The sequence below is a fragment of the Callithrix jacchus genome, chromosome 3, assembly GCF_049354715.1.
Source record: "Callithrix jacchus isolate 240 chromosome 3, calJac240_pri, whole genome shotgun sequence".
Taxonomy (NCBI): Eukaryota; Metazoa; Chordata; class Mammalia; order Primates; family Cebidae; genus Callithrix; species Callithrix jacchus.
In genome coordinates, this window is record NC_133504.1 from 110,061,593 (window position 1) to 110,194,085 (window position 132,493).

The following is a 132,493-nucleotide window of genomic DNA, read 5'->3' on the forward strand; positions in this document are numbered from 1 at the left end:
CACCTGTAAAGATAAGCTATCGATTTGCATTGCCATGATAAAGTTCTAACAGCTCACTAGGAATTTCCTTGTGGGCAAAATATGGGAGAGGCATGTAGCTTTTCATCTTGTAGCCATCTTATTTAGGAACCAAAACAGGGAGGCAGGTTTGTGTGACCCAGTTCCCAGCTTGACTTTTCCCTCTAGCTAAATGAGTTTGGGGGTCTCAAAATTTAATTTCCTTTTACACATGAACAAATGACTCCTGTCACAGGCTGAATTGTGTCTCCTCAAAATTCATTTGTATTTAATTTTGTTAAATATATAATGCAAAACATAATTTTGTGAAATATAATGTTTAATGTGTAATGTATAATGGCCACATTATATTTAACAAAATATTGTGCACATTTTGCTACTGTCTTACTTGTCAATTGCACTCTTTGTATCAAGCCTCTGCCTAAGAATAAATAGAGGGTATGACTAAACCCATAGATGGGCTGGCCTGGGAGAGAATGGCTAGAATAAACTCCTGCAAGAGCCCATAGTCAGAAAATGACCCAGTGGGTCAGAGCTGAAAGATGTGAAATGGTTCAGTGCCAAGATATGATGGTAGTGTGGGGATGAGGAAATTCCACAAGCAGAGATCATAAACTCAGCTGGAATTGAGAACTGAAAATGGGTCCCAGAAGCAAGACCCACAGAGAACTAAATATCAAGGTCTTAAAAACATAATGGGGAAGATATTTTAAATGTAATGTGGTTTTATGGGCTAAACTATTTCCCCAAAAATTCATAAATTGAAGCTGTAACCCCCAATGTCACTATAGACAGAGATAGAGCCTTTAAAGAGGTAAATTAAGGTTAAACGAGGACATAAAAGTGAGGCTCTAATCCAACACCACTGGAATCCTTATAAAAAGTGGCAGACACCAGAAGCATACATGCCGAGGGGAAGGACCGTGTGAGGACACACCAAGAAAAGTGACCATCCACAAGCCAAGGAGAGAGGCCACAGAGAAACCAACCCTGCTGGCACCTTGATCTTGGACTTCCAGCCTCCAGAACTGTGAGAAAATTAATTTCTGTTGTTTAAGCCACCCAGTCTGTGGTATTTTGTTCTGCCAGCCCTAGCAAACTAATACACTGAGTAAGCAAGGAAGAGGGTCCTACAGGCCAGGTCCCAGCCAAAACCAGTACAGACACTCTGTTTTCACTGCAGCTTTCACTCACCCATACTTGCCTCCTTCCTGGGGATCTCCACTATTCCAAGGGAATCATGTGACTTTCTGACAGTGACTGTACGTCTTGGCTCTTGGACTCCTAATAGGCAGGACCTACATTTCTTTCATATCACCCAGAGGCTTCTGCTATATGTAACAAAGAGGTTCGGTATATGCTTGAGAATTGATTAACGTGTTCTGTGCTCCTTCTCCTGAATTAGGGGTTCTTGACTTCATAGAACCCCTGAGAGGATATTGGGGAGGAGTTTCATAGATGGGTTAAATTTCGGAGCTTGCCCACCACTTTCATCAGATTCTCAAAGGGAATCCTAACACTAAAATGTTTTAAAAAAAAAAAATCCAACTTAGATATTGACATCTGTCACATCCTCTGACCAACACTGATGTTACATCACTTCATGTACAGTAACATAATGAGCTCTTTGTCAAAGTTTTCCCAACCCATTTGTACATCACATATGTTTTCTAAATCTGATATACAGGTCTATCTGCTAGGTGAGTATTACTGTGGGTTTATTGTCCTCAGCTTTCTGAACTGTTAACTATTTTAGAAGAGACAGCTTCAAAAACAATAAGAACTTGAATATCTGCCAACAAACATTTCCAAATAAAGCTATACTCGAAAGACACTGTGAATTCAAATGTCTTTTTATATTGTTTTTCTCTCTTGTCTTGTTATAATAAATACACTGTCTTTTTAATCATGTTATAAATTAATAAGACTTACTATAAAACTGAGAGTCAAAATTCTCAAGCTTTGTCACCTATAAATGAACTCTCTAGATACATATTTACATTTAAGAAATGAATCCAGTTTGGAATTTTAAGTAATTATTTTTTAGGTTAACACAGAGTGTATAAGAAAATTTATTTTGATCATTTCACAGAAGCCTAAAATACCAATTTTAGTAGAAAAAAATTTTAGTAGGTAAATCTTTTTTTTCCAGAGCCCTCTAACTGAATCTCTTTTTTACATTCTAATTAAATTGATGTAATCACCTGAAATCAATTTTACAAACCCATCTAAAATAAATAGGGAATGCTAGTTAGAATAAGAAGTTAATATTTTGGGTCCCCAGGAAAATTTTCCTAAGCCAACTAGGGACAAATTTTCAGAAATGCTTTTCTTACACACTCTGCAATAGTCCCACTGCTCCTGCACCCCTCGGGAGACTTGGAGAAATGGTCTGTGTCTTCCTTCCACACTTCTCAAAGCAGATGTGCACAGATGCAGGGGAGCAGCATGGCCAAACACTGCCCACCACTTTATCCTTCCTCCGAGGAGACTGCTCAGCCCATAGAACTTGGCTAAGGAAAAACATCCCATTGTCTGAGGCAAAAGGACGTCAAGTCCTTTCATCCTGTCCTGGGAATGGCAGCTTGGAACAAATTATCCTGATTCTAAAGATGTGAGATTGTTCCCAGCTGCACCATGACTTGTTTTTGGCTTCTAGGCAAAGTGCCCAGTAACCTCTGCTCCCAAATTTCCCCAAATGCAAAATAGAGATAATTCTTGTCACCTTTTTCTTGCAGTATTCTGAAAATAAGTAGGGCAAATAATTCTAAAGTGTTTTAAGAGATTTGGGAGAGGACATATTTGTCTAGCACGGTAGGTGGGGTTTTCTGTTTATTTTGTTTTTATTTTGTTTTTATTAGTGTTATTGCTTTTGGCCAGACTTTGGCAGGCATTTAGAAAATCTAAATTAAATTATAATTAGTCATCTGATGTTAATGAAACATTTACAGTATACAAAGCACTGTGCTAGGCACCTAAAGAATGCAAAAAGGGCACATCCCCTTCCTTCAAGGAGCTTACAGCTTGCTCAGAAGTAGGTATGATAAATATATGTCTATATCATATAATTGAGGTATTATAGACAAGTTACGTAAGTGTGGCCATGGCAGCTGATTTGGAATCCCACCCTATAAGTTATAGCTGGAGACCCTAGAGAAACCACTCGGTCTTACTAAGCTTTACTTTCCTCTTATGTAAATTATAATAGCTAACATTTATTGAGTGCCTACTATATGGCAGGGTGTTCTACACAGTTTATCTGTATTCACTAATATACTGAGATAGATATTATCATCATTTCCATATGTGTATCCCTATCTTATAAATAAAAACACTGATGCTTTAGAGAGGTTGTATAACTTGTCCCGGGTCGTAGTTAGAAAGTGGTGAAGATAGGGTGCAAATCCAAGCTGGCTGGCTTCAAATCCTGCTGATTCAACTGCTGTAAGATACTACCCCTCAAAAGGGAACACAGTAAAACCTACCATGGATAGTGAAGATCAACCGATAATAATGCATAAAAAGCTGTTAGCACAGTGTGTGACACATAATAGATGTGTGACAAGTGTAGAAGTAGCAGAAGAGATTGGACACATATACAAATAACTAGAATGCCAGGCCAAAAATAAGTGCACACCTCCATTCTTTTTCATGGGAACCCTCCTTCTTAGAGACCAACTATTTTAACCATGAAGTTACAGTGAGGAGTTGAGGGGAGAATTGCAACATTTCTGAATCAGCATACAAGCAATCTATAATATAAAGAGCAATCATTTTTATATATGTACATTTCCAAAGCCCATTCATAGAAGGTTAAGGTATCTAAAGTACCTTCCTATTAAAATTCAGACTGTATTTGTTAGAACAATTTACGACTGAGCAATGCAAAAATGCATCTGCTGCAATTTCTTTTCTCCCCTCCTTCAATCCCTACTCCCTAATTTCCTTTAGGAAAAAACAACAGCATGGAGTTTCTTTTCAAGGTCTTAAAAAAAAAAATCCCAAAAAAGGGATGTTGCTTATAAAACCTTTCAGAGTTGTTTGAAAAAGAAAAAAAAAATGCATAAAGAGCCAAGTGCTTATATTCTGGCCAAGTTATGAGGCTCTGAGAACAAGAGCTTGAGGGGAAGACTGTTAACCCCATCCACGCCTCCAGAATTAGCTCTTTCCTTTTTGGTTTGCATGCACTGCCTGTAAAGCCCTCGCAGTGAGAGGCCAGCCTGCTAGGGGAATCCAGGAATCTGCAACAAAAATGATGACAGTCTGAAATACTCTCTGGTGCCAACCTCCAAATTCTCGTCTGTCACTTCAGACCCCTACTAGTTGACAGAGCAGCAGAATTTCAACTCCAGTAGACTTGAATGTGCCTCTGGGCAAAGAAGCAGAGCTAATGAGGAAAGGGATTTAAAGAGTTTTTCTTGGGTATTTGTCAAACTTTTATTCCCTGTCTGTGTGCAGAGGGGATTCAACTTCAATTTTCTGCAGCGACTCTGGGTCCAGCCCCTTACTTAAAGGTAAGTTTTAATAAATTTACTGCATTATCTAATAGCATTTGTTAAGCTGATTTGCGTGATCTGATAAAGCAGTCAAATATTTTTGCCTAAATAATATAAAGCCATTTATTTACAAAAAAAATTTTGTGTGATTTACAGAAAAGATACTTAATAGAGAACTTCAGCATTTGTATTCATGTTTTCATGTTTCCTGCAAAATTAAACAGCAAGTATTAATAAATGATGGTGATTTTAGTGAAGACCAAAAATAGAAATGTAGAGCTGTGGAAGGCCTCAGTAGCATTCTGATCTTAGCGAAGCCTGAATCCTGAAATGTGTTTTGTAGAAGTACTTTATTACATATATGAAATAAACTCTAAAGAAGGTAGTTTAAAAAAAACTTTCAAATGAAATAATTTGCATGTTTTCCATATTTAAATTATCTAAAGTTATTCAGTCTCCCATACTCAACAGCAATGCAGAAACAGAACTTTTTGCTTTTCCAAAAGGTAGGAAAATTCCTCTTATTATACTATATTCTTGTTTGATAATTTTTAAGTTATTGTGATAATTTTCCCTTTCTTGATTCCCTTTTACAGCTTTATATAACTAATTGTTTTTTGCCTCCTACTATCATTTGTTAAAATGCTCACACATAGACATAATATTTCCCTAATTCTTGTTGATGTCTTATTTACAAAAGCAAAAAAGGGAGCGGAGAATTAAAGAACTAAAGAGATTATGATAACTCATATTATAAGGTACTATCATTTCTGGCTCTCTTTTCTAAAATAAAACAATAATACCTTCCCAGGTATTAAAGGTCACTCTGCAGGAAAAAAAAAAAAAAACTTGCTTTCAACTGCAGATCAATACTGTTGAAACAGTAGACCAAGAGGTACTGCAGGAAAAGTATCTTTTGCACTGCCTTCAATCTGCAAAGAGGTTAACTATGTCACCTTGGCATTGTGTCTGAGCTCTCCTCTGGCCCAGGGCCTAAGCACATTGAATAGAAATGTTCACTCAGTACAAGTCAACAGAAATCTTTTTTTAAATTCTCCCTTCCTCACAGATACCAGCTTTTTTCAGTTCACAGCTTATTCAGTTAAACCTAATGGTTAATTATTATTTTTTTCTTAAAAACACCCTCTTTGGAAAGATTGAAGTTCATATTTCTGTTCATTTAATAAGATCTAGCAAAGCAGAACAGTTTACTTCATCTGCTTATCATCAAATCAACTAGTTCCACTTTCCACATTTTGGAGAAGAATATGTACATGTTATTTATGAACCTTTTCTTTTTCTTTTAGAAAATTTTCACACAGCCATTGAGCAATTAGAGTAACAGCATTTCCTTCCCAGGTCTTTTGGGATTTAATCCCCAACAGCTTCTCATGGCACAGATTCACATATCAACTAAGTAAAAATAATACTGATGACAGAAGTGAAATGAGTACTGATGTATCTGGACAACTTCAAAACATTATTTATTTCATTTCCTCTTGACAGTTATTTTTACTCAGTTGACTTAAAGATTGCATTTTACATAAGTTTAGCACCATGCCCAGAACACGCTGGGAACATTTTTCCACCAAGGAGAACATAAATAACTTGTTAGAAGACTTGAAGTACACGTAGCCCTCACTTATCCCTCTAGAATGATCTGGAGAAGGAGATCCCCATAATTCCAGGAACATTTCCCAGTAGGCCTGGCTTCCTAAGAGATGCTTAACCAAGGCGGGGTCTGTCTCTCACAGGGCCCACAGGTCATCTTCTGCCAAAGGCTGAGTTAGCGGTGGTAGCACTACCGAGGGCTAGCCTGGCTATGTCTTAGTCATCAAAAGATGGATAGAACTTTGAAAAACAGAGTACACGGTCTTGACTGATTGTTCCAAAGGTGGGGAGGCAATATAATAAAGTGAATAAAACCATAAGCTGTAGTTTATATCTGACCATATGGACCTGGTTTATATAAGAAGCATTTTTTATATCCAAGCTTTGGCACTAAATAGCTTTATGACTTTAGGCAAACAACTTAATCTCTTTGTGCCTCAGTCTCTCCATTAATGGAAATGGGATTATAAAGTTAGTAGCTACCTCAGAGATTTGTTTTGAGAATTAAGTGAAGAAAAGACCCATGTCTGGTACATTAAAGCAATCAATCACCTGTAGCCAATATGAAAGTACTGGACTAACTATACGTCCCTATTGAAACTCCATAGAAAGGGAACTGACTCTAGATCTTTGCTCAGGGTTTCTTCCTTGTACTTATACATTTTGCTCTATACTCAAACATCAATACCAGGTCTATGTCTTTGAGTCAGCACAGCAGAGTGGGCAGATCATGGGCTCCAGAGTCTAATGCATCTGGGCTAGAATCCTGCTTCTGCCTCTTAGAAGCAGTGCAAGCTTTGGCAGTTACTTCACATCTCCAGCACTCAGTTTACCCATCTATTTAGCAAAATGGTGATAATAATACACACAAATAAGGTTGGTGTAGGAATCAAATGTGATGTTTATCATATGCCAAGTATAGCACTTGGCAGAGTACTAAATGCACAGGAAAGTTGACTGGTTGCTTATAAGGAATCTCATACATCAGTGATGCATCTGTTACATACTTGCAATGATTTCTCTGGAAGTAACAATGGAGATCAGAGAAGGAAATATCCATGAATTGCCTTTTTTATCCAAAGAAATGTAAAAGTAAATCTGACACTGCTTTTTTCCCCTGATAGAGGGGCCTCAACATGAGGTAGTTATTACAGTAAGTCTTCACTGCTGCATCAGTGAGTAGCTTCTGAATGGCCAAGTCAAAGAAACCAAAGAAAGTGTTCTGAGTCAGTTTGCCATTACACAGAGTGAGAAGAAATGCTGCTTTACGGTCAATTCTGTTTTATTGGCCTACTTGGACAAGAGAGAAGGCCCCCAACATTTTTTCTTTCTTATCTCTTCTAAAGGCAAGAATAGGGCTTTTGACTTGCTCCAGGAGATATTTTTTCCTCTCTAACTGAAATTCAAACAAAACAGTCTTTTTTTTTTTGTCTTTGTTTTGCGTTTTTGTAAACCTCTCCCCTATGTTCCTAGCATTGAAATGTCAGCTGCTTTTTCTGGCTGCCTGTAGCGAGAGCAAGCTGTCGTCATAGCAATGAAAGGGTGTAGAGAGACTCCTGCTTCATGACCCGCTCTGAGAAATAACTCTTAGTCTGCTTTAAAATCCTTCTTTAGAAATGAAGTCTTTAGTCCTGGCTTGTTTCCTTCCTATTACACAACCAACTTACGTACACCCATTGCAGTAACTAAACGTTTCCTTTAAAGGTTTAGTGAATAGGTATTTTTTAAATGAACAAGAAGGTGCCTAGTTTCCTGTGGCATACAGGGGAAAAACAACTGGGAAGGCAAAGGAAGAGAAATAAAAATGGCCTCACTTGGGACACATACTGCAGCACACCCTGCAATAAATCCATTTTTCAAGTTCCCACTGCTTCCTCCCATATTCACAATGTACTATAGTGTAGTAGTTATGGAGCGGAATTCTGGGGCAGGCTGCCTGGACTTGAATCCTGGCACTCATACTTTCTAGTTGTTTTAATCTAATCCATTCTGTGCCTCTGTCTTCTCATCTGTGAAATAGATATAATAACAGTCATAAATCGTCATGGGAATTGAATGCGATTGAGCATGTAAGGCATTTATTACAGTATCTAACCCATGGTAAAGGTTGGCTGCTAAGCTCAGGAACCTCAGTTTCCCCCACTTTTGAAATGTGGATAACAGCTAATTCATAAGACCATTGTATGATTTTTTTTTGAGACAGTCTTGCTCTGTTGCCCAGGCTGGAGTGCAGTAACATGATCTCAGCTCACTGCAACCTTCACCTCCCAGCTTCAAGTGATTCTTGTGCCTCAGCCTTCTCAGTAGCTGGGACTACAGGCATGTGCTACCATGGCAGGCTGATTTTTGTAATTTTAATAGAGATGGGGTTTTGTCATGTTGGCCAGGCTGGTCTCACACTCTGGGCCTCAAATGATCTGCCTGTCTCAGCCTCCCAAAGTGCTGGGATTACAGGTGTGAGCTCCCACACCCAGACAGTCATTATATGATTAACTAAAATAATAAATGTACATACTCAATAAGTAGTAGTTATTACCATTCTTTTCATGGTTTTGTTACTGAAACACCAAGGTTCCAGTCTATATCCTGCTGTTCATTTCACAGAAAGCCAATCACTGAGACAAGTATTGCCAATGAAGAAGTCTTTAATCAGGTGCTGCAGCTGAAGAGATAGGAGCACAGTCTCAATCCATCTCCCTGACTGACTAAAACTAGGGGTTTATATGGCAGGGAAGAAATGTAACAATGTGTAAGGAAACAAGAGCTAGGGAGGGGTAAGGAATCAGTCATGGTGAGAAAGGGGTCAGGTACCTGCTACAGTGATCTGGTGAGTTTCAGTTCTTTGATACTTTTTTAGAAGCCTGAAGGTCCTGTCCTGAGGAAGGAACTCAAATAAAACAAATCTAAATTTCATGCTTTAAGACCAGAAGGGTCAATTTTTATGTTTTTCAAAAAGATCAGTCTGTGGGACTATCAGGTCAATTTCAGTTTGATCTAACTCTGATAGGAATGGCCTTTTTGAACTTGGAATCTCCCGATGAGTTAAATATAATAAATAGAGGCCTCAGAATTACCATTGCATAAATATGAACCATTTGATTTCTAAAGGGGGAAAAAATTGTGACTTTTTATATTTTTAAAGACACCTTGATTAACATTAGGGTATAAAGTATTAAAATGTCTTATCTTTCATTAACTTTTTATTAAAGTTTCTATTTCAGTTCCTCCAGTATTTTCTAGGTCATGCAATTATGAAAATAAGTCAACATTTTTATCTTACATCTCAAACAACTAATGTATTCAGTGTTCTATCCCCATGCAAAACGCCAGAGATGCAGCAGGGAGCAAAACCAGAGAGGGGCTGAACTCTCGTGGGGCTTACCATGGAGTTTGGGAAATGGTAATTAATGAAACAATCACATTAATAAAAGCTGCATAGGCCAAAACATAAAGTGCCCCCCCAATACAACACCATCTTCATCTTTCTAGTTAGAAGATCCTCAACCAAAGTGGCCAAACAGAATGTACAAATGGGTAATATATTGTAATGTACACTTGGGATATTTAATCTATTGTTCACATACATATTTAAAATGTTATTTTAATTTAATTATTTTATACTGATTAACATGACTTTTTCTTTTCTCACATTTCATGAAACAATTTTATTGAAACTCTTCATATGCATCTTTAACACCAGTGTGTGTGTGTTCACTGGACCCACTCTGTAATTATCTAATACAGAGCACATCATCAATTCTTCTGCAAGTTGCTAAACCTCTGCTGACGCTGCAAATTTAATTCCCAGGCATAAGTCCTCATTCGTGATCATGTTCTCCACACTTTCATTACTTACTAGATTGATTTTTCCAGTGCTCTTTAAAGGGCTTATTTAAAACCACTTGAAACTGTAAGTGTGGCTTTCTAAAATTGTGTGACTCCAACACTTGCAATAATGAAGTCATACCTCAGAAATAATGACTAAACCCACTTTAAATATCTTTATCTATTTTTTCATCCATTTTGTCAATGTGACCTTCCTAAGAACAAAAATAAGCATCTCTTGAGATCATTTCTAATTGTTTTCTTGAATAGTACTTTGCTGCTCAAAATGAAGAAACTGAGACAGTGGCCGTTAATGTGAGAGACTTTGGAAGCACTTGAATATAAGGCAAATCCCTCTTTTTTACAGCAGGACTTGTGGGAGTGAAAAAAACACATTTGATTGGAACCCATACCATATATAATGATATGCTGAAATAAGTGTTATAAGGGCAAAGCACCTTTGTTCTAAGAGAGTACATAAGGATCCTGACCTCCACTCAAGGTCAATAATGGCTTTCCCCAATCTGAAATCTGAATAGATATTAACTCTGTGTATGTGGGGGGGGGGTGATGGTGGCTGGGAGGAGTGGGTCCTGGCAAGAGAATTCTGACAGTGTGAACAACTTGTGCAAAGACCCTGGAACAAGAGGGATCACGGCCTATTTGAGGAACTGAGAGGCAGCCAGCTCCCGAGAGCAAGGGCAGAGCAGTGAGAGATATAAATGTCCATAATACTCCCTTCCCTGAGCACTAAATCTATGTGCCCTCTGCTTGATTCAGGTTTAATGTATATCTTTAACATCTCGATGGAATTCTGGTGAGTCTCAAAGCCCCAACAGGCATAACCATTTCTATTCGTAGCTCAGACCCATATGGTGGTAGATTCAATTAGGAAGGATGATGGGCAGTTGAAGGTCAGAGGCTCGGAAAAGTCTGTATCATTGAGTTTGACTATATCATATACACTCAAGGGGCTGGGACACCTTGATGTCAGAGGGTGACTCAGCAGAGAACTCAAAATAGAAGAACGTCTTTTTCATCCTTCAGATGACTTTAAGGCCAAACCATAGAGCTCTCCCCAGAGACTCATGAATACTTTAAAAGCCCTATAAGTGTTAATAATGTTGAATCAGGTAACAGCACATATATGTTAGCCAAAATATGACTAAGAGATTTGCTCTCTGATTACAAAGCCTTTGACTGTCATGTAAAAACAAGGTGAACAAGACTGTTCTGAGTCTGATTACAAAGTACCTATAATAATTGTTTTGTTTACTACATTTCCCAGAAAGGAAAATTTTCCATAGTTGCAATAGTTACTAAAAATAGGAGCCTACAGGCTTCCTGTGATATAAACAAATTCAATAGAAGATACCTGGCCTCGTTTGGATTCATGGATTACATACTCCAGGAAATGATAGGCCAAGAGTAATAAGAAAAAGAAAGTAACCAGCAAACCTCTCCTTTTCCTAGTACACATGGTGTCTTAGTTCATTAAACTTTAGATGAAGAGATAAACAGATCAAGTTGTCATCATCTGGGAGGGTTGAGAAACTGGGGAAACTCTAGGCAACCCAAGGAAAATTCTATTAGACTTGAAGCAATAACAACCAACACTAAAATTTTCAAAAGTCACTGATGTGGCCAATATAAAGAGGAATCCTGTTTCTCCTTTCAGAGGCACAGATGGCTGCGTTTACAGTCTGCCTCAGTGTTCAGGGAGCTTATTAATTTTTAAGAGAAAAGGAAAGAGAAGGAAGATAGAAAGCATGGCAAGGCGAGAAGTGCCCAAGGGAGAAAGGTATGCTAAGTTGATTTGAGTAGCATGGTAATATACAGAACTTCAAAAATAAAATTTATCTTTTAAATTTTAACTGTAAATTAATGTTTTAAAAAACTATAGAAACTGAAAATAAATCAAATACAAATATCTACTTCAACCTAATCTTACTGCAGTTTAAGTTTCTAGGAAATACCATAGAAACTGAAGTGTGCCCAATTACAAAAAAGAATGCAAAATAAACTGTAGTACTCAAAATAAAAACATATTCTGGTTATCTGTGTAAGTTAGCTACAAAATGTAGATGGAGAATGATGTTTTTGTGTTTTAGATTATGCCAAACTTTAGACACCCTCCTCTTCCCTAAGAGACACAAATTTCACGACAAAGCGACAGAGATGATTCAGAAGTTTTCATTCAGAGGAATGTCCTGTGTTTCCTACCAAATGCAATGCCCAAGTGATATTTAGCTATTACACACATGGCCTTTCATCAGAGAGGGTGGTAGCTGACACATGCATGGCCCATTCTGCCCACTCCTTTCAGGTCAGTCTTTGAGGGCTTGGCTGTGCTATGTTTCCAGCTAGCAGAAAGGATATTTAGGCCCCTTTCCTTGCTTTTCCAGGGACAGAGCTTGTAGAGTGCTGAGAAATCCAATTACAACTTCCTTTCATGGTGAAATCCAATTACAACCTCTCCCATGGTGAAAGCCAATCTTTTTGATACAAAAGGAAACTAAAGGGCTTCAAGCAGGGTATCTGCTTGTGTTCTGCTTTCTCACTTAGGCAGTTATGCAGAAAGGTTGCAATGACCTTGGCTTGCCTTGCTTAGGAACAAAAGTCATATTCTACTACCTCCTACTCCCACAAAAAGGAAAAACATTTTCATATCTGATTCCGGGAGTTTTCTCAAGGATCCATTAGTTAGACAAAGCAACTTTTGAGCCAGCACTTGCTCCCTCCACACACACTTTTTTTTGGACTTTTCTTACTGAACTTGGAATGCCACATTAAACAATTTAAAAAAATTAGTGAGTTATTTAGGTCAATATCCTCCCATAATCTGTTTCCAACATCTTTTTTCTTTCTTTCTTTCTTTTTTTTTTTTGGAGACAGAGTCTGGCTCTGTTGCCCAGGCTAGAGTGCAGTGGTGCAATCTCAGCTCACTGTAACCTCCACCTCCCCAGCTCAAGCGATTCTCCTGCCTCAGCCTCTCGAGTAGCTGGGAGACTACAGGTGCCCTTCACCACACCTGGCTAGTTTTTGTATTTTTAGTAGAGATGGGGTTTCACCATGTTGGCCAGGCTGGTCTTGAACTTCTAGCCTCAAGTGATCCACCTAACTCAGCCTCCCAAAGTGCTGGAATTACAGGTGTGAGCCACCGTGCCTGGCCTGTTTCTTAGACCTCCGTGGTATGCAATGCTATGTGTCATCCTTTCAGCCAACCTGTTTGCTTCAGGTTAGTAAGAAACTGCAGTACTGCTTGGAGAGGGGTCACTCTAAATTCCTAAAACCCAGCTGAGATAAATAGAAACAGTTCTCAAAACAGTAATTTATGAAAATACATATTTTCTAAGTACTTGGCACAAGTCTATAATTGCTGAGATATTTAATAATAAAATCACTAACCACATTCTATTCAAATCTCTGTCACTTCTGTATAATCACTGTACTCCACTTAATGCATATAAAATACAAATTTGCAGCTTACAGAGAAAAAATTAGCAAACTTTCAGAATAATCATGCAATCAACTAATAGGTTTTTAATTGAAGATGAGTGGAGTGGGGAGTGGCAAATGGTTATCTTTTTCAAAAATTAGGATAAACTTTACCTTAGGTTCAAATAAAAGTGCTATGCCTACAGAGTTAATGAACCCACCATTCAAAGTGGCCCTAAGTAGCTCTAAAAGCAAAGCATTTTTACATTATTTGATTCAACTTGAGTTATTGAATTGCCTATATAATATTATAGGGACCAGGCCGGACATGGTAGCTCATGCCTATAATACCTGCACTTTGGGAGGCTGAGTCGGGTGGATCACTTGAGGTCAGGAGTTCGAGACCAACTTGACCAACATGTTGAAAACCCTTCTCTACTAAAAAATATAAAAACTAGCTGGGCATACTGGCATATGCCTACAGTGCCAGTCACTTAGGAAGCTGAGGCAGGAGAATCGCTTGAACCCAGGAGGCAGATGTTGCAGTGAGTGGAGATCGGCCACTGCCCTCCAGCCTGGGTGACAGAGTGAGATTCCATCTCAAAAAAAATCAAGACAGAGACCCAGCAGGAAAATAGCCTGAGATGTACAAAAATCAGAAGATTTCAACTTAATGATGAGTCAATAAAACACGTGAATGGTTTCATGATGGGTTTCGGCAGATGCTCACTGGAATCATTTTTAACTCTCAAGCCATTAGTTCAGTGGATTCTCCCAACCTTTTACTGGAGACCAAACAACTTTGAGCTGATTCTCTCTAAATCAGAGCAGTATTCTGTTAGAGTTCATAAGAAACAGAATACAAATGCTGAAACCTAAGTGTCTTCTCTTTCTCTATTTCTCTCTCCTGATGCAAACTCCACCTAATGGGTTTTGAGGCCTTGATAATGGGATGCAGGTTAATAATGGAAGACCTTTTCAATAATTTCCTAAAGTATGGGGAGAATAAAATACTGAAAGATGTTATAAAACAGAAAATGCTTGGTTTAAACCTAGGTACTCATGGTGATCTTGTTTTCATTCGTTTTTTGGATAGCCATCAGAGGGGAAGAGAAGTATCAGCTTCATCTCACCAATAAAAACTGCTGATGTTTTCTTGCAATCTGAAAATGCATTGATTTCAAAAGCAAATGTTTGGTTATACTTTGAAAAACACTCTGGATTGGATCGTTCAAGGTTACTATAGCCTGAGATAACTGCAGCCTCAAACACCTGGGCTCAAGCAATCCTCCTGCCTTAGCCTCCTCAGTAGCTGGGACTACAGGCATGAGCCGTTAAGCCCGGTTTGAGGAGAATAATAGAATAATCTTTTCCCACAGTGGAAGCAGAAGAATTAACAGCTGTGGACCAGCTGTGGCCAAGCTGTGTCTTTTCCTCACTTGAAGGCTTCTTCTTAGTGTTTTCTCTCTGAAGGGGTAAATAAGCTTCCAGGTTTTCACCCTATTTTATAAGAACTCCTCAAACTCTAGTCATAAAATCCATTAGGGTTTATTATATCTGCTTCTTTCAGAAAACGCAGATAAGTAACTTTGCACCACTGAAGTAAGCAAGCAATTGTTTCCCCTATTAAATGTGTTGGCCCTCACCAAGGTACATGAGAAGCTTGGACCATGACCTGAATCCTGAAGGGGCTTCTGCTGGGACTGAATGCTTGCATCAGTGGTTCACACCAGAACTAAATACTCATCAAAGTACATCATTATTCCCCAAAAGATCCCAACACCATGAGAATGAGGCTACTTGGAACTGTTCTTTGGTATTATCTGTTGTTTTTCTTAGTCCTGGAAGAGAACTACCCCCAATGAATAATTCTTGGTCGATTCACAGAGCTGAAAGCACTTGAAATTCCTCTCCCAACTAGCAGAATTTAACAACTGACTTACTCTGTTAGCAAAAGAGGGACAATTTCCACTGAATCCAAAGGTGCTTTATATTATACTGGTAGAGTTTAACTAATAAGGAAAATTCAAATAAGAGCAGTCAGAGGAGAAAGCCAAGAACCAGGCATTCAGGGGAAAGAAATTACAGGATAGTAAATAAACAAATAAATTAAGGGGTAGGGAGAAGAGCTAAAGGCAGAAAAGGAAGAGGATTAATCTATCTGATCATTTCAGGGGCCAGGCTTTAAGAGGTATACTGGCATACTGCTAACAACATGCAGCCAACCCTTCAGATATTATTAAGTTACTGCACCACCACACACGCCAGGACTCTGGGTGAGCCATCCTATTCCAGATTCAGGGTTTGTGAAGCCAGGAGTCTATACGTATGTTTCAGACCTTCTTTTTTTTAAAAAATAGAAGAGTCAAAATCAAGTTTAGAACTTTGTATGGAGCCTGCACAAGTAAGGGACCCTGAAACTCAAGCTTCCTAGTTTTGTGGCACATCTATCCTGGCCCTATTCAAATGTCTACACCCCAAATACAACAAAAGGTGGAGGGAAATAAATAAATGTAAATATGAGAAAATCCCGCATTCCTTTCCTCTGACAAAGAGAAAATAGTAGCATAGATATCACAGCAGGACTTGAGCAAAGAAAAATAAATATGGCCAAAATAATTCCTCCCACGATAACATAGGGCTGGGAGTGGTGGACCCTCTCTGAAGGACTGGCAAATGTCTGAGACAAAGAACAGGGAACTGTCTCCCTGGATGGATCCATCCCATCTAGAGCTCTGGAATGAGACACAGTGAGATTAGTGAGTGGTACGATAAGATGAGATACGATGAGAAACTCTGAAAGGCATAATTAAGAGGTGCTGAAAGGTGGCTATTTCACAAGCTTGGGTAAGATAAGCCTGGGAGATCCTCTAAATATAATTAAAGTAATCCCTCAATTACACATTATAGAAAAGGAGGAATAGACTAGTTTCTCCTGAGCAAGACAGAAACAGACCTTTAAGAATGTCCCTGAAAAGCCCTCCCTCTGGGTGTCCTTTGGCTTCCGTGCTCCTTACTACTGACTGGGCACAATGGTAAAGAGGGAAGCGCTCACTGGATGGTAGTTCTGTGAAATGGAGGTGAGGGTGACAGATGGGAGTACATGGGTGGTACACAGATAAAGTGCTTAGCATAGAACCTGGCATATAGTAAAATCTCAGAAAATGTGCATGCCATTGTATGAGCTACTATTAAATTGTCTAAGATAAAAATGTACTTTTTCAATAAAATAATACTTTGATAACCATAAGCGATTCTACTACTAATGAGTATACTTGAGTGCTATTCCGCACAAAAACATTGAATGTTTGTAGCCATTTACATATTGCTACTTACAAACTTAGTGACCAAAACAACTGTTTCATAATGCCTCGAGATCCAGTGGGTCAGATATTTGGGTGGGCCTCTCAGAGGTACTCAGCTAGGAGATAAGCTGATCCAGAGTGGCCCAAGATCTCTCCACTCACATGGCCTGCACATTTGCAAGGACAGATACAAAGCTGGGATGGGTAGAACTGTTGAAGTGTCCTCTGTGACATGACAGTCTCTTAGAACGTAGCTTAAGGCTCCCAAAATGAGTTTTGCAAGAGATCCAGGTAAAAGTTTCAGGGTTGCTTATGACCCAGCTTCAGAAGTCCCAGAACATCATTTCCATCTCAATTGATTGGCCAAGTAAGTCACTAAACCCAGTCTAAAGTCAAGGGAAGGAGAATTAGATTCCACTTCTCAATGGGAGAAATAGCAAAGAAGTTACAGCAATATCTACCACAATATTTATATATATTAAAGAAATGTAAGAAATTGTCTCAAGACAGCTACTGATGCGAATTAGCATAGAGTTGATACGTGTGGGTGTTTGGCTCTTAATGGGAGATATATTTCTGCCATGACAAATGATTCATCTGGAGATATATTTTAATGGTACATAGGTCAGCCAATAGAAAAACTCTAGGCATTTGGAGTTCAAATGCTGGATGTTCCCAGAAAGTCCACACCTATAAAATGCTGTCTGCCATCTTTTAAAACTCCAGTTGATGTTCTCCTAAAAGTTTGGTAATGAGACACCCTGTTCCTAACAGAAGGAAATGGCTCTTCTTCCAGTTCCCCATCATCCCTCACTTTTAACCTATCTAAATCCACAAAAAGAAACAGTAAGATGAAGGAAAGAAAGAAAGAACTTAAGGACTCTAGTAAAAGGATGAATTAAAGTGTCTGAATTATTAGTTATTGGGGTTACTAAGCCATTTTCTGCCTTATGAGTGTTTCAAAGAAATGATAACATCTTTTTCATTTTTACAGTTGATGAAATTACCAGATAACTATAGGATCACATCTGAATCTCAAAAAACTCCAGATGATAGATAAGAAAAGGTATTATTGTTTTTTCTGTTTTGCAGATGAAGAAACCAGTGGCTTGACCAAAGTCTCTTAGCTGGTAAAAGGCAGTTCACGCCTGGAACTTAGATCTTCCGGTTTGAGAACTGTCCTTTAAACTATGCAGCTGCCTTTGAATAAGCTCATGCATTTGAGCGATATAATATTTTTTAGTTTTACATCAATGCTGCATATTTAAGTCTTTGAGAATAATAACCCTGTGTATTCCAAAATTTGTCTCATTTTTGCATTTTTCATCGAGTTTTTCTATTTCTGCAAAAATAATCTGTATTTTGTAATCAGTGCACACCAAACTCAAATGTCTTAAAATAAATGACTTTTTACTCATCCAAGAATAAATGGTATTCATCATACTTAGCAAGGACATCATGGTTTTGCAGGCATCAGCTAATTAAGCCTCCCTGAGTCTTCAGTATGACAGTTGTTTTTAAAATATCTCTCATTTCCCAGGAAAGTTCTCCATTCTGTCTTATTTATACAAATCAGCACATTTGCTCAGTTCTCAAAATAAGAAGATAAAGGCCATGAAATAATCTTTGATCAATATGTGGCAAATACAGTTAGCTCAGTGGGACAAATATGTGCAGTGACTAGTCTGAAGGACAATGTGGAACACGGCAGAAGAACACAAGGCGTTTTAAAGTCTAGATACTGGATTGTCCCACAAGGTCCTTCAAAAATAAAACACAGGCATCTTCTTTATAATTGAAACTTGAAGGGTTTTCCTGCTTGGATCATTCTAAATAACATGACCATACTCTGCATTTAAATTTTGTTTCCAATTTCAGGATGGAAATAAACTCTTAAAAATAGTTCCATCTTTGGACTCAGTAATAATCAGGGACCATGCAGTAAATGTTAGCTCTCAAAAAGCCTGCACAAGTGGCCTTCTGAGGTTATATGACAATCCCTACACTTGTTCTATGCCTTAAAATGTCTTTCACACAGCTACACCAGAATTCTCAGCATTCCAATAGTTCCTTTGGGTTAAGAATAATGTGAACATACCTCTTACCTGAGAATAGAAAGACATTAATTCAGGAATAATCTTTTTTTTTTTTTTTTTTTTGAGATGGAGTCTCAGTCTGTTGCCCAAGCTGGAGTACAGTGGCACAATCTTGGCTCACTGCAACCTCCACCTCTTGGGTTCAAGCAATTCTCTTGCCTCAGCCTCTCAAGTAGCTGGGATTACAGGTTCCAACCACTACATCTGGCTAATTTTTGTGTTTTTAGTAGAGACGGTGTTTTACCATGTTGGCCAGGCTGGTCTCGAACTTCTGACCTCAAGTGATCTGCCTGCCTTGGCCTCCCAATGTGGGATTACAGGCATGAGCCACTGTGCCCAGCCCTAATTCAGTAATGTTCTTATTTCCTTGTTATGATTTTGATGCATGCAAAAAATCTAAGATTTAAATGTATAAAATATAGGACAGGTGAGTTTGTGTTTAATGAGTGAACTAAAAGTAAATATGTTGTGGAACTAGCTCCTGGGAAGATTGAAATCACGTAGGGGAGGAAGATATCGAAAAGGGGAGGAGAAACACTAAGGTTCTTTTCTCTTATATCACACTTAATATAAGACATATGTAGTCCAATGACTCTAACGATATTACTGATGAGAGGCAGTGGGCACAATAATGAAAATGATAAATATTTGTACGGGTAGGGCACTTCTGAGTTTGCAAAGGGCTTCCTCACTTCAGTGGCTACCTTTGACATTGGAAGGAATGTTATTCCCAGCCTATAGATGACATTTGGAGAAAGAAAGTAAATTGTTCAAGGTAGTATGTTGCACTTGGCAAAGCCAGGGCCCAAAGCCAGAACTTCTGGCTTCTAGTCTGTAGCCTGTTCACTAGTCTGTTTGGGGAGAATATTGAATACAGAGTCCAAAGCTCAGCATTTCTAATTCTTGCTCACCTCTTAAGCCTTATACATTCATTCGGCCGAACAATTTAGATTCTTGTTTTTTTATTGTACTTTGGGCTCTGGGGTATATGTGCACATCCTGCATCCTGCAAGATTGTTGCATAGGTACACACGTGCCATGGTGGTTTGCTGTCTCCATCCCCACCCCTGCCCCATAGCCTATGTCAGGCATTTCTCCTGGTATTATCCCTTCCCATCCTCCCTGCCCTGTGCTGTCCCTCCCTTCCCTTCCCCTCCACTCCCCACCTAGCCCAGTGAGTGTTGTTCTCTCCCCTGTGCCTAAGTGTTCTCATTGTTCATCACCTGCATATGAGTGAAAGCATGTGGTGTTTTGTTTTCTGTTCTGTGTCAGCTTACTGAGAATGATGGTTTCCAGATTTATCCATGTCTCTACAAAGGACACAAACGTTGTTTTTTACGACTGCATAGTATTCCATGGTGTATATGTGCCACATTTTCTTTGTCCAGTCTATTATTGATGGGTATTTGGGTTGGTTCCAGGTCTTTGCTATTGTAAACAGCACCACAGCGAACATGTGTGCATGTGTCTTTATAATAGAATGGTTTATAGTCCTCTGGATATATATCCAGTAATGGGATTGCTGGGTCAAATGGAATTTCTATTTCTAGATCCTTGAGGAATCACCACACTGTCTTCCGTAATGGTTGAACTAATTTACACTCCCACCAATAGTGTAAAAATGTTCCTATTTCTCCACATCCTCTCCAGCTTCTGTTGTCTCCAGATTTTTTAATGATCACCATTCTAACTGGTATTAGATGGTATCTCAATGTGATTTTGATTTGCATTTCTCTAATGACCAGTGATGATGAACATTTTTTCATATGTTTGTTGGCCACATATTCTTCTTTTGAAAAGTGTCTGTTCATATCCTTTACCCACTCTTGAATATGTTTGTTTGTTTGTTTGTTTTCTTGTAAATCTGCTTTAGTTCTTTGTAGATTGTGGATATCAGCCCTTTGCCAGATGGGTAGATTGCAAAAATTTTTTCCCAATCTGTTAGTTGCCAGTTCACTCTAATGATTGTTTCTTTTGCTGTGCAGAGGCTCTTAAGTTTAATTAGATGCCATTTGTCAACTTTTGTTGCCATTGTTTTTGGTGTTTTAGTCATGAAGTTCATGCCTATGCCTATGTCCTGAATGGCGCTGCCTAGGCTTCCTTCTAGGGTTTTTATGGTGTTAGTTCTTGTGTTTAAATCTTTAATCCATTAGGAGTTAGCTTTGTATAAGATATAAGGAAGGGGTCTAGTTTCAGCTTTCTCTATATGACTAGCCAGTTTTCCCAACACCATTTATTAAACAGAGAATCCTTTCCCCATTGATTGCTTTTGTCTGGTTTGTCAAAGATCACATGGTTGTAGATGTGTGGTGTTGCTTCTGAGGCCTCTGTTCTGTTCCATTGGTCTATATCTCTGTTTTGGTACCAGTAACATGTTGTTTTGATTACTGTAACCTTGTAGTATAGTTTGAATTTAGCTTCTGTTTCTTTACATTTAAAAGTTATCTCCCTCCTTTCTCCATTGAGTCAAATGAGAGAGTATATAGGAAAACACTTTATAATCTGTGAAATGCTAAAAAAATATAAGGAAGGTATAACTAAATCCATCTTAATAAGTTATTATTCCTTGGAACCCTGCCTCAAGACATCCTTACAGTTAAACTTTCCTCCCTTTTGTGTTAAAGAATAACGAGTCTCTCCTCTTTGGAGTTAAACCTTTTGCATGTGCTTTAATAGTAGACCAGTAAATATGTATCCAGAGCTTACTAAGATGGTATCATCTCAGTTAATCTTCATACCATTTTACAGACAATGAACTGAAGTCCCCAAAGGCTACATAATTTTCTCAATTATGCAATTAAGTATTAAAGCCAATGACGTGCTGCTTCAGAACCTATGCCTTTAATTTTTATGAAATGTTGTCTTGCTAATAGATTTGGCAACTGGTCTGTTTTCCCTGTTTTGGTTATCAGTTGCTGTAAAACAGTATGCCCTCACATTAAATGGCTTAAAATCACATCTCTTTATTTGCTCATAATTCTGCTATCTGGATTGGGCTCGACTGTGTGATTCTTCTGCTGATTCTATCGAAATTATTCATTTGGCTTCAGTGAGTTAGGAGCACATCTGGGGCTGAATCACCCAGGAGGGTCTGTTATCCTGCAAGGTTCTGTCCACACAGTCCCTCATTATTCAGTAGTCTGGTTCAAGCTTTTGTACAGTGCAGCTGATAGCTTCCACCGAGAGGACAAACTGCAATGTGCAAAAACGCTTACCAAGTTTCTGCTGGCACATGCTTGCTAATTTCACATTGGTCAAAGCAAATCACAAGATTAAGGCCCACGTCACATGAAAATGAAGCCCAGAGGTTGTGGTTTACTGGGGGTCATCAATACTTGCCATATTTCTTCTCTTTCCCTTTATCCTCAATTTTTCCTTATTTACTTGTCTTTTCCCTTCAACATAGAAGGGAAATCTGGTGCTGGGCATGGTGGCTCATGCCTGTAATCTCAGTACTTTTGGGAGGCTGAAGCAGGTGGATCACTTGAGGTCAGGGGTTTGAGACCAGCCTGGCCAACATGATGAAACCCCATCTCTACAAAAATACAAAAAATACTGGGTGTGTTGGTGAATGCCTATAATCCCAGCTACTCAGGAGGCTGAGATAGGAGAATCGCTTGAACTCAGAAGGCGGAGGTTGCAGTGAGCTAAGATCACACCAATGCTCTCCAGCCTGGACAACAGAGTGAGACTCTGTTTTAAAAAAAAAAAAAAGGTGGGGGGTGGTAGAGAAAAGAAAGAAAAGAAATCTGAATGATCACATCCAAAATACAAATAAAAATTTCCTGTGACTGCACATTCCCTTTAAGCCACCACCTTACTCTCCTCCTTTGCACAGCCAATCATTTTTAAAATGATTTTAGAGTGGTCTGCACTCACTGTCTTCGCTTCATCACTGCTTGTTCACTCTCCAATCACTACAGGCTGGCATCCACCGACACCACTGCAACAAAACTGCTCTCTCTGAGCTCTCCAACAACCACCGCACTTCCAGAGGCGATGGATAATTTCCTGACCTTGTTTGCTTTGAACTCTCTGTGATACTGAACACTTCCTTTTTCTCATGTGACTCTTCTTTCTCTCATTGTTTGTGTCTTTAACTCTTCCCATCTTCTGATGGTGCCTAATGATCTTCACTCCCCAGGGTTCTGGCTCCAGCTCTCTGCTCAGCTGGTTGAATAACTGCTTGTGCTACAGCATCCAAACTACATCTTTAACCCCAAACTCCATGCTCTTACCTCTTGACCTATTCACCCAAGTATCCACAGAGTATCTCTACTCAAATTCAACAAGCTCAAAACTAATTCATTATTTTTCTTCTAAAACCAAACTTTCCTCCTATAATCCTTCACCTTGGTAATTAATATCACCATTTACTCAGTTGTTCAAATTAAAAATATGATAACTCAAGACTTTTCCTCATATTCCTATAATATCTAATTTGCCATTAGCTTTTATCTATTTTTTCTTTTAAATTATTTCTTAGAACTATCCAGTCATGTTCTGGTAAATGAATAAGCCGTTCTCTGAAAAAGGGAAAGGTGGGTGACACTTGATGATTTTCATGGTGTGATTGTTCCTCCCACCACAGCTGATTTTGATGCAGGATATTTTCTTGACCCCTTCATGGAACTCAAGACAGGGGTGCCATGTTTACTCAGCTGCCCTGCTCAACCCCTCACAGGAGGGAGCATGCAAGCGAATGAGTGCAGGAACTGGAGCAAGTGAGTGTAGGAACTGGCTACTTTGGCACCAGCAGGAACAAACTCCATGTGGGCCCCAGGGCAATGTCCAGATGTGGGTGCCTGCCATCCCAGGGTCACAGAGAGCATGTTACCATACTCTCTTAGCTCCACGGTCCACAGACAGCAGTGTGTTATCAGCTCAGTGAGCCCTTTGCCTCATCACATGGGGCAGCTGCCTTCTTCCAGCAAGGGCAATAGCCTTTTTGGGTACCTGCAGTAGTGTGTCCCTAGTTCTTGTCCAGTGCCCAAGAGGAATGAGTGCCCAGATGAATTGATAGTAAATGTGGAGAATCTTTTTTTTCGGAGATGGAGTCCCACTCTGTCACCCAGGCTGGAGTGCAATGGTATGATCTCGGCTCACTGCAACCTCCACCTCCCGGGTTCAAGCAATTCTTCTGTCTCAGCCTCCTGAGTAGCTGGGATTACAGGCACACGCCACCACATCTGACTAAATTTTTGTATTTTTAGTAGAGATGGGGTTTCACCATTTTGTGCAGGCTGGTCTCAAACTCCTGAGCTCAGGCAATCCACCCTCCTCAGCCTCCCAAAGTGCTAGGATTACAGGCGTGAGCCACCATGCCCAGCCAAGAATATTTTATTGAATCTTAGGACATAGTAAAGTTAGCTATTATTAACTACCTAATTTTAAGACAATCTCATTACCACAAAGAGGAGAGCAGGAGGAATAATCCTCATAGGTTCTCATTGGAGAGGGGAGCTGGAAAGGGGACAAAAATGGAAAATCACTCTCACCTGAAGTCAAACCACCTCTCTTCTATGTCCAGGCACTTCTTCCCGACATCCAACTGCTTCTTCCCTCTGCTAGCTGAATCTGGGATCTTTCTGGGCACAGAATGGGGATGGGACAGGCTGTAGGTAGTTTTGGAAAAGGCAACATCCAATTGGTAAAAAGATATTATTCAGAAAGATCTAATCGGGAGAGAGTGGGCACACAGGAATGGAAGTTCTCACTTTGGGCTGTGGGTTTCAGGCTTTCAGCTTAAAGGTGGGATTTTTGCCAGGGACCCACCCCATCTACCTAGAGTTTCTCTGCCTCCTTTTGCTATCAGTTTTAAGCTACCAACATGACACCACTAACAGAATTGGGAAGAGACGTGCAGAACACATATTATATGGTATTTCCACCTACAGATAAAATAGGTGTAAATAACCTCAAAAGAGTAGATAATAAAAAAATAATTATGAAATGATGAGTTTTGACTATTCCTTTGTTTTTAATATAATTAATTTAATTATACATGTATGTAATTTAATTAATCATTGATGACTTTAACAACCAACTCAAAAAATCCTTGAAATGTAACAATCGGCTCTCACAAGCCAATACAGGCTGGATCTATACTTCTTTTCTCCACTTCTGAGACCACAGCCAAAACGTAAGGCTCTAACCACCTCACCTCAATGTTACAATTGTCTCTCACAGGTCATGCTACTGGTCTGTCCTCCACACAGCTGTCCCACATGCATATCTGGTTATATCATCACCCCTGTCCACAACATGTGCATACACAGACACACACACACACACACACACACACACACACACACAGAGTAATTATTTGGGTCCCTATAGCTTTATGGCTGGAATTTTCAATTCCTTATTTAATGCATGATGACTTTTGCAATATGGCTATCTGCCTTGCTTTTGAGCCTTATCTACCCCTGCTCACTTCCCCCACTGACAGCCTAGAGACCCAAATATTAACTTCCTAGAGACTCAACGCTTCTGGAACTTCCCCCATGCTGCCTGCCACCCTCTAGAGTACATGTCTCATCCCTCATATGGCTAACTACTGTTTATTAGTTTTCAAATCTCAGATCAAGAATTTTACCTTCTCTGGAGGTCATCTCTATACAAGGACAGCATAAGAACACAGACCTGAAATCAAACAGAAGTGTTAAATATCTCCTCTGCCACTTCTTAGCTGTGTATCCTTGAACAAGTTACTTAATCTTTCTGCCTGAGTTTCCTTACTAATGAAATAATTACAATAATTTGCTTAACTGATAGAATTGTTCAGAAGATTTAAAGAATATGTATGTGCAAAGCCCTTAGCATAATGCCTAGAACTTAAGTAGTTAGGACACAGTAAAGTTAGCTATTATTAACTACCTAATTTTAAAATGCTTCCTAACTCTCTTTCCATTGCATTATACACATAATCGTCACATTACACTACATGATTTTATATAAATGTATTATGTATTTGTAGATACATTATATATATATTAGTCAATGGTGCCCATCCTTTTATGAAGTCTCCATAAAAGTCCCAAGGGGACAGGGTTGAAGAAATTCCAAGATAACTGAACCTGTGGAGGTTTCTAGAGGGTGTTGTGCTAGGGAAGGCTTGGAAGCTCTGTGCCCCTTCCCCCATACCTCTCCCTTTGCAGCTCTTCATTTGTATACATATAATATATAGATACATATATACCTATATAGTATATATACACTATATACTTATATACATGTATCTATTTATGTATATATGTATCTATAAGTATATAGACACAACTATATACTTGGTACACTTTAGGCCTCATAAGCAGACCTCAGAATAACAGAATCTCTCTCTATAATCTTGTTTTTTCACCTGCTCCTTTTTCTCCTCAAGGTAGGACTCTAATCTTCCCCTGCTTTTACTTAACTTCTGAAACCCCATTTCAGAAGAGGTTCTCCCCCATATTTTGGAGGAAGGAATGTTGCACAGAGAGGCCAAGAGGAGGCCCAGTGCAGTGACTCATGCCTGTAATCTTAGCACTTAGGGAGGCCAAGGTGGGAGAATTGTTTGAGCCCAGGAGTTCAAGAACAGCAACATAGGAAGATCCTGTCTCTACAAAAAAAAAAAAAAAAAAAAAAAAATTAACCAAGTGTGGTGGCACATACCTGTAGTCCCAACTACTTGGGAGGCTGAGGTGGGAGTACGCTTGGCCCCAGGAGATTGAAATCATACCACTGCACTCCAGCCTCACAGTCAGAGTGAGATCCTGTCTCAAAGAAAAAAAGAAAAGAAAAGACGCCAAAAAGAATCTGAACAGATAGACCTTGCTGGGTTTCCCCACTCAGCCTTTGAGTAACTAAAGCATGCCCTTTTTGTCTAAACCTATTTCTATGTGCTTGTCAACAGTGGCTATCCTTTTAGGAAGTCTCCATAAAAGGCCTGAGGAAACAGGGTTTCAAGAAATTCCAAGATAACTGAACTCGTGAAGGTTCCTAAAGGTGGTATGCTGGGAAGGGCTTGGAAGCTCTGTGCTCCTTCCCCCATACCTTGCCCTTTGCATCTCTTCATTTATATCTTTTGTAATATCCTTTGTTATAAACCAGTAAACATAAGTAAGTGTTTCCCTGAGTTCTGTGATCCACTCTAGCAAATAAATTGAACCCAAAGAGGGAGTCATGGAACGTCAACTTGAAACCAGTAAGAAGTTCTTAGGCCTGGTCTTGTGACTGGCATCTGGGAAAGGGAATATGTCTTGTGAGGCTGAGCCCTCAACCTGTAGGATCTGACACTATCTCCAGGTACACAGTGTCAGAATTAATTTGGAGGACACTCAGCTGGTGCCTGCTGCAGAATTGATTGCTTGCATGTTGATGAGGAAAAATCCCCCACATTTGGTCACAGAAGTGTTCTGTGTTGACTGCAGTGTGGTGTGAGAGCAGAGGAAAAGCAGTTTGAGTTTTTTCCACACTCAGAAACTCTTAAGACAGAAACTATGTGTCCCTATGCTTAGGCAGAGTCTAGTAAGCACACAATGAATGAATTTAATGAATGAATGATGCAAGCTCTGGACAACTGGACACACTTTCCTTTTGATTCATTCAGCTACATTTAGATTTAGGGACATGAAGGGAACTTGTGAGATCCTGCAGGCAGATTAAAAGGGAAATATGTTCTCAAATTTAATTAGCTATGCATATTGCTACAACAAACAAAGCCAAAAAGAAATGAGCCCTATGAGGTACAATGCTTTTGATGATTCTTGCTTCCCCTTTAAGTTGTACCATTTGTAAGAAAATAGGGTAGCAGTCCATGAGCCTAAATCCACTGCTACGTGTGATGAATGTTGGAAAGACTCTTGGGGTTAAAAGGACCCTAAATGCATGGCCAGGACTTTAATGTTCCCCTGGACAATTTTTCTGAATCTAAACTGCTTATTCAAGAATCACAACTTATCTGGAAGATGAGAGAAGAAAGAATTAAAATTCTAGAATCTCCTAGTTATCAGGCATTTTCACAAACACCATTTCTTTTAACTCTCACAAAACTGAATTAGATGTTGTATTAGTCAAGGTTCTCCAGAGAAACAGAACCAATAGGAGATAGGTAGGTAGAGACAGACAGACAGACAGACAGACAGACAGACAGACACAGATAATAGGTGATAGATGATAGATAGAAGATGATAGATAGATAGATAGATAGATAGATAGATAGATAGATAGATAGATAGATAAATGAGGACTTAGCTCACATTAATGGAGCCAGTCCCAAGATCTTCAATCAGCAAATTGGAAAGCCAGGAGAGCCAATTATATAGCTCCTATTCGAGTTGGAAGACCTAAGAACCAATGATGTGAGTTCTAGTCCAAGTCTGAAGGCCTAAGAACTGGAGAACTGGTGGTTTTAAGTCCCTATCCAACAGCAGAATACCAGTGTCCCAACTCAAACAGATAGGCAGAGAGAGAGAGAGAGGAAATTCTTCCTTCCCCTGCCTTTTTGTTCTATTCAGGTCCCCAGTTGAATGAATTACGCCCGCTCACATTGGGTAGGGCAATCTGCTTTATTCTGTCTACCAACGCAAATGCTAATTTCTTCAGAACACACCTTCAGAAACACACACAAGAATAATATCTAAGTAGATATCTGGGCATCCCATGGTCTAGTCAAGTTGACATATGAAATTAACCGTCATAGACGTTATCCCCATTTTTAGATGGGGAATCTGAGGCTTGAAGGGCTAAGTAACTTGCCAAAGATCACACAGATGGCAAATGTTGCTCCAGAGTTCCAATGCATGTCTCTCTAATCTGAAAGCACCATTCTGCTTCCACTAAACTAATGGCTCTTAATCAGGGCGATCCCCACCTGCCCCATGGAACATTTGGCAATGCTGGAAACATTTTTGGTTGTCCCTAGCTGGTAGGGAATGGGGGCTCTCTACTGGCAACTAATGGACAGAGACCAAGAATGCTGCTGAACATCCTACAATGCACGGGACAGCTCCCCGCACAACAAAGAATCATCAAGACAAAATGTTAATAGTGCCAAGACAAAGTCATACTATTTTGTATTTCTATAGTTTTCAAAACCAGTAGAATAGTAATAACATACTAATCTAAAATATAAGGCTGAGCACAGTGGCTCATTCCTGTCATCCCAGCACTTTGGGAGGCTGAGGTAGGAGGAATACTTGAGGCCAGAAATTTGAGACCAGCCTGGGCAACATGGCAAGACCCCACCTCTACGAAAAAATACAAATAATTAGCTGGACATAGTAGTGTGTTCCTATATCCCCAGCTACTTGAGAGTCTGCGGCAGGAGGATCACTTGAGCCCAGGTGTTGGAGGCTGCAGAGAGCTATGACTGCAATTACACTCCAGTCTGAGCAACCAAGCAAGACTATGTCTCAAAAATAATAAATAAATAAATAAAATATAAGTGACTATAGGTTCATAAATCTAATAAATACTCATGGAATAGGCCAGGCGCAGTGGCTCAAGCCTATAATCCCAGCACTTTGGGAGGCAAAGGCAGGTGGATCACGAGGTCAAGAGATTGAGACCATCCTGGTCAACATGGTGAAACCCCGTCTCTACTAAAAATACAAAAATTAGCTGGGCATGGTGGCGCGTGCCTGTAGTCCCAGCTACTCGGGAGGCTGAGGCAGGAGAATTGCTTGAACCCAGGAGGCGGAGGTTGCAGTGAGCCGAGATCACGCCATTGCACTCCAGCCTGGGTAACAAGAGCGAAACTCCATCTCAAAAAAAAAAAAAAACCTCATGGAATAAATGAATAAATAAGTAAACATTGAATTTAAAATGTAGAGGAAAGAAATGCATTTTTCTTTTTCGTTTTTTAAAGACTGGGTTTCACCATATTGGTCAGGCTGGTCTCGAACTCCTGACCTCAGGTGATCCACCCGCTTCAGCCTCCGAAAGTGCTGGGATTACAGGCATGAGCACCGACCCAGCTAGAAATGCATTTTTCACTGATTCTTTACAATTAGCATTCACTAAGCGGATAGAATGTTTTCAATTATCATTAGTAATAGAGTCTACATATTTACTTTAAGTATGAATTACTATATATAAAATATTTTATTGTGATACAATAAAATTACAGAATGTATTGTAGTGGGTTTAGTAGTCTAAGGGGAAAAGATAGCAATTTCAGGTTTATAAAATTAATGGAATTATTTTCAATTTTAGAATCCTAAAATATTAGGGCTAGAGGATCATCTAGGTCACACCCTTCATTGCTCATAACTTGAGAAAACTGTATCTTAAAAAGGACAAGTGACTTTCCCAAGGTTTCCTGGCAGTTAGGGTCACTGCTAGAGCCAGAATCCAGCTCCCCGACAGTTTAATGCTTTTCTCATTGTAAGGTGTTTTTCAATGTATCAGAGTTTTGGGGCAGCAGGGGGAGGATGCTCCACGTTTTTACTTAAATACATTTTTATTTCACGGAAAACTGAATTCCTATGCTTTTTGCTTTGTTTAGACCACAAGATGTTTTATTGAAAGAAATTTGATATTAAGTAATCCAACCAACCTTCTAAGATAAGCTTTTTTCCTTCAACACAAGGAAGTGCATTTTACCTAACCACCTTACACCTTAAAATGTTTGGAATTTTTTGTTTAAAAACTCGAACTCAAAGTGAAATCTCAATTTGTCCCAATGGTGGTTTTTTGGTTTGTCTGGGGATTTTTTGGTGTTTGCTCCCTTCCTTGCAGCTTTGTGTAAGAGGTAAAATGCAGAACTTTTATTTGCAAAACAGCTAGAAAAAAGCTGGAGTAGGAGCCAGGAAATCTGGCTTCAAGCCCAGCTCCCCTTCTGCATAGATCGGTGATCCCCAGCATGTCACAGTGTAGGCTTACTAGGCCTGTTCTTCATCTGCCACATCATGGGGTTGTTGTAAAGATCAGATAAGGTAATATCCCATTTGTAAATTTATTTGGTAAACCCAAAGCACTATGACAATAGAAACTTCAAGTATATTTTCTATGCCACTGCCAGTACTAAATAAAGTAAACACGCATTCCATTGCTAATATTCTAAATTTCTACTTGTGATATATAGTCATTTTCAGAGGGATCACTTAGAGGAATTACACTTGAGTCTCCAAGTACATGTCATTTTCATTAAAACTCAGAATTGATTAGTCCAGACTAGTTTATTTAAGGTTATAAATGATTTGACTTTCTCCCCACACCCCTGATTCAACCCTCCCATCTGCCCCTACACACACACACACACACACACACGCACACAATCCCAAATCACTTTCTATGTACAGCTTCACTATCCATTCTTCCAACTCACTGTTCCCTGGTCCAGGTGGCCCACCCTGGATAGTAATATAGGTAAAAATGTGTTCACGGCCCTAACATGATGAGGAAGCCTGTGCTATAGCCCTGTTTTCTTCAATAAAAACTTCATTTCCTGCTACTTTGGGAGGCCAAGGCAGGTGGATCACTTGAGGCCAGGAATTCGGGACCAGCCTGGTCAAGATGGCAAAACTCCCATCTCTACCAAAAATACAAAAATTAGCTAGGCATGGTGGCACATGCCTGTAATCTCAGCTACTTGGGAGGCTGAGGCATGAGAATCACTTGAACCTGGAAAGTGGAGGTCACAGTAAGCCAAGATTGTGCCACTGCACTCCAGCCTGGGCAACAGAGTGAGACTCTTTCTCAAAAAAAGAAAAAAAAACTTCATTTGCTGAGTTAGAACCAAAGACTCACAGGCATTCCTATTTGTCACACTAAAAATAATGATGACAGTGACAGAAGAAAATAAGCAGAATATAATGCAAACATGAAATGGAAGTCATCTGTTGTTAAATGGAGATGAAGCATATACATCTGTTGCCACTCCCTGCTAAAATTCCATAATAATTATAGGAAAAGAATAGTAATAATATAGACTCACAGTGACTAAGATGAAAGAGGAGAAGACAAAGAAGACAAAAAATGTTAACACATCTTTAGAAAATGGAAGACTGACTTAGAACAGGAAGCCCTTAGAGTCTGCAGAGAAGGATGCCCTAGACAAAGAAGGAAGCCATTCACACTGAAGAACCCATGAGAGTTTCCAGAATTGGAGGCACCAGGTAATTTGGAAGGCAAGGTGAAGACAGAGGCTGAAATCAGAGTATTGGTTGAAAGCCTATCAGATTAACTCAGATTCAAGATCCTTCCTCCTGCCTGCACAGCCAGGGGACTTCCATGTTTCAACACAAACAGGAAAAAGCTTATCCCCTGGCTCTGTACTCAGGGTAAGCACAGTGTCAGGTGGGAGGTGGAGCCATACAGAAACAGGGACTAAGTGAAAAATCAGTCCATGCACTGAGACATCTCCAGTCTCTTCACTCACCCCACAGAATGCTAGCAACTAGGTTTATACCTGCTTCCCAAGGTAAGAGGTGTGAACTTCTCCTCTAGAGAAAAGAAAACCTCCCTAAAATATCTGAGGGTGACATTTGGGGTGCCCCATCAAGACTGTCAGGTTGCTGCTCCATGGAAGCCCTCCATTGTTCTATGGAACTGTTCTCTGGAAGCCCTCCAAGCCTGTCCATAAAGGTCTTGGCTTTCTAGTGACTCGCTGCTAAGTATTAATGCACAGCCACAGACATTAGATATTAGAGAAAAACTTTCAACATGAAAAACAAAGATCAAAACTAACTGGGGAAAAAAAAGAACAAGAAGGAAACAAAATGCAGGATGCAGAGGAAAATTTCAAAATATTTGATTAACATCCTCAAGGAGATAAGAATATATGTCATACTAATAAAGAACAGGATAATATTAAAAAGAGAAACCATCAGGAAATAAAAAATTAACAGTATATAAGCATATACTCACTCATGTGAAAGAGAAAAAAGTTAATCTCATAGAAGTAAGAAGTAGAACAGAGGATACTAGAGGCTGAGAAGGGTGAGGGGAAGGAAGGAATAGGGAAATATCGTTCAAGGACATAAACTATAGCTTGCAGGAGGAATTAGTGCTCTATACCATTGTAGGATATTATATATTTCAAATAGCTAGAAAGAGGACACTGTTCCCAATACAAAGAAATAATAAATGTTTGAGATGATGGATATGCTAATTATCCTTATCTGATCACTATACATTATATGTAGTGAAATATCACTATGTACTCCATAAATATGTATATTATGATTTGTCAATTAAATAAGAAAATAAAGTATATAATTTTTTAAAAAATCAGTAAGAGAGGCCAGGCACAATGGCTCATGCCTGTAATCCTAGCACTTTGGGAAACTGAGGCAGGCTCACTTTGAGCTCAGAAGTCTGAGACCAGCCTGGGCAGCATAGTGAAATCCCATCTCTAGAAAACAAACAAACAAAAAATCAATAGGAAAGACAGACGGTAAAATTGAGAAAGTTTCCCAGAATAATAAAAACATTATTGAAGAGAAGAGCAAAACTGATAAGCAAATCAGAGAATCACCCCCAGAATTCTGATATTTAACTAATATAAATTCCAGAAAGAAAAGACAAAAAATAGAAGGGCAAAAATCATTAAAGAACTAACACGTAAAATGCTCCCCAAAACTGAAATATATAAATTTCCAAATTCAAGCGGCCTAATTAGTTCCTAAAGTAAATGTAAAAGGATCCCAACTAAGGCAGAGATTGTAATATTTCAGAAGACTAGGGCCAAATGTAAAAACTTAAAAGCATCCATAAAGAAAGAAAAAAATACTGTGTTCATAAAAACATTGGGGAAAAACTCACATCAGAGTTCTTACTAGCAACACTGAAAATTATAAGAAAATGGACCAATGCTTTAAAGTTCTGAGAAAAAAAATTCCAATCTCTAATTCTACATCTAGTCAAACTATGTATCAAGATTTTTCTAATATGCAATGACTTAAAAATTATGTCTCCTGTGTATGATTTCTCAAGAAACTTATGGAGTATGTGCTTCATCAAAATGAGGGAGAAAACGAAGAAAGAAAAGCATATGAGACCTAAGAAGCAAGAAATCAAACACAAGAAAAAGACAAAGGGAATTACCAGGGGGTGTGAATATGGACCCCAGGAGAAAAGCCACACTGCAGCCTGGGATACATCAGTCCAAAGGAAGCAAGAAAGCCGAGGCTCTGGGAGCGCCGTTTCCAAGGGGGGAAATGGACACGAGGGATTTCCTTAGGAGGTTGTTGATGTTGCTGCGTTGTTACCATATTAAGAGGAATTTTAAATTTTGTTGGCGAATATAGGAAGAATAAGTGATGGGTGTGTGAAAAAGTACGTAAAACGCTTTACAAGGAAGGCAACTTCTAAATCAAAACAAAAACAAAATACTGTTCAAGAAAAGAAATGTTAGTGTGGTTCAACACGTGAAATCACTACTTGGTCCAGCTGTGAAGAATATCTACATTGTCATAAATGTTAATTCAAAATTTAAAAGAGAATTGTGATAAAATTATTTTAGGAAGAGAAAGGAGGGAGAGAAGTGTATGTATGCACAAGTGTGTAAGTATGTGTGTATGCACATGTGTGTGTGAAGTGACAGTTGTTGCAATATTAGATCCCTAGAGTAATATTTAATATATTTTAAAATATCCATTTAAGCACATTATTTAGAAATATTGGGATAAGTAGCAGAAGAAACTGCTCAGTTTCTTTATAAACTTCAGATTCTTATTTAAAGCTCTTTGTGAATGTGTTTATGATTGCAAAAACTAATTTAAAGGAGTCATCTAGTATTTCTGGGAGATCCATAAATCCTCTATTAAATAACCAAAAACTGTATCCCTAATCCTAGTTAGAGGTCAGACTACCAGACTTAGGGATACCCTGCAAAAAAATGTAGGTTACCCACTGCTTTCAAGAACCACAATAACATAATTGGTGTGTGGGAAAAGCCTTAGACCTCGAGTTCATCTGGAGACAACTTACTTAATCTCTCTGAGCTTTTACTTGTCTCATTTCTAATCTTAAGGAGTTCACTTGGAACTAACTAAACTCAAATGAAAGGCAAATAACAAAAGTGAGACAGACCAAGCACAAACGCCAACATCCCTTACAGAGGACAGTCTCAACTCAGATGCAGCCAACTGTTGTCATGAAGGCCTGTTTTGCTAAGGGGTCAGATGGTTAAAGAGAAACTGGAAATTTCAATTTTGACATGAAACTTCAGCATTTTTAAATACTGGTTTACTTTTTTTTTTTCTGAGATGGAGTTTCAGTCTTATTGCCCAGGCTGGAGTGCCATGGCGCGATCTCGGCTCACTGCAACCTCCGCCTTCTGGGTTCAACTGATTCTCCTGCCTCAGCCTCCCAAGTAGTTGGGATTACAGGCACCTGCCACCATGCCCAGCTAATTTTTTGTGTTTTTAGTAGAGATGGAGTTTCATCACATTGGCCAGGCTGGTCTCGAACTCCTGACTTCAGGTGATCTGCCCACCTTGGCCTCCCAAAGTGCTGGGATTACAGGTGTGAGCCACTGCACCCAGCTAAAATACTGTTTTAAAATGCACAGTGCCTACCAAATCAAACCTATCTGCAGGCCACCTCCAATTCACAGATTGCCAGTAAAGACCTCTAAATTAGATGAACATGAATGCCTGTAGATCTATGACTCCGTGGCAGTGCAATGTTGTATGACTAAAAATCTTCACTGAATGAATGTTTCTTTACCACTAAACAGGCAGCGTGTTTTTACTCAAACTTGACATACCACATTACTTCATTTTGTAACTTTTTTTTCATTATGAATACTCACAAATCTTAAAACCCAAGATTGGCACAGAGTCTTTACTCGAAGAAGTACAGTCATAAACAGAGATAGCTTCCGCCCAACACAACTGGGCAAAAAAAACAGGGAGTAATTTTCACAGGTACACAATTGAGTAAGAACTGTCATCAATCTGTCTTTTCAGACATAATTAATCCACCACAAAGATAGAAATCAATTTTAAATGAAAAGGACAATATCAATCTCAGTATTTGCTAAGATTATCTTTCAATTTTCCATGAGGAAACATTTCCCTATCACTGATAATTATCTGCTTGGTTCACAGATCTGGAAAGCATGAAGACTGGGCTTTTTTTCCTATGTATCTTGGGAACTGCAGCTGCAATCCCGGTAAATTTCCTTTCTTCTGTTATTGCATCTCTTTCTCCTGACATTTAGTTCAGAAGTCCTCCATTTAAAAGAACATGTTCTTATATAATGGCTTGAAATTCTGTTTTTTATTTCAATTATATTCTTTGTTGCTCAAGTAATAAATAAATAACTGGAAAACTCAAGATAAGATATTTAAAAAATTTTTTTAGAACTATCTGGCTCTACAAGACACAATAAATATGCAGCAGAAAGTTTGGGCTATCAGTTTCTTAGCCATAGAATATGCCCAAATACTCAAGGGACAGGAAGAAACAAATTCTCCCAGGTAAGCTCATCACATTGGTATTATAAACCTAAGACTTTAGGTCGGGAGCGGTGGCTCATGCCTGTAATACCAGCACTTTGGGAGGCCGAGGCAGGTGGATCACCTGATGTTAGAAGTTCAAGACCAGCCTGGCCAACATGGCAAAACCCTGTCTCTATTAAAAACTACAAAAATTAGCTGGGGGTGGTGGCGGGCACCTATAATCCCAGCTACCCAGGAGGCTGAGGCAAGGAAAATCACTTAACCCATGAGGTAGAGGTTGCAGTAAGCCAAGATCACGCCACTGCACTACAGCCTGGGCGACAGAGAGACTTCGTCTCAAAAAAAAAAAAAAAAAAAAAAAAAAAAGGCTGTGCATATCCACAGGCTCCAGCAGCATTTTTTTCAAGATAAATAGATGCTGGCTGAGAAATTTTGAGAGTCTATAATGAAATCAGGAACCAATGGGTTAGGCAGGAAGCAATACGGTAATCATAAATCAGTTCCTAAATCATCCTTGGGAGGCTGTCCAAGCAAGTAAGCTGAAAGTAGGCAGGACTAGAATACTCTCTTCTTCATGTTCAGATATACTGGTCCCATTTGCACAGCGATAAAGCAGCTGTACACAAATCAGATCATTTGAAACCACGTCAGCAACCTCAAATCAAACTGAAAGATTAAAAAAAAAATGACACCATGGCATGGATGACCACTTGGGATGTTCGACAAATGATCCATGTAATCCTTAATTAAACCAAAGGATTCGTGCCATTTTTTTTTTCACCAAATGGAGGAATCAGCCTCCTTTAAATAGACAAAACAATTTCTTAATTTTCCCTTTCCTCTGTCCCTCTCTAGGTCTAAAATTCTGTCCTTGCTTTTTGGATAAGTTGTTGGCTAGCTACTGGTTGACAAATGTGTCAGCAAAAGCACACTCCGTGGCACCCAGAGAAAGCTGTTCTTGGAAAACAGAGTTTATGACCACTATAGGGATCACACTTTAGTGTGGAGCTACTCCAGCTTAAATTATACATTGCACCCCAAAATTACAAAAGTGGGACAAATCAATGTTCAACACCGAAAGGAGTTCCCATGCAACCATTATTTTCTCCTGAAAATGTGCTTTGTCCTTGCAGCAGTTGCTGTTAAGTAAATAAACACCAAAAAGTATCTTCGGGTCAGGCACAGTGGCTCCTGCCTATAATCCCAGTACTTTGGGAGGCCAAGGCTAGAGAATCACTTGAGCCCCATAGTTCAAGACCAGCCTGGGTAACATAGTGAGACCTTGTGTCTATAAAAAATGAACAAAAAATTAGCCAGGTGCCATGGCATGTGCCTGTAGTCCCAGCTACTTGGGAGGAAAAGAAGGGAGGATCCCTTGAGCCATGGGGGTCGAGGCTGCTGTGAGCCAAGATTGCACCACACCACTCCAGCCTGGGTGACAGAGCAAGACCTTGTCTCAAAAAAAAAAAGTATTTTAACCAAATGTTTGAATTATACACCTGCATTTAGACACATTCCAGATGTTTCCTTTCTGGGATAATTTAATATCAATTAAACCTAGCCAAATGCTAGAAAGTTACATATCTTCTCATAGGACTGACCTATTAAAAAGTTGTATCATTTTCCCTGCCTGCCTGAATTCTCCAGATGTAAATGGATTCTGTGTGGTTGGGAGATTCCAAATAGATTTCCAGGGAGCATGTTAAATAAATAGAAATATGGCCATAATGATAACACATACTTTCAATTTCAGAATATTTCTGAAAGTAAAATATCTGCCACTTTTTTTTGTGCATTTCTTCCTGCTTAGGCGGTAGGGAGATGGAAGGGGAGAGAGAGTGACCAGTTCTCCACTAATAAGCCTAAAATCTCCCCCATCCATTGTCTTGTATGCTGGCCCTGCTGGCAGCTCACCAAAGTGGCCATCATTCTTTCTCCTTTTTACCCTTCTTTAAGGCTTCTTTATAAACTTTTTCAAATTCATTACTCATTTTAGTTGAAAAGGAGATAAGAAGCAGGCCGGGCACGGTGGCTCAAGCCTGTAATCCCAGCACTTTGGGAGGCCGAGGCGGGTGAATCACGAGGTCAAGAGATCGAGACCATCCTGGTCAACATGGTGAAACCCCGTCTCTCCTAAATAATATAAAAAATTAGCTGGGCATGGTGGCGCATGCCTGTGATCCCAGCTGCTCAGGAGGCTGAGGCAGGAGAATTGCCTGAAGCCAGGAGGCGGAGGTTGAGGTGAGCCGAGATCGCGCCATTGCACTCCAGCCTGGGTTACAAGAGCGAAACTCCGTCTCAAAAAAAAAAAAAAAAAAAGAAAGGAGCTAAGAAGCAAAAGAGCAAACCAAACCTAATATAAATCTTGTGGTTTCGTCAGGAGCTGTGGCTCACATCTGTAATACCAGCACTTTGGGAGGCCAAGATGGGGAAATCACTTGAGGCCAGGAGTTCAAGACCAGCCTGGCCAACATGGCGAAACCTTATCTCTACCAAAAAAAACAAATAAACACAAAAATTAGCGTAGCATGATGGCCCTGTAATCCCAGCTACCAAGGAGGCTGAGGTATGAGATTTACTTGAACCCAGCAGGTAGAGGTTACAGTGAGCTGAGATCCCACCACTGTACTCCACCTTGGGCAACAGAGCAAGACTTTTCCTCAAAAAAAAAAAAAAAAAAAATTAAAATTAAAAAATAAATCCAGGCTGGGCATGGTGGTTCACACCTGTAATACTAACACTTTGGGAGATCAAGGTGGGCAGAACACCTGAGGTCAGGGGTTCAAGACCAGCCTGAACAACATGAAGAAACCCCATCTCTATTAAAAATACAAAATTAGCTCGGTGTGGTGGCACATGCCTATAATCCCAGCTACTCAGGAAACAGAGGCAGGAGAATCACTGGAACCTGGGAGGCAGAGCTTATAGTAAGCTGAGATCACGCCACTGCTCTCCAGCCTGGGCAACAACAATTTTTTTCTCAAAAAAATTAATAATTAATTAATTAATCCTGTACTCCATGGCTTGCTTTATGTTACACAGTCAGCACTATAGAACCTGCTAATGGAATAAAAGTAAGCTAATCCAAATAGAATCCAAGTTTCCTACTTATACCTGTATATGCCACATGAGTGTCCAGAGCTTCTCTCTAATAAAGATTCATGGTGAATACCTGCCTCAGATATTGGGCAGTTTATATCATTACCACGGTGTGACATTAGTACTAGCAATAGTAATTTTCAGTTGGGTGAATCCTTAAAATTCATAAAATATTTGTTATATATAAACTTATTTTGATATCTCTGCTCACTTGATATTTCTTGCCACCTTGAGAGGCAGCAGAGTAGAAATTAATGACCTTGGCTGGGCGTGGTGGCTCACAGCTATAATCCCAGCATTTTGGAAGGCCAAGACAGAAAGATCGCTTGAGCTCAGGAGTTCAAAGCCAGCCTGGGCAACATAGTGAAACCCCATCTCTACAAAAAATACAAAAATTAGCCAGGCATAGTGGTGCCTGTAGTCCCAGATACTCGGGAGGCTTAAGTGGGAGGGTGGCTTGAGCTTGGAAGGCACAGGTTGCAGTGAGCCAAGATTACACTACTGCACTGCAGCCTGGGCAACAGACTGGAGTTAATTAATTAAGTTTAAATAATTAATTACTTTTATTAATATTTTTAAATTAATAAAAAAATATTAACAACCTGTCAAACCACAGATAGAAAGTGTGTAGCAGAGGCAAGACTTGAATGGAGGCCTCTTCCCTTTAAGTTCAGTTGTTCTATTTCCCCATCAAGCATCACTGACCAGCTCTTCATCCAAATCTCCAATATTGCTAGAAATAGGGCCAACTCCTACTAGAAATTAATACTCCAGATTTTTCCTTTTCTGTTAGGCTTAGTACCCTGTCTCACACAGTCTTTGAATTAAGTCCAATTTGTTTGTTTGTTTGTTTGTTTGTTTTTTGAGACAGAATTTCACTCTTGTTACCCAGGCTGGGTGCAATGGCACATTCTTGGCTCACTGTAACCTCTGCCTCCAGGTTCAAGCAATTCTCCTGCCTCAGCCTCCGAGTAGCTGGGATAACAGGTGCCCACCATCACGCCCAGCAAATTTTTTGTATTTTTAGTAGAGACGAGGTTTCACCATGTTGGCCAGACTGGTCTTGAACTCCTGCCCTCCTCTGCCTCCCAAAGTGCTTAGATTACAGGAGTGAGCCACCACCCCCAGCCTCTAAATTGATTTTTATTAAAATTTCCTGATCAATGTTAAATCAAATAAATATTGATAAAAAGTTTACAACTTTTTCTGCTAATTATCAGTGAGTACTTAAAGTAGGAAAATGTACAATACTATACCTTATGGTTAATTTTTTTGAATTCAACTTTCTGCTAAACAACACTTTCCAAAATTGTAAAGTACAAATGCTTTGCAAAAGTTTGAAAAACACAAAGTAATTTCAAAACTCAAAAGTTACTGTTATTCAAATGCTTTTTGCTCTATTTTCATCCAGTCTCTGCATAAATAACTTTTTCTTAAACACAATTGAGATTCTGCTTCCAGTTAACATTCTGTTCTAGGCATTTGCTTATATCCTCAAAAACTCTAGAGAATATTTTTTAATTGTTGTTATGAATGAAGTATATTGCTACTAATAATGATGACAAGAGTAGCAAATTTTTAATTAGCATCCAGACATAAATAACAAAAACCAGTTTTTAATTTTTTCAGACAAATGCAAGATTATTATCTGATCATTCCAAACCAACTGCTGAAACGGTAGCACCCGTCAACATTGCAATCCCCAGTTTAAGGGCTGAAGATGCAGAAAATGGAAAAGAAACTGCAGTCTCCACAGAAGACCATCGCCACCATAAGGTAAAAGTAACATTATTTATATTAATATAATTTTTTAATTCTCCAAAGATCTTAGTTTCAAAGCATGGTCAAAGAGATTATGTCATTTATGTCTCAGTTTAATATTTTAACATGATGATCATCTCAACTGCCTTCAATCACTACACCAGAAGAATCATGAAGATCAATGAATTTCATTATTTGGGCTGAGCTGCTGCATACTTGTTTCATTTTATAAGATCCAAATTCAGTTTAAACCTGTGGCTACAGGTGTAAAGGATATTATAAACATGTTTATGTGATAATGTGTGAGGAAAAAGAATAATGAAATTAAATGTTACCTTAGGCATAAATATAGTTACATTATCATTTGTTTGAAGAATGAACTTTTTTTTCTTTTAAGGTTGAAAAATCTTCAGTACTAGAATCAAAAGAGGAAGGCCATGAGCAGTCAGAAGAACAGGGCAAGGGTTCTAGCCAAGAGCTGGGATTGAAGGACAGCAATGGTGACTTAAGTGTGGATTTGGAGTATGCAACAACTGAAGGTACCCTGGACATAAAAGAAGATATAAGTGAACCTCAGGAGAAAAAACTCTCAGAGAACATTGATTTTCTGGCTCCTAGTGTCAGTTCCTTCATGGATTCTAACGAACAAGAAAGTATCACAAAGGGAGAGGAAAACCAAGAACAACCTTCAAATGATTCACATCATCAGCTGAACAGGAGCAGTAAACGTAGCCACCTCATGGATCAAGGAAACCAAGAGCAGGATCCAAATATTTCCGATGGAGAAGAGGAAGAAGAAAAAGAGCCAGGTGAAGTTGGTACCCACAATGATGACCAAGAAAGAAAGACAGAATTACCCAAGGAGCATTCTAACAGCAAGCAGGAGGAAGACAATACCCAATATGACGATATTTTGGAAGAGTCTGATCAACCAACTCAAGTAAGCAAGAGGCAGAAGGATGAATTTGAGCAGGATAACCAAGAAGAAGAAGAAGGTAATTTCAATGTAGAAATGGAAGAGGAAAATGCATCAAACGTCGATAAGCACGTTCAAGAGACTGAATGGCAGAGTCAAGAGGGTAACACTGGCACTGAAGCTATCAGCAACCACAAAGAGATAGATGAGGCTCTGCTCCTGGAACCAACTGATGATGGTAACACCATGCTCAGAAATCGTGGAGCTGATGATAATGGGGGTGATGATGGTGATGATGGCCCCAGGCACAGTGCAAGTGATGACTACATCATCCCAAGCCAGGCCTTTCTGGAGGCTGAGAGAGCTCAATCCATTGCCTATCACCTCAAAATTGAGGAGCAGAGACAAAAAGCAGGTGAAAATGAAAATATAGATACCAGTGAGCCTGGAGAATACCAAGAGGTAAGATTATTTTAAATGGTCCCTGTCCAATAAAGTCAGCATTATCAACAGTTATGACCCTTCTCTGTGCTCTCATGGTGTCCCGTGTGTATGTCTACGTGTACATTACTAAAATATATTATAATTATTTATTTTTATGTCCATCTCTATCATTAGGCTGAGAATGCCTGTTTTATTTGGGTTCCCCTAGAAGCAGGTCTTGGATTTGAGTGTTTATTTGAGAAGCACAGGGAACAAAGATTGAGGAGTGGAGATGTGATACAAAAACGAAAGGAAACTAATAAAAAGAACATCATTCAAGCCATGTAAACACACTTTCTCAGAATTATTCCATTTGGGGACTGAAGAAGCTAGGGAACTTATTTTGACTGAGGACTGCTGGAGAGGTATTAATTTCCCAGCATTTCCAGTCTGTCCCTTGAGTGGGCCAGGTCAATTTTCATGATTTTCCAGGGACAGAAATGCAGATATTAGCCATTTAGAGTCCCTGGAACTAGCTGGAATGATAAATTATGACAGATGTGAAGGATGGGAGACATTGACAGCTGCTACTCTAATGTCTTGAAAGCAGATGCCACATTGTATTCAAGTTGAATCACCAGTGTCCAACAAAATGCCTCTGACATAATGAAAGATCCAGTGATGTTTGTTGAATTAGTTATAAAGATTAAGGTCCTACTTTATCAAGCAAACACATACCAAAATAATAGTCTGGAAACTATAGCAGGGTCAGGGCAGGAGGAAGCATATTTGGAGCTTTCATGCAAAATCCTGGCAGCCACCCACCAGGACTTCGCACAGATTTTGGTGCACAAGGTCAGTGGCAAAACCTGTTACCGAGAACTCTGTTGCCACTCTAATGTAGGAGTTTTCTTATACCTTTAAAGCCTGGTGTGAAAGGTTTACCAACAAATTCGGAGAGATTTCCAATGTAACTCTGTCTTAACTGCAAAATCACAAGATAATACTACATTTCTAGTGTTTTCTCAAATGCAAAGTGGAGACTCCAAGTCTTATTGAGTCCCCCTGCAAGACTGCACTAAATCCCGTTGATAAAGATAGAAAAGGGTCCTGTTCTCCAAGTGTTACTGTCTACCTCCACAGTTGTGACTGATTTCCCTTTCCTTTTTTTTTTAAGATGGAGTCTCACTCTATCACCCAGTCTGACATGCAGTGGTGCGATGTCAGCTCACTGCAACCTCCGCCTCCCAGGTTCAAGCAACTCTCCTATCTCAGCCTCCTGAGTAGCTGGGACTCCAGGTGCCTGCCACCACGCCCAGCTAATTTTTGTATTTTTAGTAGAGATGGGATTTCACCTTGCTGGTCAGGCTGGTCTCAAACTCCTGAACTCAGGTGATCCACTTGCCTTGGCCTCCCAAAGTGCTAGGATTATAGACTACCTTTCTTTCTTTCTTTCTTTCTTTCTTTCTTTCTTTCTTTCTTTTCTTTTCTTTTCTTTTCTTTTCTTTTCTTTTCTTTTCTTTTCTTTTCTTTTCTTTTCTTTTCTTTTTGTTTTGTTTTTAGAGATGGGAGTCTTGCCGTGTCTCCCAGGCTGGAGTGCAGTGGTGCAATCACAGCTCACTGCAGCCTCAACCTCCTGGGCTCTAGCAGTCCCCCCACCTTAGCCTCCGGAGTAACTGGGACCATAGACAGGTACCACCATGCCCAGCTGATAGTTTTCCTTTTTTTTTTTTATTTATTTATTTTTATTTTTTGTAGAGATGGAGTTTCCCTGTGTTGCCCAGGCTGGTCTTGAACTCCTGGGCTCAAGTGAATCTCCCATCAAGGCCTCCCAAAGTGCTAGGATTACACTGCACCCAGCCTGGTTTCCCTTTCTGAGATCTGAAATGATTTGAGCATGAAAAACACTCTGTGAAAGTATGCACAGTGGGAACATAAATTAAGTAATGGCTCTCCTCATAGTAGATTTTAACTTTTGCTCTTGTTATTCTGAAGGCCAAGAAAGCAGACAACTCATCAAATGATGATGAGACATCAAGTGAAGGCAATATGAGGGTGCATGGTGTGGGTGAGTATGCAAAAAGCAAACTGTTTGTGACTATATCAAGGAAGAAATGGAATCTGCCATTTTGGGATCAACAGTTATGACCCTTCTCTGTGCTCTCACGGTGTCCTGTGTGTATGTCTACGTGTACATTACTAAAATATATTATAATTATTTATTTTTATGTCCATCTGTTGTGACTACTGCATAGAATTTTTCCTCTCCCCAATCCTCCCCAAGGAAAGGCTACCATAAATTGTTGATATTTTCTTGTGTATATTTGATACACAACTATGGGTAAATTTGTTTACAAACTGGAAGCCCTGTTGAGATATTAGTGAAAAGGCTAGAATTCCTCTTCCTTAAATCCTTTTGCTTCTGAAACTAATTAATTATATCTTATTTATTCTAAAGTCCATAACTTGCTGGTGAATTTATATCCCATTCTTAATAGAGGACCTAATTCCTCCCCCTATGACAAATATTTTAAATTTCAGCCTTATTTTACTTCTGACCAGCCTGCACAACAGTGCACTAAGGACTTCAGACTGTGGCCATCTCAGGCTTAGAAGAGCTGTCTGTTCTTTGCACATTTCCAGTTCAAACTGCTACAAGAGGAAATCTAGATTATCATGTAAAATAGTCTGTAAAATTATCATGTAAAATAGAAGGTTCCATGTGGAAATTAATACATCGATTAAAAAGGATTCTAATGTCTTCCCACTTACAAATTCACAAATTTCAAGGACTTCAAAATTTCCCCTTCATCAGTGAAAAGGAAGCTAGTTGAGTGAATTTGTATTTGCATACTCAATTTAACTCTGTTCGTGTTTCCTGTCCAATCTTTTCTGTTAGATTCTTGCATGAGCTTCCAGTGTAAAAGAGGTCACATCTGTAAGGCAGACCAACAGGGAAAACCTCACTGTGTCTGCCAGGATCCAGTGACTTGTCCTCCAACAAAACTCCTTGACCAAGTAAGTATTCTACAAAATAGTCTTTAAGTGGCTCCAAAGGTTAGTGACTGAAATGGAAATATTTGCAACTGAAATTTTTGCTTAAAAAAGGTAGGTACAGCCAGGCGCAGTGGCTCACACCTGTAATCCCAGCACTTTGGGAGGCCAAGGCAGGCAGATAACGAGGTTAGGAGATCGAGACCATTCTGGCTAACACCATGAAACCCCGCCTCTGCTAAAAATACAAAAAGTTAGCCGGGCATGGTGGCATGTGCCTGTGGTCCTACCTACTCGGGATGCTGAGGTAGGAGAATCGCTTGGACCTGGGAGGCAGAGGTCACGGTGAGCAGAGATTGCGCCACTGCACTCCAGCCTGGGCGACAGAGTGAGACTTCATCTCAGAAAAAAAGGTAGGTACATAGGTTATCATCTAATATTTGAAGAAATATTAAACAGAAATAAATGCCAACAAAATCAAAGAATTTCAATTGTGCCGTAAAAAGATTTGAGCTGTAGAACCCATTTTAAAACTCATGCCAGCTTTGGAACCTCTGCAGTTTTCATTCTACTGAGTTTATCTAGATCTAAGTTGTCATCACTGTTGGTACAATTTAGTTGATTTTTTTTTAAACCAAACAGGACAATGATGATTTTAATAATCTCATCTACCTGACTATATCTTTGGCACAGCACTGTTATCAGAGTATGAGCTTTAAGGAACAGAGTGTCATCCAATGAGCATTTGGCTCTATCAGCTTTTTCTCCTGCTTATCTCTCATAGGTTTGTGGCACTGACAATCAGACCTATGCCAGTTCCTGTCATCTATTTGCTACTAAATGCAGCCTGGAGGGAACCAAAAAGGGGCATCAACTGCAGCTGGATTATTTTGGAGCCTGCAAATGTAAGATTATGTCTTTCCTGTCAACCATCATCTTTGAGAGGGTTTGGGGTGAATCTGGACATGCCTGAATTATCTATACATAAACAGGAAAAAGCTGATGTAGTTCTGAACACACACACACACAGAAGAAATTTAAAAAATAAGAACTCCCAGGCCTTAACTATAGGAGATTCTTATTTAACTGAACAAGGTTGGAACCCTGACATGGATTTTTATTTGTTTTTAAAGTAACCTAGGCAATTCTAATGTTCAGCCAGGGCTCAGAACCACTATGATAAAGTTATCCACTTAATCATAGAGTTGAATTACTGGAATTTTGCTACATTATTTGCCCTCTTCCCAATTTAAGTTAAACCATTGCCAAGAAGTTTTCCAACAACATATTCTTCCAGAAGTTTTTTAAGGCTGTCTTCCTTCCCCAGGATACTCTCAGTTGTGTTTGGCTCCCCTTACTGCTAAGTGATTCTCCACATTAGCAGTGCTCAGTAGTATTTCTGGGTCTCCTCCTCTTCCAGACTCAGGAGAGGATGAAACATGTCAGCCCCCTGGACGTTAGGTATGACCACATATCTTTCTTTGTCCAGTGAAATGAGAACAAAAATCATCTGTGTGAGTTCTGGGCAGAAGCATTGAAGAGCTGGGGTATGGTTCTCCATCCTCTGCTCCTTTGTCACCACAATCTCTCTTTGAGATAGTGGCCTCAAAAAATGGCAATGTCCTTGGTTGCTGGCAAGATGGCCGAATAGGAACAGTTCCAGTCTGCAGTTCCCAGAGAGATCAGTGCAGAAGGCAAGTGATTTCTGCATTTCCAACTGAAGTATCCAGCTCATCTCACTGGAACTAGTTAGACAGTGGGTACAGCCCATGGAGGGTGAGCTGAAGCAGGTGGGGTGTTGCCTTACCTGGGAAGCACAAAGGATCAGGGAACTTCCTCTGCTAACCAAGGGAAGCCTCAAGGGACCATGCCATGAGGGATGGTGTACTCTGGCTCAAATACTATGCTTTTCCCATGGTCTTCACAACCCACAGACCAGGAGATTCCCTCAGGTACCTACAGCACAAAGGTCCTGGGTTTCAAGCACAGAACTAGGTGGCATTTGGGCAGACACCAAGCTTGCTACAGGATTTTTTTTTTCATACCCCAGTGGCACCTGGAATGCCAGCAAGACAGAACCATTCACTTCCCTGAAAAGGGGGTTGAAGCCAGGGAGCCAAGTTTCTAGCTCAGTGTATCCTACCCCCATGAAGCCCAGCAAGCTAAGATCCACGGACTTGAAATTCTCACTGCCAGCACAGCAGTCTGAAGTCATCCGGGACCCTCAAGCTTGGTGGGGGGAGGGGCGTTCACCATTACTAATGCTTGAGTAGGCGATTTTCCCCTCATAATGTAAACAAAGCTGACAGAAAATTCAAACTGGGCAAAGCCCACCACAGTGCCACAAAGCTGCTGTATCCAGATGGCCTCACTAGATTTCTCCTCTCCGGGCAGGGCATCTCTGAAAGAAAGGCAGCAGCCCCTGTCAGGGGCTTATAGATAAAATGCCAATCTCCCTGGGTAGAGAACATTGGGGAAGGGGTGTCTGTGGGCACAGCGTCAGCAGACTTAGACGTTCCTGCCTGCTGGCTCTAAAGAAAGCAGCAGATCTCCCAGCGCAATGCTCAAGCTCTGCTAAGGGTCAGACTCCCTCTTCAAGTGGGCCCTTGACCTCCATGCCTCCTGATTGAGAGACACCTCTCAGCAGGGATTGACAGACATCTCATACAGGAGACTCCAGCTGGCATCTGGTGGGTGCCCCACTTGGACAGAGTTTCCAAAGGAAGGTACAGGCAGCAATCTTTGCTGTTCTAAACCTCCTGCTGGTGATACCCAGGCAAACAGGGTCTGGAGTGGACCTCCAGCAAACTCCAGCAGACCTGCAGCAGATAGATCTGCCTGTTAGAAGGAAAACTAACAAACAGAAAGGCATAGTATCAACAACAACAGAAAGGACAGCCACAGAAAAACCCCATCCAAAGGTCACCAACATCAAAGACCAAAAATAGATAAATCCACAAAGATGAGGAAAAAAAACAGTGCAAAAAGGCTGAAAATTCCAAAAACCAGAATGCCTCTTCTCCTCCAAAGGATCACAACTCCTCGTCAGCAAGGGAACAAAACTGGATGGAGAATGAGTTTGATGAATTAACAGAGTAGGCCTCAGAAGGTGGGTAATAACAAACTCCTCTGAACTAAAGGAGCATGTTCTAATCCAATGCAAGGAAGCTAAGAAGGTCCCAATGCAAGAAACCTTGAAAAAAGGTTAGAGGAATTGCTAACTAGAATAACCAGTTTAGAGAAGAACATAAATGACCTCATAGAGCTGAAAAACACAGCACGAGAACTTCATGAAGCATACACAAGTATTAATAGCTGAATCGATCAAGCAGAAGAAAGGATATCAGAGAAGATCAACTTAATGAAATAAAGCATGAAAATAATTTTAGAGATAAAAGAATAAAAGGGAACAAACAAAGCCTCCAAGAAATACAGGACTATGTACATTTCACTGGTATACCTGAAAGTGATGGGGAGAATGGAACCAAGTTGAAAAACACACTTCAGGATATTATCTAGGAGAACTTCCCCAACCTAACAATATAGGCCAACATTCAAATTCAGGAAATACAGAGTAGACCACAAAGATACTCCTCAAGAAGAGAAACCCCTGGGGGGTGGGGTGGGAGGGGAGGGTGGGGAGGGATAACATGGGGAGAAATGCCAGATATAGTATACACCTAAAGTAAAATAAATAAATTAAATAAAAAAAAGAAGAGCAACCCCAAGACACACAATTGTCAGATTCACCAAGGTTGAAATGAAGAAAAAAATGTTGAGGGCAGCCAGAGAGGTTGGGTTACCCACAAAGGGAAGTCCACCAGACTAACAGCAGAGCTCTCTGCAGAAACCCTACAAACCAGAAGAGAATAGGGGCCAATGTTCAACATTCTTAAAGAAAGGAATTTTCAACTCAGAATTTCATATCCAGCCAAACTAAGCTTCAAAGCAAAAGAGAAATAAAATCCTTTACAGAAAAGAAAATGCTGAGAGATTTTGTCACCACCAGGCCTGACTTACAAGAGCTCCTGAAGGAAGCACTACTAAATATGGAAAGGAAAATCGGTACCAGCCACTGCAAAAACATACTAAATTGTAAAAACCATCAACACTATGAAGAAACTGCATCAACTAACAGGCAAAATAACCAGCTAGCAACATAATGACAGGATCAAATTCACACATAACAGTATTAATCTTAAATATAAATTAGATAAATGCCCTAATTAAAAGAATCAGACTGGCAAATTAGATAAAGAGTCAAGACCCATCTGTGTGCTGTATTCAGGAGACCCATCTCACGTGCAAAGACACACATAGGCTAAAAATAAAATAAACACATGGAGGAATATTTAGCAAGCAAATGGAAAGCAATAAAAAAAAAGCAGGGGTTGCTATCCTAGTCTCTGATAAAACTGACTTTAAATCAACAAAGATAAAAAAAGACAAAGAAGGGCATTACATAATGTCAAAGGGATCGATGCAACAAGAAGAGTTAACTGTCCTAAATATATATGCACCCAATACAGGACCACCTAGATTCATAAAGTAAGTTCTTAGAGATCTACAAGGAGACTTATACTTCCACACAATAACAGGGGGAGACTTTAACACCTCACTGTCAATATTAGACAGATCAATGAGATGGAAAATTAACAAAGATACTCAGGACTTGAACTCAGCTCTGAACCAAGTGGACCTAATAAGATATCTACAGAACTCTCCACCCTAAACCAACTGAATATACATTCCTCTCAGCACCATAATGCACTTATTCTAAAATTAACCACATAATTGAAAGCAAAACACTCCTCAGCAAATACAAAAGAATGAAAATCCTAACAGTCTCTCAGACAAGAGTGCAATCAAATTAGAACTCAGGATTAAGAAACCATACAACTCCATGGAAACTGAACAACCTGCTCCTGAATGACTCTTCAGTAAATAACAAAATTAAGGTAGAAATAAATAAGTTCTTTAAAACCAATGAGAACAAAGATACAACATACCAGAATCTCCAGGACACAGCTAATGTAGTGTTTAGAGGGAAATTTATAGCACTAAATGCCCAAAGGAGAAAGTGGAAAAGATCTAAAATAGATACCCTAACATCCCAATTAAAAGACTTAGGAAGCAAGAGCAAGCAAATTCAAAACTAGCAGAAGAGAAGAAATAACTAAGATGAGAGCAGAACTGAAGGAGACAGAGACGTGAAAAATCCTTCAAAAAATCAGTGAATACAAGAGCTGGGTTTTTTTAAACAAGATTAACAGAATAAATAGATGGTAGCCAGACTAATAAAGGAGAAAAGAGAAGAAAATCAAGTAGACACACTAAAAAATGATAAAGGGGATATTACCACTGATACCATAGAAATACAAACTACCAGCAGAGAATACTATAAACACCTCTATGCAAATAAACTAGACAATCTTGAAGAAATGGATAAATTCCTGGACTTATACACCCTTCTGAAACTAAACCAGGACAAAGTTAAATCCCTGAATAGACTATTAACAAGTTCTGAAATTGAGGCAATAATTAATACCCTACCAACCAAAAAAAGTCCAGGACCAGAAAGATTCACAGCTGAACTCTGCCAGAGGTACAAAGAGGAGCTGGTACCATTCCTTCTGAAACTATTCCAAACAATAGAAAAAGAAGGACTCTTTCCCAACTCAATTTATGAGGTCAGCATCATCCTGATTCCAAAACCTGGCAGAGACACAACAACAACAAAAAGAATATTTCAGGCCAAAATCCCTGATGAACATCAATGCAAAAATCTTCAATAAAATACTGACAAACCAAATCCAGCAGTGCATCAAAAAGCTTACTCGCCATTATCAAGTCAGCTTCATCACTGGAATGCAAGGCTAGTTCAACATATGCAAATCAATAAATGTAATCCATCACATAAACAGAACCAATGACAAAAACCACATGATTATCTCAATAGATGCAGAAAAGGCCTTTAATAAAATTCAACACCCCTTCATGCTAAAAAAGTCTCAATAAACTAGGTGCTGATGAGAATTATCTCAAAATAATAAGAGCTATTTATGACAAACCAACAGCCAATATCATACTGAATGGGCAAAAGCTGGAAGCATTCTGTTTGAAAACCAGCACAAGACAAGGATGCCCTCTCTCACCACTCCTATTCAACAGAGTATTGAAAGTTCTGGCCAGGGCAATCAGGCAAGAGAAATAAATAAAGGGTCCTCAAATAGGAGGAGAGGAAGTCAAATTGTCTCTGTTTGCAGATGACATGATTGCATATTTAGAAAACCCATCATCACAGCCCAAAATCTCCTTAATGTGATAAGCAACTTCAGCAAAGTCTCAGGATACAAAATCAATATGCAAAAATCACAAGCATCCCTATACACCAATAACAGACTAACAAAGAGCCAAATCATGAGTGAACTCCCATTCACAATTGCTAAAAGAGAATAAAATATCTAGGAATACAACTTAAAAGGGATGTGAAGGACCTCTTCAAGGAGAACTACAAACCACTGCTCAAGGAAATAAGAGAGAACACAAACAGATGGAAAAACATTCCACGCTCATAGTTAGGAATAATCAATATCATGAAAATGGTCATACTGTCCAAAGTAATTTATAGATTCAATGCTATCTACCATTGACTTTCTTCACAGAATTAGAAAAAAACTACTTTAAATTTCATATGGAACCAAAAAAGAGCCTGTATAGCCAAGACAATCCTAAGCAAAAAGAAGAACAAAGCTGGAGGCATCACACTACTTGACTTCAAACTATACTACAAGGCTACAGTAACCAAAACAGTATGGTACAGGCACCAAAACAGACACATAGACCAGTGGAACAGAATAGAGGCTTCAGAAATAATGCCACACATCTGTAACCATCTGATCTTTGACAAACCTGACAAAAACAAGAAATGCGGAAAGAATTCCCAGTTTGATAAATGGTATTGGAAAAACTGGCTAGCTATATGCAGAAAACTGAAACTAGACCCCTTCCTTACACCTTATACAAAAATTAACTCAAGATGAATTAAAGACTTAAACATAAGACCTAAAACCATAAAAACCCTAGAAGAAAATTTAGGCAATACCATTCAGGACATAGGCATGGGCAAAGAGTTCATGACTAAAACACCAAAAGCAATGGCAACAAGAGCCAAAATTGACAAATGAAATCTAATTAAACTATAGAGCTTCTGCACAGCAAAAGAAACTATCATCAGAGTGAACAGGCAAACTGAAGAATGGGAGAAAACTGTTGCAATCTATCCATCTGACAAAGGTCTAATATCTAGAATCTACAAGGAACTTAAACAAATTTACAAGAAAAAAACAACTCCATTAAAAAGTGGGTGAAGGATATGAACAGACACTTCTCAAAAGAAGACATTTATGCGGCCAACAAACATATGGAAAAAAAGCTCATCATTACTGATCATTAGAGAAATACAAGTCAAAATAACAATGAGACACCATCTCACGCCAGTTAGAATGGTGATCATTAAAACATTAGGAAACAACAAATGCTGGGAAGGATGTGGAGAAATAGGAACACTTTTACACTGTTGGTGGGAGTGTAAATTAGTTAAACCATTGTGGAAGACAGTGTGGTGATTCCTCAAGGATCTAGAAAGAAATTCCATTTAACCCAGCAATCCCATTACTGGGTATATAACCAAAGGATTATAAATCATTCTACTCTAAAGACACATGCACACGTATGTTCACTGCAGCACTGTTCACAATAGCAAAGACTTGGAACCGACCCAAATGACCGCCAATGATAGACTGGATAAAGAAAATGTGGCACATATACACCATGGAATACTATGCATCCATAAAAAAGGATGAGTTTACGTCCTTTGCAGGGACATGGATGAAGCTGGAAACCATCATTCTCAGCAAATTAACACAGAAACCGAAAATCAAACACCACAATTTCTCACTCATAAGTGGTAGTTGAACAATGAGAACATATGGACACAGGGAGGGGAACATCACACACTGGGGCCTGTCAGTGGCCCCTTTAAGTATATCAGAACTTAAAGTACAATAAAAATTTCCAAAAAAAAAAAAAAAAGAAAAAGAAAAAAAATGGCAACATCATGCTGAGCTCCAGGGAGACTGCAATGAGCAGACCCCTCCTGACACCTTGTATTGGCTTTGTAGCAGAATTGCAAAATTGACTTGTGTTTCTTTAAGCCACTGAGATTTAGCATTATTTCTTCCTGTAGTATGAGCTAATATCTACCTTTTCCTCTATTCAACAGTACTTGCCCCTCCACCTACAAACTTCAACTCTGATTCTACAGCAGTGGTTCTAGGGCCTAGTTGCACATTTGAATTGCTCTCAGAGCTTTAAAAACATCCTGATGCCCAGGCTTCACACCAGTACAATCACATCAGAATTTACTTGAATGGAAGCTGGCATTTGGTATGTTTTTTAAAATCCCAGGCAATTCTGTTGTGCCGCCACCAGGGCTAAGGACCACTGTCCTAAAAATGGGGCCCTGAGAAAGCTCCATCAGTCGCCAGAAGTTGTTAAGCTTCCTATTATAAGAACTTGCCATAGGACACGAATAAGCTCAAAGATTACAGTATATTTTCTGCTTGTAATAGCTATTCCTGTTTGTACGGACTTTGAAGTGACTCAGTTTCCTCTAAGGATGAGAGACTGGCTCAAGAATATCCTGATGCAGCTTTATGAAGCCAACTCTGAACATGCTGGATATCTAAATGAGAAGCAGAGAAATAAAGTAAGTTATCCACAGGTTAGCTTCTTCAATGTTTGTCTACAGGGCATGAGGAAGAAAGACATGGTGGGGGGCTACCTACCTCTGCATACTGGCAGAAGCTCACTATGCTTCTCCACACCTGGTTCGTCCATGTGGCTTCACAGAATAGTAGATGTCACCATTCATGCCACAAGGTTTCAGAAACCACCAAACCTCCCCATTCTTCCCAATGGTCGGCCTGAATTAGGGCTCTTCAAATCATACCTAGAGCAAGCTCTGGTTGAGCAAAGTTAATATAAATTCAGCATTGATATAGTCAGGCCAAACATCTTATTTAAATCTAAGCATTTTTTTTGCTCTCATAAGCCAGACATAGATGTATGATACAAAGGAAATCCATTACTCACAATATCAGTAATATATTAAGATTAAAAAGCACAGAACATTGATTCCAGAAGCTTCCAGAGAAAATTCATTCACCAGATAGTTACTGAAAATTGACCTAAATACTGGAGTTACAGCAATGAACCAGACAAAATCTCTACCTTCATGAGTTTACATTCTAGATTAAGAGAAAGATTCTAAACAAATAAGTATATATGTGCGTGTCTAATATATATATTTGTATATATACACATATATGCAAAAATATAGGCATACATGCAATTATATAAATACAGTCAAATGTGCATTTATGCAAATATAATCAAATCAGCAAATATATGTATAAGTATGTCAGTTGGGATGAAACATGCTGTGAAGACAAATAAAACATGAAGGAGGGTGTGCATTAACTGTGTCAAATGTTGTTTATAGGTTGTAAGTTGAGGACTGAGGACTGGCCAGAGATTTAGCATGTCAAGGTCATTCACAGCAGCAAAGACTATTCACATTAGCAAAGTTGACTTTGATAGGAGCTGTTCCTGCAGTGGGAGAATGTCTAGGGAAGGAAGCTTCAGTGGACAGAGTTCAACAGAGAATAGGAGGAAGGATGTGGGTGCCGCAAGTACAGACAATCCTTTTAAGGAGTTTTGCTATAAAGAGATAAAGAGAAATGGGGTGGCAGCTGGAGGGGAAAGTGAGATCAAAAGTCCCACCTAGCAGTGGGAGATGGTAGAGGATGTTTGTGTGCTTCTGGAAATAACCCAGTCAAGAAGGAAAAATTAGTAAGGAGCACAGAATGCACACAACTGCCAGAGGGTGATCTTCAATAGGTGTCCCTGCCAGAGGAGAGGGGTTGGGCTTAGGTTAGGAGCACAGGAAGGTAGCAGGAAGGAAAGCTGTGGTCCTGGGAGCAGGTGGAGGTTCTGCTTGCTTCCAATTACTCAGTGAAATAAGAGGCAACATCACAAGCTGAGAGTTTCACATGCACTGCTCAAGAATAACTTCTAGCCTCCCTCTTGAATACAATGTCACAGAGAACCTTGAGGGTATTAACTATGAAATGGGGAAATTTCAATGGAGCTGGCCAAGCAGTAACACACCAGGGCTAAAGCGAGACTGAGTGGGCACCAGATGGGTGACCTAGAAGACTAAGAATGGACTCTGCCAGTGGAGGAAGGAGCAGCACTTCTCACTAACTAATCAAAAATTTTGCCTAAGTCAATTCAGTCCTTTTCATTAAAACCTCATAGTTAAAAAAAAAATGCAGTGAACATTACTTGGTTAAAAGAAAGAGGCCAAAAATACTCAAAATATTTAAAAGTTTAAAAAAGATTTAAATTTCTTCTGAAAACCAGAGGTTTCTTGCATCAGGTGCTATATCAGGTAGACATGCGAAAGGCCTGTAGCATTGATTGGAAGGCATTTCGTTTGGTTGCACATGATGTCCTGAGCTTGTTTTCCTCTATTGTGTTACTGTCACTCTTCAAGTAACCTTTAGCAAGTGACGAGTCCATTACATTTGTCTGATTCTCTGACAGTCTTCTGCCTTCCTAATCCCAGGTCAAGAAAATTTACCTGGACGAAAAGAGGCTCTTGGCTGGGGACCATCCCATTGACCTTCTCTTAAGGGACTTTAAGAAAAATTACCACATGTATGTGTATCCTGTGCACTGGCAGTTTAGTGAACTTGACCAACACCCTATGGATAGGTAAGAACTCTTTTTACCTTTCCATTTCTAGATTTATCTCTCTGATAAAATGTCTACATATCTCTGCAAAAGGAAATCTAATTTAGGACATTTCCCAGGTCCACTTTAGAATACTGAAATGCCAAACATACTTAGGAGTCTAAGCACAGAGCTGCCGTGATGATAGCAGAATATGGCTACTCCACAGCTCCCAAGTTTACATGTGAAGCTCCAGCTTCCCACAGAGACTCCACCAATTTTCTCATTCTTGATCCTAAATTCCCAAGATATTCTGATTGGCCCAACATGGGTCAAGTGCTTACATCTAAAACAATCAGGTATGGCCAGTGGATGAGAACCAGGTTGTACCAACATGATTGCTGGGTACACCCCTATAGATTTAGGGTAGGGGAAGGACAGTTCCCATGAAGAGAGAAACCTTTTGAATTGACATCCCAAAAGCTGTCAACCTTACCCACAAACAGTTTATTTCATTGGCAGTTTTCATCAGTATTCTATTTATTTTGCATATACAGCAACCTTATGGGAGAAAAATGTCCTTGGTAAGCCTAGGAGTTAAATCATCATACATAAGCTAACTCAATTAATAGGATGCCATGTATTTCATTGCAGAGTCTTGACACATTCTGAACTTGCTCCTCTGCGAGCATCTCTGGTGCCCATGGAACACTGCATAACCCGCTTCTTTGAGGAGTGTGACCCTAACAAGGATAAGCACATCACCCTGAAGGAGTGGGGCCACTGCTTTGGAATTAAAGAAGGTAAATGCATCACTAGCCAAAGAAGAGGGATGTCTTCTTCCCCAGACAAGCCCTAAGCCCTGCATGCTTCCTAGAGAGGTCCCTCCACATGCTCAAATCAAAAGCTTGAAACAAAAAGGTGGCAGCTTGCTAGACAGGACTCACTTGGTGCACATGCTGTCATTGCAAAGTCACTTCTTACTACCAATATGGCACTGTTTCGGAAGGGTAGCAAGGGTAAACACACACTGAGGTCTCGGCAGTTAGCTCAGCCTAAAAGAAACACGTGAATTCAGAGAGTTGGGCAAAATCTCAGCAGGCTTTGGGTCCTTCCTTATTTAATATCCTACCTTAACTTGGACTTTGGGTCAAACTTTTCAAAATCACATGGAAATAATAAAAAAGCAAGCTCGTTTCTGACAATAGGAGATGTCAGAACATCTCAGAATCAATTACCAACACACTAAAGACTGGATCTTAGATCACAAGTAGTGCCAGGATAATCCTTTAACCCAAAACTCACCCATGACTTTATCCTCAATGACTGGGGGCTGTGGGAAGGTAGATCAGAGTATTCTTTCTTTACTCCTGCAGTAGAGAAAATTAAATTTAGACACATGTTTTGCTTGGTTATGTCTTTTTTTTTTTTTGAGATGGAGTTTTGTTCTTGTTACCCAGGCTGGAGTGCAATGGCACGATCTTGGCTGACCGCAACCTCCCCCTCCTGGGTTCAGGCAATTCTCCTGCCTCAGCCTCCTGAGTAGCTGGGATTACAGGCACGCGCCACCATGCCCAGCTAATTTTTTGTATTTTTAGTAGAGACAGGGTTTCACCATGTTGACCAGGATGGTCTCGATCTCTTGACCTTGTGATCCACCCGCCTCGGCCTCCCAAAGTGCTGGGATTACAGGAGCGAGCCACCACGCGATCTGTTTCCCTTTCTTTCCCTAAGTTAGACTTGATTTTTATGATCAGGTAGTTTTTCAATAATTAAGATATGAAAAGCCGAGCACAGTGGCTCATGCCTGTAATCCCAGCACTTTGGGAGGCCGAAGCAGCCTGAACACGTGAGGTCAGAAGTTCAAGACAAGACTGGCCAACATGAGGAAACCCCGTCTCTACCAAAAATACAAAAATTAGCCAGGCTGGGTGGTATGCACCTGTAATCCCAGCTATTCAGGAGGCTGAGGCAGGAGAATTGCTTGAACCTGGGAGGCAGAGGTTGCAGTGAGCCAAGATCACGCCATTGCATTCCAGCCTGGGTGACAGAGTGAGACTCAGTCTCAAAAAAAAAAAAAGATATGAAAGATGTTCAAAAAATGACCATTACAATCTGCTCACAATTCTCACTACACACACAAAAAAATGATAGTATGTGAGGTAATGCATTTGTTAATCAGCTCAATTTAGCCATTCCACAGTGTATACATATTTTAAAAGATTATGTTTTACATGATATATACCATTTTGTCAATTAAAATAAATAAATCAGAAAAATACCACTCACAGAACATAAATTAGCAGTGAACATCAAATCTCTGAAACAGAGATTTCATACATGTTTACAATATACCCTTGGGGTAAACATGCAGCAAAGCAGTAAATGAAAGTCAGTTCATCAAACATTAGAAGTTTCCAAAAAGAAATAACCTGTGCAACCTTCATTTTTAAAATATCCCCCATACATATGTAGAATGCCTTAAAATTAGAGAGGAAGAGGTTAAAGTATGATTTATTTATCAATAAATAGATAAGCAGAGAGGGTCGGTCCTTTTCCTTGCAATATTATTCTGTGAAATAAACGCAACTGTAATGAACAAAGGATGTATATTTTATAAGTACCTAGTTATCTATGGTTCATAGTGAATCACTCCACAACTTAGCAGCTTCAAATCTTTCTCACAGTTTCCAAGGGTCAGGAATCCCACAGTAACTAACCTGGATGGCTCTGGATTAGGATCTCTCATTAGGTTGTGGTCAAGCTTACATGCAGTGCTGCAGTTATCTGACGGCTTGACTGCGGCTGAAGAGTCTATTCCTGAGCTCACTCCCATGGCTGTTTGCGGGAGCCTTCAGTGTCCTATGATGTAGGCCTCTCCTCCACAGGGTTGCTCACAGCAAGGTATCTGGTTTCCTCCAGAGTGAGACACTAGGCAGAGAGAGAGAACACCAAGATTGAGGCCCCAATGTCTTTTATAACCTAACCTCAGAAGTTACATACCATTACTTCTGCCATATTCTATTGGTCACACTGACCAATCCTGCTACAGCAGGAGGAGGAAAAGGAGACCACAGAAGGTTGGGTGTCAATTGTCTTTCTAACATCTATTATACAAGCAGAGTACTTATAAAAATTCAAATATGTCCCTCTGTCCTGCCCTGCCAGTATCTAGAGGGGAAAACTCAGCTGGGATAGGACATATTTATGGATGCCTGTTTATATTTCATGTGATTTTAAAGGACTGATAAAAAGCCAAATTTAAACAGAGGCCATTTACTTAAGAAAACCAGTTGTATCTCCTTCTTCCTTTTGCAGAGCTTCTGGCAGCTCTGCAGTGTGTAAGCTCACCCAGGCTCCACTGGGCGGTTGTCAGGGAGGAGCAGAAAGGACTTAAAGTCCAGTCATTTGCAAAGCTGCTAATGATCTTGTTTGTGCACTGTGGTTTGGCCATCATTACCTTATTTTGAAGAAAGGAAAATATTATCACATAATAAACCAATAAAAAGATATTAAATATTCAATTAGAACATGTAAACAAGTTATTGGTTTGGAATGTAGCTAGAGAAAAAAAACCACAGAAGGAGAATATAAAGTTTAGCCAATGTTTTCCTGAATTTTAACTGCCTGTGATAGATTTGCTCATATATTCCTACTCTGTTATTAACTAGCTATGTGAATTAGGGCCTGCCGCTTATCCTCAGTGAGTCTCATTTTCCTTATCCGTAAAAATGGGGTTGAAGTAACAAGTGGAGGAGTCCTCATTTATTTCGTGGCCATGCATACCATGCACTGACACATATCCATGCTAATCTTCAGAAAACCTTCCACAAGTGAGACTCACAGGGTAAACAAGTCAGATGACACAGGTTCTCCTAAGCCACTTAAAGACATTGTGCTAAGAGTACTGGGGGATCACCAAAGTGTTTCAAACAAGCCAGTGATTTCCCTGAGTTTGTATTTAAGAAGGATTCCCCTGGTTACATTGTGGAGAGGCCAAAGAACTGTTGAGAGAATATTGTGGTAAACCCAGGCAAGAGCTGATGAGAACTTCAACTAGGGGAGTGAGAGAGAAGAAAAAAAGAGAAGTAAACATATTCAAGATATATTTTTAAATGCAAGCATACCCAAATGTATAGCACGTAGAAATAAGACAATATTTGATAGAAAATATGTGGGGGCAGAGAGCAGACAGGTGAGAGATGAAAAAGAGAAGTGCAATGCCGAGGTCCCTGGCTTAGAGCAGGCAGGGCAAATAGAGGTAAGCAGAGGCACCTTCCACTGGGAAAACACAAGAACACAAGTGGATATGGGGTAAACGACAAATTCCATTTGGGATACGTTAAATTGTAAAGTATTAGGTTGTCTCTTAAGTGTTAGGTTCATGCAAAAGTAATTATGGTTTTGCCATTAACTCCACCACTCCACCAAAACTACCATTATTTCTACTGTGCCCACCACTGATGGGCACCTACAATGATTGTATGTCTTTCCTATTGTGAATAGTGCTGCAATGAACATGTGAATGCATGTGTCTTTTTAGTAAAATGATAGTTCTTTGTGAAATCTCCAAACTGCTTTCCACAGTGGCTCAACTAATTTACATTACTGGTGTATAAGCATTCCTTTTTCTCTGCAGCTTCACCAGCATGTTGTTTTTAGACTTTTTAATTATAGCCATTCTGACTGGTGTGAAATGGTATCTCATTGTGAGATGGTTTTGATTTAAATTTTACTGATGATTAGTAATATGGATATATATAGAGACATTCAACATAAACCGTACAACAAACACTGGGGCCTACCAGGAAGTGGAGTGTGGGAGAGGATCAGGAAAAATTACTAATGGATACTAGGCTTAATACCTGACTGACAAAATAATCTGTACAACAAACCCTCATGTCATGGGTTTTCTTATATAACAAACTTGCACATGTACTTCTGAACTTTACATATATATAAATATAAATATATATATGTGTTTATATTTATATATATAAAGTTAAACATATATATATATATATTTGTTGGCTGCTTATATATAAAGACAGGGTTTGGGAACTGAAATGCATATTTGGGGATTATAAGCATACAGATAATAATTGACATGAGGGAAGGGAACTAATTCTCCCATGGAAAACATGTTGAGTTACATAAAAAAGTGTCTAGGATTAAATACCACACTGAGGAACAACATCTAGATGATGGATGGAGGAGGAAGAAAGAATTCAGTAAGGTGAATGAAGTTTCTCCTGAAATGAAGGAAGAAAACCAGGATAGTGCCATGCAAAGGAGGTGTTTCCAAGAGGAGGAAGAGACTGACAGTGCCAAGTGTGACTGAGGTGTCAAAGAAGGTGAAAGAAATAATGACATCCTGGGTGGCCTTGGGGAGAGTAGTTTTGGTGAAATGGTAAAGATGGAAGTCACATTCTATAGGTTGAGAAGAAAAGGGAGATGAGAAAGGGTAAATATTGAACGTTTGAGTGTAGGAAAGACCTAGAAAAGATATAGAGTAAGAGGAGCATTTTCTAGAATAAGAGAGATTTGAGCACTCCATTCATTTATTCATTCATTTGCTCAAGAAATCTTTACGGATGGTTTACTTCAGTGCAGGCACTGTTCTAGAGGCTAAATATACAACATATTTAAATGCTAACAGGAAGGGCCCCCCAATAGAAAAGGAAAGGTAAAGGAAGGGTGTAAGAAAGAAACAGGAAAGTAAAAGGAGAATCTCGTGAAGGTCAGAAGAGGTCTTGCACATAGGTAGAGGAATTAGCCTTAACATCAAGAAAATGGACATCTCTTATCCGAGCAACAGAAAGAGGACAAAGCCTTTGGGTGCAAATATAAGTAAATGTATAAGTAATGAAGTTATTATCTCCAGTTTGCAAATGAAGCCAGTACTCAAAAAATACATATCAAAGTCCACAATCTTTCCAATTCTCTGGGCTAGACAAAGACTGTTAGCAGGAAAATTACCTAGTGCCTAGACAGAGTAGTTCAATACTTTATTATGCTTCAAATTACCTGCTTTAAACATTTAATGGTTAAATTATGACATGGAATCAACCTAAATGCTCATCAATGGTAGACTGGATAAAGAAAATATGGTACATATACACACCATGGAATACTATGCAGCCATAAAGAAGAATAAGATCATGTTCTTTGCAGGAACGTGGATGGAGCTGGAGGCATTATTCTTAGCAAACTAATGCAAGAACAGAAAACCAAATACTGCATGTTCTCACTTACAAGTGGGAGCTAAATGATGATAACACACAGACAGATAGAGGGGAATGGGGAGCAACAGACACTGGGGCCTACCAGAAAGTGGAGGGTGGGAGGAGGGAGAGGATCAGAAAAAATAACTAATGGGTACTAGGCTTAGTACCTTAGTGACAAAATAATCTGTACAACAAACCCCCATGACAAACCTGAACGTGTGCTTCTGAACTTAAAAGGTTTTTTTTTTTTTTTTTTATGAGAAAAAACAGTTTAATGATTATTGAGTTAGGGTGGGCCATACTGGTAAGCAGCGATCTCATATCCACTAGAGGATACTGTCTTCTTCCACAGGTATAGTGACAAGTTCTTTGACAAGCTACTCAATGAAAAACTGGATTTATCTAGCACTACACTTCTATTTATTTCTGTTATAGTTTAGCTCGCCTTCCACTTTAGTCTACTTGGCACTTCTTGGCTGGACCTCCCTTTAATCTGCTCTTCCTCAATCAGTGGTTCTCATCCCTGCAGCAGAATTACCTGCAGTTTTCCAAATGTCTACATGCCATTAGCTCACCCCTAGGCGTTCTGATTCTAGAGGCCAGAGGTGAGGCCTAAAAATATATATTTTTAAAAGTTCATGAGTGACACTGACGCCCTACCAGAGTTGAGGATCACCATTATACTGCCTTATTAGATGATTTCTCTAATCCTTCAAATCTAATATTGTTTGTTCTACTACTCTGGCTACTTTCTAAAAGTGTTTTTTTTGTTTGTTTTTGCTTTTTGTTTTTTATAGAAGACATAGATGAAAATCTCCTCTTTTGAATGAAGATTTTAAAGAACTCAACTTTTCAGCATCCTCCTCTGTTCTAACCACTTCTGCAATGTATGCAGCTGTGATACTTGTAGATTTATATTTAGCAAAATGCTTGCATGTATGACAAGACAATGAGAGTAATTGCTTGATAACAACCTATGCACCAGGTATTTAACATCAACTTTGGAAGCAAAAATATAAAATTAAGTAAAGTCAACATATGCAAAATACTGTACATTGTGAACAGAAGTTTAATTTATAGTAATTTCACTCTCTGCATCAACTTATGAGATAATTAACAATAAAACTATTAACAATGAAAATAATGCATTTGTATTGTTCATAATATCATTTGCACTTCAAAAAAGTGGAATGTTACTCTTTTGTGGTTAATGTCTATTATTTTTAATAACTTAATACCCTAATAAAGAGTCCATAAAAATCCAAATGCTTATTTCCAGTTATTATTTAGACAATCAAATGTGAAAGATCAGCCCAAGACTCACACCTCATATCAAATTATAATTGTGCTTCCTAAACCCTACTACTTTGTGTGTGCATGTGTGTGTATGTGTGTGTTTGAAGAAAAAGTGTGAGACATCTCTTACAGAAAACAAATACTCAGTGGTAAAATAAGAGCTGCTCATTAATGTCCTTCATCATTATGTAAGTTTAAACAGAAAACTAAATTAAATAAATTCAAGTGCCTTTTTACCAAATTTGATTTAAAATGTAGAACAAGCTGGGTGCAGAGGCTCACCCTATAATACAACACTTTGGGAGGCCAAGGCAGGAGGATTCCCTGAGCTCAGGAGTTCAAAACCAGCCCAGGCAACATGGAGAGACCCTGTCTCGAAGAAAACTTAAAAAAACAGCCAGGCATGGTAGCATGGACCTGTGGTCCCAGCTACTTGGTAGAATTGCTCAAGCCTAGCAGGTCAAGGCTGCAATGAGCCAATATCGCACCACTGCACTCCAGCCTGGGTGACAGGGCAAAGCCCTGTCTCAAAAAATAAATAAATAAAAATAAAATGTGGAAGATTATGCGCTGCTTGATCCAACTAATTCTAACTTTTTGTGGAGCTGAGAATGTGTGCTGGGGAAGAGGGCAGCCCTGCAGAAATTTCTACACATTCATTGCCTCAAAATAAGAAAAGTAAGGGTAAAACAGGTAGAGAGCCATAAAGTGTCTTGATGTCCAATGTAGAAAGAGATTAAATATTAATACTGTAAATTGATAGCAAAAAACAATCTGCCATAAGTGAAAATTTGTGTTTTTATTCAGACTCTTCTTTGATAACTATTACAGTAAAAGTTAGGTAACAAAAATATGACATCGTAATATAGTTTTCCAAGTTCTGAAGGCAATAGAAGAACATGTCACTCACTTTGTCTGAAAGAAAATGGTTTTCTACATAGTTTTCTATCTGAAATGAAAGATATTAATACCATTAGCTTTTATTTGTTTCAAATAATCACAAAATTTGTTGTTGTCGTTGTTGTTATAAAACTTATCTGTGATAGTCACTGAGAAAACATGCCCCTAGGAATTTTATCTGAAAGATACTTACAGAATAGTTTATTTTTTACCAGAATTATCTTCTCTGAGAACTTCAAAATTTTATTCATTATCTCTTTTCATAACTCAATACATTTCTTATTCTTAACTAGAACCATATCATACTATGTCCTTTCCAAATAATTAAGTTCAACTTGATTCATCTTTAATAATTAATTAGATAAAATCTAATTAAATATTATTTATAACTTTTTCCAATTACAGAAATAATTTTAGAAAATATTCCAAATTTCAGAACATTTTTATGTGAAGCTGAAAAGGTTTTAGCTAATTACAAACTAGGTTTTTGGGAACAGTGAAATTATATTAAGAGGTATTAATTAGACCTAAATCATCTTTTACCCTCAAGACAGCTTTCAAAAATGTTGTAGAATAGTGAAAAGTGATTTTAATGTCACTATAAGGACACCAGCTCAATATCTACTAAAAATTTTATTTGAAAATAATATTCATTTTGAAATGAAAAATATTTAATAATAGAAAATTTCAACCTTAAATTTCTTTATCATTTGGAGCTCTCACATGTGTAGCTAGATGACCTATTATAGAAGCGCATTAATACTCTTGGTGGTCACAATTTTTAATTGTGGGTTGTTTGTGATAAGGACACTACTCTAATCCCAACCTAAGAGATCAAGTTATTTTCTCAGTAATCAGTCTGTAAGTCTACCGCTGTGTAATTGAGAGACTTTGGAAGTTGGAGCTCCTGGTATGAAAGCAATTATTCATTTTAGCTTTGAATTTTGTGACTCATATTGCCTGTAACCATAAAGGCATTAGTAACATGGCTTAAATACTAGATGGGCATAAAGATTGTAGGTGATCGCACTGCTCCTTGTATCTGTTGCTCCAAGGGCCACTGAAGCAAAGGTAATTGGAGAGATATATAGTATCATTTGGACTGATTCTATTGCACTAGATAAAAGAATGCAACATAGTCTTGTGTTGGGTAATTTAATGATTTCTAATAGGTTCATTTCTAAAAAGAAGAAATAAAATGTTTGAATTCAGAAAGAAGAAAAATAATGAAAAAGGAAAAGAAGGGAACTAAGTTGCCTAAATTGAGGCAAAGTGAAATAGCACTAAGATAAATTAGAGTTGAGTTTTAAATGTATATAATAGCTGAAATGTGATTTATAGATATATATATAACTTGCCTCAAATGCTGGAGACAAGTCTTAATAAGAATACAATAAAGTTGTTTTTCTCTCAAAATCCAACTCCAGAATACAGTTATTTGGTCTGAAACTCACAAGGTAAGTTAATTTGAATTAAATGTGATTTTGTAAATGTAAAAACGTCTCCTTTCAGAACCAGCAGATCAACAAAAGTCCTGTTGATTTGCTTTATTGAATCTGAATTTACTTACACTGTTCTTATTCTCTACCAACCCATTAAGCCTTACAATATTTTGTCCATACAATTTCCTTCCTGAGTACTATAACTGGCAATAACAGCAACCTGACTGTACGAAGACTTGGTAAGTCTCGCAGGGGTACAAGCTTCAGGTGGATTTATTTGTCTTTTACATAAAAACTTTCCTCTCATTTTAGCCAGTAGTGATCAATTCCTAATAGCAAGCACAATGCAACATTGGTGTTTAAAAATCTGTGAGTAGAATTGAGCACAGGGGGTCATACCTGTAATCCCAGCACTTTGGAAGGCTATGGTGGGAAGGTTGCTTGAGGCCAGGAGATCAAGATCAGCTTTGCAACAGGAGGGCAACATAACAAAACTCCATCTCTAAGAAAATTTTTTAAAAATTAGCCAAGTGTGATGGCACACTCCTGTAGTCCTAGCTGCTTGGGAGACTGAGGCAGAAAGATCACTTGAGCCCAGTAGTTTGAGGATGCAGTGGGCTACGATTGTGCCACTGCACTCCAGCCTGGGTGACACAGCAAGGCCCTGTCTCAAAAAAAAAAGATTTGTGTGTAGAGATCACAAACTCAACTTCAGGGACCAAACATGCACAGTATATAGGCTGAGCTGTAACTTTATAAGAAAGTAGAAAGTAACAGGCTATGTCGGGAGCTAAACAGTGCATGTCTTGTCTAAGGAATTCAAAGCTTTTCTTTTTTTTTCTTTGAGACAAGAGTCTCTCTATGTCACCCTGACTGGAGAGCAGTGGCATGATCTCGGCTCACTACAATCTCCACCTCCTGGATTCAAGCAATTCTCCTGCCTCAGCTTCTGAGGGGACTAAAGGCGTGCGTCACCATACCTGGCTAATTTTTGTATTTTGAGTAGAGACGGGGTTTCACCATATTACCCAAGACAGTCTCCTGACCTCATGATCTGCCTGTCTCCATCTCCCAAAGTGCTGGAACTACAGGCATGAGCCACCACGCCTGGTCTCAAAGCTTTTAAATATACTCTTCTAGGCTTACAAAACCTATGTTTGGAGGCAGGATTTAATTTGACCAGTACTTCAACACCTCTAACTAAACTATTTATTTACAATAGGAATAGAACTTACAGAGAAAAAAACTAGTAATGATCTGCCCCTTCAATTCCAGGCTCAACCTTTAGAATGAAAGTTCTCATCCTGGCTGGCCTTTTGAGCACTGCCACTGCTCTGCCCATCCCTGTGAGTACACCCTCCTCAATTGCCGACTCAATTTCAGATTTAGAGATTTCTGGGCTCAAAGCATGTCTAATCTTTTCATTTCACAAAAGAGGAAAGTGTAATCCAGGAAAGTCATGGAACTAGTTCACCACTCTTTGTCAGCCCAAGAGTCTGCCCAGTACAAATTCCAGCTCCATATGCCATGTGCTAGCTGTGTGACTTGAACTAACCCATGGTTTCCTTGTCTATTAAATGAGTTATGAAACACCTCAGAGTTGCAGAGAGATAATTTTTTAAGACATCTAAAGCACAGACTGGTCCTATCTGAAAGACAGGATGCTCTCAATAAACTCAGTTATATAGAACAAATATTCTGCAGTGACCCAATTAAATTAATTAGTTTAAATTAATCAGTTTGAATTGAATTTCATTTTTAATGCTCTTGGCCCAAACCATCTCATGTTTTCTTTTTTTTTTTTTTTTTTTTTTTTTTGAGACAGAATTTCGCTCTTGTTACCCAGGCTGGAGTGCAATGGCGCGATCTCGGCTCACTGCAACCTCCGCCTCCTGGGATCAGGCAATTCTCCTGCCTCCAGGCAATTCTCCTGCCTCAGCCTCCCGAGTAGCTGGGATTACAGGCGTGCGCCACCATGCCCAGCTAATTGTTTGTATTTTGAGTAGAGACAGGGTTTCACCGTTGACCAGGATGGTCTCAATCTCTTGACCTCATGATCCACCCGCCTCGGCCTCCCAAACTGCTGGGATTACAGGCTTGAGCCACCGTGCCCGGCCTCGTGTTTTCTTAACAGGCTGTTACATGGAAATGCTCTGACACCAAGGGAGTATCTACTTCATTGTATATTTGATTTTACAGAAGGAAATATTTAAGATAACGCATATTGATTACTAAATTATGAATGCAAAAATACTTATGCCTGAATTATATTTGAGTGATCATACAGATAATTCCTAAAAGGATTACATACAGATACATCTTTAAAAGTCCAATTTTTGAAAACCAGATTTGGATAAAAAGCTACATTCATCATCTGTAGTGCCCCTGACAACAAACCTAATTTGTTTCTTTAGACCACAATCCCTTTTGCCAAAGCTGACAGGTATTGTGGTCTAAAATTCCAAACAATTTGTATTGCCTGTTTCTGTATGCTGATGGGAATGATGCAGTATACACATTTCATTAATTCTAATATGGACTTTTTGATATTTTAGCATCCCTGAAATTGAGCTGTGTCTTACAAATGTAATGTGATGAAGTGTCATGACAGCTTAACAGCCCTACTTTTCCTTGTTGGTAATTTATGAAATAATGATGCTTTTTACAATGATAGCATCTAAAAATATATGAAATACTGTAATCCCAGAACACCATTAACTTCACCAATATAGACATTTTGTCATCAACTGACTATATACAAATGAGCCACTGAGTCTAACCTGTGTTTACTAGTCTGAATATGAGGGCACCAAGCTGGCAAGAAACTCTCTCCCTTGCACACTTTCTAACACAGGAGCTTTTGAAGAAGTGAGGGAGCTTTCAAAATTTGTGTTTCGGATGCAGAACTTAAATGTACATTTCCACAGTCCCTTCACTTTGAATTTATAACTGCTGAGAACTAAATCAAGAACACTATTCAAAGACTTACAAAAGGAGATTTTTATGTAATATGAAATTAATCTTGGGAAATGTAAATAAAAGCCTTCTTTGAATACAAATTTAAAAGCAATTGGTGTTCCAAATCATTGCACAAAATTAATTCAACTTCTCTCTATTAGATATCCAACTGCTTTTTATTTCAGAAGCAAAGTTACATTACTGATGGGTATAACGCTCCATAGTGGCTTATTACGTATTTCCATTTAGAACAAAACCTCTCTTTAGTGGATAATGTATTGCCATATGCTGCTTTACCTTGTTGCTGTTATTGTTTTGCAAGCTTGAACAATATGGTGGAAGTTCCAGTGAACAGGTAAACTTCTAGTTGTATTTTTAAATAATGCATTCATTATTTTTAAAGTTTGCCATTGTCTGAAATGACTGACATCATGTTTCTTTTTACAGAGATTTATCTTTTTCCCTCAGGTCCAATTTCCCCTACTTCCACAACCAGCCCTGGTAAGTGTGGGTTTGGGGAATATGAAATAGCTAAAAGGTTTTATTAGTTGGACAGTAGTATGAAACTTTCCAAATTTTGATACTGAAATTTGAAGCTTTAAGAAGTCCCCAGGAATCAGCTGTTCAAACTCCTCTCCCATACATTTTGTAGTGGAATGTGACAAGGGGCTAGCAAATGTCCCTCCAAATCTGCAGTGTCCTCTCCCGGTGTTTCTCTGCACTTACCATTAAAAAGGTGTTTGTGCTGAAGTACTGTTATGAGCTTGGTTATTCTTTATGAAGAGAATACTTCTTTCTATAATATCCATTCTTTTGCTTTTTAAATTCACCTTATTGTTTTCTTTCTCTAAAAATATTTTTCTCCCAGTTTTCTATAACATTTTCCCAAGTTCAAGCAAAATAGTTACTTTGTTTTTCTTGTTGGACCCTCTCCAATCTCTCCTAATACCTGGATTCTTGAAACATTTTTTCAATAAAGGCTATAACAATGCTAAAGACACAGTAGAGTTGCCTTTATCCTATATATAACAATTTTGTAAGTAGAACACAGATAGCATTTACTGAGTGTTTACTACATTATAGAGTCAAAGGTGAGCACTTGAGGTTGCAGACAGCATAAGTTCAGATCTGATGAGGAAGAGAGATTCACAAATGGAAACTATAATGTAATTTGATAAGTACTTCTAGACACAAATACAAAGCTATGGATCAAAGACTTCACAGAGAAGACAGTATCTGAACCAGGTCTTGAAGGAAGACAAATGGATAGGGCATTTCAGGCAGAACAGCAGGTGCCTGGGTGCAGACCTGAAAAGGATAAGGCAATTTGGAGGTAGAAAATTATTTCAGTCTAAAATAATGATTCTGCAACACAGATTGGGGCCATGTTAATTTTGGATAAGCAATGATTTTTTTTTCTTTAAAATTTCACACACCCTTTATTTACAGACAAGGACCTCACTATGTTACCCAGGCTGGTCTCAAACTCCTGGGCTCAAGTGATCCTCCCACCTCACACAGGATCCCCAGTAGTGGGATTACAGGTGCACACCACAATGCCCAGCTCACACACATTTTAAAACAGCATCTTGCTTAATATTGTGTCTGATCCCCTAAATATTTTTAAATATACAAACATGATTAAGCATTTTTATATCTACATGTAATAAACACCTTCCCTTTGCTTGCATTTAATTTCAAATTGTGTTTCTTTCAACTTTTAGCAATTTGTCACTAAACTTGGTCCTCAATAAAACATTTCTTCTCCTTTAATGTTTTTACTTGTTCTGATTGAATCCTAGCTGTTAAATTCTAAATATTATACTTGCACTTGTAATTAATTGCTAATTATTTTGGTTCTAATCAGGACTAGGTGCATGTCCCTATTGTTTGCTAAAATTTGTTAAGGTTTTTTGTTTGTTTTGTTTTTGAGACAGAGTAGTGCTCTGCCCAGGCTGGAGTGCAGTGATGTGATCTCGGCTCACTGCAACCTCCACCTCGTAGGTTCAACCGATTCTCCTATCTCAGCCTCCTGTCTTAGCCTGGCTAATTTTTGAGATGAGGTTTCACCATGTTGGTCAGGCCGGGCAAACTCCCTCCTGACCTGAAATGATCCGCCCACCTCGGCCTCCCAAAGTGCTAGGATTACAAGTGTAAGCCACCGCCCCCAGCAAAATTTATTTTAAACTGATGCAAAATCTTGGAGTCTTGGTTTATAATTAGAACTTAGAAATCCCTGTTAACATCTTATATTTAAATGTATTTAAATCGATGTGACAATTAAAAGAATCAGTATTCTGTGAAATAGAAACTCTTCCTACCACCAGATGGCAGAATAGTATCTAAAAAGCAAGCAAAGAAAGTGACCTTACTGTAGGGAAAGTGGTAGATTTGCAAAAACTGTCACCACGTTCGGAAGACAGATTACCGGGCTTTAAGTTAGACAAATAAAGAAAAACAACAATACCTCTTGAAAGAAAAAAATGTATTGAATCCACCAGACTCTAATCTCCACCAAATAGAAGGTGAGCTCTCTAAGAAAATTGTCATTTATTGCTATCCCTAAACTCTAGATACAGAATAACTGCTCAATAAATATTGTAGGGAGGGAGGAAGGGAGGGAGGAAGGGAGGGAGGGAGGGAGGGATGGATGGATGGATGGACGGACGGACGGACGGATGGACGGATGGATGGATAAGCAGGTGTATGAATAAATGATAAAAGCAAGAGAAAGTGTTCGCAATTTACTTTTCTTCTTTTTGTAGATTTTGATTCCTTTTCCTTTTCCTTACAATCCAAATCAGGTAGTTACACTTAAAGCTTCCTTAGGAAATACTTAAACTAATGCGAAACAAAAACTTGAAAATTCTTTAGGTCTAACTGGGGAGAAACTTGATACCCAATAATTGCTGGCTAACATTCTCTTTGGGGGACCATTAGTTATTGATATTTTGTCTGATTTGAGTAATTTAATGTACAAATCTCACATGTCCTTGAAAACTGAACCAACTAAGACCTAAAACTTTCCTTATTTGCGTGGAATAAAACCAGGGACCAACCAGTAGAAAAAGCATTTAATTTGAAGTTAAATGATCTGGAAATGTAAGCTCCATGTCTGCCCTTTAATATTTTGGAATTATCTTTAACTCCTTTGACCTTTAGCCTCTTCTAGAATATAAAATAGTGACAATAGATGATTTACAAAGTCCGTTTCACCCCTAAAATTTTATAAGCATAAAATTTGTAATAAAATTTATAAGCATTTGTCATTAGTGGGGGTAAAATGCATTCTTATTGAAATGTAATCTGTCCTAGAAGCACCTGAACCAGATTTAAGGTTACAGTCATGATACCAAGGAATTGCTTAAATTTTACTTTTGAAAAGATTTTACTAAATTTGTGATAAATACATAAGATGTGGCTGATTCAGTAACATACAAAAAAGTTCTGTATATTACAGCATATTAACTCCAAATAATACTATTCCTATTATGGTTTTTTTGTTGTTGCTGTTTTTTGGGACTGAGTCTCACTCTCACCCAGGCTGGAGTGAACTGGCACAATCATAGCTTACTGCAACCTCTGCCTCCCGAGTAGCTGGGACTACAGGGACACACCACCATGCTGGGCTTTTGTATTTTTTTGTAAAGATGGGGTTTCACCATGTTGCCCAGGCTGGTCTCAAACCCCTGGACTCAAATGATCCGCCTGCTTTGGCCTCCCAAAGTGCTATATTCAGGCGTGAGCCACCATGCCCAGCGCTCTTACAACAATTATAGGAAGAACTTAGTTTTCTTTCAGAAAGAGATGATCACAAAACAAAGTCTTTTTCAAACCCAATAAGCATAGGTTTAATAATCTTTCCAAGAAGTCCCTGTTGTTTGGAGACCACAATAGAAAATATGGACTATATGTTTCCAGAGATAGGTTTGGGTGGGGGTGGGTACTTAATTTTAATTAAGTGAATTTTAATCTTAATAGCTGAACTTTAGAAATGATGAGAATTCTAAAAAGCATGCTCTCATTTACCAAGCTAATATGAAATATATAAGATACAAAAGTAGATGAAATGGTGAATTACAACTCCTTATTTGATTGTTTTCTTTATTCTAGGTCCTCACACCTAACGATCTTATAGCGGTAAGTATATTCTGCCTTGTTATTCTATAAAGTCTATATATTACATTCAACACCTCTCAGTTGTCCTAATTAAGGTAGGGAGCAGGGAAAGGAACTCTAACAGAACAAACGCTACCTGAGATCACTGTTTCTGCCTAAGATCTTTCACAGTCGTGACAGTGTCTAGCTTAAATATTACTGCATACATTCTGAGACAGACAGCTCAATAAGTAAAGAAATTCACCTTTTAGGCAGAGTGGTCAGTTTCTTGAACAAGCTGCCAGGATCTTAAACAGGACCATGTGGATGCTACAAAGCAATTTTCCAGCAAAACTGCTTGTGTAAGCAAGTTCTCAAAGTATTCATAGTTGTCCTAAAATTTTAGTTCAAGTATCATTCACACAGGGACTCTGAATCATTTATGAAAGATAGAACTTGTATGGAAGTGTACACAGAGAGTTTCTTAACCATTCTAATCAATTTTCTAACTTTCAAATATGGTAAACACAATTACAAAGCTGTAGAAAGAAGAAAATATTTCTGCGAATTAAAGGGATTTAAAGGTAGATATTGCATCTTCATTTTAAAAGCTCATATCATTAAATATACTAAGCAATAAAATGGAATTAATTTTTCAATAAAAGAGATTTTCATATACAAAGTATATTGACTTGCATATGTACTAAGTTAAATGCAGGTTTAAAAATAAACCTATTGACAGCACTGATCATCTATTTTTCTTCCTTCAGTTATTCATTGCTATTTTGAACCAATTAGGGGTAAGTCTCTATTTTTATGCTATAATAAACTACACATTTACCTAACAAACTAAAGATAACATCTAACTAATTTTTTTTTTTTTACTTTTAGAACTTTTTGGGGGTAAGATTTCATTTTCTTGACTAAATTGATAAAAGTAAGTTACATTCAATGCCAGGAAAGGTAAGAAAAATTCTTTGTAACTATAAAAATATATGACAGAGCCAACCTCAACTGATATACCAAACTAGAACTCATGAGTTATAAACTCAAGTTTCCTCCAAAATCTTTACATCAAAATTTTTGCAGATCTAAAAAGGTATTTTTTAATAATGTCAATATTTCACAAAATTTAAGTTTACAGGCATATATGTAATATGAAATTTCAAATAGCATTTTTTTTTTTTTGAAGAGGCTCACTCTGTCACCCAGGCTGGAGTGCAGTGGCATGATCTCAGCTCACTGCAATCTTTGCCTCCCGGGTTCAAACGATTCTCCTCCCTCAGCCTTCCTGGTAGCTAGAAAGTATTACAGGTGTGTGCCACCACGTTTGACTAATTTTTGTATTTTTAGTAGAGATGGGGTTTCACATCCAGGCTGGTCTCCAAATCCTGATCTCAAGTGATCCACCTGCCTCAGTCTCCCAAAGTGCTAACATTACAGGTGTGACCCACTGCACACAGCCTTTCAGGGTTATTTTTGTCTTATAGGCAATTCATAGTAAATAATGAGAAAAGCCTACTGTAAAACTGCTAAACCTAGAAACGGGCTGATCTCAGGGCAAGGTAACATACCTTAACAAAAAGCAGTAACTTGTTTGATACAAAGGCTACAAACGTTGACTTCTACTTTGACTTTCATTCAAGTATTATCTAAGGAATCGAATACTTAGATTATCAAATAAACTATCTTTGGGCCAAAATTATGTAAACAACTTCAACAATGCTAGCCAAATCAGGTGTGGCCCTTAAATTTCATCTAAAATACATACCAAAAAAAAAAAAAAGAAAAGAAAAATGTAAAGACCAAAAAGGTATATATTCCTTTTGTTGTTGTTTTGTTTTAGTATTTTTAAGAAACAGGCTCTTGCTGTGTTGTCCTGGCTGAACTGCAGTGGCTACTCACAGGCCCAATCATAGTGTACTGGATTTTCACACAGCAGCTTCTCTCCTAACAAGTTTTACTGCCCTGAAGTGCTGATTTAGTACCTTTTACCATTTCAAATACTTGTATCAGACCATCTAAGGCCAAGTGGGAGAGATTAAGCTCTATGCTGTAAAAAGGATTCAACTTACCAGCATTTAAGTATAATGGTTCCACATTATTTCCCACCTCCAACATACAGGATTATACCATATTAACATATCAGCAATAAAATAACCATAAAATGGGAGGCAGGGGCAAATAAGGAATTGTGGTGAAAATATCTTCATATAATAAATTATAACTATAATCTGTATTATCTATTTTGACAGAAATAATTCTCCCACTGCTATGCCAGATGTTACACATGGTTAGTAAAATCTCCAAATTCCTTCAAGCATTGATATCTTTTAAAATATTTTTATCATTAAAAGTTTAATTGCCTCTGATTCTATCCATAATGGTAAATTAATAATATGATGAAAGTAGGTGTAAACAAGACCAATTAAATGCAATGCTTTCTTCAAAGGATGTATCTTAAAGTCAGTTTATTAGAATTCCAAAAATATTTTAGATAATAACCACCACCAGAAGTCCTAAGCATAAGAAAACATAATCTTAAATAAGAGTAGCCTCTCAAAGTGCTCAGGATTTTCAAGTTCCCTCTTTAGCCACCAAATACTTAGTTTTTTTTTTTTTTTTTTGAGACAGAGTTTTGCTGTTGTTACCCAGGCTGGAGTACAATGGTGCAATCTCGGCTCACCGCAACCTCTGCCTTCTGGGGTCAAGCAATTCTCCTGCCTCAGCCTCCTGAGTAGCTGGGACTATAGGCACGCACCACCATACCCAGCTAATTTTTCAAATACTTAGTTTTTAATGTGGTTAAGATCTTAAGGAAGCTTTGCATATCCTTCTATTTGAGTTTGAAATGCTTTCAAAAGCTCAAGAACACCTGCTGACAAAACAAACACTGACTGTGGCCCTTTATCCTTAGATTATTATCAAACTATCTTTGGCCAAATTATGCAAACAACTTCAACAATGCTAGCCAAATCAGGTGTGGACCTTCAATTTCAAGTCACGAATCATAACTGCAATACTATGAATAACATAGGTACTATTTATGTAACATATACTCTTCCAAGTTGCATACTTAAATAATAAATCATAAAAGACTCTGAACCTTAGTAGGGAATATAATAGACAAAACAGGTTTTCAACCAGTCAGACCGTGATTCAAATCCCAGCTCAACTAACAAATAAAACCTTAGGCAAACTTTCTATCAATGTATTCATTTGTGAAATGGGAATACTACTACCTAATAGGATGTGGTAAGAATTAAGTAATATAATACAGATACTCAGTAAATGACAAGTGTTATTATTTATTTTACTAAATGTCTCTGTAATTTTTAAATCCCTTTTACATAAGACATAAGGAAAATAAATATGAGGGGAATATTACCTAGTGATTTAGCAAATAGATGTTCCTCTAGGAATATCTGAAACTAACATTTTTGTTTTTTCTATTATAGATGATGCTGGATATTTACAGTTATCAGATTATCTACTTCTATCTTATCTATAGTTTGATCATTTTGTATACTGTGTACATGTTCCAGTGAAAACTCCAAAAAAAGTAAAGAATTTATCTAGACCATGTGCTTTAGTCATACTTTAAATAAACCTTTAATATAGCCAAGTATCTTTATTCATGGCAGTTCAAATGTATCAAAACTATTAAATAGGCTGGGCATGGTAGCTCACACTTGTAATCCCAACATTTTGGGAGGCTGAGATGGAAAGATCTCAAGCCCAGGAGTTCAAGACCAGCCTGGGCAACATAGGGAAACCCCCATTTCTACAAAAAAATTTAAAAATTAGCTGGGTGCGGTGGTGCATGCATGTGATCCCAACTAATTGGGAGGCTGAGGTCGGAGGATTGCTTGGGCCCTGGAGGTTGAGGCTGCATTAAGCCATGATAGCACCATTGCACTTCTAATGGTGCTATCATGCGCAACAGAGAGAGACCCTGTTTCAAAATTACCATGAAACACAAGTAAATGCCAAAATTTTAAGAAAAATTGCTCAGACTTTTAAAAGAGTTTTTGTAAGTGGCTTCAATTTTGGAGAACTCTACTCCATGCTAGGAAGAAGCAATTTCTTCCTGCCAAACAGTGAAAGTAGAAGCCGACTCTTCTATGCAGAAAGAAAACCATGTAACCTCTTACTCAATGAGCAGATCCCATCCTCATCAAGTGTTAATCCCTTATTTCTCACTGTAGGGTAGGGACCAGGATTTTATGAATTTTTAGAAGTTAATACTGTACATAAGCCTTATTTATAACCATTCCAGAAGGGTTTGAGGTATCCTGAGATCAAACATTCTAACGTGTTTCAGGAAAACCTGCAGTCATAACCAAGGGGGAAAAAAGCCGCCTATCAGTTCCATTCAGGTTTACCACCAAAAGTTCTGACATCAAATAAAACAAAAAACAGAAAAACACTTTTGTTTTACCTTAACCCTATTTCTGCAGTCTAGCTACAGAGTAAGCCTAATGTTTTTCAAACATCTGAGGGAAGGAAAACGATCATGTCTCTCTCCCCTAAAGCTTTTCTTGAGATGCTCCAGCTGTAACCCAATCCCACTTAGGTTCACATCACAGGGCTTTCCAAAGGAGAGCCTTAGCCAGAATGAGACAAACATGTCCACTAAGACAAGGCAGTACTACTTTTCTTTCCTCTTCCTTGCTTCCAAAAACCCCTAAAGCACCAATCCTCTCCTTTCCTCTGGGATTTATAGCATTAGTCATAGTTTTCTCAAAAACCTATTTTAATCGTTAATATTTCTTTAACAAAAAACACTTCAACTCATAGAGACCTCCACCTCTGTTCCTCATTTTTTTAGAACCAAAAAAATTACTTAATAATTATATATTGATCATATATTAAGATATTTTGGATATAATGTATCCATATATTTGTAATAATAATTACAAACCATTTTACTTGTTTTTTATTATTTTTAATGCAACTACCAAGAAGTTTAAAATTCACATATGGCTAACATTTTCTTTCATGTTTGTTTTATTGTTGTTCTTAGTATAGAAGTACATGTGCAGGTTTGTTACATAGGTAAATGTGTCATGAGGGTTTGCTGCATTAGTTATTTTTCCTGATCCTCTCCCTCCTTCCACCCGCCAGTAGGCCCCAGTGTGTGTTGTTCCACTGTGTCCATGTGTTCTCACTATCTAGCTCCCACTTATAAGAGAACATGCAGTGTCTTGTTTACTGTTCCTGCATTAGTTTGCTAAGGATAATGGCCTCCAGCTTCATCCACGTCTCTTCAGAGGACATGATATCATTCCTTTTTATGGCTACATAGTATTCCAAGGTGTATATGTACCACATTTTCTTTATCCAGTCTATCATTGATGAGCATTTAGGTTGATTTCATGTCTTTGCTACTGTGAATAGTGCGACAATGAACATATGCGTGAATATGTCTTTATAAAAGAACAATTTATATTCCTTTGGATGTATACCCAGTAATGGGATTGCTGGGTCAAATGTCTTGAAGTCTTTGAGGAATCACTACAGTGTCTTCCACGATGGTTGGACCAATTTACACTCCCACTAACAGTTCTTGTTTCTCTACAACTTCACCAGCATCTGTAATTTTTTTCTCCTGTCTGATTTCAATTCTTTTCTGAACATCCATTTTTAACTGGCTTACAACATATAGTAGTTTCACTAGACTGAAATGAACGTATTGACTTAAATTACTGACTTCCTGGATTTTTTTAATTTAGAATTTTTGAAAGTGAGAATATCAGCTCTTGTTCACTGATCTTGATCTCTATTGACTAAAAGTGACAAAAATTTCCTCTTAAAACTGATTCCAAAGTCAAGAAAACAGTTTCCATTTTCAAAATTAGCTTCAACAAGATCATGTGAAGCAAGTAATTTAAAGAAAAATCAGATGAAACATTAAACTATACAGCCAATGGTGGTTCTTCTCCTAAAAGAGCTTGATGTTGCAGGAACACCCTTCAGGCCTTAGAAGATGGGGAGAGCAGGAGGGAAGGCACTGACAAACAAGAACTAGATGGAAAACAGAAGTTATAGCTGATCAAGAATTTATCTTTATTCTGGTTATGATTCTTCAAAGAGCATTAGTTGTTTAAATTTCATTTAACCCATGCTTAAATAGAATACATACAAAATATGACTACTTATATTCCTTTTGACCAAAAAGCTGAAAATTCTGTGTTCTAGTTCATCTCACTCATTTTATTCTGACGTGAAACACTCTAAATGTAAATCGTTTTGAAAGTAAATAGGCCAAGTGGCCTACCCAGCCCTTTTTTTGGTATAAATTCTGTGATATTGCCTCTTTTCAGTACATGCTGCTCTGTGGGCCTTTGGCTTACATGGAGACCACCAGCTATAACCCATGGCAGTCAGGTTCCGCATCCTCACTCCAGTGCGCATCTCGTTTCTCAGCCACAAGATTGATGAATTGAGAATGACTGGCATAAAGCTTCAGTTTATCATTGATGTCCACCCATCTCACTTTTCCAGCATCATCTCCAGCTTCTAGGGTTAGATTATCCATTATCTCACCTGGTTACCAAAGAAAAACCATCACCAAGAAAAATTAACTTCTGTTTTAGCATATATATGTCATCAAGTATTCGTACTTAAAATAATCTTAAGTCATCATTGTACTAGCTGGCAAAGTGAATTAAAAACTAGATTATTCCATACCTGGTCAGCAGAATGAATAAAAGAAAAAAAACTAGACTATTCCAAAATGCCCAAATTTTAACCAAGTCCCTAAATTTTAGGTAAACACACAATATACAATAGGAATTTATCTAAATTTTAGGTAAATACACAATACACAAAAGCTTTCCTTTAAAAAGTAAGATTATCCTTAAAAAAGAGATCATATTATATGAATATGAAACCTTACATCAAAATCAATCCCAGAGGGATTAGAGATTTGAATGTAAAAAAAAAATAAAACAGGGAGGCCGAGGCAGGTGGATCACGAGGTCAACAGATCAAGACCATCCTGGTCAACATGGTGAAACCCCGTCTCTACTAAAAAAAATACAAAAAATTAGCTGGGCATGGTGGCACGTGCCTGTAATCGCAGCTACTCGGGAGGCTGAGGCAGGAGAATTGCCTGATCCCAGGAGGCGGAGGTTGCAGTGAGCCGAGATCGCGCCATTGCACTCCAGCCTGGGTATCCGTCTCAAAGAAAAAAAAAATAAAATAAAATAAAACAAAACAAATTATTGGTGACTCTTAAGTCTTAAGTAGAGTTTTCTAAGCATAACACCAAACCAAACATCATAAAGTATGTTTAGGTATTTAATTTAAAATATTTTAACAAACATAAGTATTTATAAATAGATTTATTAAAATATGTAATACAGTATTTTGGGAGGCCAAAGAAGGTGGATCACCTGAGGTCAGGAGTTTGAGACCAGCCTGGCCAACATAGTGTAACTTCATCTCTACTAAAAATATAAAAATTAGCCAGGAGTGGTGGCACATGCCTGTAGTCCCAGTTACTTGGGAGGCTGAGGCAGGATAATCACTTTAACTCATGAGGCGGAGGCTGCAGTGAGCCAAGATCACACCACTGCACTCCAGGCTGGCAACAGGGTAAGACTTCATCTCAAAAAAAAAAAAAATTGAAATTAAGATTATCAAAAAAGTGAAAAATAAGTGCTCCCAATCACTGTTGAGAATATAAGTGGCATATTTCTGTAGGAAATTTGGCAATGTTTATCAAGAGCTTTAAAAAGTAAGTGTTCTTTGATAAGCATTCATTTCATAAATATCAGAGTACATCTTGTCTACCAGACTCTATACTAGACAGTGAAGACACACTAAGCAATCCAGTAATTTCACTTTGAAGAATTTATTCTAAGGAAATAGAGACAAGCCTATTAAAGTATTCAAAGCTAACATTACTTAAATATTTTATTTTTATTGTATATTTTTTGAGATGGAGTCTTGTTCTTGTCAACCAGGCTAGAGTGCAGTGGTGCGATCACGGCTCACTGCAACCTCCACCTCCAAAATTCAAGCGATTCTCCTGCCTCGGCCTCCCAAGTAGCTAGGATTACTGCCGCCCACCACCATGCCAGGCTAATTTTTTTGTACTTTTAGTCGAAACAGGGTTTGTACTAAAACCCACCATGCCCAGTGGATCACAATATATTTCTAATTGAAAACCTTGGCCACGCACGGTGGCTCACACCTGTAATCCCAGCACTATAGGAGGCGGAGGCAGGCAGACCACCTGAGGTCAGAAGTTTGACACCAATCTGACTAACATGGTGAAACCCCATCTCTACTAAAAATACAAAAAATTAGCTGGGTATGGTGGCGTTCACCTGTAGTCCCAGCTACTCAGGAGGCTGAGGCAAAAGAATCACCTGAACCCAGGAGGTGGAGGTTGCAGTGAGCTGAGATCATTTTGCACTCAGCCTAGGCAATCGAGTGAGACTGTCTCAACAACAAAAAAAAAACCTCAAGCAATAAAACAGAATGCAGCGTATAAGCTCACTTTATTTAATAATAATAAAAAAAGCTATATGATATCTTAAAGAAGATATAACAAAATGTTAACTAACAGTAATTATTCTTGGGTTATGAAATAACTGGTGTTTTTTACATTTTTCCTCTTTATATCATCTATTGATAATGTAAAGATGATAGATCTATCTAAATACCTTTCAATAAATGTATGTTACCTTTACCTTTATAATAAAATAATAAAGCTACTTCTTAGAAGAGAAGAACTACTCTAATATTTTAACAAACCAGTTTCTAAATTCCAGTGCTAAAACCATATGGTTCTTTGTGCAATCCTCATTGCAACTACAATATCCAACCATCAGTGAAGAAACAGAACTAAAAAGTAAATTTAAATTCAGAAGTTAAATTCAAGTATCATGTTCCTTATCAGAATTAATAATGTCCGAAAGGTTCTTTTTTACTCCCTACTCTGGTCACCTAATAAATTACATAAAACAAAATTTTAAGTTTAAAGAAGCCTGGCCTGACATGTAAAGAGACTGAAAATGATCAGTCCCATCCATCCTCACAACAAAAAAGCTGAACAAGCTGAAGATCAACAACCCTCCTTAGATCCATCAGAAAACTGAGGTCACAGAGCACACTGCCATGCCAAAAACTGGAGAGACAGGCAAACACAGAGAATCATAACTTACCAGGGAGAGAAACCTACCACTGGAGTCAGCATCCAGTAGGAACACTTAAAGGGTAACTGACTAACTGCTGAAAGCTGACCTTCGGACTAGCTTGAAAGATAAAATCTCCTAGGGGCGCAACCTTACCAGTACAAAGCAGGGCCTACATTTTAGTGAGTTTTAACTCCAAGAAAGCCACCAAGATCTCAGGGTGAAGACTGGAGAAAAATCCTCTCTCTCTTCCAACTTGGAGAGGGGGAAAGGTAACCATTTTGAAATACACCCAGATCACTCTCCCTCAAGGAAAACTATTTTACCAAACCCTAACCAACATGAAGGAAAGGAAATACCCAACTCCAGCCCCTGCTGGATGTCCTGTCTCTCCTAAGGATGAGGGAGGAAGGAGGGAAGCTGAGAAGCACTTATGAAGGTCACAGCCCAGGGCCACAGCCTCACTAAAAGACTGAAATCAGGGCCGGGCGCGGTGGCTCACGCCTTTAATCCCAGCACTTTGGGAGGCCGAGGCGGGTGGATCACGAGGTCAAGAGATCGAGACCATCCTGGTCAACATGGTGAAACCCCGTCTCTACTAAAAATACAAAAAATTAGCTGGGCATGGTGGCGCGTGCCTGTAATCCCAGCTACTCGGGAGGCTGAGGGAGGAGAATTGCCTGAACCCAGGAAGCGGAGGTTGCGGTGAGCCGAGATCGCACCATTGCACTCCAGCCTGGGTAACAAGAGCGAAACTCCGTCTCAAAAAAAAAAAAAAAAAAAAAGACTGAAATCTAACCATGTATTCTCCTGCTTCCCCTTGCTCTAGAATTTACCACCCTATCTATCAACAGGGCTCCTGTTTAATAAAAGGGGAAGACAACTGAAAGAAGAGTATGCTTCAGAACTGTATGATTCAGATCTTATTTAAGAAGTCTCCAGGGAAATCCAAAACTAGAGGAAATTTTAGCCTCTGATACTTACAGCTACAGCAAACAAAAAACACAACCTAACTCCTAGCCGGATAAACATAAAACCTCAAACTAAAGAACTATTTGCCTTAGTTCCTTTTACTAAATACATCACGGTCAGTTTTCAAAAAAGCACTACAGCCAGGTGCAGTGTCTCATGCCTATCATCCCAGCACTCTGGGAGGCCAAGGTGGGTGGATCCCTTGAGGTAAGTAGTTCGAAAGCAGTCTAGGCCAACATGGTAAAACCTCATCTCCAGTAAAAATGGTAGAAGGAATAGAAATATAAATGGTGCCAGGAACTTCTCCCAAGTTCAACAAGCAAAGGCACAGAATATAGAAATGATAATCTTCTAGTTTTAGCCCATTTTATAAGTGAAAAAGCTGAATTCAAGAGGACAAATGATTTCGCAAATCTACAAAAATTAGCTGGGCATGGTGGTGTACCCTGTATGTTGTACCAGATATTTGGGAGTCTGAGGCAGGAGAACTGCTTGAACCTGAAAGGCGGAAGTTGCAGTGACCTGAGATTGTGCCACTGCACTCCACTCTGGGTGACAGAGCAAGACTCCATCTCAAAAAAAGAAAAAAAAAGGTGGGGGGGACTACAAAGCATGCTACAAGGCAAAAAACATAGCCTAAAGAAACAAAGCAAGCATTAGAACCAAACTCAAATATGGCAGAGATTTTGGAATTATCAAAACAATTTTTTTTAAGTTTAAAGAGAGAAAAGGGTAGGGTAAAAATAGCAAACAACCCATAAACTCTATAATTGACCTCTGGAGGGTCAGTCATTGTTTTTAACTCCAAAAATAAGTAGTTAACAAATTTATCAGTACTAAAGTTGTTCAGACTTACTTCTAAGTTACATCTGCATATTTCTTCTAAGTTTTCAATACTAGAAGGATAAACTCTTCTAATACACCTTAGTGGAAATACAGAAGGAATGAAAAATGGTGCCAGGAATTTCCCCTAAGTTCAACAAGCAAAAGCACAGAATATAAAAATGACAGACCGGTTGGGCACGGTGGCTCACACCTGTAATCCCAGCACTCTGGGAGGCCGAGGCGGGTGGATCACAAGGTCAAGAGATCGAGACCATCCTGGTCAACATGGTGAAACCCCGTCTCTACTCAAAATGCAAAAAATTAGCTGGGCATGGTGGCACGTGCCTGTAATCCCAGCTACTCAGGAGGCTGAGGCAGGAGAACTGCCTGAACCCAGGAGGCGGAGGTTGCGGTGAGCCGAGATCGTGCCATTGCACTCCAGCCTGGATAACAAGAGTGAAACTCCATCTCATTAAAGAAAAGATAAATAAATATAAATTAAAATGACAGATCTTTTATTTCTAGCCCATTTTACAAGTGAAAAAAACTGAGTCCAAGAGACCAAATGATTTGTACAAGGTTACATAGCTCAGAAAGAGCCATGAGTGGAATATTCATTTCACTTCTCTAGCGTGGTGCCCCACTTTTATGCTACAAATAAAAACAAATCCAATTTAGCAATAAAATATGTTTCAAGGGAACTATTCAATGTGTACATTAAGATCAAATTAATTCTTAAGAGAGCAGATTTTTTTCCTTTCTCCTTCTGTAATAACAGTTTTGACCCTCCTCATAAAAGTTTAAAATTCCATGTACCAGAAAGAACATTCATTTAAAATTGTTTCATTACTTGGAATTTTTTGTTATTGCTTCGCATTTTAACAACCCAAGATTATTATGAAAATATTTCAAACAATAAGATATAAATCCCATTTCCTTTATCATTGCCATACTTCCTATCCAAATCCCAGTTGCGTTTGTTTTACAAAAAAAAAGAAGGAATCATAATAAATAATCTGACATCTTTAGAGTGTATCATTTTAGCCCACAGTTTCAACCTTAATTTCAAATGTTACCGGTGGATTAAAGAAAATTTAGTCACCAGTGATAATTGTTTTGAAGATTTCTCCTATGTAGTCCTTTAATATCACCAATTTTGCTTTCCTATAACTGCAATCCTACAATCAATAGTTAATTGGTTTAAGATGCTAAAATAGTCCAGATTTAATCATGTCCTGGTGGGCTACTCACTTAAATTGATCCTTTAATCCCAATCAGTTTAATAAATATAAAGTTACCTGTTTCGTCATGGTAGTTCACAGCTTCTGTCTCCATCCATGCATTATCGGTGTTTCGAGGATCATCAACATATCCCTTATATATCTATTTTCAAAAGAAAGCAGATTTTTAAAAAGTCCAAGGTGTAATGAGTGCAGCAGAGCATGTGACCTTCACTAGCATCAGAAATGTAAATATCCTGTTGCACAACATGAACATACTTAATGCTACTGAGCTGTACATTCAACAGTTTAGATGGTAAATTTTATGCTATGTGTTTCTATCAAAAAGTTTTTTAAGAAATGTAATTATTGACTGGGCACAGTGGCTCACACCTGTAATCCCAGCACTTTGGGAAGCCAAGGCAGGTGGATCACCTGAGGTCAGGAGTTCAAGACCAGGCTGACTAATAAGGTGAAACCCCATCTCTACTAAAAATACAAAAAAATTAGCCAGGCATGGTGGCAGGCGCCTGTAGTCCCAAATACTTGGGAAGCTGAGACAAGATAATTGCTTAAACCCAAGAGGCAGAGGTTGCAGTGAGCCAAGATTATACCACTATACTTCAGCCTGGGAAACGGAGCAAGAATCTGTCTCAAAAAAAAAAAGAAGAAATGTAAATATTATAGAACTTTGAATGTAGTGCTTCGTGTGCTTGTTTCAAATTTCCCACAGAACAATATTCTCTTTTGAGGCAGCTTTAAAAGTAACAAAATCCTCAACACCTCAAACTCTAATTTCAGAATTTGAAAATAGTCAGATTTGGGCTATATGATTTTTTTAAAGAGTCCATAATTTAAGTATTTTTTCTGTGGTTATACTTTCCAAAATACTAAGGTAGATTCTTCTAGTTAAAGAAGATCTATAAGTAAAACTAAAGATTACTACTTAAGCTATTAATACACTAAAATATTTGAATCTAGTCATCTAACACAAACATAACAAAAAAATCTGGACAACATAAATAAATTCCAATTCTGAAAAGAAAACAAGCAATCCAAATAAAAACCGACAAAAAAGAAAAAAAACTATTATTTTCTTATTATTAGTGTGCATATACCTTGTACAGTATTGTTTTTAAAGCCCAGAGGCCAGGCTCATGCCTGTAATACCAGCTCTTTGGGAGGTCAAGGTGGGTGGATCACCTGAGCCCAGGAGTTCAGGACCAGCCTGGGCAACATAGTAAAACCCCATCTCTACCAAAAAAAAAAATTAGCCCAGTGTGGTGGTATACACCTGCGGTCCCAGCTACCCAGAAGGCTGAGATGGGAGGATCACAAGAGCCCAAGAGGTTGAGACTGCAGTGAACCATGATCATACCACTGCACTCCAGCCTGAACAACAGAGCAAAACCCTGACTCAAATAAAAATAAAAATCACAGAGGGTATATGTATGAAATAGACATGAGACTTAAATAGTTATCGACCAGAAAAATCTCTGCATGACATAATTTAAAACATAACTGTTCTTTTAGACACAACTGAATTCATGCACATACAAAAGGTTTCCTGTTGGATAGATACTCAATATGTAAGAAAATAGTTTATAGGCAGGGCGCAGTGGCTCATGCCTGTAATCTCAGCACTTTGGGAGGCCAAGGAAGGCAGATCACTTGAAGTCAAGAGTTCAAGACCAGCCTAGCCAACACAATGAAGGCCTGTCTTTATTAAAAATACAAAAATTAGCCAGGAATGATTGTGGGTGCCTGTAACCCCAGCTACTCCACAGGCTGAGGCAGAAGATCACAAACCTGGGAGGTGGAGATAGCAGTAAACTGAGATGCTGAGATGGTGCCACTGCAATCCAGTCTGGGTGACAGAGGGAGACTCCATCTCAAAAACAAAAAGAAAAGAAAAAGAAAAAGAAAAAAGAATAACCAAGAAGAAAAAAGTTATTATAATAAATGATGTAAATGACCTGAATATAGATCATTTTAGCCTATGTAGCCCAAAGTTGAGCTATAAAACTTTATATAGAAACCTGTTTACAGTGAAAATCTATAACCTGCTTTTGTGAATATATTTTAAATACACAAGTATTCCCACTGTATTTAGAGAAGGACCTACTAAATTTCCAGGTCAACTTTTAAGTCATTTTCATCAATCTACAGAACGAAATCCCTCCTAGGAAACACTATTTCTTACCACTAGATGGTCTTCGTTGAAGAGTTTGTGCAATTTTTCCTCTATTTCTCTCTTTTCAGCACTGGTTTTCTGTAAGGTGTTGAGAGCTTCCTCGCCAAATTCTCTTTTCAGTGTAGCACTTATCTTCTCTCCTGGATCTACCATGCCCTGGGAGTCACATTTAAAAATTTGGAAAAAGGGCTCAGTTTTGATTTGTTCAATAAATATTTACTGAGTGGTAGAGTTAACATTTATTATTCAATCTGCCTATAATAGTGATCCCCATTTCTCTGTGACACGCTGCTCTCTAAACCATCTGTTGCTAATAGAAGGAGCCAATAAGGATACCTCATGTAATTGGCCACAGTGACTGGTCTAAGGTTAGCCTATGGCAAACTGAGCCAATCAAACCAATTTCCTGGTTCTTGCCAAATTCAAAGGAAAAAAGGCTCGAGGTAAGAAAGAATACAGCAATTGATTATTCCCCCATTGTTTTTCTATTCCAGCCACACTGACCTCTCCTCAATGTTCCCAGAAGACGCCTAACATGCTGCCACCTGAGCGCCTTTGCACTAGATATTTCTCTAGATATCTGCATGGTTCACTAATTCATTTCCTTCAGATAGTTATCTAAATGTCACCTCCTCAGGGAGGTCTTTTCTAACTGCCCTGTCTAAAATTGCAATCTTCCTAGTCCCCTACCTCGCTTTTGTTTCTTTCTTAGTACTTCTTTCCTTCTAACATGCGATATATTTAACATATATCTTACATTATATGTCTCCCTGACTGGAATGTGAGCACCAAAAGACAGATTTGTTTATGTTGTTCTGTTGCATCCTCAATGTCTAAAATATTAGCTGACAAAAGGAAGATACTAAAAATACACTGATTAGATAAATAACTGTCAAACTGATCTCAATTACAGCAGTTCCCTAATAAGAATTTCAAATAACAATAAAAATATAAGATCCTATGGCGAAATAATTATTACGTTATTGCTTTCAACCTAAGTGAAGTTTGACTATTTCATAGAAATTAGCCTAAATTTTTAAGAGTCAGTTGAGATCCTTATTTCCATTCAATTTTTATTCTACAAAGAAGAAAACATTCTTGCAGATAACTGTATGTTTATAAAAAGTCATCCTCATATCAAACTATCTCCATTTCACAATATGGTATAAAATATAAAACCCTCTACAACACACATACACACTTTAAAAGGCCACTTCAGGCTGGGCATGGTGGCTCACACCTATAATCCCAGCACTTTGGGAGGCACCGAGGCAGGAAGATTGCTTGAGGCCAGGAGTTCCAGAACAGCCTGGACAACATAGTGAAACTCCGTCTCTACTAAAATTACAAAAATTAGCCAGGTATAGTGGCACACACTGTAATCCCAGCTATGTCGGGAGGCTGAGGCACATGAACTGCATGAACCCAGGAGGCAAAGGTTGCAATGAACCAAGATCATCCCCATGTACTCCAGCCTGGGCGAGAGAGTCAGACTCTGTCTCAAAAATAAATAAAAAATAAAAGGCCACTTCAAATATAGCACTGCCATAAATTCAAACTACAAGCCAACAAAAGTATACTTGTCTTGATGACATTATAGAAATTATTTAAATGACAAGGAACAGTAAATAACAAAAGCTAATTTTTACATGTTGTCAAAAGTTACCAGAATTCAACCAAAAAGTGCTTAAAAATACTACCTTGGGCTTGGAGTGGAGGATAAATTCTGAGATGGGACCCAACATAATGAGTGCTTATTTGTATGTGATCTCTAATAATCCTGTGAAGTAGATATCTTTATTTTAAAAATGAGGGCATGAACTCCCTATCGCCCAGCTGCAAGTGGAAAGCCCAGAAAACCGCCCTACATCTAAGGTCAAAGCTCAAGTCCTTTCCCAAGGGTGTCAGAATTAGATGCAGATTCTAACGGCTTGGATTATCCTAAACTTGTTGCTGACAGTGCCACTTCATGCAGGGATGAAAAACAAAAGAATTACTAATTGAAGTGGGAAGGAATAGAGGAAAACGGAATAGAAAAGATCCACAAACAATAACCCTGTAGTAAGTAAAGCAACTAAAAAGAATGTAAACACTTACTTTATTGTAATGCTTACCCCTGGGATTGCCCATTCTCCACAGTCTTTCCTTTTGATTGCAACAAACTGTAAGATGTGTTTCCCAGAAACAGGATGTATGATTTTATTTCCACTGCTATCTCTTTTCCATCTGTGAATAGTAATGTAAAATCATAACTGATTTACAACAAAACTAAGGTTCTATCTCAAACTTGAGACAAAGTTACAAAGTCATTCTTCTTTAAAACAGAGTATATATAAATTTATCTCAAATCAGCTAGTTTTATTAAAAACTGTTTTATATTAGAAATATTCTATATTCATCACTGTTAAAACCAAGACAAATGTCTACATTACCTAAAAGATACTATATTAGCAGTAATGAAAATTCAGGATACAAACAATTTTTACTACTTCAAGTACTAACAAAAGAAGTAGCAGAATAGAATTTGAAGAAAAGATTACCAAAGTTATTTAAAAATAATTTTATAAATCCTTTTTTAAAAATTACTGGTAGTCGCCAAGCGCAGTGGCTCATGTTTGTAATCTCAACACTTTGGGAGAATTGCTTGAGCCCAGGAGTTCGAGACCAGCCTGGGCAACAAAGCAAGAGCCTATCTCTACAAAAAAGATAGATATGGTGGCATGCACCTATAATCCTACCTACTTGGGAGACTGAGGCAGAAGGGTTGCTTGAGCCCAGGAGTTTGAGGTTGAACTGAGCTAAGATCAACTCCAGCTTGGGTGACAGATAAAGAGCCTATCTCAAAAAAGAAAAAATAAATAAAATTACTGGTAGTGAAAAAGGCCTGGTAGGATTTGCTTTTGGCTGGGGGCAGTGGCTTATGCCTGTAATCCCAGCACTTTGGGAGGCCAAGGTGGGTGGATAACCAGAGGTCAGGAGTTCAAAACCAGCCTGGCCAACATGGTGAAACCCTGTTTCTATTAAAAACACGAAAATTAGCCAAGCATGATGGTGGGTGCCTGTAGTCCCAGCTACTGGGGAGGCTGAGGCAGGAGACTCATTGGAACCTGGGAGGTGGAGGTTGCAGTGGACCAAGATTGCACCATTGCATTCCAGGCTGGGAGTGTTAACAAGGATATAAACCAAACTTTGAACCTGGGCAATCTGGTTCCAGAATCTATGTTCTTTTTTTTTTTGAGACGGAGCTTCACTCTTGTTGCCCAGGCTTGAGTGCAGTCGTGCAATCTTGGTGGCTCATTGCAACCTCCACCTTCCAGTTTCAAGCAATTCTCCTGCCTGAGCCTCCTGAGTAGCTGGAATTACAGGCACCGTCCACCACGCCCAGCTTATTTTTGTATTTTTAGTAGAGACAGGGTTTCACCATGTTGGCCAGGCTAGTCTCAAACTCCTGACCTCATGATCCCCCCACCTTGGCCTCCCAAAGTGCTGGGATTACAGGCATGAGCCACCACACCCAGCCTATATCTTATATTCCATGCATTTCTTATATTCTCTGGATTTCTCGACAAGCATATTTGTAGAGAAGGGGAAAAAAAGAGAAAATCATTTTTGAAAATATTTGTTATATATTTTCATAAAGCATTTACATCAGCACTGTGTAACAGAACTTTTTGTGGTAATGAAAATCTTCTGTGGTGGTGGCTCATAACTATAATCCTAACACTTTGGCAGATTCTAGTTGGAAGATTGCTTGAGCCCAGGAGTTCAAGACCAGCCTGGGCAACATAGCAAGACCCTGCCACACACACACAAAAGTTCTACATCTGTTCTTTTTAATAAGGTAGTCATTTGCCACATGTGACTATTGAGTACAGGCATGAGCCACCGCCCCTGGCCAGAATCTGTGTTCTTAATTACTATACTATCGACTTAAACTGAACAAGCAGAATGTTTATACTAATTAGATAAGAGTAAAGATAAGAAGGCAAATGACGGCTCTGTTCACTCATAAACATTTAGTAGCACCTACTATACATCACATGCAAGGAGCTGGGAAAACAAAGACTCAATAAAGCCATTGCTCTTCAGCCAGCCAGCCAGTTGTGGCTATAGAACAAGGATGAGAAACAGAATAGAGAGATGCTGGCCAGGTATGGTGGCTCCTGCCTGTAATCCCAGCACTTTGGGAGGCTGAGGTGGGCGGATTGCTTGAGCTCAGGAGTTCAAGACCAGCCAGGATAACATAAGGAGACCACATCTCAAGAAAAAAGAGAGAGAGAGAGAGAGAAAGAGAGAGAGAGAGAGAGAGAGAGAGACAGACAGAGATGCTGCTGAGGAGAAGGCAGGACCAGAAAGATGATGAACAGGCCCAGAGAGATGATGAACAACTTGCGTATGTTCTCAGATTTTACTCTGAAGGGACACATGTATGGATTTTAAGCAGAGTAGTTTCTTGCTACTCTATTTATTAGTAAATACATTATCACCAATTTTAAAACAAAATTTCTTGTTCTAACAGAACTAATATATCATGTTACTTGATGAACCTAGTGAACATTTACTGAATATCAATAATATTTCTACACCCTATTACTATTCCCTCCCCAGTTCTAATAGTATACACCTTACTGTCTTTAACCAAAAGTGAACAGAAAATGATACTATGATCAATTATTTGACATGAATTTATTCACGATAATATAGTCATACTTCCCAACTCATTTTGACTCTAAAGGCTCTGCAACTTTTAATAATTATACCTAGACAAACTCTAGGAGAGATACCTGGAAACCTGAAATTTTGACACTTGCCCTGAAGATTCTGAACTAAAAAGTTTATGAAATCCTGAACAATGCTATTTTGAACATGAAGTGCATAATTGAAAGAAAGGCGGGTGGAATCTTTGTTCTGAAAGTGCCTGGGTGATTCTTAGGATTACTCACTAGTGGTGTAATATAAAAAGCACAATATTTAAAGCCACTTACTCCTCATTCAAAAGTCAGATCTACAACGTTTGGGCAAGTCACTTAACCCCAGTTAGTCTCTATTTTCAAATCCTCAAGACAGATATATCAATACCTACTTGGAGGGGCTTTTGTGAGACACAGAAAAACTAATGATGGCACTGACAAGATCCCTATAACAGACTAGTCTAAAAGTAGAATACTTTCAACAATGCTTCTAAGGTTTGACTCTTTCTTCAACATCTTTCATTCTTCTTTCTTCCATTTCTGCTGCCTCTCATCTATTTAGAGGAACTCATCGATTTATTAATTAATGCATTATTAATTATTATAAATTAATGCATTATTGAGATAACAAACAACATCAACCTAAGAGTACAGCTGAAAGCTAGACTCTGCCACCTGTGGGCTCTCTTATAGCCTTGGACCATCTCTAAACCATCAGAGTTAAGCTCAAAAAGTCTACCATTTCAAAACAACTTAACACACAATCACCAGGTCTACTGCCAGCCACTATTTGGTCCACCATAGATAAAGATAAGCTAAATAGATTCTAACTTTCAAGTCTCTGGTTTCCCTTTTCTGCTTCTTGTCCCTTACTAGCATTACATTCCTGTTTCAGACGTTTCATACTTTCCTGGTTTTGGCCAGCTTCACCAAAATCAGAAACTAACACTGCCAGTAATATATTTTTTTAATTAACTCTTTCCATCTCATTTAAACCATAAAGTTTCAAAAGGTATGTGGATGGATAGGTAGGCTGATCAGTAGTTAAGTAAGTAGGTAGGTGGATGGGTGAGTAAGTGGATGGATGGATGGGACAAAGACAAAATGTGAGGTTGGATAAAGATCCTTTTTGGCAGGGAAATCAAGTAAGAAAATAAGACCAAGTAAGTATGGGTGCCTCTTCCGATAACTTGGAAAAAAAAAAAAAAAGCTGCCTTCTAGAGTTAAACTATCAAATCATTATTATATCTCAAATCAAAGAAAAACAGTCTCCTTGAAGAAAGGTCCCCAAAATATCAAAACTAAAAAAGTAACAATAGAGGATATTTGCATTATTTAAAGAAAGAAAGTGACAATTCCATGTGAGGAGATGGTCAGTGAAGGAATTCTAAAAGTAAAAAACTAAAAATTAAAAGGATGACAAATACGACAATATTTCAGATACATTAGAAAGATGATTGCTGTGGAGACTGCCAAATCCATCTAAACATTAGATTCACTGACCTGCTTAATTCTGATTCCTGCTCACCGAAAGACCTGAATATGATTTGGCTTACCAGATAGTTCTGCCTTGGGAAGAGAATGCATCTCCCCTGTTCTGCAACTTTCAGTAGCTCTAGTCTATACTCCTAACTTCGGCATTTAAAATTCTCCACCATAGGCTGGGCCCAGTGGCTTATGCCTGCAATCCCAACACTTTGGGAGGCCAAGGTGGACGGATCATCTGAGGTCAGTAGTTTGAGAGCAGCATGGCTAACAAGATGAAATGACATTTCTACTAAAAAAAAAATTAGCAGGGCATGGTGGTAGGCACCTGTAATCCCAGCTACTTAGGAGGCTGAGGCAGGAGAATCGTTTGAACCTGGGAGGTGGTGGTTGCAGTGAGCCAAAATTCCACCATTGTACTCTGGCTTGAACTATAAAAGCGAAAGTCTGCCTCAAAAAAAAAAAAATTCTCCACAATAAAACTGCACAAAAATTAATTTTAAGTTTCATTTTCACCACTACTCTCCTACAAGAATATTCTGTTTCAATCAAGCTAGTCATTACTCAGATATTACTAGAGCCCCTTTCCTTAGGCTTCCTGCCATCTCCCTACCCAAGGTTCAAGTTGGGCACAAATCAACCTGCTTTATGCTGCCTTTCTTGGGTGCTCCAGTTTACCACAGTCACACCCCATATTCAATCTTCTAATCTTCTAAAGCATCCTGCATCACCCATATTACTTGATCATATTTAACATGTTTTCTTACTTCATATTTTCCATCTTGCAAATAAAGCCATAGCTCTTCAGTGACAGAGAACCAACTTAGGATTCTTAGATTTTTTTATATCCTCTAAAGTGCCTACTGAGAACAAATAGACGTTCAATAAATAGATGCATACAGAATTAACCTTCTTTACATAATGCCTAACCTACTCATATAAGTACAGCTTTATACTTACATCACATCACTATCATTTTAAATAAAGTCCCTTAAAAATAAAAATTATATATATATCTGCATGTATATTTATGTATATATACATGTGCGGGCCTGTGTGTCTAGTCATGTGCCATATAACGATGTTTTGGTTAATAACAGATCATATATGCAATGGTGGTCCCATAAGATTATGATGGAGCTGACATTCCTATTATTCCTATCACCTAGTGATGTCATAGCCATTGTTAACATCCTAACCCAACACATTACTCACACGCTTGTGGTGATGCTAACGTAAACAAACCTACTGCACTGCCAGTCATAAGGACAATTATATACAGTACATAATACTTGATAATAAGTGACTATGTTACTGGTTTACGTATTTTCTATACCATACTTTTTATCATTATTTTAAAGTATATTCCTTCTACTTATTAAAAAAAAAAGTTAACTGTAAAACAGCTTCAGGCAGGTCCTTCAGGAGGCATTCAAGAGGAAGGCATTATTATCAGAGGAGATGACAACTCCATGTTCTAGTGGGACAAGATGTAGAAGTGGAAAACAGGGATATTGATGATCCTGACCTTGTGTAGGCCTAGGCTAATATATGTATTTGTGTCTTAGTTTTTAATAAAAATTTTTTAAAAATCTTTTTAATTTAAAAAAGCTCACCGAATAAGGATATAACAAAAAACTATTTTTGTACAATTTCACAACATGTGTTTTAAGCTGTTATTATAAAAAAGTTAAAAAGGTTTTAAAATTTTTAAAGTTTAAAAAGTAAAAAAGTTACAGTAAGCTAAGGTCAGTTTATTATTAAAAGAAAAATATTTTGTATAAATTTGGTGTAGCCTATGTATGCAGTGTTTATAAAGTCTACAATAGTGGACAGAAACGTCTCAGGCTTTCATGCTCATTCACCCCTCACTCTGACTCACCTAGATCAACTTCCAATCCGACAAGCTCCATGGAGGTTAAGTGCCCAAAACAGGTGTATGGTTTTTATCTTTTATATCTTATTTTTACCTATTTTTCCTATGTTTAGATATACAAACACTTACCATTGTGTTACAGTTGCCTACAGTATTCAGTACAGTAACATGCTGTACAGGTTTGTAGCCTAAGAGCAATAGGCTACAGCATACAGCACAGATGTATACTACTTATATAATTGTACCTACACAATCTAGGTTTATGTAAATACACTCTCTGATGTTCACACAAGAAAATCACCTAACAATGCATTTCTCAGAACATGTTCTCATTGTTAAGCAATACATGACTGTATATACGCATATATATACAAACACACATACATATGTATACACACACAGGTACACATATATACACACATTAGCTACAGTCTGTATTTTTCCTATCACTTAGCTCTTTGCTACTGATATATATATACGTTTTGGTTCTTACCTGGTTATAATAGGATCTGCAGCATGATTTGGACCCCATCGCCCCAAAAGCCCCCGGCCAACCAGTCCAGTCCGTCCTGCAGGATTTCTGGGAAAACATAAAAGCATAAAATCAATGTGCCCATCTTTTTAACCTGATTTGATAAAACCCAAAGGAAGGGGATACAAGCAGTAAGACAGAACTAATATGTCCTCACAAATCCAATAATACTATCACATATCCGGTGCTGAAATCATGTATTTCATTACACTGCTATTTAACTTTTCTTTTGTGCATGTGCTAAGCTTTAAACTTGATCCAGAAAGTACTTCTCATACCTGAAGTGGTTCTACAGTGTAATGATTTGTTTCAGTTTTCACCTATCTGCCTAAATTCAAACTAGAACCTTACTGAATTCTTTTGGAAAACCCACATCTCTCTTCACTTGCTCATCATTCTCATTTCCTACTCTACTTTCCTACAACCCTTCCCATTCAAGTTGTTTCTGTTGCATTAAGTGCATTTTTCCTCAATTTTTGGATTCTTATTATCAATAATATATATTTTATGCCATGTAACAGGTATTAGTATTACTATTTCATAGATTTCAAGTATACTAAAATACAATTTTATAAAAATGTCAACTATATATCCTGATACCACAACCCAGTGTTAAAAATTTGTGAGAGAAACCTAGCAAGACTCATGCCTGTGTCATTTTATTTCAGTAAATATTCTTTAATTGTTCAACTTTCGTTATATACTACTAAAATGTTCTAACGTGTAATTCTACTTAATGACTCTGTATCTTTGGCCCTCCTATTCTATGAAAGTAAATAAACAACTTGCCAAAATTTCCTTTTTTGCCATCTCTTTTGATTCTTTCTTCCCAGTGAGTATTATTAAAATTGAATGAATTTTGATAGTTTTTATACTAGACTCAGAAATATTTCAGCAAGACATGCAAATAGCAACAGAAAGAAAAGATAAGACACCTGCCCACTGACAATAATTCTTTTCTAATTCACAGAAGACGGGGTAGAGTGGCCGACAACCATATTTTATTCCATGTAACCACACATCCCTGAACACACGTGATCAAAGTCAACACTAAGAGACAGAATGTTAGCTTTTATAGATGATCAAGACTGTAACTCATAAACAAGAAACTGGAATGGACACATAGACTATATTATAGCCTGAAAAGCACTGTGGTTATTTGCAAAGAGAGTCAACAATATAGAGGAAAGCATAGATGAGGCAGAGAGAGAGTCATGATGGATTTTGAATTCCGTCTTTTCTAAAGTTAGCTGCATTTTTGTTTCGAGCTCCTTGAGACACTCCTATAGCCTTCAAATAAATTTTACTTTTGCTCAGGCAAGCTAAAGTTAGTTTCTAGTACTCAAAGAGACTTTATTAAAAGAACAATCTATCTTGGATTTCCATCTATATATCTTATCTATATTTTCATATATTTTATCTTTTTATAATTGTATTCATAAAAGGACCTAAGGAGTAAGTCAAATGCAAGGAGAATTTGACTTAAAAAGACTCAGGAACATAGGAAGGGGAATAAGTTAGACCAAAGAAAGAACTTAGCAAAACTGAAGGACCCGGGTGCAATGAGAGGAGTACTACCATTACTTTGTCTTAGAGGAACCAAGAACACAAAGTGCAACATTTTTGTAAGGTGATAACCATGATTTCAAATCTGTGATCCTTCTTTGGTTTATTTGGTACATGCTAATTTTTATATTTCTTTCTTACTTTTTAATATGGTTTGGCTCTGTGTGCCCACCCAAATCTCATCTCAGATTGCAATTCTCATAAATTGAGGGCAGAATCTGGTGGGAGGTGATTGGATCATGGGGGTGGTTTCCCCATGCTGTTCTCGTGATAGCAAGTGAGTTCTCATGAGATCTGATGGGTTTTTTTTGTTTTCTGAGATGGAGTCCCGCTCTGTTGCCCAGGCGGGAGGGCAATGGCACAATCTTGGCTCACTGCAACCTCTGCCTCCCAGGTTCAAGCGATTCTCCTGCCTCAGCCTCCCGAGTAGCTAAAATTACAGGCGCCCACCACCACACCCAGCTAATTTTTGTATTTTTGGTAGAGACGGGGTTTCACCATGTTGACCAGGCCGGCCTCGAACTCCTGACCTCAGGTGATCCAACCACCTCAGCCTCTAAAAGTGCTGGGATTACAGGTGTAAGCCTCTGAGCCCAGCCAATCTGATGGTTTTATAAGGGGCTCTTCCCCCTTCACTTGTTCACTCTCTGTCATCTGCTGCCATGTAAGATGTACCTTTGCTTCTCTCTCACCTCCACCATGATCATAAGTTTCCTGAGGCCTCTCCAGCCATGCACAACCGTAAGTCAATTAAACCTTTTTCCCTCATAAATTGCCCAGTCTTGGGTATGTCTTTATAGCAGTGTAAGAACAGCCTAATACATTTACATATTGTCTTCTTAAGAAAAACGGATAATTTTTGAGTTGTACAGAAAAATCATTTTTTAAAAAGTGTAGAAAGACCCTTGATCTTAAATTATTGGGTTATCTTTATTTTTACTCTTACATGTTTGGATAAATTCTTACTTTAAGATACTATACCATTTAATAAATATCTGATGAACAATTTTTAATCCTTTCTGTTAATGTATTTATTAATTACTTCTATTTTCAAGAAAGAATTACAAAATGATGCATTCAAATGCTGCCTCTGCCATTTACTAGCATACAAATTGCTTATACTCTTTCCTTATCTGTAAAATGGAATTAAAAATACCCACCAACAGGGTTATTGTGCATATTTAATTACATTACATATATAAATAAATCTGTACAACATCTGGCACATACAATGATTTGATAAACATGAACTATCTTTTCTACTTTTTGGTGACTCATTATTAAGACCCTTTACTGCCAGTACCTACCTCGGTCTTCCATTTTCAATCTCATACAGGCCATTCTGGCTCTTTCTCTCAACATGTCCATCCTTTTCGTTAAACTTGGGAGAAAAATTACTTTCACTGTAATGAGAATACCAATGTAAAATAAGAAATAATTCAAAACTACCAACAGCTTAATAATGCAAATCAATCAGTTATCCATAGTATTCCTAAAACAATTAATTTCTAAGGGTTAGTTTTTGGTTTTTTTTTTTCCCCACAAATCCATCTTATTCCTTCAAAACAATTTTTTTTTTTTGAGACGGAGTCTCGCTCTATTGCCAGATTGGAGTACACTGGCACAACCTCAGCTCACTGTAACCTCCGCCTTCCGGGTTCAAGTGATTCTCCTGCCTCAGCCTCCCAAGTAGCTGGGACTACAGGCATGCACCACCATGCTAATTTTTGTATCTGTAGTATAGACAAAGTTTCACCATGTTGGCCAGGATGGTCTCAACCTCTTGACCTCATGATCAGCCCACCTCAGCCTCCCAAGTCCTAGGATTACAGGCATGAGCCAGCATGCCCAGCCCCTTCAAAACAATTTTTAAGGGAAAAAAAAGTTTTAACCAAAACACCATATATTACAAACATATATATTATTATTAAACTTATTAACCCCTCTGAGAGGGACTACCAGCAGAAGCACTGGAGCTCCTACCACATGCTACAAAAAGGTCAATTAGCAAGATGGAATTGCTTGTAGGCACATTGTGAAAATTATTCCAAAAATAAGACTGCAAGATAAGATTACTTCTGATGATGTTTCTACTACTTCAAAATAATTTAAATTTCTTCAAATGCACACTGATTAATATTTTTATCAGAGTAAACCCATGAAGTAGTGAATTTGCCCCACAAACTGCATAATAAATACAATGTAAATTAAAAACAGACATACTATGCTGGAAATGTTCTAGAACTTGATCTGGGTGTTGGTTACAGAACTATATAAATGTAAAATTTTACTGAGCTGCACACCTTCACATGTAAGAAATGTGCACTTTACTACATTTATATCATGCCATAACAAAAAATTTTTACTTTTTATTTATATATTTTATTTCTTTTTTCTTTCTTTCTTTTGAGATGGAGTCTCTCATTCTGTAGCCCAGGCTGGAGTGCAATGACACGATCTCAGCTCACTGCAACCTCCACCACCCAGGATCAAGTGAATCTCCTCCTGCCTTAGCCTGCCGAGTAGCTGGGATTATAGGCATGTGCCACCATATGCAGCTACTTTTTTATATTTTTGGAAAATAACAGGGTTTCACCATGTTGGCCAGGATGGTCTCAAACTCCTGACTTCAGGTGATCTGCCTGCCTCAGCCTCCCAACGTGCTGGGATTATAGGCATGAGCCACTGTGCCTGGCACAACAAAAAAATTTTTTAACAGATATAACTAAACTACTTTCCTTACCACTGTAATATCGCTGCCATAATTGCACTGACAGTGAATAAAGAGTTATGAAGCACTAAATAGTTCATGGGCAGTTCTGACACAGGTTTCATTTTTTCTTGCTTTAACTTCAGTGAGTGAGCAAAGAAATATCTGTGGTCTGTTGGGGAATAATGTCCAATTTGAATGATCCATACATTTTCTTAAGATTTCTAAGCAATCTGCCACCTAACATGCAAATAAAAAGAATTAAATGATTTAAAAACCATGAAATTGTAAAACCAGAGTTGCAATGCCTTTGGGATTCTAGAGATTCACCCCTTAAAAAAAAAAAATCACCAGGCATGCTGGCTCACGCCCGTAATCACAGCACTTAGGGAGGCCAAGGCAGAAGGATAACTTGAGCTCAGGAGTTCAAGACCAGACTCGCCAATACAGTGAGAATTCATCTCTGCTAAAAATTTAAAAGTTAGCCAGGCATGGTAGCACATGCCTGTAGTCCCAGTTGCTTGGGAGGCTGAAGTGGGAGTATCACTTGAGCCCAGGAGATGAAGGCTGCAGTGAGCTATGATCACACCACTGCACTCCAGCCTGGTGACACAGCAAGACTCTGTCTCAAAAAAAAAAAAAACAAAAAAATAAACAAATAAGAACTGTTTATCTTTGGCAAGAATTCAAGCAAATGTGGAAACTGAATTATAACACAGTTAAGCATAGATTAAAATTATTTTCAGATATAAAACCATTACCTTCTCTAAAAGTCTTATTCCCAGCTAATGCTATCTTATTTGCTCACCTGATTTGAGGATCTGCCCACCTAGGTCCAGCCAAGACAGAGACTGCAGTGTATTCCACCGGGTTATAGTCTTGCCACTCAACAACCCAGCCCACTTTCTCATTAGGAACCTGGCTTCGTTGAACTTTTGAACCTGGGTAAGGAGACGTCCGAGCCTTGTTGTGGGAATTCTCTTTGGAACCATTAGAACCAGACATGATGTTGGTATTAAGATGAAACCAACAAGATGAAAATGAGTTTCTGGGGGAGAAAAAGAAAAAACATTTTACATACATACCAAAAATATATTAATTAAAGGGGCATGGTGGCTTACTTCTGTAATCCCAGCACTTTTGGAGGCTGAGGCCAGTGGATTACCTGAAGTTAGGAGTTCAAGACCAGCCTGACCAATATGGTGAAACCCCATCTCTAAAAAAAAAAACACAAAATTAGCCAGGCATGGTGGCATATGACTATAATCCCAGCTACTTGGTAGGCTGAGGCAGAGTAATTGTTTGAATTCGGGAAAGAAGAGGTTGCAGAGGGTCGAGATCGCACCACTGCATTCCAACCTAGGCAACAAGAGTGAAAACTCTATCGCAAAAAAAAAAAAAAAAAAAATGAATTCAAAGACCCAATAACATACTTTCCAATCTCAAAAATCTTTAAGAATCAGAAAATTCAAATATGATGCATATTAGTCTAAAGGTCCAACATTTATGAGAGATTATTTTCAAATATAAATTTTTTTAACATATAGCTAAATCTTATTAGTTGGAACCCACTGACTGAATTTATTTTAGGTGAGGAAAAAAGGACACAAGCTTACTTGTCTGTTATCTGTTGTGGAAGAGGAAGTTTGTTATGAAAACTCAAACCATAAACACAAATATAAGCTGGGCACGGTAGCTCACACCTATAATCCCAGCACTTTGGGAGGCCAACGCAGGCAGATCACTTGAGGTCAGGAGTTTGAGACCAGCTTCCCAAACATGGTGAAACCCTGCCTCTACTAAAAATGCAAAAATTAGCCAGGTGTGGTGGTGTACATCTATAATTGCAGCTACTGAGGAGGCTGGGGCAGGAGAACTGCTTGAACCCAGGAGGTAAAGGTTACAGTGAGCTGAGATTGCCACTGCACTCCAGCACTCTAGCCTGGGTGACAGAGAGAGAGACTCCACCTCAAAAAAAAAAAAAGTGTAAAAGACAACTGTTTATGTGAAGGAATACATTTTTTAAAAATCACCTATATTCTAACATACATGTAAAACATATGGCAAATATGGTGCAAAGGAAATATGGGAAAATAGAAATTAACAGTCGAAAAATTCCTACATTGAATATGAACTAATGTAATATTACTTGAAGGTAGACTGTGGCAAATATACAAATTGTAAACTTTGGAGCAAAATTTAAATAAAATATACAGGCATGAAATAATTGGACAGCATATACAAAAGAAGACCACCAACCTTCACCCTAACTACACAGCTTATACAAACATTTTTCATATCTCATCTTGCCCAAAGTTAAATGGCTTCTCATTATTGTTAAAATAAAAATATAAAATTTTTTTGATGACCTTAAACTAGGACATCTAAAGGAGACTCTGAGAATGTGGTAAGATTATGATAGTTCCTTTCTCCTGCTCTCGCAGTACCAGTCAATTTGCTCTTCTTAAGACAAATGATTGCAAATATCCACTTGAACAAGGTTGTGGAATAAGTTAACAGCATTTGTCTCCTAATCTCATGGAGTGAGAAGTACACAACAATCATTTCTGAGGTATTTCTGCCAAAAATATATGACACGAATCTGGACATTAGGAAACATAGGACAGACCCAGGTTAAGAGACATCTTACAGAATAAAGGTCTGGGGCTGGGCACGGTGGCTCACATCTGTAATCCCAGCACTTTGGGAGACCGAGGCAGGCAGATTACCTGAGGTCGGGAGTTCAATACCAGCCTGACCAACATGGAGAAACCTCGTTTCTACTAAAAAGACGGGGTTTTAGTATGCCTGTAATCCCACCTACTCGGGAGGCTGAGTCAGGAGAGATGTCTGAATCTAGGACGTGGAGGTTGCCATGAGCCAAGATCGTGCCATTGCAGTCCAGCCTGGGCAACAAGAGCGAAACTCCATCTCAAAAAAAAAAAAAAAAGAATAAAGGTCTGTACTCTCTAAATTGTAAGGTCATGAAAGATAGAAAAAGGTACAGGAACTCTTCCAGACAGATGCAGACTATAAAGACATGACAATTAGAAGTAATCAATGATCCTGCATGTGTTGATGAACCATAAAGGAAAATATAAACATTGCAGGATAGGTAGTAAAGTTTGAATGGGGTTGTATAAATAATTTTAAAAGGTGACTTTTTTTAAAAAGTATCTATTTGCTCCCAACAAAGAAAAACCCAGGACTAGATGGCTTTACTGGTAAATTCTACCAAACATTTAAAGAAGAATCAACACCAATATTCCTTCAACTCTTCCAAAAACCTGAAGAGGAAGTAAACACTTCCAAACTCACTCTGTGAGGACAGCATTATCCTGATTCTAAAGCTCAACGAAGACACTATAAGAAAACTACAAACAAGTACCCTTAATTAATACTGATGTAAAAATCCCCAACAAAGTAATCAGCAGAATTCAACAGCACATTAAAAGGATTATATACCATGACCAAGGAACACATTCCGAAAATGCAATGATGGTTCCACATAACGAAAATCAACCAACATAATGTACCACATTAACAAAAAAATTTTTTTAAATCCTCTTGATTGATGCAGAAAAATTATCTAACAAAATTCAACACCTTTTCATAATTTAAAAACATTCAACAAACTAGGAACAGAAGGAAATTCTCAACATAATAAAGGCCATATATGAAAAGCCCACAGTTAATTGTGTGAAGGTGAAAGACTGAAAATTTTTCCTCTAAGACCAGGAACAAGACAAGGATGTTCACTTTTGCCACCTTTATTCAACATAATACTGGAAGTTCTAGCCAGAGCAATTAGGAAAGTACATAAAGGAAAAGACATCCAAATTGGAAAAAAAGAAGTAAAACTGTCTCTACAAGTTAAGCATCCCTAATTCAAAAACCCAAAATCAGAAATTTTTTGAGTGCTGATATGAAGCCCCAGATAGAAAACTCCACACCTGACCTCATGGGTCACAACCAAAACTGTTTCAGACACAAGTTTAAAATAGTGTATAAAATTATCTTCAGGCTACCTGTATAAAGTATATATGAAACATAAATGAATTTTGTGTTTAGACTGGGTCCCATCTCCAAGATATCTCATCATGTGTATGTGAATACTCCGAAACCTGAAATTCAAAACACTCTGGTCCCAAGCATTTCAGATAAGAAATACTCAACCTGTATTTACAAGTCACATGATATTTTATGTAGAAAACCCAAAATAACTCATGAAGAAACTGTTAGAATAAATTAATCTAACAAAGTTGCAGGATATGAAATCAACACACAAAAATGGTTACATTAAAAAACAGTAACAGGCTGGGCATCTTGGCTCATGCCTGTAATCCCAGCACTTGGGAAGACAGAGGCAAGCAGCTGAGGTCAGCAGTTCAAGACCAGTCCGGCCAACATGGAGAAACCCCATCTCTACTAAAAATACAAAAATTAACCAGGCATGGTAGTGCACACCTGTAATCCCACCTACTTGAGAAGCTGAGGTGGGAGAATCACTTGAACCCAGGAGGTGGAGGTTGCAGTGAGCTGAGATAGAGACTCCATCTCAAAAAAACAAAACAAAACACTAACAGTTAACAATCCAAAAGGAATATTAAGAAAACAATTCTACTTACAATAGCATCAAAAAGAATAAAATACTTAGGAATAAACTTAAGAAAGAAAAACTTTTAGACACTGAACACTACAAAATATTGCTAAACAAAATTAAAGACACCAGTAAATAAAGAGACATGCTGTGTTCACTGACTAGAAGAATATATTGTTAAGGTGTCAATACTACTCAAAGTTATCTACAGATTCAATGCAATCTCTGCCAAAATCCCAGTGATGTTTCTTCCAGAAACAGAAAACTCTACCTTAAAATTCACATGGAATCTCAAGGAACCCCAGATAGCCAAGACGATCTTGAAAGGGAAATACAAAGTTCAAGGTCTCACACTTACTACACAGCTATAGTAGTCACAACACTGAGATACTGATATAAAGACTGACAGACATATAGACTAGTGGGATAGAAGTAGAACCCAGAAATAAATCCTCACAATAATTTTTGTCAAAGGTACCAAGACCATTTCAAGAGGGAAAGGGCAATCTGGGAAAATTGGATATTCACATGCAAAAGTAGTAAGAAGTTTGACCCTTCCCTTACACCATATACAAACATTAACTAAAAATGGATCAAAGACCCAAACAGAAGACCTAAAATGATCAAAATCTTAGAGGAACACATGCTGACAAAACTTAACAAAACTGGATTTGGCAATGATTTTTTCTGGATATGACACCAAAAGTACAAGCAACAAGAGAAAAAATTAATAAGTTGGCCTATATCAAGATGAAAAACTTCTGTGTATCAAAAGACACAGACAAGAGTGAGAAAGCAACCCATGACACAGGAGAAGATACTTGGGAATCACATGTCTGATAAGGGATTGGTTTCATCCAGAATATAGAAAGAACTCCTACAACACAACAACAATAAAACAACCCAATTAAAAAATGGGCAAAGGACTTCAACAGACATTTCTCCAAAGAATATAAACAAATGGCCAATAGGCACATGAAAAGATGCTTAATAGCACTAATTATTAGACAAATGCAAGTCAAAACCACAATGAGGTACTTGCCTCAGACCCATCAGAATGACCACTATAAAAAAAAAATACAGAAAATAAGTATTGGCAAGGATATGGAGAAATTTACTTGCTAATAAAAATAGTGACATCAAACAATTTGTATTTTCATAAGGTATTGCTGAAAAAATGCAATAAAGTGCTATAATATGGTACCATTTTTATAAAGCAATGACATGAAAAATAAATAAGTACATACATTTCAGTGCATGTATATAATGCATTTGTCTTTGCTATTGAACCATAACAAATCACTACAAATTCACTGACTTATGACAATACAAATTTATTGTCTTAGGTTAGAAGTCCAACAGGGGTCTCAATGGGCTAAAGACAATGTAGCAGCAGGGCTGCATTCCTTTCTGGAGGCTCAAGAGAAAAATCCATTCCCCTTCCTTTCCTAGCTACTACAGGGAATCCCATTTCCATCTGCATTCCGTGGCTCATGGCCCCCTTCCATCATCTTCAAAGCCAGCAACATAGAATCTCTCTCTGACCATTTATTAGTAGTCATATCTCTGTCTGATCACAGCCAGGTCATTTTTTAAGCACTCTCAATTAAATCTGGAGCACCTTCCAGGATGCTCTCCCCATCTCAAAGTCTTTAGCCTTAATCACATCTGCATTCTCTTTTGCTATGTAAGGCAACATATACACAGGTTCCAGGAATTAGGATGTGGACATACTTGGGGGGTCATTATTCTGCTTACCACAAATCTCTGTACTATTATATGAGCATACACAGAAGGATCCACATAATCAGATTCTTAACATGGGCTAGGAAATAAGGTGCTGATGTGAATAGAAGTAAAAGCAAATGGGAAGAGGGAAAAGAAAAGAAGAACAAAAAGGAAAGTGGGGGAAGGGAGAAGAGAGGGGAGAAGAAAAAGGGGATAATGAAGGGGAAAGAGGAAGGAGAGTGGCAAAGATGGGGAGGAGAGGGGAAGAGAGAAAAGGAGAAAAAGAAAGCGAGTTACAAGAAAGGTTAAGAAAAGAACAAGAAGGAAGAACAAATTTTTTAAAAGGATAAAAACAGAAGAAAAAGGAAACAAGGAAAAAAAAGAGAAGGAAAAAGACTACCCAAACACACTAAATAATGTGAGGTACAACTGATCAAATTTATGTAATTAGGGCAAATTACATAATTATATGTATACAAAAAGAAACTTCTCAGTGGGGCATGGTGGCTCATGTCTGTAATCCCAACACTTTGGGAGGACTGCTTGAAGCCAGGAGTTCAAGACCAGCCCAGATGAGATAGGGAGACCCTTATCTCTATAAAAAATTTTAGAAGTTGGAGAAGCATGGTGGCATGTGCCTGTAGTTGCCGCTACTCAGGAAGCTAAGGTGGGAGGATCACTCGAGTCCAGGAGGTCAAGGCTGCAGTGAACCATGATCATGGTCACACCACTGTACTCCAGCCTGGGCAACACGGTGAGATCCTGACTCATTAAAAAAATAAGAAAGTTTTTCTTTTTAATCAAATGTCTTACCCTGACTCAGAACTGCCTACTACACTTCCTCCTAGTCCCTCTTCAGTGTATACAGTATATATATGTACCTACCATTAGGTATCATACCCAAGTTTCACTGCCATAAAGGCAGTGAATTTTATGCCTACGATTCTATAAGGGTTGATACGTGTCATTATACATTTGTCCAAACTATAAAGCACAAGACCAAGAGTAAATACTGATATAAACTACAGGACTTTGGGTGATGTCACAATGTAGGTTTAATTCTAACAAACCTATGGCTCTGTGGGCATTTTGACAATGAGGGAGGCTATGCATGGATGCAGGTAGGAGATTTACAAGAAATCTCTATCTTTAACTCAATTTTGGTGTGAACTTAAAAACTGCTCTAAAAAAATGACTATTTTTAAAAGTCTTCTGTGCTACCCCAATTCATCCCTCCCTCCCCATCTCCAACCCCTGATCTTTTTACTGTCTCCACAGCTCTGCCTTTGAGAATGCCATATAGTTGGAATCATAGAGCCTTTCCTTTAGTTAATAATATGCATTTAAGATTCCTCCATGTGGCCTGGTGCGGTGGCTCAAGCCTATAATCAAGCCTTGGGAGGCCGAGGAGGGTGGATCACAAGGTCAAGAGATCGAGACCATCCTGGTCAACATGGTGAAACCCCATCTCTACTAAAAATACAAAAAATTAGCTGGGCATGGTGGCATGTGCCTGTAATCCCAGCTACTCAGGAGGCTGAGGCAGGAGAATTGCCTGAACCCAGAAGGTGGAGGTTGCGGTGAGCTGAGATCATGCCTGGGTAACAGGTACTCCAGCCTGGGTAACAAGAGCGAAACTCCGTCTGCAAAAAAAAAAAAGATTCCTCTATGTCTTTTCATGGCTCGATAGCTCATTTCTTCTTATCACTAAATAATATCCCATTGTCTGGATGTACCACAGTTTATTTATCCATTCACCTATTGCCTAACATCCTGGTTGCTTCCAAGTTTTGGCAGTTATGAATAAAACTGCTAAAAAACATCTGTGTGCAGGTACAAGAATACTTGTAATATACACATATACAGCCTAGACCCCTGTACTGTATTACTGAACATGTACAAGAAATATATTTGGCCTAGCAAATGAGAACTAAGTAGCTGATAAAGTTCATTTACAAGACAAAAAACAATTAAGACTGGCAAACTTTAAAAAATGCAATACTGACATGATGCTTTGGAATCAAAATCTGTAACAATCATATTGTCATAATCAAAGATAAATGTATACAGGGATTGTTATGTGCAAGACACTGTTCTAAGCACTATAATACATTAACTCACGTGATCCTCACAACTGAGTTCAGGTACTATTATCTTTTTTCTTTTAACCCTTTTTTTTTTGAAAAACAGGGCCTCACTCTGTTACCCAGGCTAGCATGCATTAGTACAATCATGGCTCACTGCAACCTCTACCTCCCAGGCTCACACAATCTCCGGCCTCAGCATCTCGAGTAGCTGGGACTACAGGGATGTGCTACCACACCTGAATAAGTTTTTGTTTTGGTTTTTCTCATTTAGTTTTTTGCTTTTTTGGTGAGGGAGTGGTTTGGTAAATCAGGTAGGCTCAGAGACTCCCAATTTTTTTATTTTTTGTAGAGATGGGGGTCTCACTATACGTTGCCCAGGCTGGTCTCAAACTCCTGGGCTCAAGCGATCTTCCTGCCTTGGACTTCCAAAGTGCTGAGATTACAGGTTTGAGCCTCCACACCGGGCCATATTGTCCTTTTCTTTTCTTTTTTTTAAGGAAATAAGAACATTAATGCCCAGAAAGTAAATAAGTTTACCAAGGTCACACAATTGAGAGTAGAAATCAGGATCCAAACCCAGGCAAGCTGGCTTAGAACTCCAGGCTCTTAACGCTATGCTTTACTATCTCTATTTCATTTTTAGTTCATTCATATGTTTTATGTATTCACAGGAATAAAACAATATTCTATGCACATGTCACCGATAGATCTTTCTGTTAAATTTGTACGTTGTGCTATGTAAAAGCATTCACTACATCTTTGCAATATACTACTTTCTTCTAAAAATGTACATTTGAGGACTGGGAGCAATGTCTCACTATAATCCGTCAAGGCAGGAGGATCACTTGAGCCCAATAGTTTGAGAACAGTCTGGGCAACATAGGGAGACCCATCTCTACAAAAAAAAAAATTTTTTTTTAATTAGCCAGGCATGGGAGTGTGCACCAGTAGTCCCAGATACTCAATCTGGGGCAATCGTTTCAGCCCAGGAGGTTGAGACTGCAGTGAGTCATGATCATACCACTAAACTCCAGCCTAGGTGGCAGATCAAGAAAAAAAGAAAATGAACTTTGAAACTTTCTAGTAATCACAGAAACTACTGCAAAACTGTCACTTTCTGGGTTTTTCCAAATTATCAAAGACCGGTAAAAAAAAATTTTTTTTAATTAGCCAGGCATGGGAGTGTGCACCAGTAGTCCCAGATACTCAATCTGGGGCAATCGTTTCAGCCCAGGAGGTTGAGACTGCAGTGAGTCATGATCATACCACTAAACTCCAGCCTAGGTGGCAGATCAAGAAAAAAAGAAAATGAACTTTGAAACTTTCTAGTAATCACAGAAACTACTGCAAAACTGTCACTTTCTGGGTTTTTCCAAATTATCAAAGACCGGTAAAAAAAAATTTTTTTAAGAGACATCTCAGCCGGGCACGGGGTGGCTCACACCTGTAATCCCCAGCACTATGGGAGGTCTAGGAGGACAGATCTCCTGAGGTTAGGAGTTCGAAACCAGCCTGGCCAACATGGTGAAACCCCATCTCTACTAAAACACAAAAATCAGCCAGGCATAGTGATAGGTGCCTGTAATCCCAACTGCTTGGGAGGCTGAGGCAGGAGAATCACTTGAACCCGGGAGGCAAACGTCACCATGAGCAGAGATCACGCCACTGCACTCCAGCCTGGGCGTCAAGAGTGAGACTCCGTCTCAAAAACAAAAAAAGAAAAGAACACTAGAGATAGGGTCTCGCTCTGTCACTCAGGCTGCAATGCAGTGATGCCATCACAGCTCACTACAGCCTCGAACTCCTGAGCTTAAGCATTCCTACTGATCACTTAGTCTCTGAGCCTACTCTGATCCTACTGATAGGACTTGGTAGGAAGAGGCAAAAGTCAGTGATCAACCCATGTACAGAAAACAAATCCTATTACTCACATTAATCAAAATATAGACAGATAATCAGTGCCAATCAGATGTTTGAGAAAAAGCAACAGAAGGAAACAGGAGCAAAAAAACACAGAACAATTGACCAACAGTAAATAAATTAATGAAATAGATCATTTTTTTCTAATTATCATCTTTGTAGTTCAAAATATTTTATATCTATAAAATAAGAAGGGAAAGTCTGCTGCACCTAGGACCTTGTGTTTACTAACTTAAAAGAATAAAAACTAGAGACGGGGTGAACAGGGGGCAGTGTGAGACACTAATAAATCCCTAAATTTATCCACAGTACACAACTTTAAAAAGAGCTAGATAATAAATACAATAAATATATTATCTACCCTGGAAAGGGGGTGGCGGAAATAGTGATTTTGCTTTTCACTTTACATCATCTTCAAGCTGTTTTAACTATGTACATGTATTAATTCTAATAATAATGTTTTAAGAATCAACCATTAAAAAAATGGCACGGGGCAACACCACCCCAAGCCAAGTGCTATTTCAACTCTCTGGTGATACTAATAATAATTTACAGAAGATAGCAAATTTCAAAATCAGAGGTCAAGAAGGGTCCCTGCCACTCGTTTTCCTCAAAAGGCAGATAACACATTTTAGAGCCTTTTTGAAAACTTGCATATGGCTATAAAAATCCGGGACGCAAAGCAAAGCCTAAAGAATTCGCCGGAAAAAAGCTGGTTCCCACCCCCAACTCAAGGTCTAGGGCAAACGAACCGGCAGTAAGAGGGTGGAATAATACCTGAACGTAGGGATGCCGCGGCAGCCCGAGGACCTGACAGTCACAGAGGCCAAGGCCACAGAGAGAGACACCGCGGCTAAAGCCTTTCCCAAGACGCGTCCGGCCATCGGCGCCCCGAGGGCGGCTTCGAGAAGCTAGGTCGCTCTTAGCTGGGGCCTCCGCCTTCTCCCCACCCCAAAGCTCCGAGTCCCGGCCCCGGGTATCTGGTGGGCATTAGGACCGGGCTGCCGTTGGGTTCCCGAACGGGAGTAGCTTTGTCTACAAATTACAGACCAAGAGCTCTCCCGCGGTAAGAGTCCCCCGCTTTCCCTAGTGGCTCGAAAAAAATCCAGAGCAGCACGTGATGCCGACGCCCCCAGCGCCAGCTGCAGGGGAAACAGCGACCGGCGGTCTCGCAGCTTTCTCGCTGCGTAATGGCGCTTTACGGCCGCGCCGCAAAGTAAAGGTCGTAGCGCCTTTCTTCTCCGACTTCCCAGTCTGCGCAAGCGTAATTGGGGCGGAAGGGAACCACCCAGAAAGTGGAACACAGAAGGGGTTGGAAGGGGCGTAAACGGGAAAGCAAAGGGGTTTGAGATAGACTTGTTGATCTGGGTTGGGTTTTTTGTTTTTTTGTTTTTTATTTCGTTTTGTTTTTTAAGACAGAGTCTGGTTCTGTCGCCCAGGCTGGAGTACAGGGGCACGATCTCAGCTCACTTCAGCCTCAACTTCCTGGGCGTAAGCGGTTCTCCTGTCTCAGCCCCCCTAAGTAGCTGGGACTACAGGCACACCCCACTATACCTGGCTAATTTTTGTATGTTTTGTAGAGACGGGTTTTTGCCATGTTGCCCAGATTGGTCTCCAGCTCTCGAGCTCAAACAGTCCAACCGCCTGGGTATCCCAAAGTGCTGAGATTACAGGCGGGAGCCTCGGCGCCTGAACCTGCTCTGGTTTTTTTAGGCAGTAAGTTGTTGCGGAACCACGCGTCTTAGCCATATTTTGCATAATACTTGGCTAAGAGAATGAAACTGCCTTTGCAAAATTATGACTGATTTGAGAGACTGAGGCGGGATCACTTGAGGTCAGGAGTTCGAGACCAGCCTCGCCAACGTGGTGAAACCCCGTCTCTACTAAAACGACAAAAATTAGCTGGACAAGGTGGCGCGCGCTTATAATCCCAGCTGTTTGGGAGGCTGAGGCAGGAGAGTCACTTGAACCCAGGAGGCGAAGGTTGCAGTGAGCCGAGATCGCACCACTGCACTCCAGTCTGGGCAACAATAGCGAAACTCCGTCTCAAAAAAAACAACTCTGGTCTCCCGCAGAGTCGGCTCTGTGTGAATTACTCTTTCTCTATTGCAATTCCCGAGTCTTGAATCAGCCCAGTCTAGGTAGCTGGCGAGGTAAACTCCTTGTGCGGTTACAGGAAGAGATACCCCAAAGACTCTGCCCATGTATCTTGAAGCGTTTCTTGGTTTTTTGTTTTTGTTTTTGTCTTATTAACCAAGTTGTCTGCTGCAATTGCTGGATTTCATTCACAAGGCTTTGCCAGGACCAGGTGTGGCCCTTGGAAATTTGTGGACGAGAAAAACTATGAAAATAGGAGGAGGAGCAGAGGGCAACACCTTTAATACTGGATAATAAACTCGAGAGGCAAAAATTAGCCCCACTGACAAACTGAAAGTTGGAAACCAAATTGTCCAATGCAGCTTGTAATCAGGCTTATCTCATTTATATGTATTAGCTTATTGATGGGGCAGATATTTGACTTTTACTTACATGATCCACTGTTTCTGTGGTGTGGTTCCGATCCACTGACATTATGAAACTTTGACCATCTTAAAAGCCAGATTAATCCAATTTTAACAACCATTGTTCTGAAGACTGCCGAACTCCTGACAGGTATTGACTGTTCAGACCTTTACACTGTCAACTTAGTTGTGCCTCAGAGGCTGAGGCATTTACTTTAGCCAAAATGAGGACAGCTGCCCAGAAGACCCAGACCCAAGTAACGAATGTGAGCTCCTGTCCACCTTTGTTACAATCAGGTTTTTAAAGGCAAAAAGGGGACAGGGAATTGACTGATATAAAGTTGTAAAGAATTACTGGTTTGTAGAAATAGCACTGATTAGTGATTGGCTATACATTAAGCTACAGAGTGTGAGTTACAGTGTCCAGTGTGCCATTATTAGGTTAACTTGTAGCTATTTGTGGCTATAGCAAGCCGTTTAAAGAGATGAATACATAAAGTGGAGAGTAGGATGCAATTGCTGTCTCTCTCTCTCTCTCTCTCCTCTCTCCTTTTTTTTTTTTTTTATTTTTATTTTGAGAAGGGGTCTCACTGTCACCAGGCTGGAGTGCAGTGGTGTGATTCGGCTCACTGCAACCTCCGACCCCCTGGTTCAAGTGATTCTCCTGCCTCAGCCTCTCAAGTAGCTGAGATTACAGGCATGCACCACCACACCCAGGTAATTTTTGTATTTTTAGTAGAGACTGAATTTCACTACATTGGCCAGGCTAGTCTCAAACTCCTGACCTCAAGTAATCCACCCGCCTCGACCTCCCAGAAGTAGCTGAGATTACAGGCATGCACCACCACACCCAGGTAATTTTTGTATTTTTAGTAGAGACTGAATTTCACTACATTGGCCAGGCTAGTCTCAAACTCCTGACCTCAAGTAATCCACCCGCCTCGACCTCCCAGAGTTCTGGGATTACAGGTGTGAGTCACCGCACCCAGCCTGATATCTCATTTTAATGTCTCTCTGGGCCTAATAATTTAAAAGGACTGAACTTCCTCATATAAAAGTTCTTTTCTCAGCACTAAGAGACCTGATCATACTCTAGCATAACTTCCAGTAACTTAAGGCCTTGTCCCTAGGCTGACCCCAGACCATGTTAAAATGCTTCCCTGAAATCAAAACTTAAAGACTAAATAATTTACTGTTTGTTCCAGCCAAAACTTGGTGATAGACAGATAGGTCCCTGAACCCCTTCTTAGAGCAGTTACTTTAGAAAGCTTGCTTTCTCTTCCCGTCAGGATATAAGTCTACCACCCAACACAGTTTCCTCAAAGACTTGGGTGCCATCTCTTTGAAATGCAAATATTCAGGGAGGTAACTCACCCTAGCTCCTAGTCCCTGTAGGAGGCGGGTATCTTGCTTTAGCTTGCCCACCGTTGCCTCCAATCATTTAGATAGAAGTTTGTTTCTCCTCTGGATAAGAGCCAGTTAGCAAACCAAGCCTAGTCAGAGCAATCAACAACCCTCCCATCCCCACCCTCAGCCAAAACTTAAGATCCTTCTGTACCTTTCACTTAACATACCTCAGCCTTTTGTTTCAGGGAAGTATGGAGTTCATATTACACTCTCTTCCCTATTGGACTAGCATTACTGAATAAAGTCTGTCTTTACTGCTTTAACTAGTGTCCAGCTTTGTTTATTTTGACCGCTCTCTCAGGTTGAGAAGTACTATTACTGAAATGTGTATTTTAAAGATAAGTATCTGTACTTGGCTGATCAGATAAACTTTGCTCTCAATGTTGTCCATCACTGCTTAAACCGGAAATGTATTAGACCGGCTGTGTTCATCAAGTTCATCTTGTCCAAAGTCTGCTGACAAATTAGTCACTAGCGAGGACAAGAGAAAAGCAGTGAGTCACAAAGCCACCAATCAAAGAAAGGGAGCAACAGAAAGTAGTTCTCACAGGAAGCTCCTCAGACCCTAGTCTTGTAACTCTCCATTCCTTAAGGGGAGTAAACTTAGTTTAATGGACCACACAACTATGCAAACAAAACCAGTTCCGTGGCAGTGAAACCAAACCGCAATTGGCTGGAACAGCCTGATCTCCTGGGTTCCTCCCCTCAGGGACACAGTGTAGTGACTACATGTTCTGCACACTGCTCTTGGGCAGAAACAAAACATCAAATTACCCACATCCTAAATTAAACAGATGTCATCTGAATTTAAGTAAGGAGAAGTAGGGGCTTTTTCTTTTTTTTTTTAATTTATAAAGCATATACTAACTTCAAGGGTGTCTTACAGTAGTTGGCGAGACAGACCAAAGACACTGAGAAATGAGTATTTTTAAATAGGAAAGTGACTTATGTGATTATTGGAATTGATGGGTATGCTAAAAGCAAGAGTAATTCAGGATCCCAACTATTTCCCTGATATAGTGTGGATATTTGTCCCCCCAACTCTGATGTTGAAATGTAATCTCCAGTGTTGGAGGTGGGGCTGGTGGGAGATGTTGGGATCTTGAGGGTGGATCACTCATGGCTTGGTTCTGTCCTTGTGACAGTGAGTGAGTTCACTCAAAATCTTGTTGTTTAAAGATGTGTGACTTCGGCCAGGTGCGGTGGCTCATGCCTGTAATCCAGCACTTTGGGAGGCTGAGGTGGGTGGATCACATGAAGTCAGGAGTTCGAGACCAGCCTGACAAATATGCTGAAATCCCATATCTACTAAAAATGCAAAAAGAAAATTAGCCAGGCGTGGTGGTGGGTGCCTATAATCCCAGCTACTTGGGAGGCTGAGGCAGGAGAATCGGTCAAACCTGAGAGGCGGAAGTTGCAGTGAGCCAAGATCATGCCACTGCGCTCCAGCCTGGGCAACAGAGCAAGACTTCATCTCAAAAAAAAAAAAAGGTATGACACCTCCCCACCTCTTTCTTGCTCCCACTCTCAAGAATGTGTCAGCTCTGGCTTTGCCTTCCACCATGATTATAAGCTTTCTCAGGCCTCACCAACAGCCAAGCAGATGTCCAGCACCATGCTTCCTGTACAGCCTGCAGAACTGTGAGCCAATTACATCTTTTCTTTATAAATTACCCTTCTCAAGTATTTCTTTTTGGCAATGCAAGAATGGCCAAACACATTCTCTTTCGTTTTTTTTTTTTCCCCTCGTTCATTTAGTTATTGTAAACAAACATTCTCTGAACAGGAATTTGGAGGAAAGAGACTTTATCCCAGTGAACAGTTTGCAAATCAGGGAAACACAGCCTTTGGTGTAAAACAAAAGTGTGCTCCAGAGGACAGAGGGAGGGTTCGGATTTTATAACAGAAGTTGCTACCCAGATTATTAATTAGGTCTGTTTACACAAATGAGGGATTCTAGCTTAGTTCTGATTGGCTGACACAGCTGAGCTCTAATTGGTCAGTTTGGGTGATCTCTGCAAATCCCCAAGTTCAATAGAGGTGTGAGTTTTCAATGAACTCAGAGTATGTGTGTGACCTCTAGTAAGCAAATGACCACTTAGCTCTGTTTAAAATTTGTTAGCCATATGGGATCCATCTTAAAGGATTGCCTCTTTCAGGTTTGCATTTATTCACATTGCATCATAATGACAAATAATACTATTTACCAAGCACACCACCCCAGGTGCTGGGAATACAGTTGTGAACAAGATGAACAAAGTCCTACTCTCATGAAGCTTACTTTATAGGAGAGGGAAATAAACATTAATAAGTAAACCAACTAGGAATTCCAGATTAGGAAAAGTGCTGTGAAGGAAATAGAAAACTTGCTGTGGGACAGAATAGTTGAGGGAGAAGTGACTACTTTGGATTGCAGGGGAAGAATGTCTTTTCTGATGAGGTCACATTTGTGCAGAGACCTAAGGACATGAAGCTGCCAGTCATTGAAAAAGCTGGGAAAAAAGCATTCAAGGCAGAAAGGACTGTACATTGAAAAAAGATCTGAGGTAGGAAAGAAATAAAAAGAATAATCAAGGAGACTGGGTGAGGTGGCTCACGCCTCTGATCGCAGCACTTTGGGAGGCTGAGGTGGGTGGATCATCTGAGGTCAGGAGTTCAAGACCAGCCTGACCAACAGGTGAAACCCCGTCCTTAGTAAAAATACAAAAATTAGCCAGGCGTGGTGGTGGCCACGTGTAATCCCAGCTAATTGGGAGTCTGAGGCAGGAGAATCACTTGAACCTGGGATGCTGAGGTAGCAGTGAGCCGAGATGGCACCATTGCACTCCAGACTGAGCACCAGAATGAGACTCCATCTCGGAAAAAAAAAAAAAAAAACAGAATCAAGGAATAGAAAGCCAATAAACTAAAGCACAGTAAGCTAGGGGCATAATAATCTGTACTAAGGCCAGTATGGTGGACACTACTGGCTGCTTCCCAATACCCATTCGTTCTTCCTTCCACATTATGTGCAGAAATATGCCTAGTTTTAAACTTTACCTCCGTAAATCTCCCTGCAGGTAAAGGGGCTACATGGCTCTTTCTGGTCAATGAGATGAAAGTGGAAGTCTGCTGTGTGGGTCGTCTGGAAACAGTATTATTTTCCTGGAGAAAAGGAATTAGCTTATTTCATAAGCACAATTTACCCTTTGCCATTTTGCCTCCTTCCTTTATTCCAGCTTGAAAGGAGGACATAATTCCTAGAGAAGGAGGAGCTATCCTGAGACCATTAATGACTAAAGCCACACAGTATGGATGGCGGAGTAAGGTGCAAGAAGGAGACTGTCTTTTATGACTTCCTCAAGTAGATGCACTGACCCTGGACAGCTGGCTTCTGGACTAATGAAGAAAATAAAGCCTATCATTATAACTGGGTTAATTTTATGTAAAAATCCTGCCTCAAGAGTTAAACATCTAAGGCCTTATGGCCCATTCTGAGAAATTTGGATCTTATCCCAAGTGCAAGGAGAAGCCATTAAAACTCCACTGAACGTTGTTGTTCACAACATAGAGAAGTAGATGTTATAAAAATTGAAACTGGATGAACAGCAGCATTGAAGTGGGCATTGTGTGGGATCATCAGGGTACTAGATTCTTAATACTTGCTTTTTTTTTTTTTTTTTTTTTTTTGAGACAGAGTCTCTCTCTGTTGCCCAGGCTGGAGTGCAGTGGTGCGATCTCAGCTCACTGCAACCCCCACCTCCTGGGTTCAAGCGATTCTCCTGCCTCAGCCTCCTAAAGTAGCTGGGATTACAGATGCATGCCACCACACCTGGCTAATTTTTGTATTTTTAGTAGAGACGGGGTTTCACCATGTTGGCCAGGCTGGTCTCAAACTCCTGACCTCAAGTGATCTGCCCACCTCAGCCTCCCAAAGTGCTGGGATTATAGGCACGAGCCACCACACCCGACCAATACTTGGTTCTACTACTGTCATCTCCCTCTTCTTACCCACAATTCACTGGATCAGAAGTAGCTTCCTTCCCTCTCTTTCTTTATGGAAAAAAATTTTTTTCATATCTTCTGTTTTTTCAGTCTGAGAAACTCTTCACAATTGCCATTCCTGCTTCTTGATAAGTTAATGCATGCAGAAGGATTTTTTAAAACCCCTTCTCACTTGACAAAGCCTGGCTTTCAAGATTAATACTGCGCTGGAGACTCACAAATCCCACTTGACAGTTGCTTCTTTGTTCCAATTCATATCTGTTATTCCCCTAAAAACACTGAAACCATTATTTCATTGGATGAAGTGCCTCAGGGCAATAAGATACTCAAATATAAAAACAACTAAAAATATTTCAAAAATATTATGCTCATGGTGTTTTTTAATTTTGACTATGTAGTTTGGGCACATTAACTTCTCTATGCCTGTTTCCTCACCTGTACAACAAGGAGTACATGATAACACCACAGAGCTATGAGAATTAAAGAAGATCAGTTTTATAAACCATTGAACAAAAAAAATGTAATTTTTTTCAAGCATTTACAATATGATACCTACAATTTGCTATATGCTTTACACATATTACCACATTTAGAGCTGATAGTTACTCCAGGAGGGCTGATGTGATTGTCTCTACTTTAGAGATGAGGATTCAGACTCAGAAAAGTTAAATAACTTGCCCAACTTCACACAGCCTATCTGATAATTTCTAGAGTCAGGTGTATTAGTTTTCTATGGCTGCTATAACAAATTACCACAAATTAGTAGTTGAAAATAACAGAAATTTATTCTCTCACAGTTCCGGAGACTGGAAGTCCAAAATCAATTTTCTTGTGCCAAAATGAAAGTGTCAACTGGACCATGCTTATGCTGGAGGCTCCAGGGGAGACTTTATTTTGCCTCTTTGAGCTTCTGGTGGCTGCTAACATTCCATGGCTTGTGGCCACACCAGTCCAATCTCTGCTTGTGTGGTTACGCTGCCTTCCCCTTTTCTATTTGAGTCAAATTTCCATCTCCCTCTCTTTTTATTTATTTATTTATTTATTTTGAGACGGAGTCTTTCTCTGTCACCCAAGCTGGAGTGCAGTGGCATGATCTTGACACACTGCAACCTCCACCTCCCAGGTTCAAGCAATTCCCCTGCCTCAGCCTCCAAAGTAGCTGGGATTACAGGCATGTGCCACCATGCTTAGCTTATTTTTAGTATAGACAGGATTTCACCATGTTGGATAGACTGTTCTTGAACTCTTGACCTCAGGTGATCACCCTGCCTCAGCCTCCCAAAGTGCTGGGATTACAGGTGTGAGCCACCACATCCAGCTTCTCCCTCTCAGGACACTTGCGATTTCACTTAGTGCCCACCAGGATAATCTCACCATCTCAAAATTCTTAACTGTATCTGCAAAGACCCTTTTTTCATGGAAGGTAATATTTATACATTCCAAGGATTAAGACCTGATATGTTTTGAGGTCATTATTCAGTTTGCTACATACGTATTAAAATGTAGGTCTGTATGACTACAAGCTTAAATTTCAACCATGCATTTGTTCACTTGATATTTATTAAATTCCTGATACATACAAGCACTGTGGCAGGTACTATCGCTACAATGGCGAGCAAAACCAGTCACCAGTGGGTGCCTTGGGCTGCACTTAGCTTAAAAGTTCGCTGGGGAGATAGATATTGGTAAAAATAATCATGCAAATAAATGTTAAATTGCAACTATGAGACATGTTATGATAGGAGGTACACGGTGCTCTAGGAATCAGCTTAAAAGTTCGCTGGGGAGATAGATATTGGTAAAAATAATCATGCAAATAAATGTTAAATTGCAACTATGAGACATGTTATGATAGGAGGTACACGGTGCTCTAGGAATTTATGATAAGCAAATTTGGTCAAGTCTGGGAAAGCTCCACATATTAAGAAATACTTTAGATAAGATCTGAAGGAAGAATGGGGGTCACTAAAAATAAAACAAAGAACAGGCAAAAATCCTTACGCAGTCCTGCTAGCACATGGTCTGACACATAGAAGTGCTCAGAAAATCAGGTTCCCTCTTTTCACTCTCCTCTCTTCCTTAAAGAATCTACTAGTGCAGCTGTGGTCTTCGTCTGACAGACATAGAACTACTACTATGGGCTCTAGAGAACTAAGCAGGTTTCCCTAAGAGTCTTCCCAACTCATGCTCCATGCTCTAGTCCATGTAACATCTGTCTTCACAGGTAATAGTTCATCAGTGCAAATTCTGAGAAATCTTTAATATACCTTGCTCTGTCAAGGTAGGAACCAAAAATTAAATACTTTGTACAAATAGTAAGCATTTTGTCAATGTACCCAGTGTTCCAAAACAGAATTGAGACACTGTCAATACATTTGAAAACCCCAACAAACCATCCATTAACAAAACATTTATTTTTTTAAAAAAAGGTCTTGTTAATTCTGTCTCAGATTGTTTATTAAGCAAGAGAAAGTTGTTCAAAGACAGTTGTTGCAAATGTTACTGTGTGCTACATGAAAGAAATTGCAGAAAATGTGCTTTTGCAGTTGGAAGTATTTTTCAAAGCTTTCATCCACTTTTTTTGTTTTTGTTTGTTTGTTTGTTTTTTGAGATGGAGTCTCCTCTGTCATCCAGGCTGGAATGCAGTGGCACAATCTCAGCTCACTGCAATCTCCGCCTTCCCAAAACAATTCTTTCTCCTGCCTCAGCCTCCCAAGTAGCTGGGATTACAGGTGCGGGCCACCACTCTTGGTTAATTTTTGTGTTTTTAGTAGAGACGGGGTTTCACCATGTTGATCAGGCTGGTCTCGAATGTCTGACCTCCTGATCTGTCCACCTCGGCCTCCCAAAGTACTGGGATTATAGGCAGGAGCGATCCAGTCCGGCCAGTTTGTTTTTTTTAAGCCAGTCAGATTTAGCTGGGTGTGAGGCAGGGTTGTATACCAACTTTGGTGACACTAATGTTAATAAGTTCTGATAACCCACTACCATCGGACCAGCCTAACTGACATTTGCTATGAAAAGAAAATAAAATCATGTGATTTAACCACTAGTTGAAAATCAAAATATGGAATAGTTCCCATGTTTGTTTGTTTTTTGTTTGTATTTTGATCTTATTCAGTGTTATTTCTTATAATTCACTGGGCGTGGTGGTACGCACCTGTAGTCCCAGCTATTCGGGAGGCTGAGGCAGGAGAATTGCTGGAACCCGGGAGGCAGAGGTTGCAGTGAGCCAAGATTGCGCCACTGCACTCCAGTCTGGTGACAGAGCAAGACTCCACCTCAAAAAAAAAAAAAAAAGAAAAGAAATTTTGGAAGACTTAGAGGCCAGCCCCTAGCCTGGAGACTCCAGTCTAGGATCCTTGCAACCCATACCCTGCCACAATGCAGGCCACCATGCCAGCTTGCTCACATTGAGACTACCATTTCCATGTTTTAATCAGTAATTTGTCTTCATTTTGGTTAGTTCTGTAAGGTTCTGTAAGTGACCTCCCATCAATGTTTATAGCTGGAGAAAGAACTGAAAAACGGTGGGTCTGCATCAAATAAAAACTACTGTGTATAGTAGCAGTGCTGCAAGGAGCAGGACAAGAGCCATCTGGACATATCTCCATAGAGAGTTTGATTGATTCGGTGGCTGGGTGATGAAGGCATTCCTTGTGATTGCTTCTTTTTGTCCCAGTGGAGACAAAGTGGTCAGCTGACCATCAGGGAAGGAAAGGGAATATGAGCAGTTTGAGGACAGAGGACAATGTGTGTTACAGCCTATTTTAGGCAGTGGGAAGGCAAACATCATAGGACATTTCCTCCCAGGGAGTATTTAACGATCACTTGAGATTTGTGTACGTGAATTCAGTCAGCTTGGTCGAGGCTGTTTTTTGTTTTGTTTCAGAAATTCTTAGCTTCTTGGTGAAAACACAAAGTAGAAGAGAGTGGGGTTTAATTAGGGGTTAGAGCATTGCTAGGAGAGTCCAATAGTGGGATCAAGCTTCAGGAGAGTGATTCTAATGAAGGGCCATGGGTTCTAAGCTGAATAAGGAGAGGAGGGAGGAACTGAGTCAGGTAATCCGTAGTGGAAAGTGGAAGTCAGTTGATTGGAAGACATCAGTCAATAAGTTGCTTTAGTGGATGCACTCAAGTTAGTGGGCTGAAAGGCTGGTGGGGAGGGTGGGGTGTGAGATGGGGAGGTTCCAAGCTGAGATTGGGATGCTGTGCAGAACCGAGGATATCAAGGTCATGAACACAGCCACAGGCATGAGTGATAAAGACAGCTGAGTGAAAGGCAGGCCAATCAAGCAATTTTTGGCCTTTGGACTAGATGTCCCTTCTCTGCACATTGGTCTCCAACTCGTCACTATTTTTACCATTGCACGATAACAATAGACTTGGCAGTTCTCAGTTCTTCATTTATGAAAGAGCAGTAAACTCAGTTTATCCCTGGTAGGTAGATGGTTAAGGCACAGTAATTCACACAGGAGTGATCAAGTGTTATAAAACTCTAGGGAAATCAGGAGGCTAAATGTGACTTGGAAGGCTGCAAACAATAAAGGTGGCAAAAAAGGAGAAGTGCTGAGTGGTTTCAACTCGTGATGAAGGAAACTCAGTAGTAGGAAAAAGGAAATGGATTAAGCAAATTCACCCTAATTCTTCAGGGTTACAAGTCGAGGGCAAATAAACCTGCATACCCTTTTATTTACTCCTTTATCTCTGCACAAGGGAAGATTTTCACATGAAATAAATCAAGTTATAATGTATATCCACTGTAGCCTTGAAGAGGAAAGCAAGGATAACAAAACAACTGTGGATAGCATATGAAACGTTCAGAACCTCTTTCTCCCAGCAGGTTTACCTTGAGGCACCAAATAACAGAAAACTGCAAATAAATTGGAGGGAAACAGCACTGAGTTCTGGTGCAGAGTTTAATTTCAGTCTCTTTCAAATCCTGGATTAAAAATTGTAGTTTGGACATTCTATATAGCAAAATTCTTAGATAAGGTATCCAGGTTTAAATTCTAGTCTCACTCATGAGGCAGAAAACACGGATCTATATATACCTAGTCCAACCCTAGTTTGGCAATTTTATAATCTCATTCATAAATTTACTTTTCTTAGAGTATAAATGTACATAATTTTCTTCTAAGATGTTTCCTTACTGGTCATTGAATTTATAGATCATAGTGTTCTGAAACATTCCAATTCTGTGGGTGAATTCTTCAAAATCATTAACTTTGGTACCTGTAGGATCCTTTCTTTGATTCAATTGATATAGTCTTATCGCCTTTAAAATACGGGGCACTAAATTAGGTTCAGTATTCCAGGTCAATGAAAATATACTATGTTTTCAAGAATCTAGAGGCTGGGCATGGTGGCTCACACCTGTAATCCCAGCACTTTGGGAGGCCAAGGTGGGTGCATCACCTGAGGTTAGGAGTTGAAGACTAGCCTGGCCAAAACTGCAAAACCCCACCTTTTACTAAAAATGCAAACATTAGCTGGGTGTGGTGGCGTGCACCTGTGGTCCCAGCTATTTGGGAGGCTGAGGCAAAAGAATTACTTGAACCTAGGAGGCAGAGGTTATAGTGAGCCAAGATCACGCCACTGCACTCCAGCCTGTGCAATACAGTGAGACTGTCTCAAAAAAAAAAAAAAGAATCTAGGGAATAAAATTTCAGTTATCCTCCAAAATACTACTCAAATGGTATTTACTGCCCTATTATTGAGAAATATATTCAAATATCTTTTCTTAATAATTTACACTACCAAAGAATTGTATGAAAAAGCTGAAGACTAAAGGAAACGCATGATCCTATAATACCCTCCACAGGAGGTGTGATTACAACATAAGGGGATGCATTTTAAACAAACTTGTCAGAAAGTATATGCTTCTTTCAAACAGTTTCCCAGGGAGGAGATCCATTGTATCAGTAATGTTGTTTATACCACAAATGAAGAAACTTCCGAGACCCAGTAAGGTTTGGATAAGTGATTCTCAAATGGGTTTAAAATGAACCAGAGGTAACATGGAGCCCTCCCTAAGGAGAGATAACCAGGACCTCCAGCACAATGTATAATTTGAAACAAAAGCATATTAAAGATTAATATTCTTAATTATTAATATTAATGTCACAGAATCCTTGAGTGTCACTTTTCCAGCCAGAAACCTCTATGGCTGGTGGCGCCTTTGCCCAAGTTTTGCTCAGGCCCACTGTGCTTATTCCACCTACTTGGCCTAGCAGTCTACACTCAGCTCACGCTACCAGCTTGGATCTCATGCCTGCCAAGGACGAACCAGGCATGGAGTGGTGAAGGGTGTGTGAGTGAGTGAGTGTGGGGTCCGGCTACTGTGCACAGTCAGGCACACTAGCTACAGCGGGCGGGCAACTCCAGGTCCCAGCACAGGCACTAGCTCCCTGTGAGGCTGTGGCTGAACCAAGAGTACCGCAGGCAGCTTCCACAACTGGTACTGGGGAATACAGTGGCACCCAGGTCAGTATGACTTTAAATGCTACACATATTTCACTCAAACATGCCAGGCACAGCCCACCTCAAGACCTTTGCACTTATAGATAGATATGCACTGGCTTAAAGTGTAAAACTTATATTTTTCTATGGATTCTGATATGAATTTCTTTTTTTTTGAGACAGTGTCTCACTTTGTCACCCAGGCTGGAGTGCAGTGGCACAATCTTGGATCACTGCAACCTCCACATCCTGGGTTCAAGTGATTCTCCTGCCTCAGCCTCCCGAGTAGCTGGGATTACAGGCACATGATACCACACCCAGCTAATTTTTGCATTTTTAGTAGAGATAGGGTTTTACCATGTTGGCCAGGCTGGTCTCAAACTCCTGACCTCAGGTGATCCACCTGCCTCAGCCTCTCAAAGTGCTGGGATTACAGGCGTGAGCCACCACACCCAGCTGATATGAAATATGTGAAAGATACTGCGCCACATCCTACTGCCTCTGCTGCCTCTACTTTCTTAACTCTTTCTTACCTTAAGCCTCCTAGGAACAAAAAAAGTTTTTTATATATTTGTATAATGAAATTAAACTTTCGTTAAAGTAGTTACTTTTTAAACTAGGTGACCGTTTTTCTATTTTCTTTTTTTTTTTTTTTTTTGAGATGGAGTTTCGCTCTTGTTACCCAGGCTGGAGTGCAATGGCGTGATCTCAGCTCACCGCAACCTCTGCCTCCTGGGTTCAAGCAATTCTCCTGCCTCAGCCTCCAGAGTAGCTGGGACTACAGGCGCGCGCCACCATGCCCAGCTAATTTTTGTATTTTTAGTAGAGATGGGGTTTCACCATGTTGACCAGGATGGTCTCGATCTGTTGACCTTGTGATCCACCCGCCTCGGCCTCCCAAAGTGCTGGGATTATAGGCATGAGCCTCTTTTGTAACTTATATATTGCTATTGCTTTATTTGGTACATTACACATTTTAAAACTTATGCAAAAGTATGAAGGAAAAATAAGTTGGAGTAGTATTTTCCTCATATTTTTAAATTCAAGCAAATAGCATTTATAACTCACTAGATCTCAGTCCATAAATGTAATATTTTTGTCTCTGATTGGAAAAAAACAACAACTGATACCCATGCATTTTTGTTAGACTATAGGAAATAAAGCTTATTTTATGCCCAGATTTGGGTCTTTTTCCTACATGTTAAAGATTGACTTTTTGGATTCAGGAAGTCATCATTTGATATTTGACTTCCTGCCATTCAATCTTACTCATTTAAATCTGCTAAATAGTCATTCTCAACCTATATTATTAAAACTCGGTTTTTCTCAAACGGTGTATGCTAATAAACACAATTTAGTAATATAAATATTATTTAGGCTAATTTCAGTGAAATAATTTAGTATTCTAAATTAGATGGCTGGCTGGGTGTGGTGGCTTATGTCTGTAATACCAGCAACTTGGGGGGCCGAGGTGGGCACATCACTTGAGGTCAGGAGTTTGAGAACAGCCTGGCCAAATGGTGAAACCCCATAAATACAAAAATTAGTTGGACATGGTGGCATCCACCTGTAATCCCAGCTACTCAGGAGGCTGAGGCAGGAGAATCACTTGAACCTGGGAGGCGGAGGTTTCAGTGAGCTGAGATCATGCCACTGTACTCCAGCCTGGGCAACAGAGTAAGACTCCGTTTCAAAAATAAGTAAATAAGAAATAAATAAAATAAAATATATTGCTTATGGAAAGGTATGTAACACTTTTTTTTTTGAGACGGAGTTTCACTCTTTTCGCCAGGCTGGAGTGCAGTGTTGTGATCTCAGCTCACTGCAACCTCTGCCTCTCAGGTTCAAGCGATTCTCCTGCCTCAGCCTCTTGAGTAGCTGGGATTACATGCACCCAACACCAAGCCTGGGTAATTTTGTTTTTAGTAGAGACAGGGTTTCACCATATTGGCCAGGCTTGTCTTGAACTCCTGACCTTAGGTGATCTGCCAGACTTGGCCTCCCAAAGTGCTGGAATTACAGGTGTGAGTCACCATGCCTGGCCAACACATTTTTTAAACACTTTGAGATGGATAATACTAAAATTGTGGTTGCTGATATAAGTGATATTTGATAGTGTGTACTTATTTGATAATCTCATCATTAGAGCTCTGAGCATATTGCCACTTGTAATAAAAGAAAATTCTTTATCACAGGCTTTAATTTTTTAAGTGGTATCATAGTTATTAATTTTCTAGGAAGTTATTGAAATAAATGACATGTAATTTGGAAAAGTTATATCCAAACTCATATTTCAAGAACTTTCTCATCATATCTTAGATTCAAAATAAAGATCCAGCGAAAAGACCTCTTCTCTGCATGGCTCTTCCTGAATACTTGGGCAACACCCACAGCTGTGAACACTAAAGCAAAAAATGGGCAACTTTTTACACGTCAGATTGATGTGATTGAGAGTGCAGAGAGACTCCGGTGGAAGTAGAGAAGTCCTAAAGAAAACTGCCCATTATCCTGAATAGTTACTGGATATTTATCTATCGGTCATCTTTGTGGTTTTCTATTTGTCGGTTAGTTGGCTGGTTTTATGTTTGTTTTTTGAGTTTTTTTTCTTTTTTCTCCGGATTCTAAGGTCTACTGACAAAAGGAGTGTTTGGCTGAAAGAGGCCAAGTAATATCTGTTTAAACTGGGTCTTCTCTCTAGTCTTTACAAAACCAGGGACATCTCAGAGGCCAATAAAAAAGAAGGGGGGAGGGACATTTCAAGAGTATAACCTCAAAGTCAGAAAGACCTGGATTCCCACATTATGAACCATAGACAAATAGAACACTTGACAAATTACAGGCACACCTCGTTTTATAGCACTTCATTTTATTGCATTTCACAAATATTGTGCATTTTACAAATTGAAGCTTTATGGTAACCTTCATTGAGCAAGCCCATTGACACAATTTTTCCAAAAGCTCACTTCATGTCTCTGTCGTATTTTGGTAACTCTCACAATATTTCAAACCTTTGCATTATTACTATATCTGTTAAGATGATGTGTGATCAGTGATCTTTGATGTGACTATTGCAATTGTTTGGGGATGCCACAAACCGCATATGTATATAAAACAGCAAACTTAATAAACATCATATGTTCTAACTGCTCCACCAACAGGTTATCTCCCCACTACCCTCTCACCCACTCCCTGTAACCAGGCCTCCTGTTTCCTGAAATCCAGCCATATTGAAGTTAGGCCAATTAATAACCCTACAGTGGTCTCTGAGTGTTCAAGTGAAGGAAGAGTCAAATGTGTTTCACTTTAAATCAAAAGCCAGAAATGATTAAACTTAAGGCATGTTGAAAGCCAAGACAGGTGGAAAGCTAGGCCTCTTGCATCTACAGTTAGCCAAGCTGTGAATGCAAAAGAAACATTATTGAAAGAAATTAAAAGTTCTATGCCAGTGAACCCACTGATAAGAAATGATAAGAAAGTGAAACAGCCTTATCGTTGATATGAAGAAAGTTTTAGTGGTCTGGATAAATCAAACCAGCCACAACATTCCCTTCAACCAAAGCCTAATCCACTTCAAGACCCTAACTTTTGAATTCTATGAAAGCTGAGAGAGGGGAGGAAGCTGCAGAAAAGTTTGAAGCTAGTAGAAGTTAGTTACTGAGGTTAAGGAAAGAAGCCATCTCCATAAGATAGAAAGAAAGTGCAAGGTAAATTGGTTTCTTGAGATGGAATCTAATTCTGGTGAAGATGTGTCAAAGATATTGAAATGAAAACAAAGGATTTAGAATACTGCAAAAACTTACATGACAAAACAGCAGTGGAGTTGGAGAGGATTAACTCCAATTCTGAAAGTTCTACCTTAACTTTATAGATTCATTACTTAAAAAAAAAAGTGTCATTGCACAAGCTAATGTCTACATTTCTCCAGCTCTAAAATTCAGACTTTGGAGTCAAACTATGAAGTCTTCTATCTCAAGATGAAAGAAAACTATGGGGAAATACCCTTGTTAGCACAGTCTGGCAATCATTTCTGTATATTTTTCCTCAGTATTCTTCAGAGTGGAAGTGAGCATTCTTCACTGGCCTGTGTAATTGCTAAACATGACTGTCTTTCATTCTTAATCTGCTGGGATACTACAGAGCCAGCCTTGCAAATACAGGCCTCTTACTGATGACTGATTAACATATAGTAATGGCTGTCATTCACTAAGTATATTTGTATGCAAGATGTGCTTTTATAAATCTCATTTACTCTTGTGCTTTTTACTCTTATGAATTACTATGTGCTTTTTGTATATCTCCTTACTCTTCACAGCAACCAAGCTGCTATTACATCCATTTCACCGATGAGGTAACTGAGACCTCAGGAGAGGTTAAGTAATTAACCAAATTTCACACAGCTAATTAAAAGCTTGGTAGGAATTTAAAAACATTCTTTTAGTAGCTATAATCTATTGCCTGCTAATTAGATATTTATGCTGCCTAATTGTATGAAAGGGAGTTGTTATTAATGCTGTGATTCAGAATCAGGAGTTTTGATCTTTTTGAATTTATCTAACAGTTCAGAACTGGGTTAGCTTTTCTCTTTTGCCCCACAGAAGAAGAAAGCTAATTGCTCTGGCTGGGACTTCCAGTTAAAAAAAAAAAAAAAAGAAAAGAGAAAAGGCCGGGCCTGGTGGCTCATATCTGTAATTCCAGCACTTCGGAGGCTGAGGCAGGCAGATCGAGTGAGGGCAGGAGTTCAAGACCAGACTGGTTTCATCAGCATGATGAAACACCATCTCCATGTAAAAAAAAGGTAGTAGTGACAGCCTAGGTTTAAATTCTACCTCATAAATTCTATACTATGACCTCAAGTGGTTTGCTTAATTTCACTTAATCCTTTATTTCTTCATTCATATAATAGAGATTTCTATTGAACCTATTGCTTAAGGTTATTGAGAAGTTAAAATGCAATGTGTTATGTGAAGCACTTAGTATATACATGGCCATAGTAAGTGTTCAAGACGTTGATGAAAGACCCCTATTCTTCTGGTTCAAGTTAGTGATTAAAAATAAATTAATTTTAAAAAAGACCCCTCAATCCTTATTTTTATTTATTTATTTATTTTTATTTTTTAATACTACTTCAACTGCTGGGAAGGCAGCATGAATTAAGATGCCCCACATAGGCCAGGCACGGTGGCTCACACTTGTAATCCCAGCAGTTTGGGAGGCCAAGGCCAGTGTATCGGTTGAGCCCCGGAGTTCAAGATCAGCATGGGCAATGCAGGGAGACCCTGTCTCTACCAAAACTACAAAAATTACCTAGTCTCATAACCTGGTCTCAAAATAAATAGATTAAAACTTTTTAAAAACAGATGTCCCAAGTACAAAATACTTTTTAATTGCAAAAACTAATTTCAATTTTTAAACTTTAATTTGATTTAAACATCACTTTTAGTTTGATGCTGACACCAACCGTGCAGAAAGGGTTCGGGAGAGATGTTCATAGCAGCACACACCTGCGGCTCTTCTACAGTTCTGGAGGTTCCAGGGCAGCCAATATTGCTTCATCAAATACATTCCGTAGGCCTTTCTGTGTAAGTGCAGAACACTCCACATACTTGACAGCCTTCAGGTCACGGGCCAGCTTTTCAGCAGTCCCTGGAGTGACAGGCTTCTGTTTGTTCTTGGCAAGTTTCTCAATAGTAGAGGGGTCATCTCTGAGATCAATTTGGGTCCCAGCAAGCAAGAAGGGAGTCTTCAGACAGTGGTGAGTTATTTAGGCACCCACTTTTCCTTCACATTTTCAAATGAAGACGGAGCGACTACTGATAGACTAGAAATACATCTGTTTGTGGATAACTCAGCAGTGGTAATCTGTCATAGTCCTCTTGCTCTGCAGCATCAAAAAGTTCAAGAGTATATGGTTCTCCACCAATCATAACTGTGCCTGAACAGTTGTCAAAAACAGTCGGTACATATCCCCATGGAAATTTGTTTGTTGTGTAGAAATATCAGGAGACATGTTTTACCAACAGCACCATCACCCATAACAACATATTTAATTGTCTGCATTGCTGAAATAGTTCTGTATCCACTTTAAATATTTCAAATCTGATGTTGACCTCAGCTTCTCTGCTGGGGCGTTGGCCTACAAAATATTTTATACCCTACTGATCAAAGGTGTTTTTTAAAACCACAAATACATAAAATCACATAACTGTCAGATTAGAAGCTAATCTGTGTTCTGTGAACAATTTTAATTTTAAACATCTAGTGCTATTCACAAAATCATTCAAATTACAACCATCATTCACAAGACCATTCACATCACTCACATTTTATTAGTGTTAATTATAATTTACATTGAGTTGAATAGTTGAAAAGCAATGTACTCTCTATTGAATTGTTTGAACATCACAAGAATCCTGTAGGATATGTATTAGTAATCTCAATTTTACAAATTAAGATACATGTTCAGAGAGATCAAGTCCCATTACACATAAGGGATTCAGGTATGACTGCTCCCAAATGCTGTGTTCTTTTCTTTAACCAATGAAACCTTGATCAACTAAGTAGGTTAAAACTCCCCAGTTTTTTTTAGTAGAATGTAATAAGAAATAGCATAGCCAGAGACTCAATGTATGAAAGTCAACACAGTTGAAAGCAAACACATACACTTATACTAGATCACCATGTAAGATGTAATTTATTCCTGTAGGTGTTGGACAAAAAAATTGACAAACACTGACTATATTTGAAGCCCCAGTTACACTTTTACTCACTATGTAGACTTTAAAGTCCATCTAACAGATTTATTCATTTATAGTATGGGGGTATAAATATATCCTTACTCTACTTTTCTTCTCTATTTCCTAGGAGCTTTTTGAAAATCAAATGAAATAATATATGTGGAAGAACACTTTGTAAAGTTTCTATACAAGTGTTTCATAAACTTGGATTTGGGGTCTATCCAAAAAAAGTGGTAGCTGATATTCAGAATTAAAAGAATTCCACAATAGAGTTTACTTTTGTGAGGCTGCCACTATCCCTTCATCCCCTGTAACAACATATGGCTGCTCAAGTAAGAGGAAGAATCGAATATGAACTGTTTGTGAAATTCAATTTTTTGGTGATCTTTTTGGCTCTTAAATATAAAAGTTGACCATCATCACACAACAAAGTCTCTTCCCAAGTACCAGAGTGTCTTGCACAAAACCCAAATTCAATGTCTGTCAAAAAAATGAATTGGAAAAAAATGCATACAATACCATTATTAAGCTATTAGTGCACACAAGCCTTAGTTAGGTCTTTTCTTCCAGGAATCAATCTCTAGAATTTTTTCAAGTCACCAGTTAACATACATATAGGCTACAAAACCAAATGTTACATAGGTAATCTTTAGGCTAAATGATTTTCTTTCTATTTATTTATTCACTTGAATAAATTCAAAATTTCTAAAGTACAATATATATTGTTTTCTTTTCAAACTCGAATAGGTCAAGT

The 132,493-nt window shown here is 38.9% G+C and overlaps 3 protein-coding genes, 2 long non-coding RNA genes and 1 pseudogene across 10 annotated transcripts; 3 read left to right on the forward strand and 3 right to left on the reverse strand.

The window, feature by feature from the left end:
* Positions 1-4,200: 4,200 nt before the first annotated feature.
* SPARCL1 (SPARC like 1) lies at positions 4,201-63,668 on the forward strand. The gene is made up of 11 exons (XM_002745617.5): positions 4,201-4,532; positions 35,829-35,893; positions 40,911-41,057; positions 41,440-42,420; positions 44,377-44,449; positions 45,281-45,399; positions 46,160-46,280; positions 54,009-54,145; positions 56,069-56,217; positions 56,830-56,978; positions 63,200-63,668. The coding sequence occupies exons 2-11, from the start codon at positions 35,840-35,842 to the stop codon at positions 63,226-63,228; spliced, it is 1,959 nt and encodes a 652-aa protein (XP_002745663.1). The 5' UTR covers positions 4,201-4,532; positions 35,829-35,839; the 3' UTR covers positions 63,229-63,668.
* Positions 24,252-59,110, reverse strand: LOC128931594 (uncharacterized). Its single transcript, XR_008480160.2, has 5 exons — positions 58,896-59,110; positions 57,481-57,545; positions 26,443-26,543; positions 25,388-25,434; positions 24,252-24,377 (listed from the first exon to the last, which is right to left on the reverse strand). It is a non-coding gene; the product is annotated as an uncharacterized LOC128931594 (long non-coding RNA).
* Positions 63,669-67,219: 3,551 nt separating the features above from the next.
* Positions 67,220-74,039, forward strand: SCPPPQ1 (secretory calcium-binding phosphoprotein proline-glutamine rich 1). Its single transcript, XM_078366873.1, has 5 exons — positions 67,220-67,386; positions 69,321-69,353; positions 69,446-69,499; positions 73,112-73,138; positions 73,867-74,039. The coding sequence occupies exons 1-5, from the start codon at positions 67,330-67,332 to the stop codon at positions 73,939-73,941; spliced, it is 246 nt and encodes an 81-aa protein (XP_078222999.1). The 5' UTR covers positions 67,220-67,329; the 3' UTR covers positions 73,942-74,039.
* A 1,235-nt stretch (positions 74,040-75,274) lies between these two features.
* Positions 75,275-76,724, forward strand: LOC144581799 (uncharacterized). Its single transcript, XR_013533028.1, has 2 exons — positions 75,275-75,389; positions 76,555-76,724. It is a non-coding gene; the product is annotated as an uncharacterized LOC144581799 (long non-coding RNA).
* A 2,417-nt stretch (positions 76,725-79,141) lies between these two features.
* NUDT9 (nudix hydrolase 9) lies at positions 79,142-111,806 on the reverse strand. Of its 6 annotated transcripts, XM_078366871.1 has the most exons (10): positions 111,429-111,806; positions 108,242-108,287; positions 101,482-101,532; positions 101,125-101,364; positions 98,914-99,009; positions 96,002-96,088; positions 89,571-89,682; positions 87,466-87,612; positions 85,341-85,425; positions 79,142-79,645 (listed from the first exon to the last, which is right to left on the reverse strand). In XM_078366871.1, exons 4-10 carry the CDS (start codon positions 101,319-101,321, stop codon positions 79,467-79,469), a joined length of 903 nt encoding a protein of 300 aa, XP_078222997.1. In that variant the 5' UTR covers positions 101,322-101,364; positions 101,482-101,532; positions 108,242-108,287; positions 111,429-111,806; the 3' UTR covers positions 79,142-79,466. The 6 variants fall into 6 exon arrangements, with proteins under 6 accessions (XP_078222997.1, XP_078222996.1, XP_054109142.1 ...); XM_078366870.1 differs by lacking the exons at positions 101,482-101,532; positions 108,242-108,287 and adding an exon at positions 80,172-80,281; XM_054253167.2 differs by lacking the exon at positions 108,242-108,287.
* Positions 111,807-130,402: 18,596 nt separating this feature from the next.
* On the reverse strand, positions 130,403-131,188 carry LOC144581800 (cell division control protein 42 homolog pseudogene; annotated as a pseudogene).
* Positions 131,189-132,493: the final 1,305 nt, after the last annotated feature.

Coding starts and splice junctions, on each gene's coding strand:
- SPARCL1 (XM_002745617.5), top strand. CDS start 35,840: ATGAAGACTGGGCTTTTTTTCCTATGTATCTTGGGAACTGCAGCTGCA. Junction 41,058..41,439: donor AAGACCATCGCCACCATAAG/GTAAAAGTAACA, acceptor TTTTCTTTTAAG/GTTGAAAAATCTTCAGTACT. Junction 44,450..45,280: donor TATGAGGGTGCATGGTGTGG/GTGAGTATGCAA, acceptor CTTTTCTGTTAG/ATTCTTGCATGAGCTTCCAG.
- SCPPPQ1 (XM_078366873.1), top strand. CDS start 67,330: ATGAAAGTTCTCATCCTGGCTGGCCTTTTGAGCACTGCCACTGCTCTG. Junction 69,354..69,445: donor GTGGAAGTTCCAGTGAACAG/GTAAACTTCTAG, acceptor TTCTTTTTACAG/AGATTTATCTTTTTCCCTCA. Junction 73,139..73,866: donor CACCTAACGATCTTATAGCG/GTAAGTATATTC, acceptor TTCTTCCTTCAG/TTATTCATTGCTATTTTGAA.
- NUDT9 (XM_002745618.6), bottom strand. CDS start 111,535: ATGGCCGGACGCGTCTTGGGAAAGGCTTTAGCCGCGGTGTCTCTCTCT. Junction 96,089..98,913: donor ATTGAAAATGGAAGACCGAG/GTAGGTACTGGC, acceptor ATGTTTTCCCAG/AAATCCTGCAGGACGGACTG. Junction 79,646..85,340: donor GAACTACCATGACGAAACAG/GTAACTTTATAT, acceptor TTTGGTAACCAG/GTGAGATAATGGATAATCTA.